Raw genomic sequence first — 144179 nt, forward strand, 5'->3', positions numbered from 1 at the left:
CAGAGTCTGATAGTGTCTTGGAGAAGTACTCTCCCTTCATTTCTGAAGGTTTTGTTTCACTTACTAGTGATATCACCAACTTGAAACCTGTGAAGATTTTGAGAGATACTGGGGCTTCTCATTCTTTAATATTAGATGGTGTAGTGCCTTTGTCTGAGGAGACCTCATCTGGTAGTAGTGTTTTGCTTCAAGGTGTAGAGTTAGGTTTTGTTAATGTGCCTCTTCATTGTGTTTATTTAAAGTCAGACTTGGTTACTGGGCCTGTCACCATTGGTGTTAGACCGGAACTTCCCATAGAGGGCGTGTCGCTCATTTTAGGCAATGACTTGGCTGGAGAGAAAGTTAGGGTAGATCCCTTAGTGTCCAGTATCCCTGATAAAACAGATGATGCTGAGACTATTCAACAGGAATTTCCTGGTATTTTCCCTTCTTGTGCTGTAACTCGTTCAATGAGTAAGAAGGTTTCTGATGTTGCAGTAGTTGAGGATCATTATAGTCCAGGGTTAGGTGACACTTTCTTGGCTCATGATATAGAGGATGTCGGGAGCAAGTGTGATCTTTTGAGCAATCCTGTAGACTTTGATAGTGATAGAGTTGTTCCTAACAAGGGTACTTCTTTGTCTGACATGATGAGTAAATCATCTTTGTCTAGAGAGGAGCTTATAGTAGAACAGGAGAAAGATCCTGAAATCTCCTTATTGTGTAATCGGGCTTTGAGTGAGGAAGAGGCTGAGAAAGTCCCGGTTTGTTACTTCCGTCAGTCAGGTGTGTTGATGCGCAAGTGGCGCCCCCCTGATGTGTCTCCCGAGGAAGACTGGAAGGTTGTCAATCAAATAGTTGTCCCACCGAGGTATAGGCAAGATATTCTAAGTTTGTCTCATGACGTACCTATGGCAGGGCATCTAGGTGTGACCAAGACTTATAACAGGATCTTAGATCACTTCTTTTGGCCCAAGTTGAAACGGGATGTGGCTGATTTTTGTAGGTCTTGTCATACTTGTCAGGTGGTAGGGAAACCTAATCAGAAAATCCCTGTTGCACCTTTGCACCCCATTCCAGCATTTGAGGAACCATTTAGTAGAGTCATTATAGACTGTGTAGGTCCTCTACCCAAAACTAAGTCTGGGAATGAGTATCTTTTAACTATTATGTGTGCTTCCACACGCTTTCCTGAAGCCATTCCACTCAGAAATATTAAGGCCCCTAACATAGTCAAGGCTTTTGTTAAATTCTTTACATTGGTTGGTCTTCCAAAAGCTGTCCAATTGGACCAAGGTTCGAATTTCATGTCTGGTATTTTTCAACAAGTCGTGTACCAGCTCCAGATCAAGCAATATAAGTTTAGTGCTTATCATCCAGAGTCTCGGGGTGCTTTAGAACGTTTTCATCAGACATTGAAGAATATGGTGAGATCTTATTGTTTTGAAAACAAAAGAGATTGGGACGAAGGTATACACATGTTGTTGTTTGGCGTTAGAGAATCTGTACAAGAATCCCTTTGCTTCAGTCCCTTTGAACTTGTGTTTGGACATACTGTACGTGGTCCTTTGAAAATTTTGAAAGACAAAATTTTGGACGAAGATTCTAAAGTGAATCTCTTAGAGTATGTGTCTAACTTTAAGCAAAGGTTGACAAGGGCATGTGAACTGGCAAAAGAAAATTTGGCCGTTACTCAAACCAAAATGAAAACATGGTATGATAAAGATGCCCGTGCAAGAAGTTTTGATCCAGGTGACAAAATTTTGGCTCTATTACCAATACCGGGTCAGCCTTTGCAAGCTAGATATTTTGGACCTTATATTGTTGAGAAAAAGGTCGATGATGTTAACTACATTGTACAAACTCCAGGGAGGCGCAAGAAAACTCAATTATGTCATGTTAATATGCTTAAGAAATATGTAGATAGAGAAGAGAGCAAGACCTCTCAACCTATTGCTACTTTGGCCTCTGTACCATCACAAAGTGAAAGTACAGCTGATATTTGTAAATTAGACTTAGATGGTGGTGTACAAGATGTAGGTTTAGACTGTGGTGTTAAGTTACGGAATTCAGATGTGCTCGCGAACTTGGACAAGAAACTATGTCATCTATCGGAAAAAGAACGCAATGAACTTAAAGATTTGATACTTGAGTATAAACATTTGTTTCCGGATACACCAGGCAAAACAGATGCTATCTATCATGACGTGGATGTAGGCGATGCGCCACCTGTCAAGCAACATCCTTACCGTGTCAATCCTTTGAAAGAAGAACACTTAAAGAAAGAAATTCAATACATGTTGGACAATGATATTATTGAACCAAGCAAAAGTGAATGGAGCTCTCCATGTGTTCTGGTACCAAAGCCAGACAAGACATACCGGTTCTGTACTGACTTCAGAAAAGTAAACTCTGTCAGTAAAACAGACTCTTATCCAATTCCAAGGATTGACTCATGTATTGACAAAGTTGGCAAAGCCAAGTACGTAAGCAAGTTTGACCTGTTGAAAGGATATTGGCAGGTGCCATTAACAGAAAGAGCTAAAGAAGTGTCGGCATTTGTAACCTCACAAGGTTTGTACCAGTATAAAGTTATGCCGTTTGGTATGAAGAATGCCCCGGCAACATTTCAACGTCTTCTTAACAGCGTGATATCAGACCTGGAAGGCTGTGATGGATACATCGATGACGTCATCAACTACCACGACACGTGGGAAGACCATCTACGCGGGATTCGTGAATTCTTCGAAAGACTCACTACCATGAAATTGACTGTAAACTTATTGAAATGTGAATTTTGTCATGCAACTGTTGAATTTTTAGGCCATGTTGTAGGACAGGGGCAGGTTAAACCTGTTCAGGCCAAAGTAGAATCAATTATAGATTTTCCATCTCCTGGAAGCAAGAGAGAGCTGATGAGATTTCTTGGTATGGCTGGATACTACAGAAAATTTTGTCAAAATTTCTCTGTTATAGCAGCTCCACTTACTGCTTTGTTAAAGAAAAATGTCAAATTTGTCTGGTCAGACGAATGTAAGTCTGCCTTTGAGAAATTGAAAGCCATACTATCAAACTCACCAGTTCTGACTGCTCCAGATTTTAATAAACAGTTTAAACTGTTTGTTGACGCCAGCGATGTAGGTGTTGGTGCTGTTTTGATGCAAGAAGGTACTGAACAAATTGACCATCCAATTTGTTATTTCTCGAAAAAGTTTGACAAACACCAGAGAAATTATTCCACCATTGAGAAAGAATGTTTAGCATTGATTTTGGCCTTAAACCAATTTGATGTGTATCTATGCACTACAGTTGTGCCTGTGTTGGTCTTCACCGACCACAACCCTTTGACATTCATTGGGAAAATGAAAAACAAAAACCAAAGAATTCTCAGGTGGAGTTTGACTTTGCAAGAATACAATCTTGACATCAAACATATCAAAGGGAAAGACAATATTCTAGCAGATGCTTTATCAAGGATTTAAATATTACTTGATATGTCAAGAAAGTTTCCTTTTCAAGAAAACTTTCTTTTCTTTAAGGAGGGGTGTGTTATGTATGACACTAAATACATGTAGTTATGAGATAAGGGAGATAACTCCTATAGCTTTTTTTATCAATACATCCTATGAAGGTCATATCATTGATTTAGGTTATAGAACTTTCTAGAATATAATCATGTATAAACAAATATGTTTGTAAACATGTTGATTTTAAGTAGAGATCTAGAATGATCTATTTCCAGAAAGTGATGTGTGTTTACTTGTTTACTGTTTTTAGTTAGATATTTCTAGAAGTAGAAGGTTCTCCAATATTCTTGAATTACGGTTTAGCTATATATACTCCAGCTGTCCAAGGCTAATCAGAACTGTAATGAGACCTGTAATAAGACATATCAAGAATTGTACAGCGCCATATAAGATTCTATTGGGAGAGCTATTGTGACTTTATCTGTGGATTATTACAACACTTTGTGTGGATTTATTCATATTGCCTGGAACTTTACAAATCATCGGTGGACATTCAATTTCCTTGTGGATTTGTGATTATTGTTAATTTGAAACCTAGAAGGATCAAGGATTATACCAGGACATTCGCATACAGATAAGTAACACTTTAAATCATCGTATTACTCTTGTACCACCACCAATTACTCTAGATGTTGTAAAACCAGCCGTATCAATATGTATATTAAATTAAATTGTGTTTGAATAGCTGCTTGGTTCCTTCTCCTTTCTTCTTATTCTCAATGTATTCCTAGTAGTAATGTTTATCACTGCGCCAGATTACCTGGCCGGTAGTGTGGAAATCACAGCGAATTGACTCTTTCTCTCCACTTGTTTTCATATATTGAGCAGGAAATCTTGCATATGCTTGGTGTCAGTAACCTTATTCGTAGGTCATCGGTACGCATTTTCTGATGATATTTTGTTTTTTATGGATAACCTTTATATTTTGACCTCCGGAAAGATTAATGGGCCTGTTAAAAGGCCTACAAAATTATCGAATCTATGTTTTTACATTCCACACATTTAAAAAATTTTAAAACCGTTTCACGGAATAGGTAGTGGCGCCTTTAAGAGATGGGATTTGCATATAATATTTTTTGCTACTAGTACCCAAAAACAACAGTAACACAATTACAAAGTTCAGAATATAAAAACTACAATAATAATATATAAGGAATTTTATATCGACGGCAAATAAGATAAAATTACAACACCAAACAAACTGCGAGATTTCCGGCGTTATAATCATTGATATTCATTTCGCTGTTTTGCCGTCAGTCGTAATTATAGTTCACTAAGGACGACCGCGAGAAAACATAATACGACCCGCGTTATGAAAATAAACATTTTTATTTATTTTAATCAAATCGTTCGGAAGGTGATGATAAATGTAGTATTAAAACGGGTAAGTTAATAATTTTTGCGACTCTACAAAATTATCGATTCTTGTTTTACATTCCCATTTTAAAAATTTAAAACCGTTTCGGAAAGGTATTGTGGGCCTTTATGAGATGAATTTAAATAACATCTTTTCGACTACTAGTACCCCAAACAAAGTAACAAACACAATACAAAGTTAGAATATAAAAAACTACAACTAATAACTTTATAAGGCATTTTAGTAATCGACGGAAGTAAGGAAAAATTACAACACCAAAACAACTGGCGAAGATTTCCGGCGTAAAAAAACATTGGAGATTCATGGTTCGCGGCCGTTTTGGGGGCCGGATGTCGTAACTTATAGGTCAACGGAAGGGAGCGACCGCGAGAAACATATAACGACCCTGCGTTGATGAAAAATAACAGTTGTTTGAACTAACGCGTAAATCAAAATTGGTTCTGTAGAGTGAACCGTGATCTTGACAGTATCTAGCATAGTATTTCTGTAAACTAAAAACACACATTGTGGACTTTACATAAGAATCATTTTGTTATACATTCCCAATTTACAGATTATAAAAGCCGACTCGGAATGGTAACGGGCATTTAAAACAGTGCGAACAAGTATTATAAAAGGGGGATTACATATATATACCAAAACTTTATTCTCTAAACTCTATTCAGTAAAGCGTTTCTGACACAACTCAACCTGGATAAACTTGTAAATATGATTCAGAGCATTTTTTTACTAGACGGATACAACTCATTTTAACGATTCGTGACCACGCGGAGTGTATCAAGTGTTCTGATGATCATACGATCCCGTATGGTGAAACTTATCACGCACTTAACTTATAGAGTACCAGGAAGTCAAAGCGATAACTCGTCTTACTACAATGATGTATTTCGGCCATTTTTGTGACTGAATGACATTTATCTAAGACGATTTGAGTCGTCTTTAATATCAGCCGAATGAAAGACCAGCCACAAAGGATATGGAACTAGGCCGATTTTTGGTAGTGACCTTCACCTGGAATATCATTGACAGTTGTGTGACAACCATCAATGTGACCTTGTCGCAATCACCACAGAGCTGGTACGAGGCCGAGAAATCGTGTACTATCATCAGCCATAGGCATATTAATACTTCCACAGTATTCTATTGGATACCGCGTCTCCCAGACTTTCCAACACAGGTTTGGGTAGCGGGTCAAAGTCAGCTGTCCTCTATGAAATGGATCCATTTCGTTGGCTGTTTTAAAGGTAAAGTGAATACTGAAGTGAACAGACGTGCCTTTAAATCTATTACAGGACCCGACGCTATAATAAACTGCATTACCCTTTGTAGTAACATGGAATTCTTTACGACAAGACGCTACTGCATTTGTGAAGTCAAAAACGTTAAAATCACTCAAGAAGCATGTATGCCTACGTTGTGTTCGGGGACCAATGGAGGCTACTGTGGACTTAGCAGCAATAATTGTCTTTGTCACTACAAAAACTTTCCAAGTCAAACACAAATTTTCTCACCCAGATCTGAAAACAAAAACTGTGCGAATGCGAATGGATTTCAATGCGAAAAGTGCGAAAACGACGGTAGATTTGTCTGTGCACCCAACCAGCAATTCAATTCGAGGCAAAACACATCAAATATATTTACAAGACTGGGAGACTCCCAAGCTGGCTTAAGATGTGATGGTAGGATTCAAAAATTTAATGTTGAACGTGTTATTGGTGAAAAAGGAGATATGCTCCCTGGTATCATATACGGCCCTCTGTTGAAACCTCTGGACTCTGGTGACAAAAGATTATGTTTAGCGTTAAACATGGCAAACACATCCACTATTTCATTGGTTGAAAAACCTTGCAATTGTGCACTTAAAGCATTGTGCATGAACAATGGATCTCTGATCGAAATCGAACAGGACGGATTCCCACCCGGTGTTGTAGCTACGATCAGTGCCTTCGCTGTAGTTTTGACCTTAATTGTATCTGTCGGAATATGGAAGTACAAGAAATCTCAAGTTGGGATAAAATTCAGAAATTGTAGTATGCGTGTATCAGAACTATGCCTGCAGTTTCGGTCCCTATTCTCTCAGCGCTCGTCAGAAAGGATCCAGATATCTCATCCTAGTAGAGGATATGCCTACGAAGGGGAGACCATTCCTTTAGACCAAACTGAAGGCACTACACCACGCATTGGCCAGCAGGACCCGATGTCAAATATTTATAATGGTTGTGATACTGGAATTTTACAAGATTATGGCGACCTCGTCACTGAGCATGAGGGACATTACGACAGCACGCGAGGAGACGGGACAGAGGGTACCTATGACTGTTTAGGACAAAGTGAGGCCCAACAACGCGTAGAACAGAGACTGGTTGGGGATTATGATACGATGGCTACAGTGCGAGCAGAGCTGGGTATCAAAACATAGACAACTAAATACTGTGGATGAAGTCGAGCAGATTTACTTCATCAACCATCGACAGTATCAATGTTATCAAGGATTTTTTTCTTTTCTCAAAGACATTTTAAGCAGTGATTAACAATGAGTTAGAATTTGCCTAAAGGCAGAACATTCAAAGTATACCACAGAGAAGATCAATTTTAGTGGTGGCTTTACCGCCGCGCTTTTCAGGGCAGCATCTCTGCTTTGGAACATAAATGTACATGTATGTCGTTAATATAACAATTATATCCCTGATCTGCTCTCTATTCACTTTAAATTATTAAATAACAACAGACAACAATCACAAAAATAATTACCTGTTGAAATAACGATACTGACAATTATTGACAGTCTGTGTTATTTTATTTCCTTGTATTCATAAATAAAGTGTTTATAAGAGCGTGTTTTTTTTGCTCGAAAACTGAACTCAAATTTTCTTATGATATTATTATTCTTAAGAAACCTTTTAGTTTCGGAAAGGTATTGGGCCTTTTTTGTGATCCTTTAATCACAGAAAGGTCATCTCGAAGACGACATCTGATTTAAACATCATACCACAAAATGAAAACGTCATTTGTTAGAGTGAAATTGGTTATTTTGACAGACATTTTAGTCTTTATCTTCTTTAATTTTTTCATCTGTTTTCGGAACTTAACTTCACAAACTCAAGATTTGCAAGCAAAAACTGCAGAATTATAATTTCTTCTCTGACATTTAATTGATTAGAACAATATCAATTTTTATCCTTTGACCTTTGACATTACCATGCGCACAGAAAAAAATCGTATGTTTTGCATAAAACACAATATGCTGCTGACCCTAAAGTATCTTCGTGCAAACTATTTTGCTTATTAATGGAGAGGGGGTGTCAATTGACCCAAAGTGATACCTCTCCTTTGATTGCTTTCTTTCGTTATCCTACAAATCGACACCTCATTCCATTTCACTTTACAAATGTATAAGAATAACGAAAAGATAAAACTACATTGATTATTAATTTGCAAAGTTAAAAAGACTTATTTATTTACGAAAGATACCAATGAGATAGGTGTCCTTTATTTCATGTAGTCCGTCATTGGTCAGTTCGTGGTCAGTCATGACCTGTCATCACCTCTCCTAATGACCGGAGCTCCGTTGGCCGCCAGGAGGCTCGCGGTAATGTCCAGTCCAATAATGGACATCGCACCTGTAACGGGCAGTGCATGGTCAAATCATTTAGGCTAAATAATAGTGTAATTGAATAATTTGGGAAGTTTCTGTAAAAACAATCTCGTATTTGTTCCGGCCACAAAAGGTAAAGGATTTCACGCAAAATTTAACCAGACATGATTTACTTTCACCTGTGCCAGAGTTAAATGTTAAATTTTTCCAGGAGTCTTTTTCGTTCTAAATAAATTGGGTGGTTGCTTACAAGTGACATTTAGAATAGGTTTTGACATAATTAGTATGGGAAAATGGGAAGAAAGAAGTTATTTAAATATTGGCAAATCCAGTGATCCCGAACAAGTAGCATGCGACCATAAAATCTCTACGTTTATATATCTTTCGATAAAATCAAATTTCAGAAGAAATCAAGAAATCGATCATTTATAAATCCATCATTTATGTTCTAAATTACACACTGGTAATGTTCTCATAACGGACACACAACACATTTGACAAGGCATTTTCTTTAAATAATGTTCTTATTCATCACAATTCTATCTTGTATATTTTTCATTTAAACTCTTATTTCAATAGATAAAAATATAAATCAATTGAATACGTCGATAAACGTATGCAAAAAACCTGATGCATTTAATATTTATTAATAGTATATTTCTATCACATCGAAAGTCTGACGAAATATATGTTTCTTATATATTTATATCTATAACATATGAGATATTGATGAACGAAATATGAAAGAAACTTTACTTACAATCAGTGAACTAGTGTTGAGGCGCTTACGTTTCTATCAACTGATTGCCTGGTAGTGTAACAGATATAAATGGAAATTTGTTTTTGATTTTGCTCCGTCGTCCCAGATAAGATACTTCTTTATATGAAAAATAGAGATAAGATTTAAAAAAAAAAGAGAGAAAAAAGAAACAGAACACTTCCTTTCGAGGATATTGTTTCTGGTTTCTGGTTTCATTGACCAGATAAATTTCAATCACGATTTGAACTTGCCATCCTCCATTATTAAAATGGCGTAAATTTATTTGTTAAATAAAATGTGTGTTGCATATTTCCAATGATAACGTAATTCTATGCTCATAACTACTTGGTTGAAAAACAAAATTATTCCGATCAGAAACGATTGTCGTTTCATGCAATCTGATGAAAAGAGATATGGTTTTATTCAAATTTACACTAATTATATTAAATATATGATTTTCATGCTGGTATTTAAGTAACTTCTTCGAAAAAATATAGTAACGTAAGCGATAAGTATATGACATGTTAATTTTCTGATGCAATCGATCCCTGTCCAACTTTATCAGAGTTATGCCTAATACATAGAAATTAATTAGCAGAGTGGCGCAGTGGAAGCGTGCTGGGCCCATAACCCAGAGGTCTGAGGATCGAAACCTCGCTCTGCTATCATGATTATTTGTCATTTTACTTTCTGCTTGAAAATGTAGATATTTAACTTTATATTTTACCTCACGTGAATACGTTGATAAACATATGGAAAATAAACCTGTTCGATTTCACGAATTTTATTCTATATTTTTGTCATTCCGACCTGTTGACGAACTAGAGCATTCTTATACATTAATATGTATAATAGTAATAAGCAGAGTGGCGCAGTGGAAGCGTGCTGGGCCCATAACCCAGAGGTCCGAGGATCGAAACCTCGCTCTGCTAAGTATATCTTTTTTTCTATTTCATTCAATAAGGTTCATCATTCCGATGACAACATATTATGATTCACGTTAGTCAATTAGCTGATATAGAGTATCATGTTTTGTCTACCTGGAAAAAACATTGACTTATACACAATACAGTTTTAAAAATTTATTCATATTTTCAAAATTGATCAACTACTCGAAACAAAAAGGCAAACAGCTTTTTTTTTTTAAATCTACAACATATGAGATATTGATGAACTAAATCAGAAAAAAACTGATAATCTGATACCTTACAATCAGTTGACTGCTTCTAAAGCACTTACTTTTCTATCAAATATGTTGCCTGTTAGTGTAAGAGATAAAATGGAAATTTGTTTTTGATTTTGTTCTGCCGTCCCAGGAAATATACTTTAATATATATATATATATATATATAGAAATAAGAATTTTAAAACACAGAATTCAGCACTTTCTTTTGAGGGATGATTCAGAGCAGCAATGCAATAGTCATGAAACACTTTTTCTTGTTTTAGGGGTTAAAAGGCAATAAAGGTAAATGGAAAACGAAAGTAAAATTAATGATTATAGATGATATAAATAAATCAAAAGTAGTATTTGCAGCGTACTAATTATATGATTTTCATGCTGGTATTTAAGTAACTTCTTCGAAAAAATATAGTAACGTAAGCGATAAGTATATGACATGTTAATTTTCTGATGCAATCGATCCCTTTCCAACTTTATCGGAGTTATGTCTAATAGATTGAAATTAATTAGCAGAGTGGCGCAGTGGAAGCGTGCTTGGTCCATAACCCGGAGGCCCTATTTGCTGGGAATATTAAAAATTATTTTTAAAGATAAAAAAAAAAAGCGTGCTGGGCCCATAACCCAGAGGTCCGAGGATCGAAACCTCGCTCTGCTATCATGATTATTTTTCATTTTACTTTCTGCTTGAAAATGTAGATATTTAACTTTATATTTTACCTCACGTGAATACGTTGATAAACATATCGAAAATAAACCTGTTGGATTTCACGAATTTTAATTCTACATTTTTTGTCATTCCGACCTGTTGACGAACTAGAGCATTCTTATACATTTATATGTATAAAAGTAATAAGCAGAGTGGCGCAGTGGAAGCGTGCTGGGCCCATAACCCAGAGGTCCGAGGATCGAAACCTCGCTCTGCTAAGTATAATTTTTTTTATCTATTTCATTCAATAAGGTACATCATTCCGATGACAACATATTATGATTCACGTTAGTCAATTAGCTGATATAGAGTAACATGTTTTGTCTCCCTGCAAAAAACATTGACTTATACACAATACAGTTTTAAAAATTTATTCATATTTTCAAAATGATCAACTACTCGAAACAAAAAGGCAAACAGCTTTTAAAAAAATCTACAATAACATATGAGATATTGATGAACTAAATCAGAAAAAAACTGATAATCTGATACCATACAATCAGTTGACTGCTTCTAAAGCACTTACTTTTCTATCAAATATGTTGCCTGTTAGTTTAAGAGATAAAATGGAAATTTGTTTTTGATTTTTTTCTGCCGTCCCAGGAAATATACTTTAATATATATATAGAAATAAGAGTTTTAAAACACAGAATTCAGTACTTTCTTTCGAGGGATGATTCAGAGCAGCAATGCAATAGTCATGAAACACTTTTTCTTGTTTTAGGTTAAAAGGCAATAAAGGTAAATGGAAAACGAAAGTAAAATAAATAGATAATTGATGATATAAACAAATCAGAAGTAGAATTTGCAGCTTTACTCCTGACATATTAATACATGATTTGAACTTGTCATTCTTCACAATTAATGTGACGTAAATTCATTTGTTAATTGAAATGTGTGATGCATATTTTCAATGATAACATAATGCTATGCTCACAACTACTTGAAGAAAAACGAAATTATTCAGATCAGGAACGCCATGAAACGATTTTCGTTACAATCAATCTGACGAAAAGAGAAATGTTCTTATTCAAATTTACTCTGATTGTATTAATTATATGATTTTCATGCTGGTATTTAAGTTACTTCTTCGAAAAAATATAGTAACGTAAGCGATAAGTATATGACATGGTAATTTTTCTGATGCAATCGATCCCTGTCCAACTTTATCCGAGTTATGTCTAATACATTAAAATTTATTAGCAGAGTGGCGCAGTGGAAGCGTGCTGGGCCCATAACCCAGAGGTCCGAGGATCGAAACCTCGCTCTGCTATCATAAATATTTTTCATTTTACTTTCTGCTTGAAAATGTAGATATTTAACTTTATATTTTACTTCACGTGAATACGTTGATAAACATATGGAAAATAAACCTGTTGGATTTCACGAATTTTAATTCTATATTTTTGTCATTCCGACCTGTTGACGAACTAGAGCATTCTTATACATTTATATGTATAATAGTAATAAGCAGAGTGGCGCAGTGGAAGCGTGCTGGGCCCATAACCCAGAGGTCCGAGGATCGAAACCTCGCTCTGCTAAGTATATTTTTTTGATCTATTTCATTCTATAAGGTACATCATTCCGATGACAACATATTATGATTCACGTTAGTCAATTAGCTGAAATAAAGTAACATGTTTTGTCTCCCTGGAAAAAACATTGACTTATACACAATACAGTTTTAAAAATTTAAATTTATTCATATTTTCAAAATTGATCAACTACTCGAAACAAAAAGGCAAACAGCTTTTTTTTTAAAATCTACAACATATGAGATATTGATGAACTAAATCAGAAAAAAACTGATAATCTGATACCTTACAATCAGTTGACTGCTTCTAAAGCACTTACTTTTCTATCAAATATGTTGCCTGTTAGTGTAAGAGATAAAATGGAAATTTGTTTTTGATTTTTTTCTGCCGTTCCAGGAAATATACTTTAATATATATATAGAAATAAGAGTTTTAAAACACAGAATTCAGCACTTTCTTTCGAGGGATGATTCAGAGCAGCAATGCAATAGTCATGAAACACTTTTTCTTGTTTTAGGTTAAAAGGCAATAAAGGTAAATGGAAAACGAAAGTAAAATAAATAGATAATTGATGATATAAACAAATCACAAGTAGAATTTGCAGCTTTACTCCTGACATATTAATACATGATTTGAACTTGTCATTCTTCACAATTAATGTGACGTAAATTCATTTGTTAATTGAAATGTGTGATGCATATTTTCAATGATAACATAATGCTATGCTCACAACTACTTGAAGAAAAACGAAATTATTCAGATCAGGAACGCCATGAAACGATTTTCGTTACAATCAATCTGACGAAAATAGAAATGTTCTTATTCAAATTTACTCTGACTATATTAATTATATGATTTTCATGCTGGTATTTAAGTAACTTCTTCGAAAATATATAGTAACGTAAGCGATAAGTATATGACATGTTAATTTTTCTGATGCAATCGATCCCTGTCCAACTTTATCAGAGTTATGCCTAATACATAAAAATTAATTAGCAGAGTGGCGCAGTGGAAGCGTGCTGGGCCCATAACCCAGAGGTCCGAGGATCGAAACCTCGCTCTGCTATCATGATTATTTTTCATTTTACTTTCTGCTTGAAAATGTAGATATTTAACTTTATATTTTACTCACGTGAATACGTTGATAAACATATGGAAAATAAACCTGTTGGATTTCACGAATTTTAATTCTATATTTTTTGTCATTCCGACCTGTTGACGAACTAGAGCATTCTTATACATTTATATGTATAAAAGTAATAAGCAGAGTGGCGCAGTGGAAGCGTGCTGGGCCCATAACCCAGAGGTCCGAGGATCGAAACCTCGCTCTGCTAAGTATATTTTTTTTTTCTATTTCATTCTATAAGGTACATCATTCCGATGACAACATATTATGATTCACGTTAGTCAATTAGCTGATATAAAGTAACATGTTTTGTCTCCCTGGAAAAAACCCCATTGACTTATACACAATACAGTTTTAAAAATTTATTCATATTTTCAAAATGATCAACTACTCGAAACAAAAAGGCAAACAGTTTTTTAAAAAAAATCTACAATAACATATGAGATATTGATGAACTAAATCAGAAAAAAAACTGATATTCTGATACCTTACAATCATTGACTGCTTCTAAAGCACTTACTTTTCTATCAAATATGTTGCCTGTTAGTTTAAGAGATAAAATGGAAATTTGTTTTTGATTTTGTCCTGCCGTTCCAGGAAATATACTTTATATATATATATAGAAATAAGAGTTTTTAAAAACACAGAATTCAGCACTTTCTTTTGAGGGATGATTCAGAGCAGCAATGCAATAGTCATGAAACACTTTTTCTTGTTTTAGGTTAAAAGGCAATAAAGGTAAATGGAAAACGAAAGTAAAATAAATGATAATAGATGATATAAATAAATCAAAAGTAGAATTTGCAGCGTTATTCCTGACATATTGATACATGATTTGAACTTGTCATCCTCCACAATTAATGTGACGTAAATTCATTTGTTAATTGAAAATGTGTGATGCATATTTTCAATGATAACATAATGCTATGCTCACAACTACTTGTAGAAAAACGAAATTATTCAGATCAGGAACGCCATGAAACGATTTTCGTTACAATCAATCTGACGAAAAGAGAAATGTTCTTATTCAAATTTACTCTGATTGTATTAATATATGATTTTCATGCTGGTATTTAAGTAACTTCTTCGAAAAAATATAGTAACGTAAGCGATAAGTATATGACATGTTAATTTTCTGATGCAATCGATCCCTGTCCAACTTTATCAGAGTTATGCCTAATACATAAAATTAATTAGCAGAGTGGCGCAGTGGAAGCGTGCTGGGCCCATAACCCAGAGGTCCGAGGATCGAAACCTCGCTCTGCTATCATAAATTATTTTTCATTTTACTTTCTGCTTGAAAATGTAGATATTTAACTTTATATTTTACTTCACGTGAATACGTTGATAAACATATGGAAAATAAACCTGTTGGATTTCACGAATTTTAATTCTATATTTTTGTCATTCCGACCTGTTGACGAACTAGAGCATTCTTATACATTTATATGTATAATAGTAATAAGCAGAGTGGCGCAGTGGAAGCGTGCTGGGCCCATAACCCAGAGGTCCGAGGATCGAAACCTCGCTCTGCTAAGTATATTTTTTTTATCTATTTCATTCTATAAGGTACATCATTCCGATGACAACATATTATGATTCACGTTAGTCAATTAGCTGATATAAAGTAACATGTTTTGTCTTCTTGGAAAAAACCCCATTGACTTATACACAATACAGTTTTAAAAATTTAAATTTATTCATATTTTCAAAATTGATCAACTACTCGAAACAAAAAGGCAAACAGCTTTTTTTTTTTTTTAAATCTACAACATATGAGATATTGATGAACTAAATCAGAAAAAAAAACTGATAATCTGATACCTTACAATCAGTTGACTGCTTCTAAAGCACTTACTTTTCTATCAAATATGTTGCCTGTTAGTGTAAGAGATAAAATGGAAATTTGTTTTTGATTTTTTTCTGCCGTCACAGGAAATATACTTTAATATATATATAGAAATAAGAGTTTTAAAACACAGAATTCAGCACTTTCTTTCGAGGGATGATTCAGAGCAGCAATGCAATAGTCATGAAACACTTTTTCTTGTTTTAGGTTAAAAGGCAATAAAGGTAAATGGAAAACGAAAGTAAAATAAATAGATAATTGATGATATAAACAAATCACAAGTAGAATTTGCAGCTTTACTCCTGACATATTAATACATGATTTGAACTTGTCATCCTTCACAATTAATGTGACGTAAATTCATTTGTTAATTGAAATGTGTGATGCATATTTTCAATGATAACATAATGCTATGCTCACAACTACTTGAAGAAAAACGAAATTATTCAGATCAGGAATGCCATGAAACGATTTTCGTTACAATCAATCTGACGAAAAGAGAAATGTTCTTATTCAAATTTACTCTGATTGTATTAATTATATGATTTTCATGCTGGTATTTAAGTAACTTCTTCGAAAAAATATAGTAACGTAAGCGATAAGTATATGACATGTTAATTTTCTGATGCAATCGATCCCTGTCCAACTTTATCCGAGTTATGTCTAATACATAAAATTAATTAGCAGAGTGGCGCAGTGGAAGCGTGCTGGGCCCATAACCCAGAGGTCCGAGGATCGAAACCTCGCTCTGCTATCATAAATATTTTTCATTTTACTTTCTGCTTGAAAATGTAGATATTTAACTTTATATTTTACTTCACGTGAATACGTTGATAAACATATGGAAAATAAACCTGTTGGATTTCACGAATTTTAATTCTATATTTTTGTCATTCCGACCTGTTGACGAACTAGAGCATTCTTATACATTTATATGTATAATAGTAATAAGCAGAGTGGCGCAGTGGAAGCGTGCTGGGCCCATAACCCAGAGGTCCGAGGATCGAAACCTCGCTCTGCTAAGTATATCTTTTTTTCTATTTCATTCTATAAGGTACATCATTCCGATGACAACATATTATGATTCACGTTAGTCAATCAGCTGATATAAAGTAATATGTTTTGTCTCCCTGGAAAAAAACCCATTGACTTATACACAATACAGTTTTAAAAATTTATTCATATTTTCAAAATTGATCAACTACTCGAAACAAAAAGGCAAACAGTTTTTTTTTAAAAAAATCTACAATAACATATGAGATATTGATGAACTAAATCAGAAAAAAAAAAACTGATATTCTGATACCTTACAATCAATCGACTGCTTCTAAAGCACTTAATTTTCTATCAAATATGTTGCCTGTTTGTGTAAGAGATAAAATGGAAATTTGTTTTTGATTTTGTCCTGCCGTTCCAGGAAATATACTTTAATATATATATATAGAAATAAGAATTTTAAAACACAGAATTCAGCACTTTCTTTTGAGGGATGATTCAGAGCAGCAATGCAATAGTCATGAAACACTTTTTCTTGTTTTAGGTTAAAAGGCAATAAAGGTAAATGGAAAACGAAAGTAAAATAAATGATAATAGATGATATAAATAAATCAAAAGTAGAATTTGCAGCGTTATTCCTGACATATTGATACATGATTTGAACTTGTCATCCTCCACAATTAATGTGACGTAAATTCATTTGTTAATTAAAATGTGTGATGCATATTTTCAATGATAACATAATGCTATGCTCACAACTACTTGTAGAAAAACGAAATTATTCAGATCAGGAACGCCATGAAACGATTTTCGTTACAATCAATCTGACGAAAAGAGAAATGTTCTTATTCAAATTTACTCTGATTATATTAATTATATGATTTTCATGCTGGTATTTAAGTAACTTCTTCGAAAAAATATAGTAACGTAAGCGATAAGTATATGACATGTTAATTTTCTGATGCAATCGATCCCTGTCCAACTTTATCAGAGTTATGCCTAATACATAGAAATTAATTAGCAGAGTGGCGCAGTGGAAGCGTGCTGGGCCCATAACCCAGAGGTCCGAGGATCGAAACCTCGCTCTGCTATCATGATTATTTTCATTTTACTTTCTGCTTGAAAAATGTAGATATTTAACTTTATATTTTACCTCACGTGAATACGTTGATAAACATATGGAAAATAAACCTGTTGGATTTCACGAATTTTAATTTCTATATTTTTGTCATTCCGACCTGTTGACGAACTAGAGCATTCTTATACATTTATATGTATAAAAGTAATAAGCAGAGTGGCGCAGTGGAAGCGTGCTGGGCCCATAACCCAGAGGTCCGAGGATCGAAACCTCGCTCTGCTAAGTATATCTTTTTTTCTATTTCATTCTTTAAGGTACATCATTCCGATGACAACATATTATGATTCACGTTAGTCAATTAGCTGATATAAAGTAAACTATGTTTTGTCTCCCTGGAAAAAACCCCATTGACTTATACACAATACAGTTTAAAAATTTATTCATATTTTCAAAATGATCAACTACTCGAAACAAAAAGGCAAACAGCTTTTAAAAAAAAAATCTACAATAACATATGAGATATTGATGAACTAAATCAGAAAAAAAACTGATATTCTGATACCATACAATCAGTTGACTGCTTCTAAAGCACTTACTTTTCTATCAAATATGTTGCCTGTTATTTTTAAGAGATAAAATGGAAATTTGTTTTTGATTTTGTTCTGCCGTCCCAGGAAATATACTTTAATATATATATATATATATAGAAATAAGAGTTTTAAAACACAGAATTCAGTACTTTCTTTCGAGGGATGATTCAGAGCAGCAATTGTTTGGAGCAGTTGTTTCTTGTGTAGTTTTTGGAGCAGTCGTTTCTTGTGTAGGTTTTGGAGCAGTCGTTTCTTGTTTAGGTTTTGGAGCAGTCGTTTCTTGTTTAGGTTTTGGAGCAGTCGTTTCTTGTGTAGGTTTTGGAGCAGTCGTTTCTTGTGTAGGTTTTGGAGCAGTCGTTTCTTGTGTAGGTTTTGGAGCAGTCGTTTCTTGTGTAGGTTTTGGAGCAGTTGTTTCTTGTTTAGGTTTTGGAGCAGTCGTTTCTTGTGTAGGTTTTGGAGCAGTCGTTTCTTGTGTAGGTTTTGGAGCAGTCGTTTCTTGTGTAGGTTTTGGAGCAGTCGTTTCTTGTGTAGGTTTTGGAAGGCAGTCGTTTCTTGTGTAGTTTTTTGGAGCAGTCGTTTCTTGTGTAGGTTTTGGAGCAGTCGTTTCATACCCTATTATCTCAACATTTCACTCTGAGATATTTAATTAAAGCCAGAAATTGAATCTGACCCATGCTGGTTATTTAAGGTAACTTCTATCGAAAAAAATATAGTAACGTAAGCGATACAAGTATATGACATGTTAATTTTCTGATGGCAATCGTATCCCCTGTCCAACTTTATCCGAAAAAAAAAGTTATGTCTAATACATTAAAAGTGATTTAATTAGCAAGAGTGGCGCAGTGGAGAAGCGTGCTGGGCCCATAACCCAGAGGTCCCGAGGATCGAAACCTCGCTCTGCTATCATAAAAATTTTTTTCATTCTTACTTTCTTGCTTGAAAAATGTAGATATTTAACTTTATAATTTTACTTCACGTGAATACGTTAGATAAACATGATGGGATATGGAAAATATAAACCTGTTTTGGATTTCACGAATTTTAATTCTATATTATTTTGTCATTCCGACCTGTTGACGAACTAGAGCTTTCGTTACACACATTTATATGTATAAAAGTAATAAGCCAGAGTGGCGCAGTGGAAGCGTGCTGGGCCCATAACCCAGAGGTCCGAGGATCGAAACCTCGCTCTGCTAAGTATATCTTTTTTGATCTATTTCATTCTATAAGGTACATCATTCCGATGAAACAACATATTATGATTCACAGTTAGTCAATTAGCTGATATAAAGTAACATGTTTTGTCTCCCTGGAAAAAAAAACCCATTGACTTATACACAATACAGTTTTTAAGTTTTAAAAATTTATTCATATTTTCAAAATGATCAACTACTCGAAACAAAAAGGCAAACAGCTTTTTTTTTTTTTTTTAAAAAATCTACAATAGACATATGAGATATTGATGAACTAAATCAGAAAAAAAACTGATATTCTGATACCATACAATCAGTTGACTGCTTCTAAAGCACTTACTTTTCTATCAAATATGTTGCCTGTTAGTTTAAGAGATAAAATGGAAATTTGTTTTTGATTTTGTTCTGCCGTTCCAGGAAATATACTTTAATATATATATATATAGAAATAAGAGTTTTAAAAACACAGAATTCAGCACTTTCTTTCGAGGGATGATTCAGAGCAGCAATGCAATAGTCATGAAACACTTTTTCTTGTTTTAGGTTAAAAGGCAATAAAGGTAAATGGAAAACGAAAGTAAAATAAATGATAATAGATGATATAAATAAATCACAAGTAGAATTTGCAGCGTTATTCCTGACATATTGATACATGATTTGAACTTGTCATCCTCCACAATTAATGTGACGTAAATTCATTTGTTAATTAAAATGTGTGATGCATATTTTCAATGATAACATAATGCTATGCTCACAACTACTTGTAGAAAAACGAAATTATTCAGATCAGGAATGCCATGAAACGATTTTCGTTACAATCAATCTGACGAAAAGAGAAATGTTCTTATTCAAATTTACTCTGATTGTATTAATTATATGATTTTCATGCTGGTATTTAAGTAACTTCTTCGAAAAAATATAGTAACGTAAGCGATAAGTATATGACATGTTAATTTTCTGATGCAATCGATCCCTGTCCAACTTTATCAGAGTTATGTCTAATACATAGAAATTAATTAGCAGAGTGGCGCAGTGGAAGCGTGCTGGGCCCATAACCCAGAGGTCCGAGGATCGAAACCTCGCTCTGCTATCATGATTATTTTTCATTTTACTTTCTGCTTGAAAATGTAGATATTTAACTTTATATTTTACTTCACGTGAATACGTTGATAAACATATGGAAAATAAACCTGTTGGATTTCACGAATTTTAATTCTATATTTTTTGTCATTCCGACCTGTTGACGAACTAGAGCATTCTTATACATTTATATGTATAAAAGTAATAAGCAGAGTGGCGCAGTGGAAGCGTGCTGGGCCCATAACCCAGAGGTCCGAGGATCGAAACCTCGCTCTGCTAAGTATATCTTTTTTTCTATTTCATTCTATAAGGTACATCATTCCGATGACAACATATTATGATTCACGTTAGTCAATTAGCTGATATAAAGTAACATGTTTTGTCTCCCTGGAAAAAACCATTGACTTATACACAATACAGTTTTAAAAATTTATTCATATTTTCAAAATGATCAACTACTCGAAACAAAAAGGCAAACAGCTTTTTAAAAAAAATCTACAATAACATATGAGATATTGATGAACTAAATCAGAAAAAAACTGATATTCTGATACCTTACAATCAGTTGACTGCTTCTAAAGCACTTACTTTTCTATCAAATATGTTGCCTGTTAGTGTAAGAGATAAAATGGAAATTTGTTTTTGATTTTTTTCTGCCGTTCCCAGGAAATATACTTTAATATATATATAGAAATAAGAGTTTTAAAACACAGAATTCAGCACTTTCTTTCGAGGGATGATTCAGAGCAGCAATGCAATAGTCATGAAAACACTTTTTCTTGTTTTAGGTTAAAAGGCAATAAAGGTAAATGGAAAACGAAAGTAAAATAAATGATATATGATGATATAAACAAATCACAAGTAGAATTTGCAGCTTTATTCCTGACATATTGATACATGATTTGAACTTGTCATCCTCCACAATTAATGTGACGTAAATTCATTTGTTAATTGAAATGTGTGATGCATATTTTCAATGATAACATAATGCTATGCTCACAACTACTTGTAGAAAAACGAAATTATTCAGATCAGGAACGCCATGAAACGATTTTCGTTACAATCAATCTGACGAAAAGAGAAATGTTCTTATTCAAATTTACTCTGATTGTATTAATTATATGATTTTCATGCTGGTATTTAAGTAACTTCTTCGAAAAAATATAGTAACGTAAGCGATAAGTATATGACATGTTAATTTTCTGATGCAATCGATCCCTGTCCAACTTTATCGGAGTTATGTCTAATACATTGAAATTAATTAGCAGAGTGGCGCAGTGGAAGCGTGCTGGGCCCATAACCCAGAGGTCCGAGGATCGAAACCTCGCTCTGCTATCATAAATATTTTTCATTTTACTTTCTGCTTGAAAATGTAGATATTTAACTTTATATTTTACTTCACGTGAATACGTTGATAAACATATGGAAAATAAACCTGTTGGATTTCACGAATTTTAATTCTATATTTTTGTCATTCCGACCTGTTGACGAACTAGAGCATTCTTATACATTTATATGTATAAAAGTAATAAGCAGAGTGGCGCAGTGGAAGCGTGCTGGGCCCATAACCCAGAGGTCCGAGGATCGAAACCTCGCTCTGCTAAGTATATTTTTTTTCTATTTCATTCTATAAGGTACATCATTCCGATGACAACATATTATGATTCACGTTAGTCAATCAGCTGATATAAAGTAATATGTTTTGTCTCCCTGGAAAAAACCCATTGACTTATACACAATACAGTTTTAAAAATTTATTCATATTTTCAAAATGATCAACTACTCGAAACAAAAAGGCAAACAGCTTTTAAAAAAAAAATCTACAATAACATATGAGATATTGATGAACTAAATCAGAAAAAAACTGATATTCTGATACCGTACAATCAGTTGACTGCTTCTAAAGCACTTACTTTTCTATCAAATATGTTGCCTGTTAGTGTAAGAGATAAAATGGAAATTTGTTTTTGATTTTGTCCTGCCGTTCCAGGAAATATACTTTAATATATATATATAGAAATAAGAGTTTTAAAACACAGAATTCAGCGCTTTCTTTCGAGGGATGATTCAGAGCAGCAATGCAATAGTCATGAAACACTTTTTCTTGTTTTAGGTTAAAAGGCAATAAAGGTAAATGGAAAACGAAAGTAAAATAAATGATAATAGATGATATAAATAAATCAAAAGTAGAATTTGCAGCGTTATTCCTGACATATTGAATCATGATTTGAACTTGTCATCCTCCACAATTAATGTGACGTAAATTCATTTGTTAATTGAAATGTGTGATGCATATTTTCAATGATAACATAATGCTATGCTCACAACTACTTGTAGAAAAACGAAATTATTCAGATCAGGAACGCCATGAAACGATTTTCGTTACAATCAATCTGACGAAAAGAGAAATGTTCTTATTCAAATTTACTCTGATTGTACTAATTATATGATTTTCATGCTGGTATTTAAGTAACTTCTTCGAAAAAATATAGTAACGTAAGCGATAAGTATATGACATGTAATTTTCTGATGCAATCGATCCCTGTCCAACTTTATCGGAGTTATGTCTAATAATTGAAATTAATTAGCAGAGTGGCGCAGTGGAAGCGTGCTGGGCCCATAACCCAGAGGTCCGAGGATCGAAACCTCGCTCTGCTATCAGAAATATTTTTCATTTTACTTTCTGCTTGAAAATGTAGATATTTAACTTTATATTTTACCTCACGTGAATACGTTGATAAACATATGGAAAATAAACCTGTTGGATTTCACGAATTTTAATTCTATATTTTTGTCATTCCGACCTGTTGACGAACTAGAGCATTCTTATACATTTATATGTATAAAAGTAATAAGCAGAGTGGCGCAGTGGAAGCGTGCTGGGCCCATAACCCAGAGGTCCGAGGATCGAAACCTCGCTCTGCTAAGTATATTTTTTTTTTCTATTTCATTCTATAAGGTACATCATTCCGATGAAAACATATTATGATTCACGTTAGTCAATTAGCTGATATAAAGTAACATGTTTTGTCTCCCTGGAAAAAACCATTGACTTATACACAATACAGTTTTAAAAAATTTATTCATATTTTCAAAATGATCAACTACTCGAAACAAAAAGGCAAACAGTTTTTTAAAAAAAATCTACAATAACATATGAGATATTGATGAACTAAATCAGAAAAAAAACTGATATTCTGATACCATACAATCAGTTGACTGCTTCTAAAGCACTTACTTTTCTATCAAATATGTTGCCTGTTAGTTTAAGAGATAAAATGGAAATTTGTTTTTGATTTTTGTTCTGCCGTCCCAGGAAATATACTTTAATATATATATATATGTATATATATATAGAAATAAGAGTTTTAAAACACAGAATTCAGCGCTTTCTTTCGAGGGATGATTCAGAGCAGCAATGCAATAGTCATGAAACACTTTTTCTTGTTTTAGGTTAAAAGGCAATAAAGGTAAATGGAAAACGAAAGTAAAATAAATGATAATAGATGATATAAATAAATCACAAGTAGAATTTGCAGCTTTACTCCTGACATATTAATACATGATTTGAACTTGTCATCCTCTTCACAATTAATGTGACGTAAATTCATTTGTTAATTGAAATGTGTGATGCATATTTTCAATGATAACATAATGCTATGCTCACAACTACTTGAAGAAAAACGAAATTATTCAGATCAGGAACGCCATGAAACGATTTTCGTTACAATCAATCTGACGAAAAGAGAAATGTTCTTATTCAAATTTACTCTGATTGTATTAATTATATGATTTTCATGCTGGTATTTAAGTAACTTCTTCGAAAAAATATAGTAACGTAAGCGATAAGTATATGACATGGTAATTTTCTGATGCAATCGATCCCTGTCCAACTTTATGGAGTTATGTCTAATACATTAAAATTTATTAGCAGAGTGGCGCAGTGGAAGCGTGCTGGGCCCATAACCCAGAGGTCCGAGGATCGAAACCTCGCTCTGCTATCATAAATATTTTTCATTTTACTTTCTGCTTGAAAATGTAGATATTTAACTTTATATTTTACTTCACGTGAATACGTTGATAAACATATGGAAAATAAACCTGTTGGATTTCACGAATTTTAATTCTATATTTTTGTCATTCCGACCTGTTGACGAACTAGAGCATTCTTATACATTTATATGTATAAAAGTAATAAGCAGAGTGGCGCAGTGGAAGCGTGCTGGGCCCATAACCCAGAGGTCCGAGGATCGAAACCTCGCTCTGCTAAGTATATTTTTTTTTCTATTTCATTCTATGAGGTACATCATTCTGATGACAACATATTATGATTCACGTTAATCAATCAGCTGATATAAAGTAATATGTTTTGTCTCCCTGGAAAAAACCCATTGACTTATACACAATACAGTTTTAAAAATTTATTCATATTTTCAAAATGATCAACTACTCGAAACAAAAAGGCAAACAGCTTTTTAAAAAAAAAATCTACAATAACATATGAGATATTGATGAACTAAATCAGAAAAAACTGATATTCTGATACCGTACAATCAGTTGACTGCTTCTAAAGCACTTACTTTTCTATCAAATATGTTGCCTGTTAGTTTAAGAGATAAAATGGAAATTTGTTTTTGATTTTGTTCTGCCGTCCCAGGAAATATACTTTAATATATATATATATGTATATATATATAGAAATAAGAGTTTTAAAACACAGAATTCAGCGCTTTCTTTCGAGGGATGATTCAGAGCAGAAATGCAATAGTCATGAAACACTTTTTCTTGTTTTAGGTTAAAAGGCAATAAAGGTAAATGGAAAACGAAAGTAAAATAAATGATAATATAGATGATATAAATAAATCAAAAGTAGAATTTGCAGCGTTATTCCTGACATATTGAATCATGATTTGAACTTGTCATCCTCCACAATTAATGTGACGTAAAATCATTTGTTAATTGAAATGTGTGATGCATATTTTCAATGATAACATAATGCTATGACCACAACTACTTGTAGAAAAACGAAATTATTCAGATTAGGAACGCCATGAAACGAATTTCGTTACAATCAATCTGACGAAAAGAGAAATGTTCTGATTCAAATTTACTCTGATTGTACTAATTATGATTTTCATGCTGGTATTTAAGTAACTTCTTCGAAAAAATATAGTAACGTAAGCGATAAGTATATGACATGTTAATTTTCTGATGCAATCGATCCCTGTCCAACTTTATCCGAGTTATGTCTAACAGATTAAAAATTAATTAGCAGAGTGGCGCAGTGGAAGCGTGCTGGGCCCATAACCCAGAGGTCCGAGGATCGAAACCTCGCTCTGCTATCAGAAATATTTTTCATTTTTCTTTCAGCTTGAAAATGTAGATATTTAACTTTATATTTTACCTCACGTGAATACGTTGATAAACATATGGAAAATAAACCTGTTGGATTTCACGAATTTTAATTATATATTTTTGTCATTCCGACCTGTTGACGAACTAGAGCATTCTTATACATTTATATGTATAAAAGTAATAAGCAGAGTGGCGCAGTGGAAGCGTGCTGGGCCCATAACCCAGAGGTCCGAGGATCGAAACCTCGCTCTGCTAAGTATATCTTTTTTTCTATTTCATTCTATAAGGTACATCATTCCGATGACAACATATTATGATTCACGTTAGTCAATCAGCTGATATAAAGTAATATGTTTTGTCTCCCTGGAAAAAAACCCATTGACTTATACACAATACAGTTTTAAAAATTTATTCATATTTTCAAAATGATCAACTACTCGAAACAAAAAGGCAAACAGTTTTTAAAAAAATCTACAATAACATATGAGATATTGATGAACTAAATCAGAAAAAAAACTGATATTCTGATACCATACAATCAGTTGACTGCTTCTAAAGCACTTACTTTTCTATCAAATATGTTGCCTGTTAGTTGTAAGAGATAAAATGGAAATTTGTTTTTGATTTTTTTCTGCCGTCCAGGAAATATACTTTAATATATATATATAGAAATAAGAGTTTTAAAACACAGAATTCAGCACTTTCTTTCGAGGGATGATTCAGAGCAGCAATGCAATAGTCATGAAACACTTTTTCTTGTTTTAGGTTAAAAGGCAATAAAGGTAAATGGAAAACGAAAGTAAAATAAATGATAATAGATGATATAAATAAATCAAAAGTAGAATTTGCAGCGTTATTCCTGACATATTGAATCATGATTTGAACTTGTCATCCTCCACAATTAATGTGACGTAAATTCATTTGTTAATTGAAATGTGTGATGCATATTTTCAATGATAACATAATGCTATGCTCACAACTACTTGTGAAGAAAAACGAAATTATTCAGATCAGGAACGCCATGAAACGATTTTCGTTACAATCAATCTGACGAAAAGAGAAATGTTCTTATTCAAATTTACTCTGATTGTATTAATTATATGATTTTCATGCTGGTATTTAAGTAACTTCTTCGAAAAAATATAGTAACGTAAGCGATAAGTATATGACATGTTAATTTTCTGATGCAATCGATCCCTGTCCAACTTTATCCGAGTTTATGTCTAATACATTAAAATTAATTAGCAGAGTGGCGCAGTGGAAGCGTGCTGGGCCCATAACCCAGAGGTCCGAGGATCGAAACCTCGCTCTGCTATCATAAAATATTTTTCATTTTACTTTCTGCTTGAAAATGTAGATATTTAACTTTATATTTTACTTCACGTGAATACGTTGATAAACATATGGAAAATAAACCTGTTGGATTTCACGAATTTTAATTATATATTTTTTGTCATTCCGACCTGTTGACGAACTAGAGCATTCTTATACATTTATATGTATAAAAGTAATAAGCAGAGTGGCGCAGTGGAAGCGTGCTGGGCCCATAACCCAGAGGTCCGAGGATCGAAACCTCGCTCTGCTAAGTATATCTTTTTTTCTATTTCATTCTATAAGGTACATCATTCCGATGACAACATATTATGATTCACGTTAGTCAATCAGCTGATATAAAGTAATATGTTTTGTCTCCCTGGAAAAAAACCCATTGACTTATACACAATACAGTTTTAAAAATTTATTCATATTTTCAAAATGATCAACTACTCGAAACAAAAAGGCAAACAGCTTTTTTAAAAAAAATCTACAATAACATATGAGATATTGATGAACTAAATCAGAAAAAACTGATATTCTGATACCGTACAATCAGTTGACTGCTTCTAAAGCACTTACTTTTCTATCAAATATGTTGCCTGTTAGTGTAAGAGATAAAATGGAAATTTGTTTTGGATTTTTTTCTGCCGTCCCAGGAAATATACTTTGATATATATATAGAAATAAGAGTTTTAAAACACAGAATTCAGCGCTTTCTTTCGAGGGATGATTCAGAGCAGCAATGCAATAGTCATGAAACACTTTTTCTTGTTTTAGGTTAAAAGGCAATAAAGGTAAATGGAAAACGAAAGTAAAATAAATGATAATAGATGATATAAATAAATCAAAAGTAGAATTTGCAGCGTTATTCCTGACATATTGATATCATGATTTGAACTTGTCATCCTCCACAATTAATGTGACGTAAATTCATTTGTTAATTGAAATGTGTGATGCATATTTTCAATGATAACATAATGATATGCTCACAACTACTTGTAGAAAAACGAAATTATTCAGATCAGGAACGCCATGAAACGATTTTCGTTACAATCAATCTGACGAAAAGAGAAATGTTCTTATTCAAATTTACTCTGATTGTACTAATTATGATTTTCATGCTGGTATTTAAGTAACTTCTTCGGAAAAATATAGTAACGTAAGCGATAAGTATATGACATGTTAATTTTCTGATGCAATCGATCCCTGTCCAACTTTATCGGAGTTATGTCTAATAAATTGAAATTAATTAGCAGAGTGGCGCAGTGGAAGCGTGCTGGGCCCATAACCCAGAGGTCCGAGGATCGAAACCTCGCTCTGCTATCATAAATATTTTTCATTTTTCTTTCAGCTTGAAAATGTAGATATTTAACTTTATATTTTACCTCACGTGAATACGTTGATAAACATATGGAAAATAAACCTGTTGGATTTCACGAATTTTGATTATATATTTTTGTCATTCCGACCTGTTGACGAACTAGAGCATTCTTATACATTTATATGTATAAAAGTAATAAGCAGAGTGGCGCAGTGGAAGCGTGCTGGGCCCATAACCCAGAGGTCCGAGGATCGAAACCTCGCTCTGCTAAGTATATCTTTTTTTCTATTTCATTCTATAAGGTACATCATTCCGATGACAACATATTATGATTCACGTTAGTCAATCAGCTGATATAAAGTAATATGTTTTGTCTCCCTGGAAAAAAAACCATTGACTTATACACAATACAGTTTTAAAAATTTATTCATATTTTCAAAATGATCAACTACTCGAAACAAAAAGGCAAACAGCTTTTTAAAAAAAATCTACAATAACATATGAGATATTGATGAACTAAATCAGAAAAAAACTGATATTCTGATACCATACAATCAGTTGACTGCTTCTAAAGCACTTACTTTTCTATCAAATATGTTGCCTGTTAGTGTAAGAGATAAAATGGAAATTTGTTTTTGATTTTTTTCTGCCGTCCCAGGAAATATACTTTAATATATATATATATATATAGAAATAAGAGTTTTAAAACACAGAATTCAGCGCTTTCTTTCGAGGGATGATTCAGAGCAGCAATGCAATAGTCATGAAACACTTTTTCTTGTTTTAGGTTAAAAGGCAATAAAGGTAAATGGAAAACGAAAGTAAAATAAATGATAATAGATGATATAAATAAATCAAAAGTAGAATTTGCAGCGTTATTCCTGACATATTGAATCATGATTTGAACTTGTCATCCTCCACAATTAATGTGACGTAAATTCATTTGTTAATTGAAATGTGTGATGCATATTTTCAATGATAACATAATGCTATGCTCACAACTACTTGAAGAAAAACGAAATTATTCAGATCAGGAACGCCATGAAACGATTTTCGTTACAATCAATCTGACGAAAAGAGAAATGTTCTTATTCAAATTTACTCTGATTGTATTAATTATATGATTTTCATGCTGGTATTTAAGTTACTTCTTCGAAAAAATATAGTAACGTAAGCGATAAGTATATGACATGGTAATTTTCTGATGCAATCGATCCCTGTCCAACTTTATCCGAGTTATGTCTAATACATTAAAATTTATTAGCAGAGTGGCGCAGTGGAAGCGTGCTGGGCCCATAACCCAGAGGTCCGAGGATCGAAACCTCGCTCTGCTATCATAAATATTTTTCATTTTACTTTCTGCTTGAAAATGTAGATATTTAACTTTATATTTTACTTCACGTGAATACGTTGATAAACATATGGAAAATAAACCTGTTGGATTTCACGAATTTTAATTCTATATTTTTGTCATTCCGACCTGTTGACGAACTAGAGCATTCTTATACATTTATATGTATAAAAGTAATAAGCAGAGTGGCGCAGTGGAAGCGTGCTGGGCCCATAACCCAGAGGTCCGAGGATCGAAACCTCGCTCTGCTAAGTATATTTTTTTGATCTATTTCATTCTATAAGGTACATCATTCCGATGACAACATATTATGATTCACGTTAGTCAATCAGCTGATATAAAGTAATATGTTTTGTCTCCCTGGAAAAAAACCCATTGACTTATACACAATACAGTTTTAAAAATTTATTCATATTTTCAAAATGATCAACTACTCGAAACAAAAAGGCAAACAGCTTTTTAAAAAAAAAATCTACAATAACATATGAGATATTGATGAACTAAATCAGAAAAAACTGATATTCTGATACCTTACAATCAGTTGACTGCTTCTAAAGCACTTACTTTTCTATCAAATATGTTGCCTGTTAGTGTAAGAGATAAAATGGAAATTTGTTTTTGATTTTTTTCTGCCGTTCCAGGAAATATACTTTAATATATATATAGAAATAAGAGTTTTAAAACACAGAATTCAGCACTTTCTTTTGAGGGATGATTCAGAGCAGCAATGCAATAGTCATGAAACACTTTTTCTTGTTTTAGGTTAAAAGGCAATAAAGGTAAATGGAAAACGAAAGTAAAATAAATGATAATAGATGATATAAACAAATCACAAGTAGAATTTGCAGCGTTATTCCTGACATATTGAATCATGATTTGAACTTGTCATCCTCCACAATTAATGTGACGTAAATTCATTTGTTAATTGAAATGTGTGATGCATATTTTCAATGATAACATAATGATATGCTCACAACTACTTGTAGAAAAACGAAATTATTCAGATCAGGAACGCCATGATACGATTTTCGTTACAATCAATCTGACGAAAAGAGAAATGTTCTTATTCAAATTTACTCTGATTGTACTAATTATATGATTTTCATGCTGGTATTTAAGTAACTTCTTCGGAAAAATATAGTAACGTAAGCGATAAGTATATGACATGTTAATTTTCTGATGCAATCGATCCCTGTCCAACTTTATCGGAGTTATGTCTAAATAATTAAAATTAATTAGCAGAGTGGCGCAGTGGAAGCGTGCTGGGCCCATAACCCAGAGGTCCGAGGATCGAAACCTCGCTCTGCTATCAGAAATATTTTTCATTTTTCTTTCAGCTTGAAAATGTAGATATTTAACTTTATATTTTACCTCACGTGAATACGTTGATAAACATATGGAAAATAAACCTGTTGGATTTAACGAATTTTAATTATATATTTTTGTCATTCCGACCTGTTGACGAACTAGAGCATTCTTATACATTTATATCTATAAAAGTAATAAGCAGAGTGGCGCAGTGGAAGCGTGCTGGGCCCATAACCCAGAGGTCCGAGGATCGAAACCTCGCTCTGCTAAGTATATTTTTTTTATCTATTTCATTCTATAAGGTACATCATTCCGATGACAACATATTATGATTCACGTTAGTCAATTAGCTGATATAAAGTAACATGTTTTGTCTCCCTGGAAAAAACATTGACTTATACACAATACAGTTTTAAAAATTTATTCATATTTTCAAAATGATCAACTACTCGAAACAAAAAGGCAAACAGCTTTTTAAAAAAAATCTACAACATATGAGATATTGATGAACTAAATCAGAAAAAAACTGATAATCTGATACCTTACAATCAGTTGACTGCTTCTAAAGCACTTACTTTTCTATCAAATATGTTGCCTGTTAGTGTAAGAGATAAAATGGAAATTTGTTTTTGATTTTTTTCTGCCGTCACAGGAAATATACTTTAATATATATATATAGAAATAAGAGTTTTAAAACACAGAATTCAGCACTTTCTTTCGAGGGATGATTCAGAGCAGCAATGCAATAGTCATGAAACACTTTTTCTTGTTTTAGGTTAAAAGGCAATAAAGGTAAATGGAAAACGAAAGTAAAATAAATAGATAATTGATGATATAAACAAATCACAAGTAGAATTTGCAGCTTTACTCCTGACATATTAATACATGATTTGAACTTGTCATCCTTCACAATTAATGTGACGTAAATTCATTTGTTAATTGAAATGTGTGATGCATATTTTCAATGATAACATAATGCTATGCTCACAACTACTTGAAGAAAAACGAAATTATTCAGATCAGGAACGCCATGAAACGATTTTCGTTACAATCAATCTGACGAAAAGAGAAATGTTCTTATTCAAATTTACTCTGATTGTACTAATTATATGATTTTCATGCTGGTATTTAAGTAACTTCTTCGAAAAAATATAGTAACGTAAGCGATAAGTATATGACATGTTAATTTTCTGATGCAATCGATCCCTGTCCAACTTTATCGGAGTTATGTCTAATAAATTGAAATTAATTAGCAGAGTGGCGCAGTGGAAGCGTGCTGGGCCCATAACCCAGAGGTCCGAGGATCGAAACCTCGCTCTGCTATCATAAATATTTTTCATTTTTCTTTCAGCTTGAAAATGTAGATATTTAACTTTATATTTTACCTCACGTGAATACGTTGATAAACATATGGAAAATAAACCTGTTGGATTTCACGAATTTTGATTTCTATATTTTTGTCATTCCGACCTGTTGACGAACTAGAGCATTCTTATACATTTATATGTATAAAAGTAATAAGCAGAGTGGCGCAGTGGAAGCGTGCTGGGCCCATAACCCAGAGGTCCGAGGATCGAAACCTCGCTCTGCTAAGTATATTTTTTTTATCTATTTCATTCAATAAGGTACATCATTCCGATGACAACATATTATGATTCACGTTAGTCAATTAGCTGATATAAAGTAACATGTTTTGTCTCCCTGGAAAAAACATTGACTTATACACAATACAGTTTTAAAAATTTATTCATATTTTCAAAATGATCAACTACTCGAAACAAAAAGGCAAACAGCTTTTAAAAAAAATCGACAATAACATATGAGATATTGATGAACTAAATCAGAAAAAAAAACTGATATTCTGATACCTTACAATCAGTTGACTGCTTCTAAAGCACTTACTTTTCTATCAAATATGTTGCCTGTTAGTGTAAGAGATAAAATGGAAATTTGTTTTTGATTTTGTTCTGCCGTCCCAGGAAATATACTTTAATATATATATATATGTATATATATATAGAAATAAGAGTTTTAAAACACAGAATTCAGCGCTTTCTTTCGAGGGATGATTCAGAGCAGCAATGCAATAGTCATGAAACACTTTTTCTTGTTTTAGGTTAAAAGGCAATAAAGGTAAATGGAAAACGAAAGTAAAATAAATGATAATAGATGATATAAATAAATCAAAAGTAGAATTTGCAGCGTTATTCCTGACATATTGAATCATGATTTGAACTTGTCATCCTCCACAATTAATGTGACGTAAATTTATTTGTTAATTAAAATGTGTGATGCATATTTTCAATGATAACATAATGCTATGCTCACAACTACTTGAAGAAAAACGAAATTATTCAGATCAGGAACGCCATGAAACGATTTTCGTTACAATCAATCTGACGAAAAGAGAAATGTTCTTATTCAAATTTACTCTGATTATATTAATTATATGATTTTCATGCTGGTATTTAAGTAACTTCTTCGAAAAAATATAGTAACGTAAGCGATAAGTATATGACATGGTAATTTTCTGATGCAATCGATCCCTGTCCAACTTTATCGGAGTTATGTCTAATAAATTGAAATTAATTAGCAGAGTGGCGCAGTGGAAGCGTGCTGGGCCCATAACCCAGAGGTCCGAGGATCGAAACCTCGCTCTGCTATCAGAAATATTTTTCATTTTTCTTTCAGCTTGAAAATGTAGATATTTAACTTTATATTTTACCTCGTGTGAATACGTTGATAAACATATGGAAAATAAACCTGTTGGATTTCACGAATTTTAATTCTATATTTTTGTCATTCCGACCTGTTGACGAACTAGAGCATTCTTATACATTTATATGTATAAAAGTAATAAGCAGAGTGGCGCAGTGGAAGCGTGCTGGGCCCATAACCCAGAGGTCCGAGGATCGAAACCTCGCTCTGCTAAGTATATATTTTTTTTTCTATTTCATTCTATAAGGTACATCATTCCGATGACAACATATTATGATTCACGTTAGTCAATCAGCTGATATAAAGTAACATGTTTTGTCTCCCTGGAAAAAACCATTGACTTATACACAATACAGTTTTAAAAATTTATTCATATTTTCAAAATGATCAACTACTCGAAACAAAAAGGCAAACAGCTTTTTAAAAAAAATCTACAATAACATATGAGATATTGATGAACTAAATCAGAAAAAAACTGATATTCTGATACCATACAATCAGTTGACTGCTTCTAAAGCACTTACTTTTCTATCAAATATGTTGCCTGTTAGTTTAAGAGATAAAATGGAAATTTGTTTTTGATTTTGTTCTGCCGTCCCAGGAAATATACTTTAATATATATATATATATATATAGAAATAAGAGTTTTAAAACACAGAATTCAGCGCTTTCTTTCGAGGGATGATTCAGAGCAGCAATGCAATAGTCATGAAACACTTTTTCTTGTTTTAGGTTAAAAGGCAATAAAGGTAAATGGAAAACGAAAGTAAAATAAATGATAATAGATGATATAAATAAATCAAAAGTAGAATTTGCAGCGTTATTCCTGACATATTGAATCATGATTTGAACTTGTCATCCTCCACAATTAATGTGACGTAAATTCATTTGTTAATTGAAATGTGTGATGCATATTTTCAATGATAACATAATGCTATGCTCACAACTACTTGTAGAAAAACGAAATTATTCAGATCAGGAACGCCATGAAACGATTTTCGTTACAATCAATCTGACGAAAAGAGAAATGTTCTTATTCAAATTTACTCTGATTGTACTAATTATGATTTTCATGCTGGTATTTAAGTAACTTCTTCGAAAAAATATAGTAACGTAAGCGATAAGTATATGACATGGTAATTTTCTGATGCAATCGATCCCTGTCCAACTTTATCCGAGTTATGTCTAACAAATTAAAAATTAATTAGCAGAGTGGCGCAGTGGAAGCGTGCTGGGCCCATAACCCAGAGGTCCGAGGATCGAAACCTCGCTCTGCTATCAGAAATATTTTTCATTTTTCTTTCAGCTTGAAAATGTAGATATTTAACTTTATATTTTACCTCACGTGAATACGTTGATAAACATATGGAAAATAAACCTGTTGGATTTCACGAATTTTAATTATATATTTTTGTCATTCCGACCTGTTGACGAACTAGAGCATTCTTATACATTTATATGTATAAAAGTAATAAGCAGAGTGGCGCAGTGGAAGCGTGCTGGGCCCATAACCCAGAGGTCCGAGGATCGAAACCTCGCTCTGCTAAGTATATCTTTTTTTCTATTTCATTCTATAAGGTACATCATTCCGATGACAACATATTATGATTCACGTTAGTCAATTAGCTGATATAAAGTAACATGTTTTGTCTCCCTGGAAAAAACATTGACTTATACACAATACAGTTTTAAAAATTTATTCATATTTTCAAAATGATCAACTACTCGAAACAAAAAGGCAAACAGTTTTTTTTTTTAAAAAAATCTACAATAACATATGAGATATTGATGAACTAAATCAGAAAAAAACTGATATTCTGATACCATACAATCAGTTGACTGCTTCTAAAGCACTTACTTTTCTATCAAATATGTTGCCTGTTAGTTTAAGAGATAAAATGGAAATTTGTTTTTGATTTTGTCCTGCCGTTCCAGGAAATATACTTTAATATATATATAGAAATAAGAGTTTTAAAACACAGAATTCAGCACTTTCTTTTGAGGGATGATTCAGAGCAGCAATGCAATAGTCATGAAACACTTTTTCTTGTTTTAGGTTAAAAGGCAATAAAGGTAAATGGAAAACGAAAGTAAAATAAATAGATAATTGATGATATAAACAAATCAGAAGTAGAATTTGCAGCTTTACTCCTGACATATTAATACATGATTTGAACTTGTCATTCTTCACAATTAATGTGACGTAAATTCATTTGTTAATTGAAATGTGTGATGCATATTTTCAATGATAACATAATGCTATGCTCACAACTACTTGTAGAAAAACGAAATTATTCAGATCAGGAATGCCATGAAACGATTTTCGTTACAATCAATCTGACGAAAAGAGAAATGTTCTTATTCAAATTTACTCTGATTGTATTAATTATATGATTTTCATGCTGGTATTTAAGTTACTTCTTCGAAAAAATATAGTAACGTAAGCGATAAGTATATGACATGGTAATTTTCTGATGCAATCGATCCCTGTCCAACTTTATCCGAGTTATGTCTAATACATTGAAATTTATTAGCAGAGTGGCGCAGTGGAAGCGTGCTGGGCCCATAACCCAGAGGTCCGAGGATCGAAACCTCGCTCTGCTATCATAAATATTTTTCATTTTACTTTCTGCTTGAAAATGTAGATATTTAACTTTATATTTTACTTCACGTGAATACGTTGATAAACATATGGAAAATAAACCTGTTGGATTTCACGAATTTTAATTCTATATTTTTGTCATTCCGACCTGTTGATGAACTAGAGCATTCTTATACATTTATATCTATAAAAGTAATAAGCAGAGTGGCGCAGTGGAAGCGTGCTTGGTCTATAACCCAGAGGTCCGAGGATCGAAACCTCGCTCTGCTAAGCATATCTTTACTCACTTTATCATTCAATTAAGTACATCATTCCGATGACAACACAAAATTATTCAAGTTTGCTGATTAGCCAAATAGCGACCCAAAAATATATACTTTATATATATAATTAGAAATAAGATTTCTAAAACACAGAATTCAGCACTTTCTTTCGAAGGAGTCAGAGCAGCAATACAATAGTTAGTTAACGCTTTTTATTGTATCAGATAAAAGGCAAATGGAAAATAAAAGTAAAATAAATAGATAATAGATAATGAGGAAAAAAAATCAAAAGTGGAATTTGCAGCGTTATTGCTATTTCATTGCGACACCTGACACATTCAATCGCCTTATCATTTAATTTAACTGATCCTAAGACACTTATCTTTCTAACAAAATTTCTGTCAAGTTTCATCGTTGATTTTCAAAACGTACAAGAACAATACACGGATAGATATTCTATTAATGCATATTGATATGTTTTTACTGAAAGTATTGATTATTAAGTAAGATTGTTTCCATGGAAAAACGTTCAGTTATACTATATATACGTTCAGGAACAACAAAAACAGAATTTGCTTCTATTTCCTATAGGCGATAATGTTAGCGTTGCTGCCATTGTTGTTGAATGTAGTTCATAAAAACAGTAATTTAAAATTTGACCAATTGTTGATGATTTTGTGGTATAATTACATTGATACCCGGAGTGGCGCATAGGAACCTCTCCTCCACCCCCTTAACTGACATGTGTGAAAATTATTCCGACCGTTCAAATGTATAACAGAATAACAGAAAAACTGAAAGTATATTTGTTTAAAATATCTTTCAGTGGATCTAATTAAATACAATGATACGAATTAGTCTTTTGGTTAAATTCGTTACTTAATTTGTATAGAATTTATATCTTGTCGCTACCAACTGTTTGACGAGAGAACGACATTTTTGATATTGTATTTTACATGTTGATCTAATTTATATCAGTTTAAGTTGATAATAGAGAAAAAAATCAAGCTAGCAGAGCGAGGTTTCGATCCTCGGACCTCTGGGTTATGGGCCCAGCACGCTTCCACTGCGCCACTCTGCTATTGAACTACTGAGAGATAAAATATTTGTATTGACATTGAATACGGATCGATTGCATCAGGCAATACAATATGCGTAATTACTATATGCAGGATCGTATGTACGTGGTTACAGTGTTCGAGTTGCCTCCCTTCCCACATCAATATAGTAAGTAGTTTTATGTAGATGAATGTGAATGAGAAGTTGATAAGTAGTTTTATGTAGATGAATGTGAATGAGAAGTTGATAAATCGTTATATTATTATTCATGAAACTAAGGGTAATATTAGAGCATTAAATCTGCTTTGAAAATACAAATATTTTAGAAACATTGCATAGATAAAGAAAAACTATATTTATAAAAATTAGGTCTATTAAAAATCAGGTCTATTAAAAAACGCAAAAACGCCCAATAGAGTAAATGTATTGGATCCTGTATTTATAGATGTTTTGAATTAAGCTAGATAGATTGGTATATAATAGGTCGGTTATGACACTGTACTTTAGCGTTGAAGCTGACTAAAACTGATTTCTTTTACCCAGTAATCGTAAATCAGCTTTAAAATTACCCGTGACAGCTCACTAAGATATATCGAGGATTGGAAATACCATCACATTATGCTTGTTTCTTACAATACACAAAACATATTATTTAGATCATTACTATCATATCAATCGATGAATCATGACCATATTTTGATATTCAGGAATCTCTGCGATTTCATCAATCTTTTATCTGAATAACCCCAAACAAATTGTTTATATCGCTTATAATAGACTACCTTATACAGCTATTCATCTCCATTGATATTGCACAGATGTTAAGGCTATTTTTATACAAATTTCATATATATATGCAAATGAAATATACAAAAGTGATATTTATGAACTCGTCATAGTTTTCTCTTGGTGTCAAGTGGGACGAAGGAGTTTGAAATGATTTGGAAAGTTATTGTTGAATATAGAGTATGTCACGTCTGCTATTCCTCGTTCCATTTTCTATGTTTATAGATCTTTGCTCGACGTGTCCCGGGTCCGTCTGGTCCTGGCTTTTGTTATACTTGGTTTTAAATTAAGTAATTTTATTCAAAAGATAACCCAAGATCAGTCAGAATTTCTATTATGATAATAAATTTTATTAAGGATTAGGATAAACACAATTTCACAAGGTAGAAAATACTTATATATCTTATCTCTATAACATGGACACTGTTGGCGATTATTGGCGAATATTGGCGAATTTTGGCGAAATTTCCAAATTAGATAATATCTATATAGTTACCGACTCCGAGGATATGAGAGTACCGTTTTTATAAAACTATTTACTTACATTGTAAGAAAATACTATGAAACTTGAGGATTGGAGAATAAAAATGGCGATCGATTCTAAATGTTTGTTTACAAAGTGAATTTCATAGATTATTATAATTGTTCTTTATACAAGAACTCTAATAATCACCTGCTCGTCACGTCCCATCTTTGTATTACACGGGGGTATGATCTGCACAAGGTATTGAAGGCTAACTTGAGAGATTCAAGTTATCTCTTGAGAGGAGTAAATCGCTCTGCTCGAAAATACCGCGGGTCGCAACTTTTATAGTAAAATTTTCCCGCACCTAATTCTGATTGGTCAATTATAGAAATTGATGACGTAATTAAACTCGGAACTCTTTAACAGTGATATGGATAAAATCCGAGAGATCCGAATGTAAAGTAAACAATATGGCGGAGCAGATGCTCGTAGAGTTGCATAGAAATGTACGATGTGGAATATTAAGTAAAATATGATAAATTAAGCTATATTATTGGATGCGATAGTTACCTGGTACTCTCTGTGTTTAAATCATTCACTCCTCAGAACCGGTAAGTAAATTATATTAGATAAACGAAACAATAATCGCAAGTTACTTAGCCTAGCTCAATATTTACTTCAGTAAAATAACCAATGTATACCATATAATACAACTATTCTAGAGAAATAACATCCTAAATAACTTTGCAAGAACGATGTATCATATTGAAATATATTTAGAAATTCTGTTATATCTATGTAAATGATGGAAAGGCATAGCCGTTACAAGTACATAGGTACTGCCCTTTTCAGGGTTAAGTTATTGGTGTCCGTCCCATTTGTTTGCATATCTAATATTGACTGTCATATCAGTAGGTCTAGACCGGCCTATATTTCTCAAACAATCCTTGTAACTTAAGAAAACGCTTAACACAAATTTCTCTCAATGGGAAAAGCATTACAGAAATTAGGTGAAATATTTAGATAACGATTTAAAAAAAAAAAAAAAAAAAAAAAAAACTTTCGTAATAGTTTGAAATAAGTGAGAAGGGATTTCTTTTATGAAAAAAATGATCAAGAAACTGTGCCCAGCTTTTCAAGTTCATTTTGATATGCAATTAAGAAAACAAACATATTCATGTCCAGTACCTTGTAATTGTCCAAGGTGGATTGAAACTATAACTCGGAGGTAAACACCTTACATATGATCTTGCAACTGCTGATATTATGTAGTCACGACTCCATGATAGCAAGACTATCAATGAAGGATAAACTGAAGGGAGTAACTTGAAGTTAAAACAGATGGTGATTTTATCAGTGGGTCATTAAATAAAAGTTATAATGTATCGGAAAAGGGGAAGATAGAAAGATTCAAGAAAGGTTGGGGGAGTTACTGTATATTTTGGACACTGCATGGTTAGAATGGTGTAACTGTTATGTACTCGTCTAGGATATCAGTAGGTGTGTTGGCTTCAGCAGGCACAGAGATATGACGTAATGGGTTAACTATTGGATAGGGTCGATGGATTGTGCTGGGTAGATACATATTTGATATAGGATATGGTTAATGGATTTCAGTGGGTATATTTATAAGGTAAAATGGAGATGCAGGTTAAGCTGTAATATAGTGCTTGTTTAATGAATTGAGATTTATTTGGTAAAATAAGCTGATATTTTGTGGGCTATTAGGTAGAAAATAGAGTTAGTGGATCCATGCTTGTGGGTTTTAGTTGAGAAGGTGCGTTGACTTGGTAGATGTAGGTTTGGGATAAAGCTTAATGGTGAGTTAGGGTTTATGGGTAAGGGAAGGGGTATGTTTGGGTTGTTAAATAAATGGTACAATATCATGTTTGGGTTTGTTAGTCGCATTATAAATGAACTTGAGAAGAATGTAAGGCAGTCCTTTATGGATTGTGATAAGGGTATGTAGGATTTGTACGTTACTTTAGCGTGTATACATAAGTAGTGCATACGTTTTCATGTAGAATTTGAATAGTTTTTGAGATACATGACGACGGCCGAGACATGTAAACTAGAAACCTGATCCTAAAACGCAGGATAAGATCCAACTAAACCGAATTTCGAGTATTGTTCTTTGTTCATCTCACAACGCCCGCTCAACTATCCATGTGGCGAGTTCAAAGATCGCTCTTGAGGTATTCTAACTCCTTTATAGCACTTTTTACTAAAGGAAATTTAAATGAAGCTATAATGAAGTGTATTTGCATGTTAAAACTCAACTTTTAGAACTTTAAACATCCCAACAAGATAATAAATGGTTCTAAATCACTCCAAATGTAATTTAATGAAGTTAAGTACTCAATTAAAGAATAATCAGATTCCAAATTAAGTACATAAAATATACTATAAATGGTACAAGTATGTCTTGGAATAGGTATCACAAATCCCCACCTAAGATTGACTTATATCATGTATAGTCAAGGTGTCTAACATTCCACTTCAAGGTTCTGTCCAAGGACCCCGATTTTGAGGCTCATTAAGGGAAGTTTTGGGGTACCTTTATTCGGGGCTGTTTTCGATCAGGAAAATGGGATGAAGCATTGCTGATTTTGTGACGACGACGCCAGGAATGAGACAAAAGCTGCAATCGGTACTAGGGCTGAGGGCGCAAGGATTGTTACTTTTTACATGAATTCCTATGAAATTGTTTTTTTTATTTTAACAAAGAAACTTTAACACAATGCTCTCATTAGTCATATTTTCACCTCATGTTTAAATTCATGAGTAGTATTATAATTAACGACTCATTTGAAGTAATACAATTATACATAATATATCGGGCGATCCCATCCACATATAGCCTTATCTATTTATCAAACTGGCATCAAGATAAATAACGTTGTACTTATTGTAATTACGACCTGCAATTTACATCGTACTACATTTCATAAAAGGGCGTTCTCTTTGTTCTGAGATATAGGATGCGTGTGAAATGATTGAAACAGTTAATTCTACGAGACTGATGTCTATGTCCGACTCAAATGTCAAAAATGATACATTAATAAATATCAATGGTCTTAATTACTCACTTGCCCATTAAGATGATGAAGGAGACAATGCAAAGAAGATCAATGATATTTTGTTCAAAAGTAATGTTTTGATTATGTATCTATACTTACATAAATATTTCCCTGTATTGATTCAACATTTGGTTTAGGAGTGTTTGATAGGATGGACAATCCAAAGAAAAATGATCAGTTATGAACCTTTGATAGTTTTATACTCTCTTAGCCTAAAATGATTACTATATAGTCAGTTAAGAATATGGACGTAATAATACATGTAGGTACAAAATAATTATAATAATTAACCTCTTACTACCTTTTCAAACATTGGGGATAACTGCGAATCAAAATGATGACTTGCTAGCTCATTAATAGTGATGCTGGTGGGAATCTTCTATGACATTAAAGTTATAAATGAACCTCCGGGAACTTATATGTTAATTAAATCCTTTTCCTAACTACCTTTCTCATTGACATCATTAACTGTGGAGTTTTAGGTTTTTGTTTCATTTTGCTGAGCTACGATGATAAATGCAGCCAGGTGTCTACGTAGTAAAAAAGTTCCATGTATATATGTTGTGAGTGATGTTACCTGGACCGTTCAGGTAATTGTGTAGATCCGACAACTCAAGTGATAACATTATACACATGTAAGTAAACTACGTGTGTCATTTAATATTCATCAGGTAATGACTTTATGAAGTTTGACCCCTGTTTCAAGGTCACCGAGGTGACGGGGTGAGGATGACAGCTGACATGTCTTGTTGGACAGACGACGTGAAAAAGACATCAACATATCAGTTTTAATATTTATAGATTGGTTTATAAAACCACTGCCTCAATACACAGGTATAAAAAGGTGGCAGTCACTACCACAGCTACACCACAAACCGTTAATCCCAATGTAATTATAGTTTTTATGAGCTGTTATGAATCCGCTTTCTCTTTTGGGATGTGTGGTAGCATTCAGCGCAAGGGACAAGTAAACTTATGCGAATGTCCAGAAATGTTAATGTAAATGGGAGGTGGAAGGATGTGTTATCTAAAGTTAAGAACTAAAACAATGAAATATCCGGCAACTGTGACAAGAAGCACCTTTATTTAGCTATTATTTATAACAAATAATCCCAAAGTTTATCCATTTAATTTTTCGAAGTAAATCTTGTATTAATATAATTATGCTTGTAGTTTTGTTATTAGTAGTGACTCCTTAATTTCCTTGTTTGGTTTTGCATTTCTTAAGTAACAAAAAACCAGCTAGTAACACAATCATTAAGACAGGTTGTGTTAAGAAAAACCGGTTTATTTAGGGGGGGGGGACTATTGTCCCAATATCTAAATGGAGTCGACCTACTACATCCGTTTTTAAAACCCACAATAATTATCCAAGTTTCGCAGTCATTCCTAGGTAACATAATCTAATTTGACCCCTGTTATCAATCTTTGATACATATCGTGCATGCATGCATTCTTGGGCATTTGTGTCCTGGTCGGAAAAATGTTTTTTACATTATCATGGCACCTGCACTAGAAACCAGATAGTTTAGCGATTGCTTCCTCGCCGATCAAGTTCCGCTTTGTACAACATTACAATAGAATATGAGCAATGAAACGTAGCAAAGAATGTATATATGGAAGAAGACAACGCATGCTATATATATCGAGTGAACATGATAGGGAAACTGCAATAAAATGTTCTTTACGTTATGTACAGAACCAATACACCAGGCCATCACCTTTTGAGTAAAGAGTCCTCATTATCAGTTTAATTATTTAGCTCTAAAAATATTTTGATACAATTTGTTTTGTGTTTTCAAATACAGCTTTTTGTTGCGCTTAGTCAAAAAGCGTAAAACTGATCAAATTATACATGTATCAACATCTAAAATATGAATATTTACAATGAGAAAATATTTGCACTTGACCGTCACAGAAATAATAAAGTTTGCTCTAACAGGCATATGATCATGGGACTTTGGTTTTTGTCAGCGGCGATGTTTAATTTTTTTTATAGAGGTCACTCGTGCAACTAATATATTTGTCTGTTATTTCTGTGTGAAATTTATCGCCCAGAGAGACTTACAACACAGGTAAAGAGTTTTTTTTTATAGTTTACCTGGTCAACGCCACAGAGGATTGATAAGAGCGACTTTCTCGGGTCAGGACAGTGGCCATGTTTTTTTCCCCCTGCAAGCTTTCATGTGACAACAGTTGTATTTATAGTTGGTGCAAAGTTTTGTCGAGCTCCAAAGTCTAGAAACTCATAGGATAGTTTTTGTAACACTATATATCCTTAATTGTTTACTTCTGACAACAGTTACATGGGAAATAAAATCACATTTCATGTATTTACACAATCTAGACAATTTACGACGTTCTAGAAGATGGGATGTGGTGGGTGAGTGAAGAGTGAGTACCTCTCCACTTTCCGCGAAAAGTTCTGAAATATTCGTTAAGTATAACGATTTCAGTACGTGTGGCTATCCACGTGTGAAACACAGTAATAGAAACTTTTCACATTATTATTATCATTATCATCATCTAGCCTGTTAAAATGATATTTTGAGTTTGATTTTATTGCATGACATTAGCAATCGGTTTGTCTTCACTAATTTTGCCACTAGATCGCCACGAACGGAAATGGTACCTTATTGGAATTAGACCGCAGACTCAAGGTTGGCAGTTAAATGTCATTATTCTAAAAAGAATGCCACGCTAAAATGTCCATTCACTACACGTATAGAAGTTAATTCTCTTACAACATAGCTTACGATTCAGAGTATGGCAGTATATTGTATAGAAGGATTAAACTACTAACACTTTACCCTTGTTATTAAGTTGGACGCGGCGAAGGTCGGCTTTAGATGATCGTAAGACGATCATGTGGTAGACTTGGCACCAATAAACCCTTTAAGACCTTAGTATTTCTCGCCAATTATATCCGTACTATAATGGTTCGACGACTAAAACCGAAATTATAACGATATCTGATAATAAAGAGCATAAGTCCGATTATGCCCTGGAAGTCCTTGTGCCTAGTTACTCGGAACAAAACAGAGCCGAAATTAGAGCGGATTTAAGGCGAAAATATGTCCCACACGAAAATCTAGATAAAAAGACAGTTCTCTAATTGCTTTTTGAACTGAAGAGCTGATTGGCCTTGAGTCACAAAAAATGTGAAATTCCTGTAATTATGTATAATAATGTTAGCCTTCTTTTAAAATAAAATCTTTCAGTGGGTCTTTGTGGTTTCTGTCTGTCACACTACCGAGTATTTAAAGACTGTTTGTCCATATCTTACTTTATGACTTACATTGTAGGTTAAGTTGCCCTTGGTCATATGTCGTAAATATTAAGTATAATCTCATTCGAGATCCAATTATTCCCTAAATAGGTAAAATTACAGATATTTTAATGCTACAATGACCGTTGTAGTTTTATGTAGTAATAAGTATATGGTCACGGTAGTTCACAAAGATTCATAAACAATAACAATACTAGTTATAATACAAAATAACTCCAAAGTAATTCCACATATATTACCATAGTTAAACGTCACTGTTATTGTTACTATAATCACATAACATATAACAATGATATACATGATCCTTGAGATGGGAATATTCGGCAAATACATTTGTACTTGATACCATAGTAACAAGTTCTTGTCAATTTTTACATTCACTCCATAAACTCGTAACCATAGTAACACATTTCCTTATGTCAAAGACAAAAGACCACATCCCCTTAGTAACACGCCCATGGTATTAGATGTATATCATTTATGTATCACCATGGCAACATAGTTCTTGATATTGGATGACACCATGCGTGTTACTATGGCAATAGTCCGTAGTGTAGGTTTTTCTGAGTCATTCGTAAGTCACTCCAGAATATAGCATTTTAGTATATCGTATACATTTCCATGTTGATGTATTCGTTAATGTTTTTGTCAGATTTTCCCCTTGACCAGATAATCACCATGTTGTTTGGTAGTTCTATCTAGTTCCCGGTTATGTACAGCCTGCAAGCAGATCGATTAACAGTAAAATGTCCTTTGTAACATGGGACCTACTGTATCTATATTGTCCATCGAGCGTTATCGTGCCCACAGTCTGTGAACATGTATGATTGTAAGTCCATTTGATAGATTGACGTCACCTTGTCACAATTTGATTAAAATGCAGATCGTTTTTCACAACCATTATCATATCAGAGGCCACACTCTTGTGTTGACCAATCGAAATATTCGTCTTTCAGAAAGTAAAATTTGGATAAAAAAACAGTTAAGTACGAAAAGATTTCTGTTACTTCTGTAATATTGTCGCATGAAACACCATGGCTGTCCGTTACTTTTGAATGAGTTATACTGAGGACGAATCTCCAACAAGGCAATGAAGTACTGATGTTGCAAAGACATGAGAATACTTTAGTGTGTAAAGAGATTATGTTGGATCATTTGTGTAACGGCGCGACATTTATATGCACAAAGTGTGCCACATTCAAACATTAAGGTTTGCTTTCAAAAAACAGTGAAGTCCCCATGCAATCTCTGCAATGAATCTGGTGTACTTTGTGGGCAAATTTCGGTGAAAAGGTATTATTCGTGCAAGAAACTGGACATTTTTTGTTAATGCGAGTTTTATGTCCCCCTCTATATAGCGGCATCCATCACGTCCCTGTCTTATTAAATACGGATTAATGTATATATTCTTACTTAGCAGGTGAAAAATATAAACTTATCAGCAAAATGTCACGCCGCTGTCCAGAGCAGTCAGAATATAGGTCAACCGTCGAGCTCCGCCAAACCCGTGACGTCACAACTATTAAAACGATCCCCTCAAAATGCTAATATATTCGATTAAATGCAGCGTAATATATTTAAATGCCGTTTCTGAAATACACAATTAATGAAATCCAGATAAAGTGCATCTGAAGAAGCGCCATTAAGCAGGAGGCATTAATCTTAATCAGTTCATTACTTCCTTAAAAGTAAACGGTTGAGCAAGCAGTAATTATCAAAATATTTTATTCTTTACCATACATTTTAGCTTTTTACGATATCAAAAGTAACATACCGTTTTACGAGCAATGGCTGAGTTAATCATCAATGCTTTTTAGAATTATATTAGGGTTTTTTTCGTGAACATTTCTTACTACTGGTTCACTGCTTTATCTGCTTAACCAAATTCAAAACGTAATTTAAAGTCATTAATATATCGACTATGTATTAATTGAACGTCAATACTGTGTAATATTTTGTAACTTTAAAAATTGTGAATACCACTAGTGTGTGGTTTTTTTATATATATTTCTTTTAAATTTATCTATCTGATGACATGTCATATAAAAGTTTTTGTGTTATGACTTTGATAAGGAATATTTCTATTTACATGTAACACTGTACTGTTAAAACAGCACGTCTGATACAAGGTTACACCATCCCAGTCGAGGACACAATCCATCAATGATGACACTCGTCAGTCCATAGACCATGGACGTCTCCTATCAAGCCCTGGACGGTGGACGTCTCCCATTGACGGAGTCGTGAACTTTTCTTGAAGGCGCCGCGATCTTTTCTTAATGAAGGGCCTTTGTCGACTTCAGTTACTTGGACAGTTTAGTATACACTAAGGAGGTATATACATATATATGTTGGATCATGGATGTTTCTCAATGAACAAGATGTATGAGGGACCACAAACGTTTTAATAAAGCATGAACTTTTTTCCAATTATGGGCCGTGATCATTTCCTAACAAAGAGCTATGGGAGTGTCCCAATTGCGTACAATGCACGCTCTCAATATATGATCATGATCGTTTTCGATTAAAGGGTCATGGATGTTTCCCAATGAATGACCATGGACACAAAAATATCTGAAACGATTGAAAATGAAATCTACAGGGCAATTTTTTCTCTCTTCGTTTCCTTACATCATTATAGCTAATCCGTCGGGTGATTGTCCATGCGTGGACCGATATTCCATCTGTTAACCTAGACAAACAAGTCTATAAAACTGCGCACTGTACTTCCTGCTCTATGATGGATTTTCCCATAGGAACAATACTACATTATAACCGCTATACTATTCCCCGACTGATGGTGGTGTGATGAAGACCGATTATTCTGTATGCAGTATATGACCAGGTGTGGTATCGAGCTACTATTTTCAGAGATATAAATGACCACTGACAATATCAAATGACCTTCAAGTGACCATAACCGTCATGGATGACCTTGCAAATTGCGTGGGCGTAGTCACTTTCTGCCTCTATTTATGGAACGTAAATAAGCAGGTGGGATTGATTCACTTTCCCCTAAAGGAAAAGGAATCATATGCCTTACATCATTGTTTACAGTTTTTGTTCTCTAGTGCTTGTAGAATTACGAGTGGTTCAATACCGCCTTCTTTGAATTGCCATTCCTAATTTATACATTATTCTGCGTGTTTAAGATTTTCTTTCGCACCTTGTAACATTTTTATTTAGTAACGATTATGGTTGTTCAGTGGTAGCACTTGAAATCGGGTTTAGATACAATGTACAAGACTATTAGCAAACCACTTACTTGTTTCAACTACTTGCACCGTTGAACGTTCACCAATATGAGAAAGTGTCCACTTTGGGAAATGTTTTTTTAAGCAAAAATGTTTTTTTTCTAACTGAAAGGTTTTTAACAGAAATAGTTGCTAATATTTTAACAGTTCTTAAAAGTTTGTATGTTATCATCCAAAATAACGCTAAATTCTCACTGAAATACCTAACTTCTGTCAAGAATGTACTTTCACTATTGCGTTGTAATTGGTGAAACATCCAAAAGTACAAATAGTTATAATACACATTATCACTTTACGTAAATTCTTGAAGGAACTACAAGACTCCCGTTCGTATTTCTGTCGGATTTTTATGAGCAAGAGTCTATGTTGAAATACCAACATTGCTATTCGAGTCAACTTTCTAATAATTTACACTTTAAATTCTGCCAGATGAATAATATCTTGGTATTGCTTATACACTTGTCACCTATTATTGACCAATAAGCCAACTTTACCCCCCTCCCTCCTAGACACTACAAGCATATATCACACTGTTGACATATCATTTTAAGAACTTGTCCAACGCCTTAGTTGTCTTTTTCATATTCTTTAATACTCTTTTTTTTTTGTAAAAAAAAATTCCTTGCTTGCGATGACTACCCATAGCAGTGAAAATATAGGTCCCTGCACTATATCGTCATCAATATTCACAAATATAATCGAAAAAATGAGATTCAAATTCAAAGGATGAAGGTTATGATGTAAAACTATACTAAATTCAATGATTGGTGCATATGTTAAAATGATTATCAATTAATAATTATGCCTTCCAACATCATTAATGATCAATGATTGTACATAACGTTAAATACGAAACAAACATAGTGATTGAAACACTAGCTCTCAAGACCCACAAGAGAACAATAAAATGTATAAGCATTGTCATGGATATATAGTGTAAATATAGCTTGGCAAAACCTATCGCTCAAGCTTCGAGAAATAAATGTAGTTAAAGAAGAATAAACGGATCAAAAGATAAACAGCATTAAGCAGGTATTTTTGTTGTTAAATCTGAGCATTTTGAGCAAAAGAAATCACCAAGACTAAAGAAATAGTTTTAAAAGAACATGCGATAGAATGAAGTTATCACTTGCCTTATGAATCGTTTTGTAACATTTTCTGCCCCGTGTAGTCATTATTGTGAATAAAAGAGGAGCTTATAATGAAATGAAACATGTGTAGCAAATGATTTGTAATGGCGAGGCTGAAATAACCATGACCATCTGAGTATTCTCTAAATCAATAAAATAATGATGAATTAACTATTCTTTGTAGAAATGAAGTAGCTAACATATATGTGTCTATAATAAAGTTACGGGAGGGACCACCTTTATTCATACAATATCACAGATCCTGTCTCAAATTCCCTGAACTAAAATTGTCTATGCTTAGTAACACACGGTTATAAGGTCAGTAGTGGTAAGAGTAGTTAAAAACAATCTTTGGTTAGCAATTATGTTTTTTTTAATATTTATTAAATATATAATGGAGGCAACTATTAGCAATGTTTAGTAAGAACAAAGGTCAAAGGTTAAGGAGTAAATCCTTTTCAAATCTTGACAAGGCACTTCGATTTGTGTCGCTAGAACTACTTTGGCATTTTTGGGATCTTGCATGCTTGAAAAAATCTCCCCTGTCTAGTTTCCTCCAATAGAAGAATACACATCAAAAGGATGACATTAGCATAGAAGATTATCACAGATGTCAAATCTAAACTATACTTCACACATAACCCTTGAAATCTCGTAGTACAAAATATACATTTACAAAATTTACCATAAAATCTAAATTATCTATTACATACAAAAACTAGAAAATATATATATGAAAGGCTAAAACGATGTTCAACATCTATCTTTGAACCTTAAATTGTCGTTGTAATACATTTTCCTTACTAAACATAACAACCTTTGGATTATCCCTTCCCTTATCCCCGGGGCAAGATCATGGCCTTGACCGCATTGCATGTTTCCAGTTCAATCAAACCAATCAAAATTGCGTAATTGATCAGAAATCTGTCTCAATCATAATTCATTAGAGTAGACAGTTTTAACTAGACATGAGCGTTACATAGTCCGACATGAATCTGGCCAGGGTAGATACAGCGATATAAATGTATCAACTGTCATGCTTGTTATTAAACTACAGGCAGAGTAGGCTGCAGGGTGACTGCAGGGTTAAGTTAGGTTAGTAATAAACTGAGAAATACAACACACATACAAACAACACTTTATTGCATAATACTGTTACGCAAAAAGTACAAAATGCAGTGTTATATGTAATGATGAATTAGTCGTCAAGTTAAGTATAACCAACCCAAGGTGTAGCAGCATGGCCATCAATTAATTTCAGCAGCGACAGTTTCAACAAATCAAAATCATAAATATAGCAACAAAATTTGTTCTTTATGCCATGTTAACAAAAGCAACGATAAATTTTACCTTTAAATTCTTGGTAAATGTTTCAACATTGTTATATTTTTTTTTGATGGATATGGCCATGTCGGATTTTTAACACCGTGGTGGTTTTCCATTCTGATCATTCGACCAGTAATGTTATGTATCTGTGAGGAGAATCAAACAAAGTTACAGGCGTGCATTGAGGGGGTCAACATGCAGAGCAATGGAGCACGCCCACTTCATGATATACTTGTGAGCAATTAAAGAAGTTAGGTAATCCAATTTTTTTTCTTCCAATTCTGAAATCCCTCTTGGGTTATTTTTTTGGGCCAAGATTGTAGTAAAATATGTCAGATATAATATTGCAGACCCTTCCAATTGTATTAGTAATGAATATTTTGAAATATCTGAATCAAAGAATCTTTCATTGATTATCTAAATCTCAAAAGGCTAAAATATGAGCGACATATTTCTTCCTGGTAAGAGTATTACCAAACTGGGGAGATTTCGGGAGTAGTAGATAATATATGTATGTAAATGTATATATGCAGGGGTATAGAAAGTTACCAATTAATAAGGAAATATATATATATATATATATATATCAATGGAAAATCTGAGATTCACTTCAATTATGACTCTGAACTACGACATGTTAATACAAAATACACTTCAAACTAAACTCATGAGTAGGACTGTCGCCGGATCCAAAATGGAGCCACGATAGTCTGGGAGGACACAGAGGTCTGTTATTATGCATTTTCTGTTATTTGCACCAGCAAAAACAAAAAGATATGATAAACATATAAGGGTGGGAAGAAATCAAAATATCATGTTAATATTTACAAGAAAAAAAACAGTAACAAAATAGTTGTCAATATACACAAAACAAATGCTAAGTAGCTACAAAGTTTTGGCCCTGTACACACACCAGCTATTGGTGCAGTTATCAGTGCATGCAACGTTAATATGAGTAAAAGGCACTTGAGGTTAACTTTATATCTACAACCTGCATTCAAGGTCTAACAAAAAATAGTAAAACGAAATTAACTCAAAATAAACTTGAAACTTAAAAAAAAGAGTGATATATAGTTTAAATGAGCATATTTTCACCTTTTTAAAATAAATTGCATAAAGTGTCAAAAAACCACCTTGTTTTAATGGTAATGGGAGTTCCCAGTTGGTGGCAGCCAAGTTCAAACGTATTAAATATCAAGTAAAAACAAGAAAAGAATGAAGTTTGTTCAAATATTAGATCAATAGTAAATTGGTTAAATGAAAATGAAGCTGTGAATGCCAACAAGGTTATCAATTAAAATGAAAGTCATTACCTTGATGAATTTTGATTGGTTCATGGTCTAACAATAATTTGTTCTTGTCATTTTGATTATTACTTGCAGCTAAAGAAATAAATCAATTTTTCATAAAACTAACTTAAAAAAATGTGTGCATATATTCTGAGGAACTCCCATTTCAAATATTTTATCTATCGAGTATATTTACAGGTCTTGTAAAAAAAATAAACTTTCCCATTTTTTTGTGCAATCTTTGGAAGACAATCCAAAATTGAAATATATAAAAAAAATCTCAATATTAAATTCTCCAACCTTTCACTGAATATTTAACAAATGCCTGCTAACATAGTAAGTATACATCAATCTGGAAGCTTAGGGATATGATCAGTAATTGCATAGCTACTATTGTTCTTTTCAATTATTTTTTTCGTTTTTCTTTTTTTTTCATCATCTGTTCTTCCTTTTCTCTCGCTCTCTCATTTTTACACACATCTCTTATTCTACTCCATGAATAATATATGAAGATTATATACAAGTTACATATGCAGTGACACATGTCTATACGATTGTTATAAACAAAATCATTAATAGAACCCATCCATTGGTACACAGAAGTTAGAACAGTGCTATCCCCACCTACACAATGCATAGAAATACACACAAAAAATATATAAATGTATACAAACTAAGTACAATGCCTTTGCATTTTGATCTTTCTTACATTGTTATAATATAAAATATTGATATGTTTGAGATTGCAGGACAGATAAAATAATAATTAAAGACTGATTATAATAAGATCTCTTTCCAAATATACCCTGTCATATTCAAAGACCCTAACGATATGTGCGAGTATCAATTCGGTAAACATTCAATTCTTGAATAGATTCTGACTGGTCAAATCCTTCAAACTTTACAGAAATATCGCATATAAAACAAAATTAACAGACACTCACTGTACAGAGGAAATAATTCTGATTTATATAGGATTCTGAGTAATCAACAGTTGTTTTAAAGCTATAGATATTTGTTTGTTAGGATGAAGCAGTCAAAATCCACCACAAGTGGGAATAGCACTGTACAGAATGGTGATCAGAACAGAAAGCTGTGCTCATAAGCTTCACAAGTCAGACAACACTTGTTATAGAGTGGTGGCAGCCACAAACACCTGCTGCTTTGATAACTTTCCATTTTATAACTTTAAATTACTGACACACATATATCTACCATGAATCTGTGCAAGAGTAACTCATTCATACCTGAACATACATTTGAACTCTTCTGATTCTATGGATGGAACAGTTCATTCTGAAGCTACAGGGGTGAACAAGTTAAACCAAGATGACAGCAGTAAAAATTCTAATGAAATATAATGACTCTCGGTCATTAAGAAAGCACCTGTTGTGGATTGTCGGTCACGTTTTTCTTATTTCTAGATTTAACGGGAAGTCATCAAGGCAACAAGGTTTTGCCAGTAAAAATTAATTTCATAAACGAAGACTAATATTGAAAGAATATATAGTGGAGATAACAATAATGCATTTTGTAAACTTTCACTATATTGAAAACAACCCTAAAATGCAGAACATATTCAGCATAAAAGTTTAGGAGGAAAACAGAGCATTGAAAGGTTTCCATCTGTTTTAATTGTTCCATTTTCCTTGCTGAATCCTGTTATACATAAGCAGGGTTGAGATCTAATGGCACCAAGCTAACTTGCATTAACTAGTGTTACAATATGAATAACCATTACTTGGTTAAACATGAAATTCACTCGAGGCAACCACCAAGCCATCATATCAAACATGTATTCTAGAGTAAATAGATCCCCATGGGTGGCACAACGATAAATAAAGTGATCTAAAATTGTATAAACTTTGGTGGGAGAATATATTGAGCACTTAAATTAAGTTGTTGTGATTAAACAATTTCTATTTTCCCTTAAAATGCCCCCAATATCAAAAAGCAAACATGTTTGATAGGATAACAGAATAAATCTATCAGTCTCTCTTTCTTCATACATACTGCAGAATTAACAGGTGTTATTATCACATTCAAAAGTTTAACAATTAAATTTAAATCTATCTTGATGCATTCCTTTCTCAAAAATTAAATACAAGATAAAAAGTTATAAATTAGCTTCCAAGATTCAAAGTTATATATTTTGATTTGGCCAGGTGAATAAATTTTCCCCTAAGAAAAAAAAAACAAATAGAAAATAACGGGGAGATATAATATCAAAAGTATCGACACCTATAAGAGTGATTTCCAAAAACTGTACAAAAACAGAAAACAACGTTAATTCTGGTTGAACATGGTTAATGTATACGATATAATATGAATATATACTATATATATAGACATGTTTGAATGAACAAGACAGTAAATTGGTAAAATTTTGTTGCAATATTTTCTTTTGCACACAATGCTATGTATGGTGTTACGGTGGGGAAAATGACACAAAGAGTTAAATTAGTATAAATGAATTAGTTATAACGAGTAATCTTCAGGCACTTAACAACATCATGACAATTCCTGTCAAAATGTTTTTTTATACAAGAGGACGGTGGGCTCTTTTATACAAACATGTAGATATAACACTATAATCACATCTATATATAGTCCATCTGCTTGGATATAAGATTGTTAATCGACTCAGCCTCCGAAGTCTCTAGGCTGATAGAAGGCATGGTTAGTGGATGTGGCAGAAGGCAGGGTACCGATTCAGTACATCTGGAAGTTAAGTAGTTTGGGTAGTACTCCTAAATCCCACAGCCAATCGCATTAGAGGTGGATGCTTCGTGATGCAACAAATATGGTCGTCGGTCAGTCTATAGTAGTGCAGTGTCGGCTACCCAACAAACCCGTCCAGTAGTACATGTGTTAGGTTGGGACCGACGACAGACCAACGGATCATTACGATGCAGAGTGGTAGTAGTAACAGCAGCAGCACAGCACGGATATGGACAGGCAAGGGGTTCGACTTTAACTGTGACCAGGTATGAGTTAGTTGGTAGGCAGCTGAAGTTTTAGTGAAAAATAAAAAGAAAAAGAAGAAATGTTAGTTTATACTGCTACCATAAATATTGTCTTTGTATGCATTCAATATGAAAAATTAATTACAGAAATTAATTATTAATTATTATTAATTCTGATTGGTAATAATAACGGTTGTTACCCAATAAGTAACAGTGATACTACTACACAATTTGCAGATTAAAGTGTGCTTTATAAGTGAGAGAGTAAAAACCTCATGCTTTTAAAAAAGATTATATATGAACTCATGCCGAACCCACAAATTGTTTTGTAAGAGAGAGGGGGAAGGAATGGTGTACAGAAATAAGCAATGTCAAAGGTCAAGCAGCCAATGACCGATCAACGAGGCGACCTGATTAATTAATGAACAGTGATTAATTAATAACTGTATACCAATATTACATTAAAGATAGCACACCTTTAATCCTCAAAATGTTAGTATATGTATTGTCATATTAGTTTAGAGTACAATCAGGTATAAGCCTACATAAGATATAATACACAATAAGTCCGAGAGATCAGCATATCTATCTGTAACACTGTGCAATACTACGTTCATAGCTTTATCTTCTATCAACACAAAACAAATGTTAAGACAAACTTCACATGAACCTTGTTAATCTGGACTTCTGGTAATTAAATAAAAATTCCAAATTTCTTATTTTTCAATAAAAAAATAATTTTGATACAGTCCAGATGAACAAGAAATTCATACATAACAGTCTCAACTCTGCAAGATTTGACTTTAAAGAGATGTCAATTTATTAATGTCATGGAAATTGCCAATGATAAAAACAAAGAGTTGAGAAAGTTAAATATAACATAAATATAGCGACTAGAATAAGGCAAAATAGTGGCCCCTCCATTTATAGCATCAAACTTGGTTAGAGCTACGACAGTTGGCCCAAGGTTTTCCCTCTCTACTTGTAGGAGGGTCGAACATCTACTTCTCTTCTCATGATCATTTAACTTATGATTAAATTGATAACATGTAATCTTTCCAGTAACTCATTGCTGTATGTAAATACATATATACATTACGGATAACTGTAAATGTACTTGTTTGTTCTCCAAGTAGAAATTGTGAATTGCTTGATAATTTTTGTCGCACAAAAATAACAACTTTTTAGTTTTAATTTCATGATTCCATTAATACCAGGTAAAAATCCTCTTTTGCTTAAAATTCTAAACTAATTTGAAATTTTTCATTTTATAAAATCTACGTGTCGAAAAAGAAGCAGATTTACAGTTAAAATCCTGGAATCATCAATCATTAAATGAAAATCAACACTGTTTTTCGCTCAACTGATGTGCTTTTATTCCTAAACATACTTAAAATATAACAACAATTGCACGTGTTTTCTCTTCACACGGTTTTCATTGTAAAAGTTGGAAGAAAATGTCGATATCGTATAGACATCTGAAGTAACAAGGGACATATAACTATACACTGGCTTTATCCGCCTAAAGAAACTTGTGATTGTACTTGCATGGACTTTGCACAAATATCCCGAGGAAAAATATACTTAATGCGTAAGTAATAAACACCAATAGTTGGCATATTTCAGCATCCTAATTATTATATACAACGATTACAATAGTTTTAACAAATCTAACCATATGAAACTTTCATACAAACATTTTCTAAAGTATCAACTAAAGAATATGTATTCTTATTTACTGAAGTTTTTTCAAAGAACTTATTTTAAGTTGTAGGCATGTTTTCATTTGTTTGAAAGCTGTTAAGATTCTTGAAAGAAAATTAAAGCAATGATGCAAAGTGAATTCTATGTTTTTCTTTCTTGTCAAACATGTATAGATCATGTCAAGATTAGATTATTTACACATCTTTCAGTGCAAATTATTTTATATTTGTACAGAAAAGAACATATTATTTATATCGCTCAAAACATTGGTTGGCGAAATAAACTCAAAAACTGATTTAGAATGCTTTTTATAATGAAAAACACATTATATATAATTTTATATTTCATGATGAATGGAGGTGAAAAGGCCCAAACAGATTTTGGCAAAATAAATCCTTTGAATGATTTTAAAGAAATTTGCTGTAGTTATTGGCAATAAAATACTCACTAACAAAAAAAAAATACCATGTAAATTAAACATAAAATCCTGAGTATTGCTTCTAGTTTTCGCAGTCAAATTATTGTATATATATGTATAAAACTCAATGAAACTAACTAATTCATTTTAAAAACATGCTAACGAAAAGTGGTACAAATTATCTCTAACATGTGACGAAACGAAAATTCTCTAAAATATGCAGACATGATGAATTGGATATGGAAAATATTTCTGAAACAAAATGCGATGACCCTCACCGACAAATGGCTATGGTATATTGGGACTCGATGCCCGCACTAAATTACATTACATGTAGTTGTGATGTGACTAAACGCTACGGTCAATTGACGTCATCTCTACGATACCAGCCTTTAAGGCACATCGAAATATAAAACTTAAATAATAAAAGTATTATGCACAACCCTCCAAATATTGGATAGGTAAAATTTGATTTTGTCCTCATGTAAAATATAAATAACTTTGATCATGGGTATAAAAGAGCACATATTGTATGTAAAACATGTATAGAGCATTTTGTCAATGGCGATGGTTAAAAGGCAGACAGAAACAAAAGCTATAGATGACTTAAATTAATTTTTAAAAGCAAAACTTGCATTTGATAAAATCCATCTGGCCTGGCCTTATTATGCGAGAATCATTCTATCTTGAAAATGGATGAATTTTACTAGACTTTTTAAAGAAATTTTCAATGAATATAAATCATTTTTTCTTTTGTTCGCGTCAAGATCAACCATCGCCTTTGATCAGAAATAAAATTCTACTTGGGCAAACAATAGAATATAAGATTGGGACTAACCTTCCAAATTTAAGGAAGAGATACCCTTGCGTAAGGGTGAGCTCTCATTCCCTCGAGAGTTCTTCTGATTTTAGGCACTGCACCTACAATATCCCAAGACATTTAGATATTGGCCTCAGCAAATGCAAAAAAAAAAAATATATTTATGAAAAACAATAATTATATATATATCAATGAGAGCTTCCCTCTCAAAGTGTTTTCAACTTGCCTGATAATGTTTGCTTTCATTCAAAAATCCTCTCTGTGACTTGACCTATGACCTGACCTCTGACCAATCCTGGCATTTATAATTGGTAACAGTGTAGGTCAAGGCCAAACAATTTAAATAGGTTAAATCATCTAAAAGTTAATTCTACTTATACAGATCTTTGGCACTTTGCATTGTAGGCTAAGTTATAATGTTTTTCAGTTACCATTAAAGACTTAAGTTCACTATAATACTGATTTTAATATCAATCGATCTACAAAATAAATAAATATTCTTATTCTTAGTATTTTTCTATTTATGCTTAGTAATAAACATACAGTAGGGATCAGGATGTTGTTGTTCTGTTTTAATAATAACTCTTCCAAGTGGAGTGGATTTAGTGACAGCTTAATGAAACAGTAGAAGGATGATTTACTACTCGTTATATATATTCAGCCTAAAATAAAGCATGGAAATTGCCTGAAGCCATGTTATTAATTGTGAATAATGACTAAATAGTGAAAGCACTTATTCAGGCAGGTAATCAATTAAAGGTATGTATATTGAGCCCACATTTACCTCCAAAGTCGAAACTTAAGCAAAGGATTAACCAAACCTACTTATCTTTCAATTTTTGTTGGTCAAAAACATCACAAAACATTTTTGCAACACAATATGGCAAAACCTTCAAGTATTTTCAGAGAAAGTTGGTTGTGTTCTTAAGTTTTCATTTAGCTGTCATCCCTCATGTCAAGCTTACAGAAATGGCCGGAGCTGAATTAGCAGGGATTAAAAGGAAACTGTTACAAGGAAGTGAGATTTTTATTTTCTGTTTAAACCGTTACCATATAGGGATATATTTCTGTAATGCATCGGCACATGTAATAGTTAACATCCAGTCCCTAATTGTGTTAAAAATTAAAGAGAGGTATAAGAGAGGATAGAAAGCAAACACTATCATTGAAGTCCAAAATGGCACCCATACACCTCCTGGTATATCTAATACAACAATGTCCACAACATCGCTTTATGGCTTATTTACACTATGTATATTAACTTTCAGCGTGAAAGACAACTGGTTCATATTAAAGCAAATTTTAGCACTTTTTGTGCTGTCAATATTTCATTTTTGAAAACTTATAAAAAATAGTGTTAATTTAAACTTGTTAGATCGTGAGGTTAATTAATTAGTTAAAAAAAATTGGATTAACATTTCTTTTATTATGTAAAATATTCCTTTACAAATAAAATTGGAAAAATATAAATTATTATTAAGATTGCAAACTTTTAAATTAACAAGAAATCAAACTTTTGCTTAGCTATAACTCTATCATACTATCTAGTGCTGTTACAACCAGGAGATGCCACGACAAAAAATGGTCGATAAAATTCGACCAAGGAAAAACGCAAGCTGAAATTAATACATATTATTGGATTAAGAACAATTCTTAAGTGTGCTAAAATTCATGGGAAATATTTGACAAAAGCAAACACAGCTAGATTAAACCAAATATATATGTAGTACTTGGTATTGGGTTTGTTTTTATGTATTTTTTGTGTCAATCCATCACCAAACTTAGATTATTTTTTAAGAAACAAATGAAAATTATTTTTGTTTATTTCAACAAAAAAATATTAAAATGGTGAAGTAGAGGCACACAGGTGAAATATCTACAGTCAAGACTACCTCCACTTTACTAGCAAAAGGATGCATGTATAGATTGGGCCTCTCCTGTTTTTGATTGGCTATGCTTTGCCTGCGAGGAGAAAAAGAGATAGTGTGTTGGTAGGGTGGTGAACCGGTATGTGTATCATCACAGTGGAACAATTGTGAAGCAACATTTAAACATATAAATTATCCTTAAAGTCAACTTTTCTCCAGCAACAAGATGGGACCAATATAAATATATATATATACTATGATTATATATAAGCAGAATATTAGAAGTCTAGTACATCGATTTGTTACTGACAGTATCTTATTTACAAATATTTTAGCATTCCTCGGTAAAGGAATATATCTTAAATATGGAATGCTTTTGTAACAGAATCACAGAAATGTCGGGACTTTCTCCTGTTAAAAGATACTGTTAGCAAATCACAGTTTAAGTTTTCTCTCCTTAATCTTTAATTTTAATTCATAAATGGAATGCACAATGTATTCCGTTAGTAAATTTTAACACTTGTTTAAGTTACTATAATAGGACTAGTGAAATTATCGTTGTGATAAATATGAATTGATTATTGTCTTTTAACATTTAACTTTAAATTAGCATGCATAGCCTTGTAGACACTATATGATTTTTTGGCGAAGTTGACTTAGGATATGGGAGATAAAGTAACAATAAGAAGCATTAAAGTAGAAGAAAGCGATAACTCCAAAAATATTTTCAACTATTTTCTGCATTCTCCTTTGGTGGGACTGTTGTTTTGGGTACATATCATACATACCATGACTGTCCTACACAATGTTTAGCATGTAAAGTGGAAAACAAATTCTAAATTACATACAAGGGTAACCCGTTTCTCATGGCAATTCTACAACAATTATACTATACAGTTATGGGACTTTAAAAGTAATTGATTTGTCGTAAAAACTTAAAATGTGAAATAACACTATTATATAAGACACAGGCTATTTTTACAATCTAGCATGAGTAATTATGAATTTGGAATGTCAAGGAATTACATTGTGTGAACAAAAACATAACTTTGTGTAAAATATGGGAATACAATTCCAAAAGTAAAATAGAGGGAATCTACATCATTTACAAACATTAGGGATTAAGAAGTTTAAGTGTAAATAGATTCAAGAGTTCATGTTTAAAAAAATCAAATGTATATGAATAAAATAATAAAATGGCCACTAAACCTAACTACGCTTGAAGGGCTATTCCAGAAAAAACAAATATACTATATGGGTAATTGGTATATGTAGGTAATTATGGGGTTTTATAACAGAAAGGCACTATTGCGGACCGAACTGCCAATTAATTTTTAATGTCACTAACTTTATGCACTATCCCCGACTTTTACTTTATTTCAAAACCACTTTAAATATAAAGGTTATACCTGGAATAGCCCACACATTATTTTCTCAATAAACAGGTGTATTTCTCACCTATGTTCATTCAATTTAAAAACAGCATTCCATGTAGATGAAAAAATAATGGTAAAACTATCAACATATATATCATATAATATATATATATAGACAAAACAATGATTGTGTGCAATTGATAAAATGATACCCCTAGTCGATAAGCCATTCGACGACAACATCTTAACGCACTACAGGAAACATACCGATGTTGGCTTGCTCAAATGAGGATGGATATTCAATGAGGGCTGCTGCTTGATGGAAGGCGGCTGCGGAGTAGGGACTGTACTCGTATGGGTTATATACCAGACCGGTGGTGGCCTCTGTTGGTGACACCAGGGGTGGAGGGCCGTTCATTATACCGGCTTGACTCGTTGGGATCCTGGGCGTCAGGATGATGGGGGCACCTTGTGGTGTTTGTGTGCGTAGGTTGGGAATGTGTGATAACTGCTGTGCTGTTGTGATGAGTCTTGGTGCTTCTGTAAAGTGAAATACATCAAAATGAATGAAGGTGGTGACTTTTTATCAAATCCATAATATTATCTTTTTAGTATACATTAACTGTACTTATTATTTATTATATATCCATATTAGCAATGAATTAAAGAACAAAAGAAAATAAAATTCTTACAACAGCTTCATACACCTAGCTTTCTTCTGAAAACAATGGATGGGTACACATTTTCAATCGCTAGGACATTAAATGTTCATATATGTCTTAAAATCAAGCTATTATATAAAACAGAAATGCTTGAAATTTGTTCAAATTTACTCAAACTATGAGTGTTGATATCCAATTAGATGCGCTGTTATATATCATGAAGGTACATTTGAATCTTGACCAATAGGAAAGGTCATTTATATATTTATATTAAGTAGGTTTCAATTGGCTTAAAGTGAGAACACGCACGAATCTTGACAAATAGGAATGCCTGTTACAAAAGGTAAAGAAAGGATGAGGTCTTGTGATAGGATAGCTTTGATAAACCAACCTCCTTGTCCCACTGAAGATGCAGGGGAAAGGTTTCCTACTCCTACGCCTTGAATATTTGCAAGATCCCAGGGTCGTTTCATACCAGCTTAAAGTGAAAAGGCAAAAATTGGTCAAACAGTAAATTCTTCCGCACAAACCTACCACTACATATGTAGGAGCAATGAAAATGTGTGCCCATACATGTTTTACCAGGAGACGTTCGCTGCTTCACCTTAAGTCACACAAGTATATGTGGCACAAATACTACAAGCTTTTCAATCTGTATTAACACCAATGTAAAACCAAGGTTAGTAGATTACTAACAATACCAACAACTTTCATGTTAATATTTAAAACTCTTTATTTTAAATTGAATATTTTTCCAAAATCAAATGATTACTTATGTATATATAGAGTTTTTGTCGAGATTGAATTTTAGGTATGAAGAATTTTCCATGGAAACTCATCAACAAACCAGATAATTTCAGCAAGACTTGCAACAACCTCACTTCAAATGTTTTTTCCCCATTTTAACATCTAATGACATTTTTCCTAATAGCTCGTTGTACAACATATTAATCTATCAAAGCAGAATTGTATTTATGCAAAGTTATTCATAAGCCAAGAGTATAGACAATCTATCAAATATACTGAAAAAAATGCTTATCACCCCAATTTCATCTTAAAATATACAAATTCCATCAAAATCCCATTTATCTTCTCTATATCAAACTTCTGTGAGATGAAAGAAACTTGTTGCAAGCACTCACTTACAAGATAAGAATTATGTTATGGGTTTTTTTTTTATATAAAGGAACATTAAATCAAGTCAGAAATCTTCTCCAAAAGTTAAACATAAAGAGATGCATTCTCTCTATCAGATGTTAAGTTTACAAAGACCTGAAGAATAAGAAAATGAAAACCACAAAAGCTACCAAACATGTTACACCTCTCTTTGTCTGGGTGGTTTAATCCCCCGATAAAAGCAAATGAAATTACATAAAAATAGTTTTTATTAATTCCACATTTATTGGGAACATCAATTCGACGTACAAAACATGTTTGAGATTCCTGTAAGTTTCCGTAATACAACACAATCATGGTGAGTAAACTCATTAAGACTTAAAACAAGATTTCTGTGTGTGTGTGTGGCTTTACTGGCCAAGCAGGACTACTTTCTGTTTTAAATAATAAAGCATGTACGATTAGTAAAACAAATACAAAAGGTGAAGCTTATGTAGGTAGCGTTTGTGGTTTGATTAGCAAAATACATTAAAACCGATGTGTAGTAAATACATAATAGATAAAGCAACACGATCCTTTTCAAACGATAGGTCACTAGATGTGTAGTTCATCTGAAAGTCATGCACAAAAACCGTTCCAGTACTGTGAAAAAAATAAAATAATAACATCAGCCATTTCACCCATGCATTCTAGGGGCCTTGGCCGGTATTTCCCTTCAACAGACATGCAGATGGAATGATATCTTATGGAATGGTCGTTTTATCAGAGAATGATACTTTGGGGGTATCTAAACAACTGAACTCCCAACAATATATCTTCAGAAAATTGCATAAAGTTGATCTTATCAGTATTGGGCTAAACTGATATTCTCTAAATATTACACAGAAAAGGCAGGAAAAAATATAGAAGGATCTTTTCTTTATAGATATATTTAGAGGTGGGCAAGAAAAGAAGTGGTAGGATTCACAAGTTACTGTGCCTGCACATTATAAGCTTAAATGTTCTTGTAATTAAAGAAGTGATGGACAATTTAAACACCAATAAATATGTACTTCTGCACATACAAACTTTTCTTTGTTTCCTTTTAAAGCAATTTACAACAATCGTTTTCTTGCTGTAATATGTGCAGGTAGGTGATATTTATTTTTCTTTTCTGTGCAGTGTTAAAAAAACTTTTGTGCAATTTTTTTCAAAAAATATGTTAACAAAGCTGTCTATTCTAAATTGTGTAATTGATAAAATTCTACACTCCATGTTAGCATAAATATATTTATAAATATTCAAAAATATTTACACAAAAAAAAATCATTAAGAATTCAAAGATTATCCGGTTTTAAGGAAGTGATGAAATCCATGTACCTAATGTAAATGGATGGGTGAGGTGATATTATACTGGGAGAGGTAAGGAAAGATGATGAGGAGGATGAAGATGATGATGATGATGATGATGATAATGATGATAATGATGATAAGCAGTGAGACAACACACCCCTACATCTATACTGGAAGCAGCACTAAAATGGTCCCCAAACTGGGCTTTCCTGTCCATTCTACCCGAGGTAAGCAAGGGTGGGTTTCATGCATCTACCGATCAACCAAAGAGTAAATGACACAGAAAACGGGTGTGTGTATATTAAAATTCCTCTTGCCAAAAGGATGCAAAGATAAATAAAAGATGTAGCAATACAGGTAAAAAAATAGAGGAAAGCTAAACACCGCACACTGGCATAGATAGGGTTGGCTGCTGGTATATGGTGGCCCATAGAAGGAGCCACCAGACTTACGAGTCGTTGATGTTTGGGAGGTCGATGAAGGCGAGGGTTTAGAAGTGTCACGGTATGTGCCATTTATGATAGCTAACTCCATAAGTTGGCGTTTCTTTAAGTCATCCTCGCCGTCCGGCTGCAACAAATCAACAACACCAGTCAAACATCAAATTGTTAATGGTCAACAAAAACCACCCTGTTCGTCATTGGTTAGTCGTCATGGCGATCAGGGGGTGAAAAGAAACTTACGAGCAAGCCCTGTGGGTGAGAACCCGGGGGGAGCAACTAGTTTTGAGTCTCTGTAAGTTCCATTCAAAATTGCAAGTTCCATCAATTGCATTTTCTTCAAATCATCTTCTCCCTCGGCCTGTAAACATAATGGTAGTCAAAACATGGGTTAAAGCACACAAAGGTTATCTCCCTTGTCAATGTAACTTTCCCTGGTTGCAGCTCTTAGTACCTCAATCACCTATTCTCCATTTGATAGCATATTTGTAGATTTTTTTAAATACAAGTACCTGCATATGAAAATGATGACAGGAGGTCATGAATTTTCTTTGCCATTATATGTATACCGATAGGCTTCTATCATTAGAATTGTATTGAATTATCTTGATGCTGACAAAAGCAAGATCAATTCCAAGAACTACAAAATGTGCTTAACAGATGTTTGATTCCAATTAAGTATAACGAATGGAGTCTATGTGATTGACTACTAAGGACTTAGTAGAGAAGTACTCTTATGTACAAGACTGCTTAGACATCAATACCGATAACTATTCTAGGAGTTTGGCATTAGGGTTTGTAACGAAAACCAAATTTCAAACAGTACCTACATAATTAGCATTGCTAAGGATTTCAATTTCCTCTGTAGAAGCAATCAGTACAAAACCAGAAATTCAGTACAAACTTTACCTACAGAGCCGAAATTCAATCAATCAACATAGGAATTCCATGCTAACAGGTCGTCTACAGCTAATGGAAGATTGCTTACAAGTTTTTCTCGGAGATTATTTGTAATTAATCAAAGGATGTACAGACTGCTGTACTAAAGTCACCTCCTGCTAATATCATCTTAGCTGTTCACATCCATATAAGGACATTTTAGGTCTAGACTAAGTTTGGGTAAAAGATATGTAAAAGGAAGCTAGGACTTGGATCAGTATATGTATGTGCCCATTGAGGATCACTTACAATGCCAGCAATGTGAAATTACATAATTATGACCAATAGAAAACGTGATAAAAAAAACAACACCCAGTTTTAAATCTTATTGGAACAGACAGACAGAAAAAAATTTCCTTTAATTGAAACTGACCCATGTTTTGGAGACCGTTTGTTATGAACATTTCAACGCTTATGAGAGTTCTATTCGACACAGTACAACACGGTTGGTAACACTGGAAATAGAATTATATATAATCTATTGAAAAACAATACCAGTACATACATACAAGTGCCAATTATCATCGACTTCAAAGCCGTTTATATTTGTATCCAATAGCGCCCCAGTATAAATTACATCACCATATCATCTCCATTACCAAATTTAATTCCTTCGCAATGTCTCGGTAAATTTCTAAGCTGTTTGTTGTAAGGCGGACGTGTTATAGGGTAGAGGCAATAGACAAGTCAGTCATGCGATTACTAGACATAGGTAGGTCATTACTATCTATGCTACGATGAACACTTTCTGCCACAGGCCTCGAATTATGAAAATTGAGCAACAAAGCATTGCAACAATTTTCCCCAACAGTTCGACAGTGGCTCGGAGGTGAATATTTTTGGTGTTTGTAAGGATAGTTGTATGGGTTTATTCATGCGAGCCTTTGGCTACGTGGCTAGGCCGATATCGTAATTGGTATAGGGAGCAGTACAATAGAGGATGAATAAACAGCTCGGAGACTACAGGTACACTGAACAAAGACAAGTCCAATCCCTACGTTTATCCTACACAAACATGGCACCCTTGTTTTTCTCTATACTTAGAGTATTTATTTTAAATAATGTTAATGTGTAGAGTTGTAAGGCTGATAATACCCGTGTGTATCTATAGTACAAGTACCTGTATTAATGTAAAGGTGGCCCAATGGTCATACAGCTAACTACTCCTACCAATAGATATCAAGGTGTCCCAACATGACTGACTTCCTATGCACTGAAGGCCATGCCATAGCATAAATAAAGACGTGAAAAAGGATACGAACTACCAAAATATCTTCTATAAAATAAATTATCTGACTTTGTAATCATCTGAAAATAAAGTGTCTTGCACATTTCTACAAAATATTTAATGTTAAACAAATGTTCTTTTCTTTGGAACAATTTTGAATTCTATCTAGTTTCTATCAAGTACATGTAGTCTATTTTGAAGAGGGGTGAAATGGGGCAGCAGGGACCTTGCCATGCATGGAATTGAGTAAAAATTCTCTTTGTTGAGCAAGTCTCTTATAAAGTCACCATGATCAGCTATTTCAGGCACCCAAACAAATAAAAAACAGAAAATTCCATCTATGAAAAATAATTGTATACAATATGTTATCAGACATGTATGAAAACTTCAGCTGTCAATAGAATTTCCTATACGTAACAGTTCTTATCTAAATGAGCCTGTATTTACAAAACAAATGGAAATAATTTGTGATAGTAATAACATTCAAATTAAATTTCAATGGTTCTTGAAACTTGCCGATTTCATTTAAAATGACATTTAGTGCTTTTTGATACTGTGGGAATTTCTTTCAATGCAACTCTGATCTTGAATTGTTTTTTCATCGAAACAAAGCTATCAACATCAAACACATGTTCATATTTTTCAGTGATAAAAATTGAAACTGTAATTAAATTAGAAAATTGTCTCCTATCCGACAAATTCAATTTAGAATCTACATATTGTTTTCAGATGTTTTAACAAGATATATCCGTGCAGATTGCTAGATATGTATACCATTCTCCTTCAAACATGTTATTACTTTCAATGACATACATCTTATACCCCTAGCTTCAATTCCATGTAATGTGCCAACAACATCTAAAATAGAACTGTCTGCTAGACTATTTTATACCTCTCCATACACAAAATCATTCCTAATCCATCTGGTGCTTTAAGTCTATTACGACGCTTTTTAATGATTTTCCCAATTGAGACTGACAAGATAAGGATATAAAAACAGCTCTTGTGTTTAAAACAGTTCACATCAGAGGGCCCCTAGCGTTTCTACTATCTTCTCACATCGCCATGATACTGGGTAAATTGTGGGGCACTGGCCAAACAGCTACACAGATATTTAAAATATTGTCAGAACCAATCAGGTTAATACCGACAACAATGTTACCTTGGTCATGGATAATATAGCGAGGGCAAAGACGTGCTGGGGTAGTGTAACAATAGTACATTGGACACTAGAGGAAACAATAGCTTCTCTCTGTACTCTGGCCCTCGCCAGCAACCCAAACAGAAACTGGCAGAGGGGCAAATAAATTAACTCAGCGTGAAAGCTGTGCCACTGCTAGTTTTCATACAGATGAACCTACACAGGAGCTGAAAGGATCATATTTCAGTTTTTGCCAGGACTTATCTCTGAAGCCTGCTGCACTGATCTAGGAGTGGGAACTAAACCGCCATACCCTCTTATGTATCATACCCTACAAAATTATACAGTTCTGTAGCATTATAAATATTTGTGACAAGCAATTTGTTGTTGAGCACACACACGACTTGCAGCTGCGCATTTCAACATTCCTGTCCAGAGATCTATTAAGTTTGAGGTGTGGTTTTTCCCTGTATTCCTTACAGCAATGGGACATCGATAGCTACAAGCTCCTGTGAGCAGAAACTAACACAAAATGACGATTACATTTTTGAACTGTATGAAATGCTTCTGAAGATCCAAAATATTTCCAGGCAAACATTCCTACTCACTACTGTCAGCCTTTGTAATTAGTATATATATTTTTAACAGAAATGGGACATTTACATCTACCAGTAGAAGAAATTAAGTCAGAAGATATCAAGCTAAAATAATGCATAATCATCTAGAAAGCTGTGATAACCTATAATATAATTTCCCCTAACCTAAACCATAATTAAACGTCAACTGACGAAGTAGTAAAATCTAGGAAGAGCAGTAACCACCCATTAGACAATTAAGGTGCCGGTTTAGGATAACCATACCTGACAACATGCATGTTTATGATATATCATCCTAGTAATTCTGCAGAAATTACGCCAAAGTGACAGTATGAATGATGAAGCCCGAGTCAAAACTTCACACTCTCAGATCTAGTGAATTATTATTACTCTTTGTATTATTGTCAAACTCTTCACACTTTTCATGAATTTTGAATCATTGCTGTACCATAAAATTATGGTTTAATCTTCCTGCATAATAAATAGTTCTCAAGATGGACGAAAACTATCATGAATTTGGCACCACTGTGCATCAATTTGGATATACATTTTTATATTGTATTGCCAGAAAAATTTCTCAAAGTCATGCAGTAATATCAATATATGAGTTTTTTTAATATATGAAAATTCTGTTATTGGCATTCTGTCAAAATAATGAGGGATGGTTATGAGAACTTTGAAATAATTCCAAGTTTTGTAAGGGTAAAATTCACTGCCTGCAGGCAGTTTTTCTATTTTCAGATGTACTCGGTGAGTATTTGTACAATGACACTACACTATTTACAATCTATGTATTATGATTTCACAGGAGCTCCTATACAAACTCCTAGTATAGAGAATTCCTAAACCCAACAAATTAGCTAAGCTCGTGGAAATACCAGACAACTTTTCACAACAAGGGAAATTCTCTTTGAGGGCTCAGTAATGACAGAATAAATACGTTCTTACAGAACAAGTGTTTTTGTACAGGGACACACACATAAGCCGAGCAGATCCCCTCAACATAATGCGAACTCTTGTGCGATGTCTCTAGCAAGTTAAAACATGGCTGTGATATTCGTTTTTAAATTTTCTTATTTTTAAGGGATACGTTAAGGGTTGGAATTTAAAAGAAATTTTTATCTATATCATACTGATTATTGTTATTCACAAACAATCTAAAACCCGTTAAAATCTACATGAATATATATAACTGACTCTGTTCAAGGTTAAATTTTTTAGATCAAATTTTATGGTAATAACTCAAATGATAATTACACTACCAGATATTTTAAAGTAAAATCTGATAAGAGACTTGTCCTTCTCCCCATTTCTACACCCCAATTATAAAAGATTATGTTACCTATTATAGCCAAACTTCCCTGTACATTTCTCCAAGTATGATATATTGAAGTCTGACTATATAAACTCACACAACTGAAATCTAATCTTTACAAGGGGTGTCCACTTTCAGACCCTAATGTAGAAATGCATCAGGGCATATCCCTACTACCCAAATTCATCTTTGATGGTCTACACTGTAAAAGCTTCATTTGATCAGTCACATGCATAAACAATTCCCAGGCATTTACTAAAGTCTTTACTTCCAAATGCATATCTGTACTTCTAGAAATAACAGTTTTCTGATAAAAGCTCCTGGTTTCAATTTCTGACAATAATTTTTACACTTAAAATTCAGTTAAATTGTACTTTAATTGAATTCAAGGTAAAATTTTAGGTAGGTAAAATAATCATCGCACGTTTACAGCTTTAAAATGCTAATGTTGATACCCGAGCTCGTCAGCAGGCCGTTCACATGCCTGGGGGTAATCTCAAACCTTAAAAGGCAATACATTTACCTTACCTACAGAAAACGTGGATCTTCCATCATTGCCAACATATAGACAGATTTTATTTCTGACATTTAACATTTCATCCCAACGCTTTTTTCCCATTTAAAAACTTTTGATTTAAATAGGCAGATAACACAAGTGTTTAACAGCCTTTTCTCTCCATAAACCACGAACATTCACCTCCTTACAGTTATACTTAGCTGACACATCAATTAACCCATAAGTAACAAACTAGTGTACTTATCATCAGCTGAATCACATTAACCTCCATTACGGGGCATATTTTATTTTTATATTATTTCAATATATACCTTTTCTACCTCAGTAAGATAATTCTACCATAACAAAGAATTTTCTATTTTCACAAGAACATATCAACTCCCTTCTGCCATAAATACATTCATAAACACCCCACTCCTTCCCCCTTTCCAAAATGAAATCATTTTTTTCAAAATTCAAATAAGGTTTTTACCTATCTAATGAAGATGTTTTATCCTACATAAGATCTTTTCTACCCAAACCTTAGCCATCCCTGTCCAGGGATGTCCATACTACAACTGTATGACAACTTACCGCGGGTACTAGCAGTTTCTTCACCTCTTCAATAGCTTTGGCCATCTTAACCTCTGCCCTTTGTCTGGCATCTTCTACTGTGATAAGTACATGTAATTCTTCATTTAAGTGTTCCCAGTTGGCTTTGCCTCGGTTTTGTTCCTCCTGCAATGATACATGCTAAAAGTTGTAAAGAAATTATATATAAACTTTATAAAGAAATACACTTATACTTATTCATATGAATACGATTCAGATTACAGACTTTACAGAGAACAGACTTTGATTTCAAAGTGATTTATCTATGACATTAAAATATATCATCACAATCCAAGTTATTCTGTATTTGCATATTACATACTAGAATTATCTGCCCTTGCTGGTAGGTATTCATTGTAATGTCATGTGTTTACTAGTGTAGCAAAATACTTTTTAGAGAAAAAGATGCAAGTTTTTGCTCACAAAATAATGATGTCATGATGGATACCTACCCACAATGGAAGAAAGTGTAATATTCAAAGACAGAATAATGGAACAAAAGGTAAATAACAACTTGATATCATTCTCCTCGGTAAAGTGCATGTGCACCAGACAAAGATACGAAATGTCCCTGGTGATGTGCACAATATTTACGAGGTAATATTTTAACTTTGATATCAGGTGTTGACCATTTACTAAGTGTTGAATTATTTTGGTAAATCCAGTTAATTATGCATGTGTATGTTATGAGTATGATTTTGTTTAAGTTAAGGTTCAAGCACCTGTCTACAGTCAGAAGTCTGATCATCCCAGGCTAACACAACGCCGACAGGTCATTAAACACTTCTGTCATCCTCTTTAATTACTGACTTGATTAGAAATCCTTCATCAGACATTACCATATCAGAAACCTCAATGACAAATGACCAGAGTGACATTTAAGTCTAGTTGTAGACACTATTTAAGTATCCTTAATGTTGACCAATAATATTTAACCACACAAATTATTATAGATGTTACCTTGTTAAACATAAATTACATTAAATGTCTTTAACAAAAATAATTTAATAGGTCATACATATACATTACTACCAAAAACCTAAAGTAATAAACATTGAAAACTCATTGCCATATGAATTTAATCACCTGCATTTTTTCAGGTAATCATTTTTCAATCAATCACATTTTAGCGTTTTTAATTAGCTTGAAGGTAAACTAAGATCCCACATTTTTTATAGTTTATCGCTTGCCATAGATAGTGTATGTATTATTTGATCGAGGCAATATTTCACTAAGATTTGGTAACGTTATGCTCCACAAAGTCTGGTGAATAACCTAGAATTAGACTTCATTGATAACTGATCTAAGTGTATTAACCAATGGTGCATTAGAGTCTGATAAATACATTTACAAATCTGTATCTATATCATGCTGTAATTTTATGTATTAAAAGTAACAACAACTCACACAACCTACTACAGGAAGCAAAATTTGTTCTTATCCATCATCTTTATATCCATAATATCAAGCCTATACTTTAGGGCTAAGATTTTATATATGGAACGTCATTCATTTCAGATTTGACAAGGGCCAATTTTGATCCAAAACATTTGCAATGCAAATTCTAAAATCTTTACTATGTAAGAAAACTTGGCTCTATATGTCTGATATTCTTACAGGCCCACAAGGAGACTTGAGACTGGTTTTGATATATATTAAGAAGATCTAATATTTTAAAGAATCTGGTTTTTATCAAAGTAGACTCTCTAAGGGTCATTTCCAGAGTTGGCTGGTCTCCAAAAGATGTTCCCCTAGAACCTATCCCTAAATCCTTTCCACTAGTTCAACAAATGTACAGGTTTCCCTATATTTCATACAAAATCTGGACAGCAAGTCTGCTGTTAAGATAAGTAGCTTCAGAGATCCTAGTCCAAAGATAGAAATAATTGTATGTAAAATAGATCTGATCAGGCTTTAAACTAGATAAGTCAATCTGAAGATGTTCATCGCTGCATACAGATTACACACATGTGTACTGGTGCGGCTGGTGCAGGGTATACACCAAGGCCGAGCCCTACAGTGCTAGAGTGTTGTTATATTACACACAACAATGGCCAGTATGTGTGATTATTTGACCCCTCATGTCTTTACTAATCATGCCCAGTGATGTCAGTACTATGTAGTATACACTGTACATGTATATATATCACAGTCTATAATTACAACCAACCCACACCATTAGCCTTCCTTCCACAATAACAAGCTGCTATACATTTACCTCAAATGTCTCGTTCCCATTTGGCTTATTAAATTTCTAGTAAAGCAGCCTTAGTTTCTCTGCTAGAAACAGCTTTTAAATTCCTAATCATGTGAAATTTACTTGAATCTAATATTAAACATCTGCCATATATCTATAGAGTGGAGTGTTTGGAGAACTTGAGGACTTTCAGGACACATGGAACAATTCAACAGGTTTAGAAAACTATGATAATGTGTAGCTTTATATACATGTTTTATGTCTCTCTCCATGGCTAATCTGTTATAGATAGGTTATCATACATCCCTAGTAACATCTAGTAACCAACCTTTCACCGACCAGCAGCTGGCATGTATATACCAGTCAGTCAGCATCTTCATCTTCAGGCCAGAAATGGTTTTACATAATTTTTTAAATATCCCCCCATCCTATAATTTTATAAATATCCCCTCCCCATCCTCCCATACAAAGTGTCCAGGGTGACTTAGTCCTTAGTGAATGGCCTTCATGTCTGACTGATTCATGCAGCATTATCTCAGACCCTATCGATTAGTATATACTACAAACATTTGGCAATATTCTTCTCTTTGTCAAATTCCCATTTAATATTTATCCACAGCATTATGATTAACTTCATTAAGTAATTTCAAGCCAGATGACCAAGAATTCTAAAAGACATTTTCAGAAATGAAAAAGAAACTAGTAATGTCTATCAAGACATAATTGACCTTGCCTCTATATGAAATAGAAATGGGACGGAATGCATGGGATGGGATGGACATGGGTAACACTTCATATGTGTATCCCCCTCCCCCCATACAACCCATGAAAACTATATAAATACATGTACAACATACTGGATTATTTCTGACAAAACTTTCTCTTCGCCTTTTCTACAGCTTATTTAGAGGCTATTTGCAGTTTTCTGGAGGAGACAATGTTTTGTTGTTGTACTGATGGTGTATGATAGAGATTTGAGACAGTGAAGGGTCTGTCTTGGCTCCTATATGTATATGTATACGCCCCCTCCCTGTGCGTCATCCACCTGATCTCCTATGTAGCTGAGCATTATCCTTTGTTACTAAGTGTCAAACACTACATGCCAGTCAATACCCAACAACTACTGAACATACACATAATATTTATGTGGTTTTAAACTTATTTTCATTGTTGTGTAGTCAATTATCACCAGTCCTATATAGATGAAGCCATTTTACCCAATAGATATTCTTTTAAGATGTATCTTTTATAATCATTATGTAGCATAGTTACTTGCATCCTTTTTTATCAACAGAGATAAACTTCTCCAAACCATTTGTTAATCGATGTATCTCTATGACAATAACGTTTGCTAACACGACAGTTATTTACATGGTCCCATTTCTTACAGACAATGGTTGTTACTGGTTACCTGCATGTGTCCCTGACCCGGACAGGAACCATTACTACAATCAATGGCACAGTGCATGACCAACTCCTTACCCAATGTGCTTCCAATTTTTGGGGTAATTGTGTTTGTTTTATTATGGTAGCTGTACTCCTGAACCATTATCCTTACTTTCTATATAATGTAAGGGAAGTGGATGGGGACCAGATGGCAGGGAAGAAAGAGAGATCTTGTAAGCTGGAAATCACTGCTCATAGGTCAGACCCAGTCTCATCACAATTTATAACTGTTGCTATTGCAGCCAATTAGGACTTGCATACACCTGTCTATTTGTAGCAATGAGACACCATTACTGAACCGATTTAGACTTATCCATGGATGCCAACGTCATCATCAAAGGCTCAGAAACTATCCATATCATTACAATAATAACATCACAAACATTCTCATTGCATTGTTTTTGATATATCTTCTGAAACCAGAGTCAGATTTATATATACTCAACCAATTCTTAATATTCTGATGTTCCTGCTAACCTTGAGTTGATAGGGTTGGACTGAATATTCAAATGCCTGTTCATAATCAATGAAAAGTTCAGATGATCCAAACTGAACAAAAAATTATCAATTTCATAATATTGTTCAGGTTGGACAATCTGTTCAATACAAATAGGGTTAACCCCAACCTGTGTGTGTGATGATATTTAGTATTATTTACCTTCTTTTTGTCTCTCATTGATCCTTTTCCTCGCACCATTATTTTACACCCTGTGAACTGTTCTAATTCTTTAGCTGTCATCCCCCTTGGTCCCAATATTCTCCCCACAAAGTTGAACTGAAAAAGAAATGAAAGTCATCAGTACATCATCTTACAGTAAATCACTCAATCATAAACCTATAGTTGTCTTAACAATGCTGGCCAACTACACAACACACACAAATGATAACTTGATTAATTAGTGCTATATCAGTTTAATTCCGATTTTTTAAGGTAACCACCATAATTACTTTGTTTTTAATAAGCGTTGGCATGATAGATTTATCACTTCTCCTGACATCCTATACAAGTTGTTAATTTGTTATATGAATTATCCATACATGAAACTTGTACTTGCACGAGACTAAAACCTTCACAAATATCTGACGCACATTTTATATATAGAGGATATTTATTCAAAGAACATGCATTAACTGCAAGGTTTTATCTCAAACAGCTGATGAGGATCATACATACATGTGATATCAATCGCCTCTCAAAATTTTTACATCACGCACAGAATGTTTTTCAGTCTGAACCGAGATTGGTAGTATTAAGTACAATGAGGTTAAACAAATATGAGCCAGGTTCCAGTCTTAAAAACATCCCAATTCTTCCTTATATGAGCCAGGTTCCAGTCTTAAAAACATCCCAATTCTTCCTTATATGAGCCAGGTTCCAGTCTTAAAAACATCCCAATTCTTCCTTATATGAGCCAGGTTCCAGTCTTAAAAACATCCCAATTCTTCCTTATATGAGCGATGTTCCAGTCTTAAAAACATCCCAATTCTTCCTTAAGCCTTTCAAATTACCCGAGATACATATATATATTCTGATTGCTGCACCAAGCTACAAAACATTCATCATATCTCTATTGGTGTTTTAGATGGAAGAATTTGTGCCAAAATAGAGACAACTTCAATTCCAAGTCTGTACAGTAAGTCGGTCTGTGATTGATCTTACAGTAACACGATTTAGAATGGGGTCACAGGGCGTCCTAACTCCACCGGCTGTACATAAAATAATCTGGTCAAAGAGTGCAGCTTCAAAGTCTAAAAATTTGGAACCTTACTTTGGAGGGATGCTCCAGGAACCTCAGACAAGTATCATACCAGTGCCACATGTGTCAGTGACTTTGCCAAGCTATAATATTTGTTTTCTTTCATTCTTTTTCGAGTTTGTTTTCTGTTACGGTAATTTTTTTTTGAAACTCTTTCAATATTAGGAGATTTTTTCAATGCTATATGTAACCTGCCTCAACAACCACTTCTGTGTGATGACTACCTGTACATGTTCAAATTACTTTTTTACGGGTTGGTCAACCAAAAAGGTCAATTTCAATTTGATAAGACGGATTTAACTGCATATCCACATGATCCAAAAATAAACCTCTTCCTGAACTTTTTTGCTTACTTTACAAAAGGAAAGGGATTTATTTGAAGATAAATGATATGCAAGAACTACAATCTTCTTGTCCCAAATTCGTCAACATTTTTCAACTTTCCTTAAAACAGAACTTGAAAATACTGATTTTCACTATGTTATAGAATATTGATGAAACTGGGCCCTGAAGCAACATTCCTAGCTGAAGCCACAATGATTTCAAACTGGAGTTCATCTGTAAGAACTTTGATGGATAACCTCCCTTCTCCATGGTAATACTTACATCTGGATGTTCTTTAACAGGGACATATAATTTTTCTGATAGTGTAACTGTGGGTCCCTGAACCTCAGGTAGTGGAAGGGGATCACGATTGCTTCCTTTGTGGTGAAATAACTGTAATCGAACTCTGTTGATTTCTGAAAATACACAAATAGCAATTTGGGCATAAAATTTGAACTTCAGTCCAACAGTGTTATATATAACTCACCACCATTTGTTCATACAATGTACACCCAAAGCTGACATTCAAAACTTCCTCTCTCAATCACTCATTTTTTATTTGCTGTCTGTACTTTATAGTAATACGAACTAAGTTTTGAAGTCTTAACTTCACTCGAAACAGGTTTTCCACAACTGGAAAAGAGATGACATGTCAATGTCAGTTCTTTTACAATGACATGACATACCGGTATACTAGACCACCCTAACAATCATCATCTGCACATTTTTTAATATTGTTATCAACATTAGCTAATTAGATTAACTTAGTAATTTCAATAGGGGATGCACTTAGTTGATAATTCTAAAACATTAAAATCTTAATCATTAATTTCTTAAGCATTTGAATTCTAACAATATGTTATTTAAGCATTATTGTTATTTTTTGTTTCAAGATTTGGGTTTGAATTCCAATTAAAAATCTGGACTACGCTCTAAAAATTAAATTGCCTGATGAACTCACATAATATATACTACATACATGTATACAAAATACTAGCTATAGGTAGCTATATAGCCTATAACAGTATGTCATTTGTCTAAATTATACAACTCTGACTGTAGATATAAATAAACATGAGATCACATTATACATCAACAGTTTGTGACTTCGTGACTGTGAAAAATGGACAGGTTTCAATATATAGATCAACTGCTATTCAAGATCAAGATCATCAACTCTGGTTTCTTGTCTTGTTTTATTAAAGAAAAAACAGTTCATTTGGTGCACAGCACAATACGAATACCTATATAAATGTACATTTATAAAATAATGTAAATAAAAAAGATCTACTGGCTGTGTATGTACTATGTTCATAATGAGTAATGGAAAATCATGCGTTAATCAAATTTAATTGTCATTGAATACATCTTAATTTTGCAGCATAAATAATTGTTCCATATAATTACATTTGAATTCAATTAACTGCATTACACATACAATGTATTATATACACAGACAAACTGTCCAGCATACTGACTACAGGTTTAAACCGATTCAAAATGAATTCAGATCCATTAGGACTTATCTCAACGATCAGTGTCATATTACAACATTCTCATCTACCCAGTACTTATATTGAATATGAATTGTACTGTAATGAATCAAAACAATTTTAAATAAAGGAACTTCATTGACAATCTATATTTAAACAAAAGGTTAATTAAGGTACATACAAAATGTTTTAATACCCAAATGTACACATCAAATTAACTTCACAACCAGATAAAAAGAAACCTACCGGGTATATTATGTACATAATGCATATACCGGTATCTTTCTACAAACATAATTAACAAAATACACTTTACACATGTGACTATTTAATACTAAATTTTCTTAAATGAGTATTAATTCTTTGATTATTCAAATGATAGGATAACATTTTTTTCCAGCAACTTAAATAATTATTTCCTAGCTACTTTATTTGGATTTTGAAAATATTTATACATCTTTAATTAATTATGAAACATAACAATGCAACCGATACTGGAAAGTATTTAAATCAAATATTGTAATATCTGTTTGAAACATTAATTAATGCCCGAAAGACTCATAAATTACATCTATGATGATCTGATCCCAAAAACTATTTGACCATGCGAGAATCATTACAGATTTGTCAGGTAGCATAATCTAAGGTCAGATTGACCTCTGGTGTAATTATAGCCCTGAGAAGGGACATAGGGTCAGATACCACATGGCCTTTGGCTGTGCTGGCGTTTATGGTCCTATAACTGACATTGACCAGAACACCAATACACTAATACTATAATACCACCTCACATGTAAAAAAGGAATGGATGTCCATGAAACATACTGAATGACCATCTGACTGGTCTTTCAAGTTCAGACTAAACCCTGAGCTCTTTTTAGGATTAATGTAGCTGTGATCAATTTCACTCAAATAAAACAAAAACATCTTTACTGACAGCATATGTGTGTGAAAGACCCTACAGGTAGGAAACTTCATGGTTTTGTTTTAGTGCTTGTCTCAGAGTGATTGATGAACAGGGCTAGCACATATATTAAGTCATCCAGAGTTCACGTAGGGCAAAAATGACATAAATTACTGCTGCATGCTTTTTCATTATTGTGTGTGTATATATATTTTTGTATCAGTCTTGATGCAATTTCTACACTATAGACGCTACTTCTTACAAAATGTTATCACAGGATTACATGTGTACTTGTACATTCCCAAAGTTCCTGTCCCCATCTAAAGGCTTTATAAACTACACACAACTATGAGCCATCATCTACTTACTGGGTCAATGACTAAAAGCTTTGTCACTATCCCTTATACATCATATCCACTTAACGCAAAATTACACCTCTGTACCCAGTTTTAGCTACTTGAGCGTAAGGCAATTCAGCCACATGCTATACAGCTACCTACAATCAATTTTGGGTGATCTTATTTCATATGCATATGATTGTTAAGTGAAACTTTGGCAGAGGTAGAATTCAAAAGCTGCCACTGGATCCCATGTAATGCTACTGTAACGTATTCAATACGTCATATATTTACAACATGCAATTATAGCTTTAATTCATATTTGAGAATTTATTAAAAATACATGTACATGTACTGGCCATAATAATCAAACAAATCCATGTCTATAACAAGTTTAAGAGAACACTGATCTTTTTCTGTAGTCAACAACCGAAATAATGTTAAATACAAATAGCCCATTATAATGATATAATCCTTTTATGCATATATATTTTGCAAAGCAATGCAGAATGCAGTCGATTATTATCTGAAGCTAGTTAACAAAGAAACTTTTTTACCAGATGGTGTATATCTTAACAGAAAATGAAAGTGCAATTTCGTTAAACTGCCAAGATAATGGAATGCCTTTCAACCTCACGATACAGAAGTACAAATACTTAACAGCAATAATAATCTCTGGTCTAGCTAACTAATTTACCAACAGAAAAATAAACTTTTAGGGGTCATCTACTTTTTTTACTCCAATATCTTTGACATTGAGAGACAAGGAGCTGGTAGTGTATGTAATTATGGCTTTTGCCTAGTGACCATTTTCCAATTAGTACGGCCCTTGGTGAGATGGAATGCCATGGACTGCTCATTAGTGCCGCATCACTGGCTTCAGACAGAATGGGGAAGCTGATGTTGGCACGAACGATGGTGTTTACAGACCTTGTATCCCATATGATGTACACCATGCCTAAAAGATCAGACATGCATGTTCGCAATGTTGGCTTCTGCAGTGTGTAACAGGACAGGACAGTGCTTGTCGGTGCCAAGTTTTGCCACTGTTGCTTTGTTCTCTGGGAGGGGATGGCCACAAATAACAAAATACACTATGTTATGAACAAAAGTTGGTGGTATTAACCTTCTACATGTGTAGAACTAACAACAGAAGATGTGTTGACACACTCTCTTTCCCTAACTAGGCAAATCTTGTACAGAAGAACCTTTATCACTCCTACTCCGAATTCCTAGGATATATATATATATAACCCCTGAAGACCGGCATGAGCCGAGAAAGCGCTAGGGAGGAAAAAACTGTTTTATAGTTGTGTTTTCTTTTTATGTATATATACATTTATATGGTCATGTTTAATTTGAGGTCTATACACTAAAAATTAGGGTCAAGTTAAATCATAACTACATTACAAAGTTTGACTGTATATGAAAATTAGTATTCAACAACATACAGCTAAAGCAACCAAGACAGACAGGAAACCATTCTCTAGATTTTTTTCTTACATATGATAGTCCTTTCATTAATCTAAGGGGAGATAATCCAGAATTAATATTCTAAAACTTTATAATTACATTTAAGATTATTTTAATCAAATGCATATAATATTAATTCATTTTTCTATCACATACTAATAAATACTCTAAACCTGTGTGAAACCAGGAACTACACTGATATATATGTTTTCAAATGTATATATATACAGGATTAAAATACATTATACTGTGGTATCAAGGCTTATTTTGTGCTCATAAGATTAACACAAAATTTGAATGTAAAACTAGGAACATTCCCAAACTGAAACAATAGATCTAAAAGCAGCTTACAGCTTGTTCACGATTAAACAACAGCTTTAACATTTCACAAAACAACTCCCAATCAGAACCTCCTACAAAGGTTTGAAATAGCGACACCTCTTTATATAAATGACAATGTCAAGAATATGGGAATTTACCTGCCACAAAAAAATATATTGCGCGTCTATTCTAAATAGGTACGCCTGACAATCTGATAGTAGAAACACTGCCTTCGTGCATGACTGAGTTCGTTGAATGCCGGGATAGAACACATCTACAGCTTGTGATGTTAATCTCGGATGAACAGTTGCCAGCAATTAGATTAAGTTGGTGTAAGCATTCCCCTTGGTATTGTAAATGTTGAGACAGATAAACTGTGTACATGTTGGGACAAAATCAGGTGACAATAGAGACACGTTGCACCTTACTCACACACCAATGTCTTTAATTCTGACCACAAATGTTTGAAATCATAAAACGTGACAATGATTGCTCCCAAGAGGTAACAGAGGACATTTTGAATCACCGAGAAGATTACACATAGTACAGGAGGTACAGCTATTGCCTAAAATAGTCGCGTATATAATCAAAGACTTGTCGATAGGTATTTAAATTAAACTGCAGCAATTCTAAAGCTAGTTTTGTTCTTAAAGCATTCATCAACATAAAAGACAAGGGGATTAAACACCATTGAAAGACAAATTAAAGAAGAAGAAAAAAAAAACACTATCATTTCATGCTTTTGCTTAATAGAAATAAGAAAACTGATTCCAACAAGTGTACTTCAGAAGCCGCGTTTATGTGTTGTTGAACTTTCCTGTACCATAAATAACCATGGTAATCAAACAACTACAATGGTGTTATACCTAATTGGACAATAAAACCGGGCTTCATTCGTAAGCCTGCTCAAGGTGCAGAATTGGAATTGATGATGCAGTTTCTCAAAATGAAAACCTGTAACAATGACAATAAACACTAATGAAAGCCAGCAGATAGACACCTCAAGCATTTCTCCTGTTGTTACATTACACACACTGACACCATCTCATTGTCTTATATCCTTCAACCTGTAGTTTTATCTAGAAAACAAGACACTATATATGTTAGCTAGGCCTCAGCTTCACTTTTTAAAATCTTGAAAACAGATGTACAAATTGCAAGTTCTCAATCAGTGATAATTTCTCACATGTATTAATGAGAATATCAAACTTCCTTTTATTTTCTGTCACTTCTATATTTACCCAAATCCTGAAAAGGCCACTGTGGCCGAAGAGTGGTTATATAAGATATATCCTGACTTGTTACCATGAATCCTCCCGCTATTCCTGTGTGGGATGGGGTTTGCAGATTGCTGGTCTGTGGTATTTCTCTGGGTACTCCCCCACCTATTAAACCTGGCACACCTTTAAATGACCCTGGCCATTATAACAGGACTTTAAACTATTCAAACCAAACCAGATCCTGAACATTATTTACCAAGTTATTAAATTACAAGACACATGTATTCAATTTAAAACTTCCTTGGTAACAGACATTATATATATTTAACCTTAAAACTTGACAAAAACTACAGGAAAACGCTTAAAGGTAGTAACATTTAAAAGGTAGTCATTATTTTATCTTGCTGTATAACTGAGGTAGGAGATATATGTAGCAGACCAGAAAATAAATCACAAAAGCAAATGTGCCAGGCTGTTGTATGATTGGTGGGTCGTTGTGAAGGCAAGGGCAATCTATATCCATGATGGATGCATGTTTTTAACTCGGTGTCTGTTACAGTACTAACTGTTGGCTGTACTCTCTGCCTCCTAATATCAATCTTGGGGATTCTAGCTATATATATCGTCTGCCAGGAAGAATAGACACAACTATTAAAACTTCTAAATCAAAGTATGCATACAACAAACTTTTAGTTCAATATCAAAATCCAATAAAATCCAAAATTCACATCAATCTCATAAACTGACAAATAAACCATATAAGATGGGTTTTTTTTTAACAGAGCTCAAATATACTCTACCGGCAATGCACCAGCTACTTTTGTACTGCAGCTAGATTGTAAAACTATCAAATCATACAGATTATCTTTCCTTCATTACTATTGGCTTATATTTCACTAACTTTAGCACAATTTCAAAAATCTAGAAGGAACAAGAAATTCATAGAGATCAATTTATGGCATTATTAAATTATAAATTTAGTTTTGATACATGGGTCAGTCAAAGATGGATTTGTGACAAGGACAAACACCACAATTAAATACTGCCAAAGATATTGTTTATCTGTATTTGTGGGAATGGCCAAGATGATTGGCATGACTTTAGGGGATAGGGCACATTTCTGAGAGTCAGAGATTTCCCCCCTTCTTCAGTGAAGGGGGATCCATCACCCCTGACTCTCAGAGAGTCAGGGGTGATGGATCCCCCTTCACTGAAGAAGGGGGAGATGGGGCTACACAACCTCCTGCAGGTGCCCTCATAATAAAAGCCCTACACATCTGCTTATAATCAGAAATATCCTGCTGTTTCCTCATTTCTCCATTTTTTCCACTGCTAAAAAATTCCAAACAGCTTGAGATGATTGCAAGCGTGTTAACTTGTGAAGGAACTTCTAAAGCTAAGTCACAAGGACCTCTTTTGTACTTCCTTAATTAATATAAGACCAAACTGTATGCTAGCATTAAAATTTCAGTCTGAACTTGAAATTATGATTACCAAGTTACAGCTCAACAAAGAGGAGACCAGGTTCAAACACTGTTTGATGTATATAATCAGACCATTGAAAAAGAAATAAGCTGGAAAGAATGGGAAATTCATAATAATCAAATACCATTGCCTTATTTTCCTCACATTTTTTTTTCTTTGAAATAGCTTTACACTTTAAGGAGTTCTTACCAAACAATAATAAGCTGGGATGGGCGAGTGGAAGCTCGGAATCCACATATCAGTATAACTTCTATGAGGCATAAAGGCTATTGAAGCATTCAGGACATAGCTAGTATTATGCTTTCAACTCCTCCCATCTTCTATATCATAACAAAAGTCCTTTGAGAAGTAAAATTGCATATAATACAGATGTATTACCTACTGTGAAAGTTGCATCATTGAACAATATAGAGATAAAACAGCTCCTTGGCTCATAGCACTGTGTACACAAATAATGATGTCTGCATCAAGGTGGTCTAACAATATAAATGCTGTTTGAATGTTGTATCAATTTGCCCTGCTCGTCTCCGGTTTATTCTTCCTTATTATATGAACTTCTTAAGATAAAGGTAAACAAACCTAGGTGGAATATAATATAAATCATCAGGTAATTAGTATAGTTCCTTTACATCAGCCAGCACTTCCCACCAGTAGAAACAGACAGAACGGTAGTCAACATAACATATAAATCTGATTGTAAATAACATCTTGGCTCACAGCACAAACTCTCAGTCATTACGAATTGTACAAGCTTTACTTATGATCTCTTTGAACTTTTTCATCATTCCTTGGTAATTTAATTGGAGGTTTTCTGAAAGGAGAGAGTTTATCAGTGAATGAAGCACCTGCAAAAGATTCTGCACATAAAATGCACCACATAAAGTTTTCCAACTTCCAGAATAGGTCTATCAGCAGCAAACCAAGACTTAGCGAGATTTTCTTTCTAAGTTGATGAATTTATCATTCAGTTTTTAAACTTAAAACTGTCAACCATTGACAAAATTTTAGTAAAAAAAGGAAAGACCTCAGAATTATTCAATTTAAACAATTTACTAACGGTAGACTAGGATTTCAAGATGAAAACTAAAGTTTCTGTTTCTAATCAAACAAACACAAATTCCTTTAACACTGCTACCTAGATTTGTATACCTAGTCTTTATTTAGATTTTCTACACTAGAGCAAATAGATATCCCTATTTACTATATATGGAACTCATAGAAGCAAATCCCTCTATTGACCAACAGCAAACACATGTTTCCAAGACTCAAACAAGCCAACCTCTTCAAACTTTAGCCAGAAAGATTTCAAAACTGAGCAAGGCCAAGAGGTTATTCATAGGACAATACAATTCCAAATCTTTATAAAAAGTACCACATAATGAATCACAACACTAAGATAATCAACAGGGTTCCCATTTAACTTGATATATAGTTCAGTCATTTTAGTATATGTGGCATAAAATGATCATAAATCTGCAGTAGAAGTCTTTGTATAACTTATATTGTCTTATGACACCCCCCCTGGCCCCAACAGTCCCTCCCTGACCAGCCCCACATGGCCCCAATAAGGAGGGCAGGGAGAACTCCACATGTTCCAGATTGGGCAGGGTTGGCATACACAGGAGGCCAGGAACATCAAGAGGCCAGCACAGCAGGGCATCAACAACAAGCTATAGCACTGATGGAGATCTTTTTGTAGTGAGAATGTGCCAATCCACTGTGGCCTTGGTCAATCGACATGTGGTTCTAATTCTTTCCAATATATCATTTGCTGTTAAAATAATTGTTTTCACAAGGCTCAGGCTGCCAAGCAGAGGAGTACTGTATTATGAGGATTTCTCCATCAGTGACCTGTGGATGATTTCTACATTAATTCCAATATTTCCATATGGAAATTGTATCAATAACTAGGCCCAGATGATTCTACATTGTGTTTCCTATAATCATGATGTGCAGGACAAACCAGACCACAAACAAAATTTCTTTTACTTTATTAGTGTAACTACGGGACCGATTAGTAAACTTTAACCTTAAATTCTGACCATAGCCTAAATGTGACAGGTGTATTGATCAAATGCAGAGATGAGAGGTCTGTAGTAAGCCGACTGCTGGTACAGTCACAACCACAGGCATAAAGGCATGAGATCACTAGTATAGGAATTCAGTTCCATGATCGAGACAAAGTCCTATGAGGCAAAAGGACTAAAATTCAGTATATTGTATATTAAATCCCAGTAAGAGTACACAGCAGCATCAACCGAGACATTCAGTTTCCGTAATAAGTCTCTCTTTTCAACCAATCTCAAAAATCAGGCACTCTTATCATTAAATTAACTGCCTGAAGCCAGGATTTATTTCATTTAAATAACACTTTTAAATGAATAATGAGAAATGCGCTAATCATGACTTCAGAACAAAATATTTCAACACATCTATAATTATTTTCATAATTACAAATTGACATCAACTTACTATCACACTTCTTAAAACAAAAATATCTTTATATATAGCTACTAATAGTATAAAGATTAATTTTGAATCATAACTTTGAGAACCACAAAAAAAAAGAGTTTCATTAAATAGCCTGAAAATTCGTTTATTTGACTTTATATATTGGTGTAAAGTCAATTTAGGGTGAAGTTCTAGGTGATACAATATAGTGGTTATGTCGACCCGCTGGGTGCTCATGAGATCAGTACCTAGGTAATATAAAATAAGGAGGACATGTTTAGATCTTGAAATAACTTCAATGAAGTAAACCTTAGTATCATACTATTGTATGCACCCGGGAGTTGTACAAAGAAACAACTGGGTAGGTTGAGACATCAGGTAAAGCTATCTCAATGCACACAGAATATGACAACTTACACAAAACCAAGCGCCAAGTACGATAATCCCGAAGAGATATTTCTATAATTATAAACAATAATACTAAAAGAAACTTTAAAAAAAGTTGTGCAATGCTACATTTCAAAAGCTTATTTTTTTCGTTCTTTTTTAACAACGCTCCTGAAAGAATGTTTAAATAACACCAACTGGTCCAAAGATAAACCCTGTAGTATCACTTTATCTGGAAGGTTTTGTGAAATTCCACTCAACCTTGGTCTGGAATGGGCACCACCAGGTTCTTCTTGTGCAATGGGGTGTGAAATATATAGTATCTGTGTAGGTTTGTAATTACACACCGATTATTCAGCCTTCCAGGCTGACAAGCACAGCCATACAGAGGACACTGACAAAGCTGGTCTGTGTCCTCTTCACATGGAGCCTCAAATCCCCTCCCCATTACATACTGTCAGAGTACGGCTTATCTCTCAATAATCACACTAGGCCAATGTCAGCAGCTCAATGCTCAGAATGTGTTCTATTTCAAGATTTTCAAGTCTGTTTTTTTTTTTTTATCGGAGATTAAATTTAGCCTCCTTCATGGTTTTTTTTTGTGTTCATGATCAGTGTGTGTTAAAATATTTTGAATCAAAATTCATTAAAATACATGGATTTTTTAAAAGAGAAAATGATTGAAAAAAGAGTTTCATTAAATAGCCTGAAAATTCGTTTATTTGACTTTATATATTGGTGTAAAGTCAATTTAGGGTGAAGTTCTAGGTGATACAATATAGTGGTTATGTCGACCCGCTGGGTGCTCATGAGATCAGTACCTAGGTAATATAAAATAAGGAGGACATGTTTAGATCTTGAAATAACTTCAATGAAGTAAACCTTAGTATCATACTATTGTATGCACCCGGGAGTTGTACAAAGAAACAACTGGGTAAGTTGAGACATCAGGTAAAGCTATCTCAATGCACACAGAATATGACAACTTACACAAAACCAAGCGCCAAGTACGATAATCCCGAAGAGATATTTCTATAATTATAAACAATAATACTAAAAGAAACTTTAAAAAAAGTTGTGCAATGCTACATTTCAAAAGCTTATTTTTTTCGTTCTTTTTTAACAACGCTCCTGAAAGAATGTTTAAATAACACCAACTGGTCCAAAGATAAACCCTGTAGTATCACTTTATCTGGAAGGTTTTGTGAAATTCCACTCAACCTTGGTCTGGAATGGGCACCACCAGGTTCTTCTTGTGCAATGGGGTGTGAAATATATAGTATCTGTGTAGGTTTGTAATTACACACCGATTATTCAGCCTTCCAGGCTGACAAGCACAGCCATACAGAGGACACTGACAAAGCTGGTCTGTGTCCTCTTCACATGGAGCCTCAAATCCCCTCCCCATTACATACTGTCAGAGTACGGCTTATCTCTCAATAATCACACTAGGCCAATGTCAGCAGCTCAATGCTCAGAATGTGTTCTATTTCAAGATTTTCAAGTCTGTTTTTTTTTTTTTTATCGGAGATTAAATTTAGCCTCCTTCATGGTTTTTTTTTGTGTTCATGATCAGTGTGTGTTAAAATATTTTGAATCAAAATTCATTAAAATACATGGATTTTTTAAAAGAGAAAATGATTGAATATAGAATTCAATAGCTTCATTTCCAATATAAATTTATGTTTTACCACAAAATTGACCCTGGACATTGGCAATGTTTTATATCACTGATTGTTTTTCAAATGTAGAAAAGTGTTAAAATCTTCAAAATCAGAATAACTAAATCATTGCAATTAACACATTTTACCTGTAATAAAGAGAGATCCTTTCAATTCCTTATATCCTCAACCATACGAATGCAAGAATTTTCAAGCATACATATGAAGTATAAAGTGAATTATCCAGATAACAGGCATATAAACACACATTAACACATACATTTTCCTGTTAAATAAATTAAATAAAAAGAATCCTAAGTAGATGAATGATCCATGCTCCAGTAGCTCCAGCACCTTGAACTGGCTTCAAATGTTCAGCACATCCATTGTCACAATTTCCTCTATATAGGCAGGATCCACATTAAGCTAGACGGTAAATCCACCAAAAGTTGATGATTCCAGAAGTATTGTTCCAACACAAAAGTCACAGGCAATCATTTACCGTATATGTACATTGATTATCACAGTGTGTTTACGCCAAAATTGTACACAATTATTTCGATGATATACAGCATAAACATTTCCACCAAATAATCCAAAGTTCTGCACCACGAAGTTTAAATATAGTGATCAATTTCTTGCTGAGAATAATATGAATACTTAAGATTTGATTTGAGCTGGATTTCTATATAGGCTGATCAAAGTAAAAATGACATCTTTGATTAACATTATCATTATTTCATAATAACCATTTAAATAACAGCATATATGAAATATAACATTCTGTCACAATTTTATCAAAATATATATGTTACCATACCTGTCACGGATCTGTGTAGCCGATATTTTTAGCTGAAGTACCACCGACAATTTCAGTGTACTGGTCGCTCGTAAATCCATCCTCCTCATTTGGAAACACTTTTTTTCTCATATTGGGATCACAATTTTCTCTAGAGTATATCCTTTAATGGGTGTCAAACAACAAGTAAATAGTTGTTGAAAGGGAGGGATATTAGTAGATTAGCTTGGTAACCCAGTGCTCAGATGTTGGCACACTGAAGACTGCATTATATATGGTAAAGAACATGTAAAATATGGTGGGAAAAATGTTACTGTTTTACACAAAATACATCTCTAAATAGCTACCACAGGTTAAATGATGAAAGACTCTTGTATATTGGAGAAAAAGACTTAATGAAAACTATATAGGTTATTAATTTTTCACGTGACATTTGGTTTGCACCCATACATATTTTTTTTTTCAAAGTCAAACCTTTGTCAATTTCTTTTAGATGGACAATGTGTCGCAAAAAAATTGACAATCAAGCAAGAGAGATGCAGATAATACATATTAGACATAATTATGAGTCAGTGTTACCAGAAGTGACGGACAAGCATAAATGATGAACTGGTTAAGAGGTAAACATGCTAAAAACATGATCCCGTGCTGAGGGGCAGGTGATTTCAATAAGGGAAAAGGGTGCATAGTCATTTTGATGCTGCTTAGTATGTAAAAATGTTCAATACAATTTTAGATATTACTACAATAGTGTACATCATACAGTAGCTCAAATAACAGCCTTAATAACCACATATATACATGGGTATAGGCCAACCTAGGTTACACATAAGCCAATAGTCCAGGCATTTAACCCAACAAAACGTGCAGTACAAATTATTGATCCAGTCATGTTAATGTAAATAAGAGTGTCCATTGACAAATATTCTATTGATTAGTTGATTATAATAGGCCTATCACAAGATTTGTTTAAGCAGATTTCAGCGTACTTTGACGAGATTTTCAATGTTATTGACATAACTGTTTTAACTTGCCAATTACTGATAAATCAATCCTAATTTAGCTCTTAATATTATTTATTCAATAATTAATTAATCACTGAAATACTAAATAAACTATTTTGTAAAAAGTTATCAATAAGCAATCATTCTTTAACAACTAATTGGAAGTTATTGCTCATAATTTGTGAAATAACACAGCCACTACAATCGCGAATTTATTGACAAATAATTTACCTATGAGATTTGTGCGCTACCTGAGCAAATCAGCTGAGTCTATTTATCATTCCTTATCAACAGGTAATATTTACAAACTGCAGATAAGGGAAACCGCGGGAAATACGTGTTGATATCACTTCAAACTGAGATTTCTCGGTGTAAGATTGTTATTATTTTAAAGAAAATCAGAGAAAATCTTAAAATCAAGAAGTAAGAATGAGTCACGCAGTGTAAAAACACTCCAAAGCTTGTGTGCAGTGACGGGAGAAGTTTCAAAATGGCTGCCAAAATCTGGGCTGTTCGCTTTGTGTCGGTATGCAGCGAGTATGTAGCTTACTTCCCACACATTAGCCCAGAATTTGGAAGCAATCATTAGAAATTAGCAAAAACTCAACATTGGTATAGTAAAATATCAACTTAAAAGAAATTTAGTAACTTTTCCGAGTAGTGTTATTTTTAGTCCAAAAACTTTTGGTAGACATGTTCCCCTCCGTGTGGGCCAGGCCCAAGTAGAATACACCATCATATATTCACAGACACGAGTAAATTCCAATGAGATTTGAGTCCGTACCAATTCATATAAACACTCCGAATCTTAAATAACAATTTCTGCGAAATTTGTGGCGAGAAACACCAAGAAATTCGCACGTTTTCAAGCTTCACGTAAACTTACCTTCATCTAAAAGTTTTTCCAAGTGTACAAAAACATTCGGAAATGCCTGAATTTGTTTCTTGTCTTTTAGTAACTGTGCTAAATATTCTGGCGTGTTACGCTCATCTTTGTTAGTTTCAGTTCCCATGTTAACAAGCGTTGAGCTCTGTAGCAAACTACCTGAGTTAAGAAGGGTTAGATTCCAAACTACAAGTCACTACTATATAGTTCTTGTGATCCCTCTTTCATGAAAATTTGTTTATGAACACGTGCTGCTGTCTGCGCATGTCATTGACCGGACCAGTGAACTCGGAGCTTAGAGAGGGGTGTTCAGGTTGCGGTGTATTATACACACTGCAATACACACACACAGTTTACGGAGCTACTGTACCAGAAGCAGGAACCGAGAGATAATTCTGTTGTTGTAGATCCTCTTTCGTTGCTATATTCTAGCATCAACACCAAAATCTAGAATTCTTGGTAGCTGTAAAATATGCGTATCTCCAATTTTTTGTAACAGATGCATGACAAGTGACCTCGCTTCTGACACATTGGTCCTATCGCGGTAAAAAAATGTCAAAAATGTCTTTTTTGACAGCTAGGGTGACCAAACCGGAAAATATCTTCTATAAAAGCACTCATTCGATCAATGCCTTGATGTAATGTACATGACATATATGTAGGTATTTTTATTTCATAATGGAACTAATATCTAAAATAAATGATTGCCAATTAATCATGAATTAGGGATACTTTCTAAATTTCAGAATAGGCTATACTACTGTAATAATTTTATCCAATTACGAATTTAAATGAAATGTGATAACCGTGGACAAGAAATTTATGCTGATTAGGATCACAACTAAATATAGGACGATATATTATTTTTGATACAGATATCTGTAAAACATACTAAGTTGTTTGACTCAAGATGCCGTATACTTTTATTACTAACTTAAATTATATCCTAATGAATTGCTTTTAATTTAAGCTTAATTAGATTACAATTTTTCACAGCACGAATGTACTATTTTTCCTCCTGCGGCATATAAAAGAAATGCTGCAATAATTTGTAATTAATAATGTGTGGTAGGATACGATATATAGATCTTTTATGCATTAAATTGAATTAAGAAAAATCAAAAGATGTTCTGTATTCGACTAAATAACTATCCTCGTGCCTTCTGACCTCATATTAATAATCACGCACGTGGATATTGCTAAATTATAATAATGAATTAATTGATATTTATAAAGTTCTAATTGTGTGCATATTTTTATTGGGTATATTTCTGTTCTATTTTTTATAACTTTGAATAATTAATATGAATTATCAGTGGTCATTCATATGGACATAAAATTAATAAAGTAAAAATGTGTACCTATATATACGTAGATGCATAAATAAATGAATGTCCAAAACACGCGCGTGTTAATTGTTAAATCATAATGATAAATCTAATAATTGGTGATGAGTATGCCGCTATCATAGAAAACCTAGTAGGCACGAGTTCGTCAGACTCGATGTGTCAGTACCATGCTATGTACTATCAATCAGTTCAATGATCTATAATCAGACCGGGATTTGTACGGGAAATGTACACCCCGGGGACACGCGCTGGTCGACATGTCAATCAAATTCCTCACGTGACTTAGCATCATTGCTATGCAGGATTATTTTTACTTACATAAAAATGGATGATGATGATGATATTTGAAATTAGTCATGATCTAACGAGTAAATACCGGGCAAATCATATAACAGCAGATAAATAAAATCAATCATGCAAATTGATATGAATATTCATTAAAACTCCGTGAATTTCTATATAAGATATATCTCTTACGATGATGGATACATATATATGTATATTGATACTATAGATCATTATGTATCGCCTTTTAATTACTTCGTTTTCTGTTGATGAGACAGATTCATAATGTCTCAGTCATTACAAATTGTCAATATGACAAGGAAAGCTGTAATAAAATCAGCTAGTTTAAAAGTTCTATAGAGATGAAGTTAATGTTAGGTAAATAACAAATAAAGCGCTATATTCTATATGTCACACAACAGTTTGTCTTATTAAGGGATAATTCTTTGGCAAAGATGTAAATCCATGAATGTAATTAAAGCTAAAGACTTATATATTACATTTGCATAAGTATAATTACATCCCGGGGTGTTAACTTATATAAGGTGATTATCTACAGATTATTGATTATATTAGTACTCGCGATAATAATCCAGTTTCGATATTTAACCCTAAATAATGGATGAAATTGAACATATTCAAAATTAATGGATATTTCTAGTTAATGAGTAAAAGTTGACCTTTTTATATTTGTTTCCTTAACGTCTATACATGTGCATTTGTGTGTGGACAGAAGAATGTCTAGTAGGCCTAATTTACCTGCCACTATAACAGTTATAGGTTTTAATCTCCTTTGTAAATAATCATCTCTTTCACACGGGTATTTGTAAATCTCGCAATTATTTTTTCACCTGGGATTAAAAATGGTACCGGCCAAATTAATTCCTATTTTCCAGTTAAGCACCAGTCCAAATTCCGCTATTATGACAGGGACTTAAAGCCGAATTCTTTCAGAAAAAGAGCGATCTTTTACACGCGCTACAGGCATTGACACGCCAAGCCTCTCGCAGGCAGTCTCGGCCTTTTGTTCGAGTCCTCAACTCAACGCAATGAATAGGTTTAATTAAAGCGTTTTAGCCTTGGATTTCCTCGATTGGTATGGCGTAGTTAAATAGCCCCCGACTATCCTGTGCTATATATTACCATTGTGGGTTTGTATCTATGTTAGCCAGGGACTGCACGACTGATACTGTTGTTAGCCAGGGACTGCACGACTGATACTGTTGATGTGTATAAATAAAACACTGACAAACACAAGTTTTAACCCCGCTACAGATGTATATGTTGATTACGTTTTTTAAACGACGCTAAAAACTTACCCATAACCTTTGGTTTGTATATCAGACGTTTAAGATTGATACTGTTGGCACTCTTTTGATAAATAAATTGCTAGAGCTTGTGTTGATTGCATCTGTAGCCAGTAAAAATAACGATACAGAAACCAAAAAACAAGTTGAGACACACACGCCAAGACATCTAATTAAGTGTTTGAGCAAATAAACCTATTTTTTTTGCTAGAATAAATCATATTTTCCTTCCACCAAAAATATCAACTCTTCAAATATATTGTTGATAAACCATATTTTAGTTCAGTTGGTTGGCATGACATCTGCATCTCTTATTCCAAACGTTTTGTTGGTACCATATGTCCTTTCCAGTATGTCGACATCAACATCTCCTTTCCTTTCTTTTTTAGTTAGACGTCATTATTGGTGTCCTATGTCCTTTTTAGTTACGTGACACCGAAATGTCCCCCCTTTCTACATTTCTGTTGGTCATGGTGTCCTACGAAGTTTCTGTTAGTCGCCATCAACATTTCCCATTCTTAAAGTTTTGTTAGTGTCACTTGAAGTTTCAGCCTGTCGACATTTACATTCCTCCCTTCGCCACCGCATGATTGGCGTTTGTCTTCTTGTTTGAAATCGCATTGCCCTTAAATTATATCTTCGCTTACCAAGTTGCGAAACATGCAGCGCCTTCCTCATCAACGAAGAGTAACGTATTGAAAACCTTTTGCAAGCGAAGGTGTTGTTTAGCTTTTGGAGTCAATTGCAACCTGTTCGCAATTTTCTGGTTATGGCTTTTCTATGAATTGTCATTTGTGCGTATATTTAATTATATAAAGAATGACACAATACGTAATTCTCTAATAGATATTTTTTAATCCGCTCTTTGTTTTCATCAACTGATAAATCTATGATTTACGAAGCCTGCAATAGCACGGATGCGCCTTTTATGCTTGCGATATTGATTTTATTGCGGCCCGATCTCGAGCTATGTATTATAGCTATGTATTTGACTATTTTTGTTTAATGTCTTTTCTGTCAGATCGGAGTAACACCGAGTAACTTATGACGATTCTTTACGATGACACTTTATGAGTTCCCCCGTGTGACCTCACCATCAGCTGACAATGGCGACAACCACTGCAAAACAGCCTGTCTTATAAAACCTTACATATGTTCTACTGAGAATACAGTTTGATATAAGTGACCGTTTTACGCTCTTTTAACAGCCATTGAAGGACTTCACTAGCTTTGATAGTGTAGAAAAGTATAAGTAGCAAAGGGAATAAGAAGAAACGTTGAACGACGGTCAGTTGACGGTAACTATTCAGAATGGAGAAAGAGATATGAAAATACAACTGTAATTTGTAATGAATCATCAATAGCTATAGGATAAAACGTACATTACTGTAAAACAAATAAAGAAAACAAGCAAATATTTATTTTATAATTTTAACAAATGCTTTTTAATGTCACATACATAGACGGAAATATAATAGGATAACTAACTGCTTGCTTGATTGACATTCAGAAGGATGTTTATTAGGGTTATACTTTAATATGGGGGTACCGGGATACCAAAACGACGTGGATGAAGTACGATTTACGGTCGATTAGTCCCATCTTCTGTTGATTGTGACGTCGTATTGTGACTTACGTCTTGTGACGTCACAATCATTATAAGATGGAATAGGCAATCGACGGCAAATCGTTCTTTACCCACGGCGTTTTTGGTATATCGAAACCATAATAATAACAATATCATTACTGTAACAATATATCCCGTTTAACTTTAACAGAAATCCGTTGATTAGAGCCTGGCGCTGAATCTTTGCAGAGCCGTAGAACGATTTGGAAGCAGACGTTATGTGTTTTTTGAAGGTGTTAATGAGTTCTTGTTAATGTTGTAGTTGTTAACGTGTTTCTCTAGACCAGAGTGTCGATGTGTCCGTTAAGGGTTTTAATAAGAGGTGTTTTACCTTCAGATTGGCCGTTAACAGAGCGCGTTGATGGAACTGCTATTACGACTTACTGTCACCAGGGACAAACGATAGACGGCACGGAAGCTGTACAAACATACACTAATTGTTTTAAATACTCATGTATTGTCCAATGAATGTCACTGAGCTGGTAAATATGATGGAATATCTGCAATACTTGACTAACGTAGTCACCAACTGTTGTCAACAACACCAAAACAGGTATCGGTGATAGACCAGGCTCGTCAACGGCTAAACCGTAGGGTGTCGATTGCTTTACGCTAAGACTAATGCAACGTGGTATAATGAATCGTCATCGGAGCAGAAAAAGTTCAAATAATCTATTGTTCCTCTACCAATAATTTCAAAAAATAATATCACGAACAGTCATAATTTCAAAGCAAACGCGAAACTACTGGTTAATGTATTGTAGTAAATCATTCGGAGCTAAAACTGGTAGGAGTTTAACACAAATCTCGCTGCGCCATTGATATATCTTTTATTTTAACTTTCCCAATAAATGGATATTCTGTGTTGATCAATATTTATTTCCACACGAGCCTACAATCATCCGAATAAACGGTAAGAGCAGAACAGCGCAAATGGAACTATCTCACAAGCTTCACGCGCCAAATCGAGCTACCGTCACGCCCTCTGTCGGCGATATTTGCCGGAGCACGTGAACCATCTAAAGCGGTTAACGATTAGATTACTACGTTAAGATACTCAAGGATAAAAAACCCGTAATTAGACGAAAGTAATGAATGCGATACTTTCCAATTCTCCGTCTAAAGCAAATAGAAACACGGCGATAGGTTATGCTAGGCTTGAGATTAATGCTAATCGATCTGTAAGTTGAATCACGACCCTTTTCCTTGACATCTGAAAGCAAATTAGCAGAATGTACCTTACACATTCGGATATTACACGGATATATTTGACCAACGAGTATTAATTGCAAATTGCAAATCAGTTTTACCTCGCTGGTCCCAAGCGTGGACGTCAATACGGCTAAGTTGATATAGCATTAAGTTAATTGAGTCTTCCGCCGAGTCGTTGTTACTCTGCAAGACTCGAGAGATTTGTTCGGGAATTCTGACTGTAAAACATACATTTCAATCAACCAAGTTTGCACACTGATAATTACTTTTTCCATCAATAACATTATATATATACCGCGGCGCCGCGGATTTAAAACACTCTGTGCTCTAACTGGAAGCACATGCTAGTACGTGAGTCAGAAGCGTTGTCATCGTTACCCATGCTTCCGCCTAAATCGTTAATTTCATCTTTCCATATATATTTCACGGATGACCAAAAACTCATAAGATTTGTTTTGTTATATCTTTTCTTCTGGCACATACCCAGGTACGAATAGATATTACTGTACCCTGTAGACAGTTACTTGATTTTTTTATCTCACATTTTGCATACTTTGGAAAGATGTGTGACTATGGATTCATTTCAATAAGGGAATCGGCTTTACGTTGACGATATTTTTTGAGCGTCAGAAAAAACTATGTTCTTGTCTTACGAAACAAAGCGGGCGATATTTATCTTAGTTCAATGTATCTCCGCTATATAGTTAGGACCTAGGACCAACATTCCGAAAAATAATGACCTCGTCAGGAAATACCTCTATTTCTTTATTCGATACAAAATTCGATATCCGGTGATTGCTTTACGCTATATCTACTGGTTTTGTTGTCACCACTGTGCCTTTAGTGTTGTGACTTATCCAGGTTTAATTTAGATTCGAATGACAGGTGGCGTCAGCGAAGGAGAAGACGCTCACACTTCTTGAGCTTCCGACTCTATGACTCATGATCGTAGGAACCTTAGCACAAAATTGCTTTTCTAATCCAATACTTAAAGAATGAGTTAGAATGACGGATTTTATCTTTTGATGGTATTCCGTTCAAGAATCATAAGACAAAAAAGATCGCAATATATGTTGTAAAGCTTCTTAATATATTGGGGACTTAATTTTTGATTTATCATTTGAAAATGTCCGTTATTAGGACATTAGAGTGTTTCTAATCAAATAAATTGTTATCTTCAATAGTAGAGATCAAACGAGCAAGATGTTTGATAAACTCTCCTCTACTCGAATTCTTGATCCTGAATCTTAATGTCTAAAATATTACAAAACCTCGACATTAATACTAACTGAGACGCCAATACATTCATCTAACTCATAGTCGATTAAACAGGAGAGAAAATTGCAAGGCGACTTGAGCAAAGTTATGTTAGTAAAATAGAATCAGATGCTCATGAAGGATAAACGGCCTCTGTTTCATTGAAGATAACCGCCATGGAAATTAGGTCAACCCCGAGGTACCACATAGACTCAAATGATATGGAAGCGAAACTGCAGACATGTTATGAAGCATCAAATACACGTGGCTTTATGCGTCTTAGGAGTTATGGAATTGCGGGGAAAGGAACACGATGTTTTATTGAGCATGTAACGAAATCGCAAAAAGGTGCACGACTACGTAATTTGTGTGTCATGACAATGCAGTAAAACGAACATGTACTACATACTATCGCACATGCATTTTTTTTTGCAGAAATGTGCAATTACATTGAATAGTTTGTTTCCCAGGCAAGTGTCGTGCTTTCTATACTGCACCCTGTTGTTATGTAGAAACGTTAACTGTTAGTGTAAATAAATCTTTTGTGTAAATTCTGCTGTTTTTGTGCTGCTCCGTACATAAGATGATGAGTTTTTAAAAGAATACTGCTAAATGTACTATTGTATCACGTCATGTTGTTGTCTCACTAATGGACACTCCAAAACATGGAAGAACGTAAAGATGTGCCAACAAACATTTATGGGATGCAGTACTTTGGTGCTTTTGTGCAATCTCAACAGATTAGTATAATCATTTCAAAAGTAACAAAACAAACTTGCGATTTTTTTCAACAGAAACAACAGAAGAAATATAATTGCATCAATGATTTATAAGGAGGAGAAAAGTTTCAGCGAAAAAAAAGCATGCAATATACATAGCCACATTACCGATGATAGTTTATAAATCTAGATACTTTGTAGGGTAGAAATGCTCATGCTTTGTATTGTACTTGGGTACACCACCCAAATGTCTGTTGTGATATCATCTTTTACATTAGTTTATATCCGGTATGGCAATAATCACCTGTAGATTGGAACAGTGAGGCAATATTACGCTGGCTACCATGCCTGCACTCCATCCGAGAGAAGAATAGGGATATTCGAGGTTATTTTCAGTATCAATATGTTATGGTTGGTAAGTTCTGGTGTCAACATTGATATTTTCTTCTCCTATCGACGAATCTTTGACTGGGGTAAAAGCTTTTAAAACTCATGAAGCAGAAATGTGGCCCAATCATGATTTTATGACTTCTGTGAAAAAGAAATCGCCATATCTTTAAACTATTTTAAAAGTTTGTTAGGAAGTCATTATGAGCTATGCTCTAATGTCCCCAGTCACACGTATCCATTTCACCTGCTATCAAGTAGCTAGAACGATTTTTATTACATACACAATACACAATAATTGCTGTTATTAAGTCCAGATAATTACACACACGGCATATTTCCTTCTTCCCTGAACAGACCTTCTTCTTTTGTACCCATCAGGAAATCAATTTAAAGCTAAGGAAGTTTTTGAAAGAAAAGGGCCATTGAATTAGATGTTTAAATTGTATGTTTGAAATGTTTTTGGCTGTCTGTTATCTATATTTCACACTGACCGATATGGTTGGTGTCATTCTATACTAAAGACTCCAATGTCAATGACCTATCGCTTCCCAACAACCACTTTGCGTTTGTTGCAGTACACGTCAGTAATGACTTTAAAATCGAGAAACAAGCTAATTATTTATCTGTCATCTGAAACTGTCCATCACCTGGCAGCTGTCTTGTTTTAACACAAGGTACACAATCACAGTATCCACCTCACAGCAGCTTAAACGGTATTTTATGATGTTCTTGTGTACAGATGGTCCCAGACAGTTTTCGGAATCGTAAGAATTACGACCACACCTGTGGGAGTCCATGGTTACACGATATCCTCGTTAAAGTCTCGTGCTACCTGGTGTCGAGGCGAGGACCACGTAGTTCTCTTGTTACCTGCCATCTTGATGATGACGTCACAGTTTCCTTTATTTAGAATATGTAAGTGGATAGGATGAAAAAGATATATGTCGTACCTACCAAGGGGTATGTTATCCATTTTCTACCTAACAGACGACAAAGGCTCCTAGATGAAAGAATACGTTGCCATGACAACAAACGCTCACATCCCTATCGACTACAATGACGATTATGAACAAAGACGAAGTGTTATTGAAAACAACTTAAAATACATCTACATAGGATATTACGACCTTAAGCTATGTTTTTATGAAGTAAGGCATCGCGTTTAAACTTCATATGAGTTTAGTTAACTGTCTGGACACTATAATCACACACGACGCCTCCATACAGTGATATAATAAATTTTGCATTCGATTTGAAAACAAAATACATCTATTCACCGTTTTTTCAATAAGAAAATATTAAGAAAGTCTTCTATAAACACTTTGATATCAAATTTATAATTTCATCGAACAGAGTCAGTTTTTGCAGTAGGAGTTACAAAAGCCATAAAAAGAAAAGTAACCCAATTATTTCCCAATGATTCCAATAGAGGAAGGATAGGAATATTTTATCTAATTTCCCAACACGACTTGACATTTTTATTAATAAAAAACCTTTCGAAAATTGGAATGCGATTGCGATTAAGAGATTAAGAAAAATAAGGAATCTCTTGCGATTAAGAGATTAAGAAAAATAAGGAATCTCTCAAAGACAATACGTAGTCTGCGTAGAAATTAAAATATCTTATTCTCGTCCCTCGGGAAGACTAATATGAAAGCTACCCATGCTCTTAAAAGTGCCATAACATGCCCTGATGATGTAGGTAATTTCCGTGTGTAATCCATGTATAATGATTATTGACCATGGACTCTGTGACCGGACGTGTCCTTACAAATGTCCACAGTGTTAATCAATAGAGGATGTACTCATTGAATGTCCTGGTCGATAGCATTAAACTAAATATGTACATCTTGGAAAAACAGCAATCTCCAGCCAACAGTCTAGTGTTGTAGTGTGGATGACAGATAACATTTTTCTTCGTAATTGTAAATTTTTGCTGCCACTTTGTTATGAATCAATTTGCGTTAAAATCCTAGTTCCTCCGTGTTTTGTTTTATTTCTGATTTAATTTAGTTTAAGTTTGTTATAAAATTTAGTCAATCATTAAATCAATAACTTCATTAACACTATTTTTAATTATTATTAAAGTAACTTTTTATATTCTGTGAACCAACTTGTTTTTAATTACTGTGAACCTACTTTTTTTCGCGCGCGATTTATTTATTTTCACAGCTATGAGTGGAGGAATCAAATAATTGTGAAAAAGTCGTAAGACATAAAAAACACGAAAATAAAGTTGTTTACAGAAGTTTTGTTTTAGTCGAATGCATTATCACTTTTTACCCGAGTATCACTGATATGACTAAGAAGGACATCACATCTATACGGTAGTGTTATAACATCATGCGTCATTTGTATAATCCACCCGAAGACTGAAAAACATAGTTATCTTTTCTTGCGGGTAAGTATACATTGATAGTGATGTCACTTATCAATTTGAACATGGAAATATACTGGTAGAGGATTGTACTCTAAATTACATTCCATCTCTATCAGTCTGTTATGAAACTCTTATTCGCTAAAAAATATGAGTTTTACATGCTTTTAATGCATCAGCCTTTGTGTGCCTTTTCTGAGGTGTTGTTGACGACCTTACTAGTTTAATGGCTATTTGATGTTGATGTCCGCTCTGCTGTCCCTCATCTCACCTATTGACTTACCTGTACATTACCTATATCCAATATACCATCAATAAATTCTTCCATTTTCCAATATTTTCTTCCGGTTCACTTGACATCACCTTTCATCTTTCTATTTCATGCATAAGCCTTTCCACACTCCACAGGTTTTAACCTTCATTTGTTTTGTAGTCTCCTTCTAGATGCCTTCTTTCGACACTTCTTCGCGTCCTTCACCCTCATTAATGTAAACTCTCATCAGAATATTTTTTCATCCTCGATGTGCTTGAACTAATCCCGTCTATGAAACCCTTACTTTAAACAATCTTCTTTCCATTTAATTGCTTGTATATCGATCTATGTTGGTTTTAAGATAGTTGCAATACGAGAACCACTAAGATCAATTTAGTTCATTCTTACGAACTTTTTTATTCCAAAGCAAAGGAAACTTCAACAAAAGTGTCAAAAAATTAAAAAATATGTAAGGGAACAATATGAAAGTTATGTATTTATTGACCACTTTTCGTATTTGATTTCATTGCATGAAAAATAGTGACTAGTTATAACTATTATATTTGGAAAGGTTTCTCTCGTGATCTCTGTTTATTATGAAGTAACGATACGATGTACTGTACGTCATGTAAATATATATAAGGGGCATAGGTGAAAATACTTGATCTTGACGATATATGATGACAATGACAATAGGATAAAAACCATTGTTTCATTTGATCCCACACAGTCCACAGTAGACCCTGGCTGTAGAATGGACTGTTTATTGAGAGCGCACGGGGGTGAACTTTGCCAGTACTAAAACAACTATTTACGGACGTTATGGCGTACACATGTCATTTATTGATTATGAAACAATGGTAATAGGTGGTATTAATGTCGGCGTAATGGTTAGGAATAAACATCAATATACTGGTATTAAGTGTACAACTACTCCACAACACTGTGTGACCTATTGGATACTGTGAAAGTATTTATTTTAGTGGTGATCTAATTTTAAAGTAATTCACGCTAGAAATTAGTTTTGTTCTAACGTAGAGTTGAGCATATTGGTTTAAACATTTTTTTTTTCAAATTGGTACGTATTAAATAAAAAAGAAATTTTGATGTGTAAGGATTCAGAAAAAAAAACCCGATCACAATACAGTACCTACATGAATATGTCTCCTTAAAAATTGAGTTTTCCAGTTGCCGATACTAGTACTAATCAAAAATCAATTTTGCGAAAAAAATTGTTGCGCCGAAAATAATCGTTTGCAGTATACTGATGTTAGTAAATATTAAACTTTTATATGCCTTAATATATTAGCTTTTTTGCTTACTCATTTCACAAGATGTTTATGAAAACATAAGAAAGATAATAAAAATTGTCCCCGTAGCGTTTCTAAGTGTTTAATAACAGATTCATCGAACACAATCTACAAAGGTTTATCTTAGAGTTAGTTTTTGACATAAAAATACAAAATTGATTTTTATCAATAAAGAGCTCTGGGCCACCAATAACCTGAGGACGAGAACAGATATTAAACATGGTTTTTAAATGAATGTTCACATCTATAACGCAATATCGTATCAAGATAGATGTCCTGGAGCTCGAGTTTTAGACCTAATGGATACTAAAATTGTTGTTTTTGTTATGTGTTTTTTCTCTATATTTGCTGTGTACTGGATCGAACAAGATAATAAAATGGCCTGCTCAGTTTATTAGTCTAAACGTATACCACAGGATCAAGTTTTTTCGGAGGGATCCCAATAACATGGAATGGCCGAGAGAGTATAAACGTGCTATAAAGCCAGGTCTAGTACAGACATTGATAGGTCTCCGCCCGACTGTTGATTACCCTGTCGCTTACGACAGTTATGCCTCAATATATGAAACAATTACGCAGACTTAGTTGTAGTAGTACGACAATCATGTCTACACATACTGCGATGTGTATTTCCGGAATGGTTGGGGGAGATATTGCTTTTTTTTTGCAAAAACACCAGCATGTCTCTGTGTGTATATGTACCTACCTAGTCAAGTTTGTGGGAAGATTAAAAGTCTTCTCTCTCGTGTGAGGCAATGAACTGGCTCCTTCTTGAATGAGAAGGTCAATTCATTGTGACAACACTAAAAGTAAGAGTGGTTCTGGAGTGGAAACATTGCAAAGTGGCTTTAATATTTCGACATCTGTAGACAGTGTCATTATATATTATCTTACAAAATGTTATGTGCCTTTGATTCGCTGGCAGATTCTTTAAGATGTCTCGACATCCACCTTTTGAGCACGAGTTCAAATATCATGTAGGGTAGTTGCAAGGTACTGACTGGTCGATGTTTTTTCTCTGGCTTCCTCCACAATCTAAAACTGGCACGCTTTTAAGTAACCATGGCTGTTGATAGGACGTTGAACTAATCAAATCATTCCAATGATTCGGTTATATGATGTTATACTTACCCGGTTGAATCAATAATGGTCGCCTTGAGTTATTCAGCTAGGATAGCACTTATGATTTTAGAAGGCGAACGGTGCAATTGTTTCTTTGTTGATCGTATGTCGATGTTTTTATTCGGGAACCATGAAGTTCCTTGTTATCTTAAACCTAGGCCCGTAATTATAAAGGCCTTTAATAATACTTGAAACCCAACCAAATACGAGAATGGAATTTGGTTATTGAAATTAATCCCACGTGTTTTCATTTTGAGATATAACATACACTTGCTTTAAATGTCAGATGAGGTCGATTGACCCCTTGACATACATGTTCTGTATATCGCCTTTTTATGAAATTCATGTTAATCGACCTTTTGTTCTTGCATTGCCCGTTTTAATCTATTTCAAATCAACATTAAGTATTTTCTTTCGTGGATGATACGTTATATTGCAGTTGTTAAGAATTACATACACATTAACATCACAGGAGAGATACGATATATAATGAAAGTAATTATGTAATGTTCACTGAAAGCAGAAGTGAATTACAAAAGAGTAACGATTACTTTGCATAACACTGTGAAACACTTTAATAAAAAGAAAAGAAAAAAACAAAGAAACAAAAAAAAACTTTAATTTTTGCTATTTTTTAATTTAAAAGCAAGAATATCATCAATGCTGGATCTTGTCTTGTGAAAATGAAATCACGAACAGTCAGTGACAGATGAAAGAGTATCGGAAGTAAACCAATTGTATCGGCATGCGTTGTTGATTCATACTCCTGATTTTTCAACTGCAATTAACAAAAATACAATCAAATGATTGACTTGAGTCGAAGACAAAAGTTTGACGTCATCCGAATCTGTTGCCGCAATTAACAACAAATCGCTTTTCAATTTGAGCATGTCACACAGATTAGTGGAAGACAACAAGACCCAAAATCAGTGTGTGTTGAAAGAGAGTAATAATATTAAACAAAAAACAAACTGATGGGATTTGTTGTGTCTCTTAATAAAAAGAACGACAAAAGTTCCTTAAAAGAAGTTTTATACTTGTAATAACGGACTCAATTGCTTCTCAGTTCAAACACATGTTCATAGGTTTAGTTGATTAAGGTTTTGACACATTATGCAATGTAATTATCGCAGGTCTAACACTATCAAAGAGCCATACAATCATAATAGAAGCATCCACGTAGAGTTAACTGGTAGACATTCCGTGTGTAACGAAACAAGTGGATGCCATTCCGTGTGGCGCGGTGAGGTAGTCACAAGGAGGCCAGAATGGAAGCAAACTAGCCTAGTCCTGCTCCAACATCAAACTTGTTATCTATCGGGCTTTCTATCTTTACTTACTTGCTGATTTTGCCACCTTGTCCCTAAGACCGATCATTGGAATAAGATGTAATATATCACAATCTCTCGTCGCCAATAAAACATTAATTGTTTTGTATTCTGTATCCATTTTCTGTCTTATATCTTTTAATTTGACATAGGCTTCATAGGATTTAAAACATTTGTTCGCCGTTTTTGTGAATTAAACAAGATATATTAGGGATATCAAACAGCACAATGACCTGCTTAGCTCATTAGAGGATAGTGTTAATGCCTCATCGATCTTGAAGGCGGGGATAAATGCTATATCTAACACTGATTGAACCGTTTTGATGCATTTGGTAGAAGTAACAGATAGAAAGCTTTCTCTGACTTCATAAAGCAAAGAGGAGTAGACCATTTTTATAATGAATTAATGCTTAAAACCGTTAGGTTATTAAGAGGTTCATGGAATACCGGAAGTGAACACAGCCTCTGTAGCTAATGGCGGGAAATTGCACGTATGGATTAATGTGTTATTAGGAAATAAGAATCCTGGAAGCGGAAGTTCATAATCTTTAAAAAATACTTCGAATTAAGTATATTTTATATCATTCCTGACCGTAGAATCTGTGCGCAAATGCACTAGCTTTAAGTTATGCAATTCGATTCTAAAATATGAGTTGATAGCAAATTTATGTTTCTATAATAGTAAATCGTGATTGTTGATCTAAGAAAATTTGGTATAATGATTCTGTATAAAACGGTATTACCTATGTTTATTGCTTATATTTGAGATAGATTACATTTGTTACAAACTGCATTTCACACTATTAATTACGTAACAATAAACAAATGTTCATTGTAGATGAAATTGTCATGGATGATAATTTTCTGAAACTATTCCATTTCGGAGAGATCGAATTAGGACAATTTCTGGATAGATTTTGGGATCGTAAAGGGCTTTAATACATTTCCCAGCAGCTTCCAATCTTTGCTGCGTTATATGCAGCAACATCTGCGTTTGATTAAAAGGTATCAGGCGCTTTATTCAAATTGGCATGCCAAACGTCTCACTGACCAAGACCAAAATTGCGTCATATTCAAGACCAATTATATGTCTTTTCACTTAACCATACTGGTGAGGTATTCTTTGATAAGGTTTAGACGTCAAATCCTTTAGACATCTTTCAATATACATGCAGTCAGTTAGGGGGTTATAACTATTGTTAATGTTTTTTCTTGTTCCAGCTTCCAAAATTGTATCTGAGAACCCGTGTATACACTACTGGAATAAAAATCTTTATGATTAATAACGGAGCATGTACATAGAGGTAATTACTCAGAACAGAAAGACATTACAAGTTATAGCTTTGTTGTTGATTGGAGTCAAAGAGGAGGAGTTCCGAATAGTGCGTAAGTCGTCTTGGCATCTTTCATGTTCCTTTCCTTTTGTTCGGAACGTCTTTGGTGGGCTCATATATCTTGCGTTCGGTGAGAACGCTGTGAGAACAAGAATTTGCGATTCAACTATGAAATGACAAGACTCTGTGTAGCAATTAGTAGATAATATGCAAATGTGATAATGAGTTGCATTTTGGCAAACGATGGAACGATTCCTGGCCGTGTATTTCTTGCTCTGAGGAACGAAAGACGTTAGATGTAAACTTTATGTTTATTGACGTTTTTGAGTATACCTACAGCGCATTATAACAACAGAGTATGTCTCTGAAGTGCAATCCCGCTACATCACACTTCGCTTTTGAAGGAAGAACTACATGTACATTGTTCATAGTTAACTGGCATCAAATATTGTGACTTTAAAGTAACACTCGTTTCCGTCATCTCATAAGTTATACGTTTGGACTCTTTAATATACTAATGTACGCATCCTGTTTTCTACTTTATCAAATTCATCAAAATGTGCGACTAACTGAGCAAATTATTGGAAATGTAATATAATCAACTGACTCGTAACCCCGCTTTCTGGATGTGATTAAGCATGGGGGGAAACGTTTCTTTCATTGCAAGCGCATTACGCGTATCATACGAAATGGAAATGCATGTTTCAGCCAGAGTGAAAATCCAGCAAAGCTAAATGTTGCCTATTCATTATTCGTTGCATGTGCAAGGTTAACTTGTAAAATAATTTGTTGAATTTGTTAAATATGCAAATTACCAAACAAGGTAAGGGTCAATTATGAAATCTGTCAAAGGCACTCATTATTTCGTTCCTGACTGATTTTAAATCCATTTGCCGATTTCTCTTTTCCTTATGATTCACATCCGACCGAGATAATTTAGTCAAGGCTACTTTAAGGCCTTATGAGGCTTTTTTGTATTGGGCATGTTGTAGCCAGTTCAGGCAATAATTCTATAACCTCGACTGATCGACCAGAATATTGATGATGGCCATTATATATAATATTCTGTTCGTCTGAACGACATCGGCATTATTTTGATCATAAATCGTGTTGTTTGTTTACAATTCACAGTGTCTTCTGTCCGTAATTATATGCATACTAGCCAAGAAAAATGGACATATTTCCATTTTTATTTCCCTGTAGGACCAAACACCGGATCCGTAGACATGTGCTTAAAAGAAAATCTTGTTATTAGTCCCCACCCCGACGCTCATGGGAAATAACATATTGTTTGTATAAGAAAAATACAATGATCTGACATATGACATATTGTAAGATAACTTATTCTCGCGTTTCTGCGGCTAACGATTTATTTACAGAATTAAATTTCGTAATTTATAGTGAAAACATTTTGATGTACGTACTTGCATTCAAAATGTTTTCGCGGTGAATGATTTTCTTGGATTCTAATCTCCCTAATAACATACGAACAGAAGTTGCTTTATAGTAGATGTCTACATTTCTTACTCTTGGTAGATTGTCACTATTTTGTCAATAAAATTGTTTGAAATTGAAAAACAAAAATTGCAAAATGAATACTGTACCTTAATGATATAACCTTGATTTCATTTGCAACATGAACACCTCATAGTACCTTTATATCTTTAATTCCTTTACAACATGGATACCTCATAGTACAATCTTTTATTCCTTTACAACATAGACACCTGATAGTACAATCTTTAATTCCTTTACAACATAGACACCTCATAGTACAATCTTTATTTCCTTTACAACATAGACACCTCATAGTACAATCTTTAATTCCTTTACAACAAAGACACCTCATAGTACAATCTTTAATTCCTTTACAACATGGATACCTCATAGTACAATCTTTAATTCCTTTACAACATGGATACCTCATAGTACAATCTTTAATTCCTTTACAACATGGATACCTCATAGTACAATCTTTAATTCCTTTACAACATGGATACCTCATAGTACAATCTTTAATTCCTTTACAACATAGACACCTGATAGTACAATCTTTAATTCCTTTACAACATAGACACCTGATAGTACAATCTTTAATTCCTTTACAACATAGACACCTCATAGTACAATCTTTAATTCCTTTACAACATAGACACCTCATAGTACAATATTTAATTCCTTTACAACATGGATACCTGATAGTACAATCTTTAATTCCTTTACAACATAGACACCTCATAGTACAATCTTTAATTCCTTTACAACATAGACACCTCATAGTACAATCTTTAATTCCTTTACAACATGGATACCTCATAGTACAATATTTAATTCCTTTACAACATAGACACCTCATAGTACAATCTTTAATTCCTTTACAACATAGACACCTCATAGTACAATCTTTAATTCCTTTACAACATGGATACCTCATAGTACAATATTTAATTCCTTTACAACATAGACACCTCATAGTACAATCTTTAATTCCTTTACAACATAGACACCTCATAGTACAATATTTAATTCCTTTACAACAAAGACACCTCATAGTACAATCTTTAATTCCTTTACAACATAGACACCCGATAGTACAATCTTTAATTCCTTTACAACATAGACACCTGATAGTACAATCTTTAATTCCTTTACAACAAAGACACCTCATAGTACAATCTAGTACAATTTAATTCCTTTACAACATAGACACCTCATAGTACAATCTTTAATTCCTTTACAACATAGACACCTCATAGTACAATCTTTAATTCCTTTACAACATAGACACCTCATAGTACAATCTTTAATTCCTTTACAACATAGACACCTCATAGTACAATCTTTAATTCCTTTACAACATAGACACCTCATAGTACAATCTTTAATTCCTTTACAACATAGACACCTCATAGTACAATCTTTAATTCCTTTACAACATAGACACCTCATAGTACAATCTTTAATTCCTTTACAACATAGACACCTCATAGTACAATATTTAATTCCTTTACAACAAGACACCTCATAGTACAATCTTTAATTCCTTTACAACAAAGACACCTCATAGTACAATCTTTAATTCCTTTACAACATAGACACCTCATAGTACAATCTTTAATTCCTTTACAACATAGACACCTCATAGTACAATCTTTAATTCCTTTACAACATAGACACCTGATAGTACAATCTTTAATTCCTTTACAACATAGACACCTCATAGTACAATCTTTTATTCCTTTACAACATAGACACCTCATGTACAATCTTTAATTCCTTTACAACATGAACCTCATAGTACAATCTTTTAATTCCTTTACAACATAGACACCTGATAGTACAATATTTAATTCCTTTACAACAAAGACACCTCATTGTACAATCTTTAATTCCTTTACAACATGGACACCTCATAGTACAATCTTTAATTCCTTTACAACATAGACACCTCATAGTACAATCTTTAATTCCTTTACAACATAGACACCTCATAGTACAATCTTTAATTCCTTTACAACATAGACACCTCATAGTACAATCTTTAATTCCTTTACAACATAGACACCTCATAGTACAATCTTTAATTCCTTTACAACATAGACACCTCATAGTACAATCTTTAATTCCTTTACAACATAGACACCTCATAGTACAATATTTAATTCCTTTACAACATAGACACCTCATAGTACAATCTTTAATTCCTTTACAACATAGACACCTCATAGTACAATCTTTAATTCCTTTACAACAATAGACACCTGATAGTACAATTTAATTCCTTTACAACAAAGACACCTCATAGTACAATCTTTAATTCCTTTACAACATAGACACCATAGTACAATCTTTAATTCCTTTACAACATAGACACCTGATAGTACAATCTTTAATTCCTTTACAACAAAGACACCTCATAGTACAATCTTTAATTCCTTTACAACATAGACACCTGATAGTACAATCTTTAATTCCTTTACAATATGGACACCTATAGTACAATCTTTAATTCCTTTACAACATAGACACCTATAGTACAGTCTTTAATTCCTTTACAACATAGACACCTGATAGTACAATCTTTAATTCCTTTACAACATAGACACCTGATAGTACAATCTTTAATTCCTTTACAACACAAGACACCTGATAGTACAATCTTTAATTCCTTTACAACATAGACACCTGATAGTACAATCTTTAATTCCTTTACAACATAGACACCTGATAGTACAATCTTTAATTCCTTTACAACATAGACACCTGATAGTACAATCTTTAATTCCTTTACAACATGACACCTGATAGTACAATCTTTAATTCCTTTACAACATAGACACCTGATAGTACAATCTTTAATTCCTTTACAACAAAGACACCTGATAGTACAATCTTTAATTCCTTTACAACATAGACACCTGATAGTACAATCTTTAATTCCTTTACAACATAGACACCTGATAGTACAATCTTTAATTCCTTTACAACATAGACACCTGATAGTACAATCTTTAATTCCTTTACAACATAGACACCTGATAGTACAATCTTTAATTCCTTTACAACATAGACACCTGATAGTACAATCTTTAATTCCTTTACAACATAGACACCTGATAGTACAATCTTTAATTCCTTTACAACATAGACACCTGATAGTACAATATTTAATTCCTTTACAACATAGACACCTCATAGTACAATCTTTAATTCCTTTACAACATAGACACCTGATAGTACAATCTTTAATTCCTTTACAACATAGACACCTGATAGTACAATCTTTAATTCCTTTAACAACATAGACACCTGATAGTACAATCATTAATTCCTTTACAACATAGACACCTCATAGTACAATCTTTAATTCCTTTACAACATAGACACCTGATAGTACAATCTTTAATTCCTTTACAACATAGACACCTGATAGTACAATCATTAATTCCTTTACAACATAGACACCTGATAGTACAATCTTTAATTCCTTTACAACATAGACACCTGATAGTACAATATTTAATTCCTTTACAACATAGACACCTGATAGTACAATCTTTAATTCCTTTACAACATAGACACCTGATAGTACAATCTTTAATTCCTTTACAACATAGACACCTGATAGTACAATCTTTAATTCCTTTACAACATAGACACCTCATAGTACAATCTTTAATTCCTTTACAACAAAGACACCTCATAGTACAATCTTTAATTCCTTTACAACATAGACACCTCATAGTACAATCTTTTATTCCTTTACAACATAGACACCTCAATAGTACAATCTTTAATTCCTTTACAACATAGACACCTCATAGTACAATCTTTTATTCCTTTACAACATAGACACCTGATAGTATACAATCTTTAATTCCTTTACAACATGGATACCTCATAGTACAATCTTTAATTCCTTTACAACATAGACACCTCATAGTACAATCTTTAATTCCTTTACAACATAGACACCTCATAGTACAATCTTTAATTCCTTTACAACATAGACACCTGATAGTACAATCTTTAATTCCTTTACAACATAGACACCTCATAGTACAATCTTTAATTCCTTTACAACATAGACACCTCATAGTACAATCTTTAATTCCTTTACAACATAGACACCTCATAGTACAATCTTTAATTCCTTTACAACATAGACACCTGATAGTACAATCTTTAATTCCTTTACAACATAGACACCTCATAGTACAATCTTTAATTCCTTTACAACATAGACACCTCATAGTACAATCTTTAATTCCTTTACAACATAGACACCTGATAGTACAATCTTTAATTCCTTTACAACATAGACACCTCATAGTACAATCTTTTATTCCTTTACAACATAGACACCTGATAGTACAATCTTTTATTCCTTTACAACATAGACACCTGATAGTACAATCTTTAATTCCTTTACAACATAGACACCTGATAGTACAATCTTTAATTCCTTTACAACAAGACACCTGATAGTACAATCTTTAATTCCTTTACAACATAGACACCTCATAGTACAATCTTTAATTCCTTTACAACAAGACACCTATAGTACAATCTTTATTCCTTTACAACATAGACACTGATATACAATCTTTAATTCCTTTACAACATAGACACTCATAGTACAATCTTTAATTCCTTTACAACATAGACACCTCATAGTACAATTTTAATCTTTACACTAACCTAGTACATTATCTTACAACATAGACACCTCATAGTACAATCTTTAATTCCTTTACAACATAGACACCTGATAGTACAATCTTTAATTCCTTTACAACATAGACACCTCATAGTACAATCTTTAATTCCTTTACAACATAGACACCTGATAGTACAATCTTTAATTCCTTTACAACATAGACACCTGATAGTACAATCTTTAATTCCTTTACAACATAGACACCTCATAGTACAATCTTTAATTCCTTTACAACATAGACACCTGATAGTACAATCTTTAATTCCTTTACAACATAGACACCTGATAGTACAATCTTTAATTCCTTTACAACATAGACACCTCATAGTACAATCTTTAATTCCTTTACAACATAGACACCTGATAGTACAATCTTTAATTCCTTTACAACATAGACACCTGATAGTACAATCTTTAATTCCTTTACAACATAGACACCTGATAGTACAATCTTTAATTCCTTTACAACATAGACACCTCATAGTACAATCTTTAATTCCTTTACAACATAGACACCTCATAGTACAATATTTAATTCCTTTACAACATAGACACCTCATAGTACAATCTTTAATTCCTTTACAACAATAGACACCTCATAGTACAATATTTAATTCCTTTACAACATAGACACCTCATAGTACAATCTTTAATTCCTTTACAACATAGACACCTCATAGTACAATCTTTATTCCTTTACAACATAGACACCTCAAAGTACAATCTTTAATTCCTTTACAACATAGACACCTCATAGTACAATATTTAATTCCTTTACAACATAGACACCTCATAGTACAATCTTTAATTCCTTTACAACATAGACACCTCATAGTACAATCTTTTATTCCTTTACAACATAGACACCTCATAGTACAATCTTTAATTCCTTTACAACATAGACACCTCATAGTACAATCTTTAATTCCTTTACAACATAGACACCTCATAGTACAATCTTTTATTCCTTTACAACATAGACACCTCATAGTACAATCTTTTATTCCTTTACAACATAGACACCTGATAGTAAAATCTTTAATTCCTTTACAATATGGATACCTCATTGTACAATCTTTTATTCCTTTACAACATAGACACCTGATAGTACAATCTTTAATTCCTTTACAACAAAGACACCTCATAGTACAATCTTTTATTCCTTTACAACATAGACACCTGATAGTACAATCTTTTATTCCTTTACAACATAGACACCTGATAGTACAATCTTTAATTCCTTAACAACATAGACACCTGATAGTACAATCTTTTATTCCTTTACAACATAGACACCTCATAGTACAATCTTTAATTCCTTTACAACATAGACACCTCATAGTACAATAATTAATTCCTTTACAACATGGATACCTGATAGTACAATATTTAATTCCTTTACAATATGGACACCTCATAGTACAATCTTTAATTCCTTTACAACAAAGACACCTGATAGTACAATCTTTAATTCCTTTACAACATAGACACCTCATAGTACAATCTTTAATTCCTTTACAACATAAACACCTCATAGTACAATCTTTTATTCCTTTACAACATAGACACCTCATAGTACAATCTTTAATTCCTTTACAACATAGACACCTGATAGTACAATCTTTAATTCCTTTACAACAAAGACACCTCATAGTACAATCTTTTATTCCTTTACAACATAGACACCTGATAGTACAATCTTTAATTCCTTTACAACATAGACACCTCATAGTACAATCTTTTATTCCTTTACAACATAGACACCTGATAGTACAATCTTTAATTCCTTTACAACAAAGACACCTCATAGTACAATCTTTTATTCCTTTACAACATAGACACCTGATAGTACAATCTTTAATTCCTTTACAACATAGACACCTCATAGTACAATCTTTAATTCCTTTACAACATAGACACCTCATAGTACAATCTTTTATTCCTTTACAACATAGACACCTCATAGTACAATCTTTAATTCCTTTACAACATGAACCCTTTATGTGGCAAACTCAATTGTATCTGCAACATTGATACTTCATACAAACTTGTTCTACAATATGCTAACCAGCCAATATCATATCTGGTACTACTGTGACAAGTTTTATTTTGCATAATTGCCAGCCAGATACTAGAATATTATCTATATTGGTCGTGTGCATGGGTCTCCTTTCAATATTCATAACTGTTTTCCGGGACAATGAGACTGTTTTTGGGATCAATACGTCAAAAACAATTATATTATCCAAACTATATTGTGTTCGGTTGATAAGTAATGGTACATATACTAGTATACATAACATGACTTCGACAATAATGTTACATGAATCAGAATGACACAATTTATAGATGTAAAAGTTACACGTTTGTATGTTTAGAGTGCATCTCAACCAAATGTTTGCTGGCACTCCAAATATCCAACTGCGACGAGGCTTGAAACGTAAAGCGTTGGACGGCGTGGACTCGCTGGTTCTTAAAGTGCTCTAAAATGGTTCTGTCGTGTAGCGCTGTTGTTTGTAACTGCTCAATACATTCATTGACGAAACACAACATGACAATCAGAAGAGTTAACATATGAAACTCCGATGCTATGGTGAGATTACAATGGGACTGACATTTCCAGAAAATATTCGAAGCGATTTGTAGTGTATTGGAAAGCGTTTATAGCCCCTCATGGAACAATGGAACGTTGGAAGCTTTGTCAAACGCATGCTCGCGCTGTAACTTCTGAAAATTGTATTACAGCCAGTCTCTTTGATCCCGACATTGCACGTCACTCCAATACTGGTATGTGTTTGGGGGAACCTGCGTCAGGGATGAAATGCTGTATAGAGACAACCGGTCCCGGGAAATAACTATATGATATGTTTTCCAACACGAATTGCGTAACCGAGTTTGACATCTCATTTCAGCAATGACGGGTTGTTTTTGACCGAATGATATATATGCTCGTGGCTGCTGGTAATGCAAGCGGACACTCTCATAGCAACGGCTACAGTCGGGACGCCAAAATATCCGACGCTCTTAGACAGATTCGGCGCCAAAAACTAGTCAAAATGCTATTATGAGAGACGAAAATCTATTTATATATTTCATACGTTGAAACTTATTTTTGTTTACAAATAACGATCTTCTATATTAACAACGTGTTCTTATGATGTCTGTGATTTCACGAGCAATTGCTTCCCCAAATGAATTGGGTTTCAGAAAGGCATTTGAAGGTTTGAAATAATGAATTACCTTGTCTGCAAAGCCAAGTGCCGCTCGAGGATTGCATAATTGCTACATAACGAATCATTTTATGTAATTCATGCTCATCATAATATTTAAGGTACCATACTCATCTTTGCCTTACGGTACCGATCTTCTTTCCAAACTTTAAACCGTAAAAGGCAGACACACTGCCGTCATGGAACACAGATAAGACCTAACGTGAAATGATACTCGTGTATATTGTTTCTATCTCTACAGATTCGTCTGGGATGAGAGTCTACTAATATACACGTACCTGTACTTATCAGGAACTGCTGTCATTCTGCAAAACTGATAAAGAGCATTATTAAAGATGATCCAACGCAGACAGAGCATAAACGATACTCGTCATTTTAACAATAATTGGTGTTTGATCGTGTGTATATATGTCTAATTAACACAAATTATTATATAAAATAATTTATTTTTGCTTGGTGCATGAGCAATCAATACTTCATTCCATATACGACATAGTGCCAATTATTTTTAGGATTTTTATCTTGAAGTAAGATTAGAAGCTCAAACTTTTCAATTTTGATAATGGTGTAAAGTAAGTAACTTTTATCACTGAAGAAGAATATTTAATCGTTTACTGTTTTGGGTTTCTATTTTGGATAAAGAAATAATACCATTTGTCAGCTTTTTTATAAGAATCTCCTAGGCACATTTTAACCACTTTGCATGTTCAGTTTGAAGTATTCAAATCAAAGCAACACATGCTTTAAATAACTTTGGGGAACGAGATTGCATTTAGTAGGAAATTACAAGTATCAGAAAAAAGTCGTGAGTGTATGGCTGTGTAACATAATGTCTGACTGATCGAAGTCAGAAGAACACAGACTGTTATTACTGACTCCATGAAGATATTATTTATAGCGTTTTTAATACTGCGAACATACAGCAATTCATCAAATGCGAGGTCGCTTTTCTACCTATCATTAAACTGACATTTTTGGATAATGGCTTCGTGCAGGGCCTCGGTAGTTATAGTCTATAACTCCTTTGCTACCCGACTTGCTTCACTGACTCTCAAAACACGAATCTGTTTCCACTAGGAGGCACTACTGGTCAGTTCCGGTTAAACCAATATTCCAGTAGTCATCGTTAATTGTCGATAGCTTGTCGATCGCCGCAAGCTTTAGGGAATGCTAGTCAGTTTCCGTCAGTTTTCGTTACTGTCCGCCATATTTCGATAGTGCTAGTACTCATCACCGTCTTAGCCATTCTGTAAATTTTCTGTTTTACCATCGTTTTCGTCAGCAGTTCCAAATATTGTTGTCAATACAATCCATCAATTTTCTCACTATGTGTCCCATTCTTGTACCTCTTGGTAACACCAACATCGATCTTTGTGTTTTATTTCACCATAAGCCCATTAATGATATGAACTATTTGATCTTTTTACCGCCAATACAGTTTTCCTTCATGTCTTTCTAATCAGGTATTCGTAATTGTTCTCAGGGTTGTTTTGAAGTAGCTCATGGAATCTGAAACTTCATTAGGAACTGTATTTGAAATATATCTATCTCAACCTTGGCTTTATTCTACATTTTATGTATGGTCAGATCAAAGTGGTGTTAATATATAATGCGGTAAAACCTTATTATCATGATATTTACATTATTCAACCGTACCTACAGTTGTAAGTTCGAAAAGTTCAGTTCCGACTACTTGTGCATATTCTACAAAAATGCCAAACCCAATGATTAGCAATGAAAAATGAACAATTCTGGCATTTCTCGAGACAACATCTCATAAAACGTTCCCGATATAGCACCACTGCCGAAACAACCATGGAATCATGTTTTAATCTATAGTTTATCTAACTGATGTTTGCAGTGGTGCCTGCACACTATCTTTCTACTCCTCGCCTGTCCATACGATTATGTCTCCGGTCCGATGACGGTTCTTGTTATTCCTGAAGTAGACTTGTGAGCCCCGACAGGAAAATATTACCCCCATCACTTACCAGCAGTGCCGGGCGATGGGGTCAGCTCAAGAGAAGGGTCGACGTTTCCAATTTATCACCCGAATCCAAAGAGAATTGTTAGTTCTGCTTACGTAATGGAAGGAAAACAATTATCGTCAAGATTTGAGAGAAGTTTTATCAACTAAATCAGTGATATTGGCGTGTTGGGGTATGGTGGTAATTCTACCTGGATACAGGCTGATATATGTCAACTCGGTGATTCGCTGCAATATCAGCATCACCACTGTTGATTTTATACTGGATTCTTCGTTATAATTACATTTTGTACTACTATAGCTGATATTGGTTCTATCTACATAACCAATGTTTGTAGAAACGTCATTTGCTTGCGTTGGAGGGAATGGAGTTTCGTTCTTAAAATGATCTGTCAAATTCTTGATACATTGTTGTGATCTCTGCCATAGAAATCGAGATAATTTTATTACTTTACGAAACCTTTTCAGTGTTCAACTACAAAATAAGGCTTATATATCACCGTCATCATCCATTGATTGTGCTTGTAACTTAGATTCCAAACGAGAAAACAACGATTTGGATACATCAAGTACTGATGAACAGAAAATTTGGAAGAAAGTGAAGTATTAATTTATTAAAGGCACACAAAAGACAAACTATAACAAATTGATAATTTCTCACATGCTATATTTATGGCGTATTTATACTGAGAAAGGCTGATTCTTTTCTTAGATAACTAGTGATTTGTCATCAAAATGACATTTTGATGCATAACTAAATATGAAATTCAAATATCATTATTTTACATATAAGATACCAGCAATGTAAATATGATTAAGAAAAAAACAGGTTCAACTATAAACAATGTTCAGGACAGAACCAGGTAATCCAGAAGAAGGAGAGTTTTCCGCGCTTCATTAACGACATCCACCATACAATTCTAGTTGAAAGTTGTAACACAATTCAAATAATAACCTAGTTGTGACAATATATACACGGTAATACACATTATCATATCATTGATCGCGAGGGGCCAAAGTCACAATAGAAACAAAAAATTTAGGAATAAATTTAACATTTCTACTTTTTTACCCATGAAGAACAATTTCTAAAGAAAGTATTTCATATTGTTTACTGTTCAAATGCTTCGCCAATACTGAATGATTCTTAGAAACTTAAACCGTTGTATCTCTTCGCCTGTATGTAAATGATCACAGAAGACTGATCTTTAACGACAATCTACAAGATTCTGATGAGAGAGACAGATGTTAAGTAAGAATTCCCGAATGACCTTGCAATGACCTTGAAATAGTAATTATGCGTAAGAGAGCTCTCCATTGACAAACCAGCTACATAACCAGAAATCATTTTCTTCACACGCTAACTCACTGCACTCAGATATACTATTTGACTCCTGCGCCTTGAACAGTGCATTAGCTGTGCGTTACTGCAAGGAGTTAGTTAGATTGATTCCACGTCTTTGGTTCTTGCTTGCCAAGTTTCATTAAGAACGTTTTAGGTGCCAAGATCTGTGGATTAAGCCGTAATAGCAAGGATTTGATTTAGTTTTAACATATTTATTTTTTAACTTTGAAAATCACCACGTACTGGGGCGAATGTAAACAAAACATTTAAAATTTAGTCTGAGGGCTTTCAGTACGAAAGGGATAATTCAAGTTACGACCAACGAAGAAAACATTGAAATTTGTGTAACGAGAGATCGCGAGCGCCGTCGACATGTGTTTTTATTTATAAGGAATATGGCGTTTGATGTTAAACTGTTTAACAACATCTCTAAGGATAATGAAATATTCATTTTCTTGTTTAATAGCGCATACTGTCGCCTGGACACTTTGCCTGTACATATCACATCAACATGCATCATCACCTTCATCAGTGTGAACAGATCTAGTGTTGTTCCACCAAGTTTTGTTACACATACTTAAAAATCACTGTAAGTGTAAATGTATCGTATTGCGATACTAAAACCTTTGATGCATTTCATTATTAGACAATTTATCTTCATACACTAAAATGTCACTTCAGTTTCATGCACAAAGAACAATTGTGCTTTCATCGGTATCGCTTTTCTGTTCTGTTTGCACATACCCTTAAAAAACATTTTGATATTTTTCAAAAACTTTGCAAACCGATAATGCCGTCGGCAAAAAATTGAAACAAAGTCAGACTTAACCTTCATTTTTTTCCTGATCATATGGCCTTGAGCAGAACTCATCAATGCAACGTATGATCTGGTTGATTCAAAGTACTCTTTTCGCCCTCTTTGCCGTTGGTCGATAATCGGACGGTTTCATGTTTTCTGGAGCACTTGTGCCAGTACTGTATATCAACTAGTGCATGATGCGTTTTAAACTGGCGTGGACTGTTTGAAAATCGACTGATTGTCAATAGCGATATATAGTATGTTTACTGATGTACACGTGGATCTGTTTGATCCAGTGACCGGATAGATAAGCACCTCTATGGCGGACTAGATAGACGCATCAACACCCGAGATCTGACGAGATTACAGACAATTCGGAGGGTTCGACTGGTGTTATCAGCCGACCCCAAACTAGGGCAACCCGTAACCAGTAACGTGCCAATAGTATGAGAAACCTTACTGTTTTTTCACGTCGTGAAGCAAGCCAAGCATAACCTGATAGACAAACATTAACATTTCATTCTGAAGTTTATGTTTTTCGTAAAAAGATTTAGTATAAGGATTTTGTGTTCCTCGGTAAGTGTAATTTTGAAGAACGCCAAGCAAGAAACCCTTTCTTTTTAACCATGATAAGTTGAACATAAAGTACACATGTGTTGCCTTCATTCGTAGAATTTATTTTGAGCTTCTAAAACAATTTCTTTGTCGTCTTTGTTAACACTTCCATTCATCATTCTGGTCTTTTGCTTGGAATGGCATACAGTATTTAACTGTATAGACTAGTGCGTTGGTATATTAGTATCAGTTTAAAATCATAAGGGTAGATGAAACTTCATTATCAAAGGGTCGACCGACACTCAGTTGCTATTGACGACCAATGATTTCTAAAATCGGATATTTTGTTTCAAAGTGTCATAATAATTGCTTTCAAGCTATCAGCTGATGTTCAAATCGTCCGATCGGTCAATGCCGTCGATAAAATTTTACTGTATGTAATGTACGGAAATGGACAACAACGAGATTCACAGACGACAACACCGTCACATATCAATTTATGTTATATCTACATCACTCTGACTAAAGGACACGACTGAAGCTAAGTTTTTGGATATGTCATATAAATTACAACAGAGAATGAAAATATCCAGTTAATGTAATTTTTATTAAATTATGAGTAACATAACATACATGGTAACAACAATATCGGTCATGCAGCATAAACATATATACAACATAAGTAATATCTTGATACTTTTATAACAAAAAAGTGGATCAACCATATTATACTGTCGGCGATGATCAGAAGGCATAAGCATCGATGTCTCTGTCCTAACAAAAGGATAATATGCAGCAAGCTAAATAGTGACATCAATTAGAAATGTAGTTATAATCGAATTATCTGACATATTGGTTTACACATATCGCATGGTTCACACGGTGCGATATCATACCATCAACCCTATCAGATTGTCTCTGGTATAGTTACGGGTTTAACGAATTGTTACTATATATAACCGGGAACAAAGACATCTGATAGGAATCTTCCCTAACCTGACATGTCCTACCAAACAAGTCGGTGAATACATATTTTATTCCTGTTTAAGTATATATCTTCTATTCATTTTATGATTCTGAACTGATATGTAGTCATGTGATATTGGTAGATATTTATGAGTAAAATTGAATCGCATGATTGGGTTGGTATATGTATATAATTTACCATTGTATAATGAAATATTTTATCTATTAATGTTTTGGATACTTAATACAATCAAATATGACTGAACATAACTGAATGGTTTTCTGAATGATTATTCGTTTATATATCGGACTTTACAGATTTGATTCGCTAAATACCTGACATTGTTTGTCTTGATCAACCAGAAACGATGACCAACCACGTCGCAATCATTTACTAGAAATATCAAAACATTTCAGTATGGTTTTATTCATAATTATAGTTAGTAGTTACCAAGTCTATAACTTCGAACAACCAACTAATATTGTTTTCATCTTGCTACCCGTCCTCTTATGTCATCATTATATGTTACATGCCTTCATTCAGTCATGCAGCCATTGTGTGTTCAATTTATTTTATTAAGTATTCAAAATTAAGGTAAACTAACAACTTTGTACTTTTGCCAAACATTTTCGATCTATAACTTATAATTGTTCAGATCTGATAAGCTTTCTATCTTTGAATTCTTAGCTCAGTGAGTTACTTTGTTGGAGACAGAACATGAAACAGCAGTTCATATTTTAATGATGTGGTTTAATGTTGCTGTACAACGTTTCCATGTAGACCATCACGATAACGTTTGTATCAAGTATGTTGGGCTAGGGATAAAACGACAAGTATACACACAAAAACATCAGGAAACATGTTTGTTTGGACAAACTGTATACTAGCCACGCATTATCATGTGAAACTGTAATTGCAGTCTGCTAAACTGCCTATATTATTTGGCCATTTTTAATTCTTTTTTTGTTGTTGATGAATTACCATGAAAAATATGCAGGACAATGACATTCATGGTGAACTGAATGATGAATCCTAACAACGCACTGAAATTCATAAATGCGTGATGACTCCTTGTCAAGTTACCACAAACGGGAAATGATTTACAAATCTTGCGTTCGGGAATGCTGTTAGTTTATTCATATAGTGACCAGAGCTGAAATAACTTCTGATTTACCTCGAACAAAATTAAAATTTGAGCGAGGGATAAAACGCCTCTAAGAACGGTTGAGTCTTTTTACTGACCCGAACCCGAGCACTTTTCAATTTCATTTCACGCACTGCTATATATTTGACCCTACCTGGAGTTTACACCTGGACAGGTGAGAAATGTGTCATTCAATAGGGATACGCATCCCCTTTCTTATGACGGAAAGCCATGGTCGACCGCTTCACACAGATCAATATCAAATCATCTGGGCGCTTCCTTTCGCGCTTCCGGAACAAAGCGTCTGAATAATGGAGATGGAGTTGTTATCGTGAAATAATTCCAGAAGAAAAATGAGATCGGGAATAGATTTGTACATACCTATATAGTACATGTTACTGATAACTGCCACAGCTTTGTCACCTGATATGTCTTCTATGCGACATCTAAAGAAATAACACGCTTCTTAACCAGATTTTGTATATTTAGAAATAAGTCTTCAAATATTTTTTTGTCATTTTAGGGTCATGGGAACGTGTTATATTCATTACCTTTCTGAGCATTGCTTAGGGGTCATATGAATACCTTTTCCGACACATGTGAACTTATGATAATATAAATAGCTACAAATGTCTTTGACGCCATGAGCGGAGGTTTGAAGAAATAACAAAACAGTATCACATGATACAAATGTAAGTTTGAAGTAAATGATTAAACATTCTTCTGTTAATTTTTGTTATGAACAGGTTTTGAGCCGAGATCGCGTGAAGGTTGGATATATTGAGCGAACATGATACCGATAATTCTTTGGTATATGCTGAAGAAGATGCCAGAACGGCTCCGGACAAAGGGTAAATCATCTTTCCGATGTAACATACCTGTACTGGACAATTTCGTGACGTCTTTGTCACAAGCCGAGTTATGAAGGAGACTAACTGATCAAAACGAAGGCATATTTGTGTGAAAGCCTAGCTTCTTTTTTCATTCTAACAAAGGATTCTCACGGAAGATATATTTTAAAGTCCTGTAGCAATTCGTTGTGGAAACGCTATAGTGATATGGATCTCTGTGTCTTTTACAAGTATCACAGACCGATACAAAGCCGAGAACATTTAAACAAATAAGCAATTGTTCTCTAGTTTATCACGGTCATCTGAAGTTAGTCAATAGACTATCATGACGATCTGGAGTTTAGGGGACATTTTTTCAGAGAAGCTCTGTTTTGATGCACGCCACCATTTGTTGTTGTTTATTGGTGCAAATGACGTTGTGTTCATCCCTAGTCTCGCCATTGTACCAGGAGGCATTCCAGCACACAATGACACGACAAGTTGTTTACAGACTTGTAATTAACACGACGCGTTAATTAGCGCTGATTTAAATTAACGCATATCCACGGTCGTGTGGTGTAGATTTAACTCAGGGATCGGTTACAGACGCTAATATGTTCTTTTGTGTTATATTAAATACCCTAAATCATATTAAACGATAAATTATCATTGCAAGAATGCAAGAAATATTTACGCCGCACATTTTTTCATTTAAACTTTACTAAAGATATTAATTATTGTTATGTTGTGGTAGACATCAATATTATTTAGTCCATGTTATAAATAATGTTTTCATTTGCAAAGTTGTAAAGAATAGGGAGACAATTTATTTTGTATATAGCATTGCATGTTATGCAATCCGCTTAACCATATACGTATATTAGTTTCATTTATAGTGATGCTTTTCAAACCTTCTCACTGCAGTCATTGAACCACAGGATCGATGCTATATATTGGAAAAAAGCAAACAAAAGGAAAATATAACAATCTGAATCAGTGGGTCCCAATCATCGTGGCCACGCCGGAAAAATCTTTCATTCACCAAAATCATATAAAATTGATAATAAGCTTTCTCCATACGAGTGACACAGATTGTCCGAATATTTCTCCTCGAGGAGGACAATGGCGATAACGAATGTGTTTGCAGAATTTGACCTTGGGATGAAGAACCAAGCATTCATGGGTCTGAATCTGGAATAGTGAGGCCAAATTGCTACGACCAAAAACATGACAAGGAACAGTTACTTGCGCCCAGCATAGTATGCAATTGGACTATTAGTTTGAAAACGATCAAATATTGCACCGATGGCAGAGGGTTGGTGTAGGTCTCTTATAAACGGTTAGACTTTGGTGTAGGTCTCCTATAAACGGTTGGGTTTAGGTCTTCTATAAACGGTTCGACTTGGGTGTATGTCTCCTATGAACGATTGGGATTGGGTGAAGGTCTCCTATAAACGGTTGGGGTTGAGTGTAGGTATCCTATGAACGGTTGAGGTTGGGTGTAGGTCTCCTATGAACGGTTGAGGTTGGGTGTAGCCTATGAACGGTTGGGTAGGGTGTAGGTCTCCTAAAAACGGTTGGGTGTAGGTCTCTTATGAACGGTTGGAGTTGGTTGTAGGTCTCCTATGAACGGTTGGGGTTGGGTGTAGGTCTCTTATGAACCTTTGGGGTTGGGTGTAGGTCTCTTATGAACGGTTGGGGTTGGGTGTAGGTCTCCTATGAACGGCTGGGGTTGGGTGTAGGTATCTTATGAACGGTTGGGGTTGGATGTAGGTCTCTTATGAACGGTTGGGTTGGGTGTAGGTCTCTTATGAACGGTTGGGGTGGGGTGTAGGTCTCTTATGAACGGTTCGGGTTGGGTGTAGGTCTGCTATGCACGTTTGGGGTGGGGTGTAGGTCTCCTATGAACGGTTGGGGTTGGGTGTAGGTCTCCTATGAACGGTTGGGGTTCGGTGTAGGTCTCCTATGAACGGTTGGGGTTGGATGTAAGTCTCCTATGAACGGTTGGGGTTGGGTTTGGTCTCTTATGAACAGTTGGGGTTGGGTGTAGGTCTCTTATGAACGGTTGGGGTTGTGTGTAGGTCTACTATGAACGGTTGGGGTTGGGTGTAGGTCTGTTATGAACGGTTGGGGTTGGATGTAGGTCTCCTATGAACGGTTGGGGTTGGGTGTAGGTCTCCAATGAACGGTTGGGGTTGGATGTAGGTCTCCTATGAACGGTTGGGGTTGGGTGTAGGTTTTTATGAACGGTTGGGGTTGGGTTTGGTCTCTTATGAACAGTTGGGGTTGGGTGTAGGTCTCTTATGAACGGTTGGGGTTGGGTGTAGGTCTACTATGAACGGTTGGGGTTGGGTGTAGGTCTGTTATGAACGGTTGGGGTTGGATGTAGGTCTCCTATGAACGGTTGGGGTTGGGTGTAGGTTTTTATAAACGGTTGGGGTTGGGTGTAGGTCTCCAATGAACGGTTGGGGTTGGGTATAGGTCTCTCATGAACGGTTGGGGTTGGGTGTAGGTCTCCTATATAATCCTATAAACGGATGGGCTTCTGTCTTTAGTATAGATGGCAAACATTCCCATAGGTCTCCTCCACGCCTAATATTGGATTTTAATTGAATTATACAACCATGATTTATAAGTTGATCTGAACAATTATCAATAACAATCAAAATGACCTTTCATCTGATACATGTTTATTGAAATTAAATCAAACAATCAGATGTACGTCCCCGTACTGAGATTTTACTGCTTATAGACAGATTGACTGCCCTTTATCAGGTTATATATATAGGAATGAAGTATTCGTTCCATGTTTTATTTTCTTTTGGAGCGGGAACTATATCAAAATCATCGATAAACCTTAGGCGGAACTAGAGCTTTATGACATTCGCTTTGACCTGGCTTATTGGACTTCAAAGGTCTTTCCTAGCTTCTCTTTCATATCATTAACGTTTGCCGTTCAAAGTAATCTGATTCAGCTTGATGTCATTAGTTTAAGATATAATTATAATTTTCGGTTGCGGTTTCAATTACAGCACAACATGCAACTTTTCTATAATGGTTTGTATGTCGAAGCATGCCAAGACGTTAAGTCGGTATCGTTAGAACGTATAATTGTGTAATGCATTACAACATTGACAAATGGCAGAATTCGTTTCGGCACTTTATCGAATACTTTATTAAAAGAGAAGATGACATGAATGAGTCCTCGTTGTCAGCACGGGGTAATTACATAAAAAATAATTAAAAGAGGGAAGAAGTCATCAATGTTTATCAATGTAAAAAGAAAACGTCTCGAAGGACATGGAATTCAATAGACGGAATGGGTCCGAATGGACCAAAATTACACTCTTGTACTGTCTGATTTGTTAAAGAGAGGACATGTAACTGCTGTTTAAATGTCGAAGCATGACGTAATCATTTCACTGACATTGTATCTGTTTGTGATAGAATCTTAAATTGTATGACTAACATAGTAAGTGCCCAATATTACGTAAAAGGCATGTCAATGATTCTACAAGTACACGTGAGAACAGGTTGTTGTGTCACTTGACTCTACAGACAAAAAACTAAAAGAAACGTCAATAACTAGACAATTAAATTAAGCTGAGGAATATACAAGAGGAAATCAAATGTAACGTTATTAAATGAATCCATGTAGGTACAAGGAATAATGTGTATGCCATTTTCTCGCTAATATTTTTAACAACCGATTTACGATGGAGTGACATGTATGCGATAGGTAACGTTGAAAAGAACAAAATCATTTTTGTCGATATGAACGCCCAGTGTGCCTACCCATTCCCCATCCTAGCACCATGATATGGCATAATATAAATTCTCCATGTCTGATGGTACTCTAAACGATCCAGATATTAACTTTCTCTTCGATATGTACGTCTATGTTGTTTTCCTTGGTTTCTGTACACTGTCTGTTCGGTTATCCTCTGCCAGTATCCTACTCATACCCATTCTTCTCTGACTCCGAACACTACGAGGACAGTAAAACCACAAACTCAGCAAGATAATAACAGTTTAAGGAGGCATAAATCATGCCAATATTTATCGTCAAGTTACTGCCTATTCTCGACAAAAAAATGACGACGTTTGACGTAGGAACTATTTATTCATTTGTCCCTTACCCCTCCAGACCTTTTGTGCCATTGTTCAACTGTATTCCATCTTGTAAAATGACTGACACCGGGAACATCTTCAGTACTGTATCATTAATTTGGGACAACCCATAAATTTTTCCGCATGCCAGTCTGATCCACAATTTACCTGAGCATTTGGAATGGTCGGGCATGTCCAATAAGGTTTAGATTTGGTATTAAAAGGTGAAATACTCCATGTGGGCTAATAACTGTCGAAAATTCACTGCTAGAAAGACCACTTTACGTCACATCATGAACACTGCCGAGGAATATCGGTTGGAAGCGTTCCTTCGGGACTCATTTAGAGTCGACGTGATGACAATGGCGGTCTCTTAACATCCGCGAAAAAGTCGTTTTTATGTTCGACTAGACCAGTTTATAGGCTTTTGTTTGCTCTCTCACCAAAAACACCCGTATAACATAGTTTTCCAACTCAAAATTTACCTTAAGTTTTTGAAATCGCGCCAGGACACTTAACGCTTAAACGAACTTTGTTGTCCAGGGAGAGAGAAATGTCAAAAACAGGGAAAGGTTCCAGGAGAAAAAAAAAAGTTTCATTAAATACGGGTCAGAATATTTTGTGCAATATTAGATAGTTGCATCTCTTGGCCAGGGTGTTGTAGAGATGAAAGTTGGCAATTTGGTTTGAGACCGCTGTTGGAAATTAAATTTGCTTGCTTTTCCCCTAGAATAGCAATAGACAGTATTTAATTCCACGATGAGCAACTATGCACATGTTTTAAATAAAAATGTATCCAAATAAGATTTGCTCGCCCGTCTAGTTTTGGAGACAGTCATGACATATTATTACCAATTGCACATTGGAACTATAATGGTACAGTTTCTCAAGCAGTCTCATTTGGGAGTATATTGAAGTGATGACTTCAAATGTTGTAGCTAATGTTTAACCTTACCATAACGATAAATGACTTATTTTCATATACAAATGTATATAACTTCCATGATATTGGTAGTATTTGTCTTAACGCGAACATCAGCTGTTGATTAAACTGAAGTGTTTCTGACGAATGCACTTTAACATAAAATGTATTTTACCAAAATCCTCGTAACAATTCTTGATTACCCTATAAGTAATAGTGTTTAAATTATTTTCTGTTTGCTAAAGGGAATTTGAGATATCTAGGAAACCCTAGTTAGCGAGAAACTGAAAACTGCTTCTCCGAATAAGATCAGAAAATAAACAATTTTGCAGTATTCATGGAAGCAATACACTCTAGGCGGAAAAGGAAACTACACTTATACCGAGTCATGGGAACATACTGGAATATTGTACCTGGTATCTAATCATTGTCTTAAATTGAAATTGTATTCAAATTACCTAGGGGTTTCCTGGTGTCTCACAAAATGTATAATTCGTTCCTTATGTATCGCTAACTCATGCCGCATTGCCCAATGGATGCAGTCTTGTATACAGTTATAGTTAAAAGTTTGGTAAGAGCGCTCTCTGTATGTAAAACTAATGTAACAGTAGTTCGTGTGGCCTTTAGAGGGAAAACAACATTAAAATAAATAAAAACATATTTACTCCAAGCGACGGAACTCATGTAACAGTGATTATCTTCACAAACATCTGATATTTTATCAATACTGAATGCGCTTTTATAATCGATTTTCTGTCACTTTTTGTATCCCACCAGCCTTATCTACATTCATACTAGGTGACAGGACACCCTTCCATCGACACGTGCTTTACGCTTTAATGGCGGTTTTATCTGGATAGTTGACGGTCAGTCTAGCTCGCCATCAACGTGGTGTTGAGTCGGGAAAGTCGCCACCAATTATAACAGTCTACGTCAAATCACAACCGTGTAATTGATACCAAATTGACACGTGATCAGTTATTTACACGTGTATTTCACGCGAAAACCAAGCTGAAATAATTGCCGTTTTGTATCCCTTTAAACCACACAATCATACGTTTTGGATTTTACACATTTAACCTAAGTTAAAGGTTTATTGGTAGTCTATAGGGCATGTTAAGTAACAGCTGGTTTGGTATTACGGTTTCATAATTCTTTTTATTTCTCTTTATATACAAGGTTTTATAGAATACTGTATCACAAGAAATATTCGCGGGGCCTTTATTTCGAGGTATGGAGCTTTCAGGTCATTTCGTGAGTAGACATGTATGTGGTGAGTTGATAGAACAAAGACTGCAATAATCAAAATTGTGGTTCTAAAGCCAATATGATAACAACTAAAGTTTCTATAGAAAATATTTCATGTCTACAGTATAAAACTGAAATACATATATCTTTTGAGCATGTGATGATGTTGGTATGTTACATTAAACTAAAATTTTTACTTACAGATGATAAAGCTTAACAGCTAACAAAACTCAGTGGTTCCATATTGACTTACAACACCCGAAACATGTATATTAAAATGTAATAGAACCTAATAATGTTAAGTTTTATGAGTTCACGTCATTCGAAATAAACATTTAAGCGCGCTAAGAGGCACGGTAACTGATTTTAAATGATGCGAGGAAGGCATAGGAATACATAACTGATATTTATTGATGAAATCTACTTAAAGGCATCAAGCAAATGTACGATAGCTATCTAAGTAATTGGTGATTAAACTATATCTATTCATGCGTGTATACATATCATATCTTGTTTTTAATTTCACAGATTAATTTTTTAATTTCCAAATTCCAATGTTCATCTTTCAAATTTCGAATGATTTATTTCAGGCGATATGGGATAGTGAGTATGATCTCTTGTCAATTGGTTATGGGACATCAAAAAGATTTAATATGCCAGAATGGTATGATTTATACTTTTTGCTCTGTGTTTTTAATACATACCAGTTCTGAAAAAGCCTGATTCAATTTGATAATTTAAATAAATTTGTGAGTTATATGGCATATTTTCAAAAAAAATTATAGAATAGATATTCTGTTTCTTTTGAAAACAATTGTTATTTATATTCCAAATCATAAGACAATTTTAGCACAATAAACATCATGAGTTCATGAAACATGTTCTATTGTATACATTAAGGATTATGAATTCACATTTTTTTATCGCAAACTGCTCGTCATGTACATTGGAAATTTATATATTCATTCAAAATTACCAAAAAACGATATATTCATACCATGAGTCATTTACCTACATTCATTGTGCTTAGCGTCAAAGAAGTGTTTCGAAATTACAAAGACTTTATAGCATATGTTTTAAAGTGAGGTTTACAACCTCTTACGGTAGACATTAGGAAAGAGGACATTTGTTTTGCTTTCAGATAACACTCAACATTCTAAAAAAGAATTCGAATCTTTTCTTCATTTTTTTCATAACTCTTTATTTTCAAATCTAGAATTCACTAATGATTTGCAAATAATTAATCAAATTAGGTTAAGATTCTGTTTCACTGTAAGTTATTGGCGTAGTATCAAAACACTTGATTCAGTATTGTTAAAGTAAAAAGGAACAAACATACATTTTATCAATGCGAGTTGTAAGAATGCACATTTCACTTAGTCTGCGACATCATTTATCTTATATCATTCATCATATTCCATGCATTTCATTCCTTACATATTTTTCTTTCATTTAATTTTATGAGCATTTCACTTTCGCGCTTGATGAATAGGCATACCCCACACATCGTCTAATGAAAATTAACTACCATTTTTGACAAGAATTCTTAGTATATACATTAAACCGTGCAATGAAATATTTGAATAATTTTTAATTTAACCTAAAATTTTAAATCTGTAAAACTTTAATGACCCATTTTTATCCGGAGGATAATAGCATAGATTGATGCGATACCAGATGGCTTACATTTTACACACCAATCAAATATACATTGCAAATTCCCTCGAAATGTAACCCCGATCTCAAAACACCAGTTTTTACATGAGTTTAAAGAGCTGTGTCTGCCTACCATGAATATATAACACACTTGGTGAAGATTTATATCATTGATAGCTTCCTCTTATTAAACTTTTATGTGTCTGTGTATATCAACCCGTGTAGGCTGTAATTCATGGACATTGTGAAACCCGTGTAGGCGGTTACTTTTGGAGGATGATATTTTCGAGCGTTCGCGGGACATTGCAATGGTCGTGGAAATTTGATCGGCGAAATGTTGAGAACTTGTTATATAATACATATTCTTATAGCCAGATCGTAGAAATTTGAAATAGCTACATTTTAACTCTAAATCGCGAAATTTCTTATTCACATAAATAATCGTCTATCCAGTATTACATTGCGCTAGCTCCTATTTCCAGATTTATTGGTGAATACTAATTTTGCAGACGTCGAAAGAGAAGTGATGCTGACGACGGAAACAACATGAACACCGTCTGTATTGGGTTTCGTTTTATAAATTTTGTTTTCGCCTTAGTTTTATAATCGCAAATGACAATCGTCACTTATTCATCATTACGTCAGTAGCAAACAAATTACTAACATTTTACGGTAAATACTAGAGTTTTACAGTAGAAGGACAACAATGACGCCACACTTAGCTGTTGATATAAAGAGGAAGGTCGTGCTGAATCCAGATATATTCATTATTATAGTTAAAACGGATTGCATTCTTCTGAATTGCCGTCTGCACCGAGAGTAAAATCTTTTAAAAAAAGATATCATTATAGTCTATGGTGACAAGGAGTAATTGGTAATATTTTCCAAAGTGTTTATTTTAACAAGAGGGTGATTTATTGATTTTAAGCTGTAAATCTGCTAATTAGCCTCTCGTCGACACGATAATTCGATCCTTACCAGAGTTTACTCTCCCGAGGGTGCTTCTCCGTAATCAGACGAAATGTCAATAAACATTTTTATTACAACCAACGATTATAAGTAGGGGTGTCATTATTCTCTATGCAGCTAAAAAGAGACCTGGTTTTTATAGTGGAATGAACTTTAATTCTGCTCAGTTTACCAACTTTTCGCAAGATAACTGTCTTCTTATCTGATCAAAACATTGATTAAGTGTTCGTTGTGTTATCATTTGTGAGGCGTTTATACATAGAAAACACATAAGGAGTGAAAAAACTGGACATGGAAAAAGCAATAAATGTTTACAATCAAGATTTAAATCTTCATTACTCTAATCTCCCCATCGTCTTATAGTTGTAGTGTAGGCCTCGGAACTTTGTCCAGGAGACAGCCTTGTAGTTTATTTATCACACACAATGTCATCTTCAGTAAATTACGTAACCGATTATACAAGGCAGAATGAGTAGGAAATAAAAAAGAGTCATTGGTATTATTATAACAGACATACCATGAACAAAAATATTAAAATATTTCAAGGTAACTATTGAATAGAAATTTAAAGTAATTTATTGTAAAGTGATTTGTCATCAAAACATTATTAAGACCAGAGAGATAGAAAAGAAAGAAGATCAGTTAAATTACTTTTATGCAAAAAACGTTTTATTCATTTTTCAAATGGCATACGTGTAAGTATTTCATAACTATGGAGGATTTATATTACCATCACAACAATTATATAGAAGTATTGATAACAAATTCAATACCATTACAAGATTACCAGAGATATGTCAGCGTATCAGTACTAGAACATAGAAAAGAAAAAAGAAAGAAGATCAGTAAAAGACTTGTATGCCTCTTAGGTTTTTACCAATAAAAGTCATACACATGCCATAATGTTTTGCAATTCTATTCACACCTTCACATTTATTTTTTCATACATTCTTTTTATGAGAAAGAGACACCCGTCTTTACCAATACGAATGCTCAAGTATTAACATAAGAACGGGTAGAAATGACAACTGAATACAAAGTCAAGGTGATTACGGGAGCCATATGACGGGTATCAACATTGGAAAAGATTAACAACAAATGACGTGTTTGTATGACTGAGCGTCACTACAATTAGGTAGTTTTATGTATGGGACTCCTATTAAACACCGACGCTGTATACACCCCTGTATAATGACTTTGTGTGGTAATGACGATCTTGTAAGGTAGAGTGAAAGTGATAATTACTTAATCGATTTGTATAAATATGTTGTACCCAGAGTCGACAGCGGGACAATACACAAACGAGAAATATTGTTGGTTTACTGAATACTCAACAGATAAACATATTATACAATGGTTAAAATTTTACCGTAGAGCTAATATACGCCTAATCTTTTGTGCGTTAGTGATCGGAGAAATCCAGGTAATTCCTGGTTTGATGGATGAAGGTAACCAAGCACAACTGAATCATACAGGAAACGAAAATTAATTTGTTTTATTGGATGTCAAAATTAATGTAGTGTATCGTACCAGTGTTTAGAGTGTCGATTTAATGACTGTGTCCATTGCTATTTTAGTGTCGAAGCACTCCTATGTGGTGTAAACAAGATTTAGTATCCATACTGTTTTGGTTCTATAAAACATGTAATCCCACAATCATTGCCTATATCCGAGAATAGTGAAAATAGAAAGTTACTGAACCTACTATGTAAATTTGTATAACCTTAATTGGTGACTGGTGATTTACGTAATTGCCCCGTAGTCCTAATATTGTACGTTAGGCATTGACACACCCCACAATTATCCAAGGTGTTTAAATATAGCCGCAAATGACGCTGCATGTATATATTGCGGAACAAACGTAAAGCATGTTTACAAAAGTGACTAACTGAATGATGGATATAAATTCGTAATTCAAAGTCAAAATTCATTGCATTTGACGAGGACATAGAAAAATGTACCAGGCGTTTCGGAAGAACATCGTTCTCTAATTTATCAATGTCAGCCGTCTTACAACGTAAGATGAAATTCATATTTCATAGTATATTGAGAAAGAGAAAAAAAAGGTTATTTTTGTAGCATAAAAATGAAATGAACATTCATTTAATACCATATGTGGTAATCCTGTCACTCAAACAAACAAGTAAAGGTGTATACGGATATTAGATATATTTTTTTTCAATTTATTCTACGGGGATGACTTCCTCGCCTTGACTTGATTCGCGCCAATTTTAGCTGGAAGACAGATTTCATAAATGATAGAGTATCATGTGGTACGTTCATCGCCTCAGGTGAAAAAAGGACTGATGGCAGCCCCCCCCCCGTGCCCCCCCCCCCCCCCCCGTTCCCCAGGACGGGGGGGGCAAACATGTCTTTTTGCCCCCCCCCATTTTCGCCGACTGAAATTTTCTAAAAATGCTTATTTGAAAGAAAAAAGGGTCCTCCTACACATTTTTCGTACGTCATTCTAGAAAATTTTCCGCTGCGCGGCGCATTTCCTAAAACGTTCAAGCACATAATGTCAAACCTTAAATAGTGAAAATTCAATACACACAAACTAGACTAAAAATGTCCATCAAGGAATTCTATGTGCTATTTAAAAAAAATGTCTCTTAAAAGATCAATTTGTTTATATGTCTTAGCGAGACAATTAATTCATTTTTTTTTATGTTACACAACAATGTGCCGATGGTGTGAAGCCGGTATATTCAGATCGAGTAGGGTTGCATAATGTTATGACGACACAATTATCATTTCTAAATGCAGGTAGCTTTAAATCGAAAAATTACCATGTTAAGAACGCTTTATAATCATTAAACTTTATCGTAAAACTCATCTCAGCCATTCTAAATCGTAATTTTTTTCCCCGGGGGAGACCCCCGGACCCCACTAACACCAAATTCTCGCGCCTTTGGGTGCTCGCAAATTCATTAAAATGCATCGTAAAAAATCATCTAAGCCATTCTAAATCGTAATTTTTTCCCGGGGGAGACCCCCGGACCCCCTTAACACCAAATTCTCACGCCTTTGGGCGCTCGCAAATTCATAAAATGCATCGAAAACATCATTCTAAAAACTCATTCTCAGCGTAAAACTCATCTCAGCCATTCTTAATCGTAATTTTTTTCCCGGGGGAAACCCCCGGACCCCCCTAACACCAATTTCTCACGCCTTTGGGCGCTCGCAAATTCATCAAAATGCATCGTAAAAAAATTCATCTCAGCCATTCTAAATCGTATTTTTTTCCCGGAGAGACCCCCGGACCCCCACCAAACACCAAAATCTCGCGCTGTCGGGCGATCGCAAAATCATCAAAATACATAAAACTAATCCCGGGGGTCACCGTCAGACCCTAATAAAACACCAAAATCTCGCGCCTTCGACGCTCACACACGCTAATTCGGCCAATTTGCGTATTCGTTAATTTCCTTTTAGCGACCCCACTGTCTATAAATGTGTACAAGGATTAAATTTAGTGATATATGAAAAATGAACATAAAGCATACATTATATGGTTGGGAGTTGAATTAATCTCCTCCTGTAGGTGTGGCGGGGGGGGGTTACAAACTATTGAGGACCTTTGCCCCCCCATGACGTTTCATCTTCCTACGCCACTGACTTTTATTGTTTCGAGGTATGACGTCGTTCATTGTTTGTAAACAAAATCAACTTTCCAAGAATGATGATCATTCGCGTATATTATATTATTGGCAAGCTGCAGTAACTCCTTGGAACTTGTGAACGTGGACAAGCTGGAGTACCCGGAGAAAAATCTGGCAACTGCCCGAAGGTAGAGCGCCGATGTATATGTAATAGATGTTTTATATGTATATATAAAGTATACTGCGTAATATCTGTCCTTGTGTATTTGCCGTTGGAAGTCTATCTTATCTATTAAGTAAACGCTTAACTAATTTAAAATCATATCATGTCACCCTGCAGGTATTTTACAGTTGATGCAAAGTAGCTGAAATACCTTAACTGTGAGCATTCGTAAATATTTATATGTATACACAAAAGGAAGGCTACGTCTGTAATGGGGAAAGATTGGTTATTTATATAGCCTGGTGAACGGTATCTTATTGGAAGTCCCTATGTCATATCTTCAAAAAATGACAACGATAGAAAAATAAACAAGATTTATATATTTGGAATATTCAATTATATATCCCTGGCGAATACGCTAGACAAATCTGGTCACGCAATTTACATGACATTGCAGTGGAGGGAAGTCAGCACAGATGGAAATAATCACGTTATTGAATCCTATTGAACGATAGATGGATCTTTCAGTGTGGTAAAATCTGATTTAAAACTAGCCTTCTATGAATTATGTATAACAACATTTAAGTTTTCTATTGCACGGAAGATATGGCTGCATTCAATTGTAGGAGTATTCAAGGTGTGATATTCAATTATACATCGACTTTCGCAGTGATAGTTGTCAAATACACCTTTTAAAATCAATTTACTTTTGTTTATGACACTTGTCGAACTCTTGCACCCTTCATACGTATTATATTAGCAATTTTGATAAGATCAATTGATAGTCAATAAAAGATACTTCAAGGATATTGTTTTCGAAACAAAACCGTTCTATATCAAACTAAGGAATGCCTTTATTTAAATAATGCATATTAGAAGCGTATAATTAAAATACAATGTGCAATACCGTGAATCTGTTAGACAGTTCAGATATGTATTGTTCTCTTAATGAACTTATTCCAACCATCAAGTATAAACGCATTCTCAATTTTGGAACGCTTAAGACCATATTTTGCGATTTGTCGTAGTGACTGATATGAAGGAGCGCTGTCTTGGCGCGACTGAACGTTATCGAATACAGTAGCACAAACCCGAGAACCTCGAAGGTCGAATAAAGTAGCACATATCTAAGGACATCGGAGGTCGAATACATTAGCACATATACGAGGATCTCGAAATTCGAATACGGTAGCTCATACATTTGTATCTCGAATACAGTAGCACATACATTTGTATCTCGAATACAGTAGCACATACATTTGTATCTGAAGACCTCTGAGAAACATCCAATAGGTGTATAATGTTAGTACTAAGGAGGTTTCACTTACTTAGTCAATATTTATTTGTTGACCGAACAGTTGCAATAGGTAGGTGGACGTGGTGTTTACCTATCCCCTTACCATCACTTATACATATAATCTAGCGTCAGTATAGGCATAGACAAAAGTATGGTTACAATGCCTTGCCATAAAATGAAAATGGCTCATGTCTTCACCATGTGGTGCAGAAAGTCATTTATACCATGGTTACATGTAGCACGTTTCATCTTCGAGCAGCGTTAGTATAGATTTGAGATTTATCTTAATTACTTTTTGTGTCAACATTACTTTCGTTTCATAAACTATGCTTGACTTTTGGTGGTAATAAATAATCGATAGGAGTCTGACATAATATGGGTGTAACTTTTGCAATGGTTTAGAAAGGCAAAATTGTTGAACCATCGATTAGGCGTATAATCTTAATATTACGGGCAAAATTCTTAAAACTTAATATAACTTTTGCTTATGATACTTGTCAAACTCTTGCACTCTTCATCCAAATGTAGGTTAAGGTAAATGCATATTGAGTGTGGATGACCTTAACATAGCGATTTCCTCTAACTATATAGACAAAACGATACAGTTATACATTTTATTATTATAAAATGGTATAGTTGTTTTAGTTCATGGTTTATGTCCATGTATTCTCATGGCAATATGAGTAAGGCCATCTAGACAACACATACAGTACAAAGACAAATCCCAGAATGACAGAAAAGTATAACCAAGTACTGTGATATGTCAATATATGTGATAATCAAGTGTAACACTTATCAAATGATATGCTATCATCGCATCGGCATTTAAGGACTGTGTTAATGTTATAAATATATTTGTAATAGCCAGCATTTGAAACACCTGGACAGGTGTTCAATTACTCACTGGGGTAAGTTCCGATTGGAATTCAGTAGTACATGCATCAATGACACAACCTGATGATTATTCATACACAAGTGTAAGTTATCCCATGGTGGATAGCATGATATTACATCCAATAGTATAAGGGACGTCAATGTATTTCCCACGAAAGTCGATAGAGGTAGAGAAATGAAATTTAGAAAAGAAGATATCTGAAAATTGAATTAAATGCATTAAATTTGCATGACCCGCGTCCAAATTAAGTCTCGTTCGACAAGGAAGGAGATGAGAAAGCGATATCGAGGTGGTATATTCCTTGAAAACGAGAAAAGACAAGACAGGGCAGGGATAGACTATTGTTGTCATGTTTGGTATTTTTAATTTCTAGGTTATTATCAAATTCATTCACAAGTAGATTTATTCAAATAATTTAAATGCATTATTGCGAAATTCGATATGTTAGATCGAAAATTTTGGTACTTACGCTAATATGTTCATGTTTGAATGGTTTCGATATGATGTTTGTAATTTAATTAAACGGAATGCATAAAACCCATCTTGGCAAAACGTCTTTCTTCAAACCAACATTGATGGCTATATACATGAATTGCAGATTGTTTAGAGCTCTGTGCTGATGTTGAAATTTCAAAAAAAAAGGTCTAATACTCATCTGCTCTGCTAATTAAAAAGCTGTTAATAATAAATGTGATTAAATGTTTCATAGTTACATCCCCTGTTCACTATTTGTCTCCCCTTAGTATTTACTAGATTTTTCTCCTTTGGTTATTCAGCCGAAGACAGGTTCAGTGGGATCACGCTTTCAACGTTTCCGACGATGACCGTTTCTTCTAGGGCATCGCAACTAAATTATATTTCAACATTTTAAAAAAGAAAACAAAATGTCGTATATACACTCAAAAGTATCCCACGACAAATTTATCTCTGATGTGCAATCAAGGAGTACACATGTTTTAATCAATTTCGTAGTTACAACTAGTATATAAGTCGTAACATAAGTTATGATTCGGTTTGGACTTATGTTGATTTACGTTGATTGAAGATTGAGGAAATACTCATTAGAAATACACTTCATAAAGTCTATAGCCTTTCAATGGTAGACAATGGTGACTCACGTTTGGAAATAATTTCATATTCGTAAAATATACCGAACGTGTTTGAAACATCATTACTGTGGCATTTCTTTGACAGAGAACTAATAAAGCGACACAAAATTCGACAGTTAAGCGTGTTTATGCATAATTTCCCAGACGTGTAAATGACATACCTTTACTAATTGTCGTTATGAAATCCGTGTTTCGTGCAAGGCTATGTGAAAACCTCGTCCCCCTATGTAAGGAGATGGCCTCGTCGGTGATGGGGTCATGGAAGGCAATCCTGTGGGGTCAGGACATCTAATATTTGGGGACAATACAGGAATATGAACATGCGTAATTTGATGTCTGAACGTCTTACAAATGGTTTACAAATGTAGGAGACACGAAATATTCACGCGATTGAAAAGGTTGGGAAATTCTGGAATTACAGTATGCTGTGATCAGCGTGTCTTGTGATGTGTATAACTGCCCCCTGTCACGCGATGTCTTTGCTCTTGGATAAAAGTATATCGCGGTGCCGCGTTGGTCTTGGATATTAACATATATAATGAGTGTCAATTTCAGAACATACTTCTTTATTTTATTGGCATGATTAGCTCTAATTAAATGGAACATATGTAGTTAAAAAAATAACGGTAATTTAAATGACCGTGAGATATGTGTATGGTGTTGCATCTTTCCGTGTGAATTTCGTCATGAGAAGTATCTATCATTGTTTCAAGGATATATTAGATACGCCTTATTTGTTCGTTCTAAACACATTTTGACGAAATTGTAGCCTTTGACAATAAAGGCTTCACAGAAAATTAAACATAGTGACACCGGTTATGTGTTCCAGACATTCAAACGATGTCCTCTGTCGATCAACATTGAATAAACGCGTCGTTTGGGGTGAAATTGGAAACTTAATTCAAAATTGGCCTTCACATCAACGAGAGCCATACACTGTTCGATACAAAACACGTACAGACGCGCGCTGATATATCTCCTTGCTCCAGGGTCGCGTCCAGAGTTGGGTCTTGATGGATGGTTCCGGGACGCCCGGGATATTTGTGGATATAGACAAATATCAACCAAAAAGGGAAGGGGGGATATCCCGATCATCGAGTTTTATCATACTCAACGCAAACCTTACGTTATCATGTATGATCGAAGACGGCTGAGCTAAATCACACCAGTGTCACCTTTCGTAACTCACTCACTATATTATTTTGATAAATGGTATGCTGTAAAAGCCTGTGTCCATTTCGCTATTTAGACAGGTCGGCTGTAGAATCTTGCATTATTCATATCGGGATTTTGCAAATGGTTTATTTTTTCTAGAGGTCTATAGATGTCTGCTATTGACATTACCGATGTATTTTTGGTATATGTATCTCTGTTGAGAATTCCATATGACGATCTGATAAACCAAACATCGCCGAAACAGAGTTGACCAAAAAGTCCAATAATGAAATCCTGAGGTTAAAATGCATAAATAATCCATAGACCCTTTTAGTTTTTACCATATTTTTCGAATTGATACTCGAATTGACCTTGGGTATTATAGAATTCAAGAAGATAATGACGTTTTCCCGAATAACACATTTCTCTCATAAAGCATATTATACATCAAAATACATGGTTAGTTTAGTTACATTTTTTCCAAAATTTCATTTCTTTAATTTTCTAAATTAAAGAAATGAAAAGTTAGAGATTAAAAAAATAAAAACATAAAATGTTTAAAATGACTGTTCTGTATATTGTGAACATTGTCACCTACAGCGAAACCATCCATTGCTTCTAGCACATTAAGTTGTAATCTTCTGGAATTTTCTGGTTATTTTCATTTCGACTGTACGAAGCTTTCACTTATATTTATAATCAAGACCCTTCACCGCGACGGCAGAGGTTTAACGCCAGTTGATTCACTGAGTTTTTTTTAATCGAAACTTGTTCCTTTCGGCTATTACAAAAGACTTAATGAAAACGATGAAGCTGGGTAAGACGTTCATTTGATTATTTCTTAGGGGTGCGTATCCGTGATTGCATTCTCTATCATTTCGTGACGTATGATTCTATAACATCACTAGATATGAGTTATGGTGACCCTGACCTATTAGAGAAAAATCGGGTAAGCTGACACCTGAAGGATCCGTCATTTTAGCGACAATACAGACCAGGTGGCTTAAAGTAGGATGTGTTGGCTCGCCACATTATAAGAAGAGAGATGGTTGTTAGTTGTTAGTGAACAACCGAAGGTAAGAAATGTACATTAATGACGTGACAAGTGAAATATACACCGCGTGTGTGTAGCATGAGTGCATTGCTTTGGCTTTTCTTTAGTATTGGTTTACAAGTTCTTCTCGTCAGCAGGAACTGATCTCATATTACAAACGACACTTAATATACATAGATCACGATGTCATTATTAGCGCCATAATGTTACTACCTTCGGGGTTTAGTGTGTCAATGTTACCGAGGACAGATATCATAAACAGGAGTTAATCCGAAACATAGAAAGTCGTATATATCCAAAAGAGGTCGTCGGCCAACTAGGAGGTATCATCATTACAATCTTGATAAGTTCATATAAAACACATATATCGTATTTCAATATTCCTCATTTTATATCAAAATATTAATGAAATTCTTATCATTCATATTAAATTTACCAGAACTGAAGACTCACGTTAGGAAAATTTAAAACAGTTCGAACATCAAATTTATATCTTTAATTTACACTAAATACTCGTGATCTAAACCTTTTTTTATGGCAACATGATCATTAGGTGATAATGGTAACTTTTATTAAAATTGTCAGTGAATATATGGATTTAGCTTAACTTGGAGCTAGATTTTACAAACATATTAGATTAAGGCGAAATATTAAAAAGCATTATACGTTCTCTCGATTTTCTGTTAAGACGCAAGTAAAGCATCAGATATGAAAATAATTGTTTTGGTAGACATCAAATATTCGTTAACTTGCACTGTGCAGCTGTTTTAGATTGAGTTTCACTAAGCCTATAAGAATATATCCTAACAGAAAACGTTATGTTGGTGTTATAGTCCCATACCCATTCATTACAATGCGTAATTATGATGATATTTGAACACGAGCACATATCGATTCTGGATCTACTCCATTTACACAAACCACAACTGCTAAGATTTTAAGAGTCACTAAGCTCCCCTTTAATTTACACATAAATAGTCTCGTTAAAACCTCGCAGAGAAGAGTTTTATTTCATACACGATAGTTAGCCTTGAAGTTATAAACATTACAGATGGAGGGGAGGGGGGGGGGGGGGTTAGAACGTTTCGTTATTAAGTTTGTAAATACAAGGAAATAATGGCATGTGGTAATATTACGACCCTACACACAAATTGTAAAGAAGTGATTTGTCATGGTGTCGGCATAGGACTGTGTGAACAAACCACAATTCTACCCAACACTTCTAATATGTCGGCGACAGGGAGGATAAAATTTCATGACGTGAGATATTAAAATGAAGGAAAAGATCAACAGTATTGATGCTTGTTGATAAGAGTCTGTGTAAACAGGAAGATGAGTAATATTATCTTAATCAGAATAATAAAAATTCTGCTATGAGAAAGATAAAA

At 34.0% G+C, this 144179-nt stretch overlaps 1 protein-coding gene and 35 non-coding genes across 42 annotated transcripts; 34 read left to right on the plus strand and 2 right to left on the minus strand.

Annotated features, from left to right (window-relative positions):
• The first annotated feature begins 12597 nt into the window (after positions 1-12597).
• Trnam-cau (transfer RNA methionine (anticodon CAU)) lies at positions 12598-12669 on the plus strand. The gene has a single exon. It is a non-coding gene; the product is annotated as a tRNA-Met (tRNA).
• Positions 12670-13657: 988 nt separating this feature from the next.
• Trnam-cau (transfer RNA methionine (anticodon CAU)) lies at positions 13658-13729 on the plus strand. The gene has a single exon. It is a non-coding gene; the product is annotated as a tRNA-Met (tRNA).
• A 196-nt stretch (positions 13730-13925) lies between these two features.
• On the plus strand, positions 13926-13997 carry Trnam-cau (transfer RNA methionine (anticodon CAU)). The gene has a single exon. It is a non-coding gene; the product is annotated as a tRNA-Met (tRNA).
• Positions 13998-14984: 987 nt separating this feature from the next.
• On the plus strand, positions 14985-15056 carry Trnam-cau (transfer RNA methionine (anticodon CAU)). The gene has a single exon. It is a non-coding gene; the product is annotated as a tRNA-Met (tRNA).
• Positions 15057-15253: 197 nt separating this feature from the next.
• On the plus strand, positions 15254-15325 carry Trnam-cau (transfer RNA methionine (anticodon CAU)). Its single transcript has one exon. It is a non-coding gene; the product is annotated as a tRNA-Met (tRNA).
• Positions 15326-16320: 995 nt separating this feature from the next.
• Trnam-cau (transfer RNA methionine (anticodon CAU)) lies at positions 16321-16392 on the plus strand. Its single transcript has one exon. It is a non-coding gene; the product is annotated as a tRNA-Met (tRNA).
• Positions 16393-16588: 196 nt separating this feature from the next.
• On the plus strand, positions 16589-16660 carry Trnam-cau (transfer RNA methionine (anticodon CAU)). Its single transcript has one exon. It is a non-coding gene; the product is annotated as a tRNA-Met (tRNA).
• A 993-nt stretch (positions 16661-17653) lies between these two features.
• Positions 17654-17725, plus strand: Trnam-cau (transfer RNA methionine (anticodon CAU)). The gene has a single exon. It is a non-coding gene; the product is annotated as a tRNA-Met (tRNA).
• Positions 17726-17922: 197 nt separating this feature from the next.
• Positions 17923-17994, plus strand: Trnam-cau (transfer RNA methionine (anticodon CAU)). The gene has a single exon. It is a non-coding gene; the product is annotated as a tRNA-Met (tRNA).
• Positions 17995-20513: 2519 nt separating this feature from the next.
• Trnam-cau (transfer RNA methionine (anticodon CAU)) lies at positions 20514-20585 on the plus strand. The gene has a single exon. It is a non-coding gene; the product is annotated as a tRNA-Met (tRNA).
• Positions 20586-20782: 197 nt separating this feature from the next.
• Positions 20783-20854, plus strand: Trnam-cau (transfer RNA methionine (anticodon CAU)). Its single transcript has one exon. It is a non-coding gene; the product is annotated as a tRNA-Met (tRNA).
• A 984-nt stretch (positions 20855-21838) lies between these two features.
• On the plus strand, positions 21839-21910 carry Trnam-cau (transfer RNA methionine (anticodon CAU)). Its single transcript has one exon. It is a non-coding gene; the product is annotated as a tRNA-Met (tRNA).
• Positions 21911-22106: 196 nt separating this feature from the next.
• Positions 22107-22178, plus strand: Trnam-cau (transfer RNA methionine (anticodon CAU)). Its single transcript has one exon. It is a non-coding gene; the product is annotated as a tRNA-Met (tRNA).
• A 983-nt stretch (positions 22179-23161) lies between these two features.
• Positions 23162-23233, plus strand: Trnam-cau (transfer RNA methionine (anticodon CAU)). Its single transcript has one exon. It is a non-coding gene; the product is annotated as a tRNA-Met (tRNA).
• Positions 23234-23429: 196 nt separating this feature from the next.
• On the plus strand, positions 23430-23501 carry Trnam-cau (transfer RNA methionine (anticodon CAU)). Its single transcript has one exon. It is a non-coding gene; the product is annotated as a tRNA-Met (tRNA).
• A 1003-nt stretch (positions 23502-24504) lies between these two features.
• Trnam-cau (transfer RNA methionine (anticodon CAU)) lies at positions 24505-24576 on the plus strand. The gene has a single exon. It is a non-coding gene; the product is annotated as a tRNA-Met (tRNA).
• A 196-nt stretch (positions 24577-24772) lies between these two features.
• Positions 24773-24844, plus strand: Trnam-cau (transfer RNA methionine (anticodon CAU)). Its single transcript has one exon. It is a non-coding gene; the product is annotated as a tRNA-Met (tRNA).
• A 1001-nt stretch (positions 24845-25845) lies between these two features.
• On the plus strand, positions 25846-25917 carry Trnam-cau (transfer RNA methionine (anticodon CAU)). Its single transcript has one exon. It is a non-coding gene; the product is annotated as a tRNA-Met (tRNA).
• A 196-nt stretch (positions 25918-26113) lies between these two features.
• On the plus strand, positions 26114-26185 carry Trnam-cau (transfer RNA methionine (anticodon CAU)). Its single transcript has one exon. It is a non-coding gene; the product is annotated as a tRNA-Met (tRNA).
• Positions 26186-27173: 988 nt separating this feature from the next.
• Trnam-cau (transfer RNA methionine (anticodon CAU)) lies at positions 27174-27245 on the plus strand. Its single transcript has one exon. It is a non-coding gene; the product is annotated as a tRNA-Met (tRNA).
• A 198-nt stretch (positions 27246-27443) lies between these two features.
• On the plus strand, positions 27444-27515 carry Trnam-cau (transfer RNA methionine (anticodon CAU)). Its single transcript has one exon. It is a non-coding gene; the product is annotated as a tRNA-Met (tRNA).
• A 983-nt stretch (positions 27516-28498) lies between these two features.
• Positions 28499-28570, plus strand: Trnam-cau (transfer RNA methionine (anticodon CAU)). Its single transcript has one exon. It is a non-coding gene; the product is annotated as a tRNA-Met (tRNA).
• Positions 28571-28766: 196 nt separating this feature from the next.
• Trnam-cau (transfer RNA methionine (anticodon CAU)) lies at positions 28767-28838 on the plus strand. Its single transcript has one exon. It is a non-coding gene; the product is annotated as a tRNA-Met (tRNA).
• Positions 28839-29830: 992 nt separating this feature from the next.
• Positions 29831-29902, plus strand: Trnam-cau (transfer RNA methionine (anticodon CAU)). The gene has a single exon. It is a non-coding gene; the product is annotated as a tRNA-Met (tRNA).
• Positions 29903-30098: 196 nt separating this feature from the next.
• On the plus strand, positions 30099-30170 carry Trnam-cau (transfer RNA methionine (anticodon CAU)). The gene has a single exon. It is a non-coding gene; the product is annotated as a tRNA-Met (tRNA).
• A 986-nt stretch (positions 30171-31156) lies between these two features.
• On the plus strand, positions 31157-31228 carry Trnam-cau (transfer RNA methionine (anticodon CAU)). The gene has a single exon. It is a non-coding gene; the product is annotated as a tRNA-Met (tRNA).
• A 196-nt stretch (positions 31229-31424) lies between these two features.
• Positions 31425-31496, plus strand: Trnam-cau (transfer RNA methionine (anticodon CAU)). Its single transcript has one exon. It is a non-coding gene; the product is annotated as a tRNA-Met (tRNA).
• Positions 31497-32478: 982 nt separating this feature from the next.
• Positions 32479-32550, plus strand: Trnam-cau (transfer RNA methionine (anticodon CAU)). The gene has a single exon. It is a non-coding gene; the product is annotated as a tRNA-Met (tRNA).
• Positions 32551-32747: 197 nt separating this feature from the next.
• On the plus strand, positions 32748-32819 carry Trnam-cau (transfer RNA methionine (anticodon CAU)). Its single transcript has one exon. It is a non-coding gene; the product is annotated as a tRNA-Met (tRNA).
• A 999-nt stretch (positions 32820-33818) lies between these two features.
• Positions 33819-33890, plus strand: Trnam-cau (transfer RNA methionine (anticodon CAU)). Its single transcript has one exon. It is a non-coding gene; the product is annotated as a tRNA-Met (tRNA).
• A 196-nt stretch (positions 33891-34086) lies between these two features.
• Trnam-cau (transfer RNA methionine (anticodon CAU)) lies at positions 34087-34158 on the plus strand. Its single transcript has one exon. It is a non-coding gene; the product is annotated as a tRNA-Met (tRNA).
• Positions 34159-35151: 993 nt separating this feature from the next.
• Trnam-cau (transfer RNA methionine (anticodon CAU)) lies at positions 35152-35223 on the plus strand. Its single transcript has one exon. It is a non-coding gene; the product is annotated as a tRNA-Met (tRNA).
• Positions 35224-35419: 196 nt separating this feature from the next.
• Trnam-cau (transfer RNA methionine (anticodon CAU)) lies at positions 35420-35491 on the plus strand. The gene has a single exon. It is a non-coding gene; the product is annotated as a tRNA-Met (tRNA).
• Positions 35492-36477: 986 nt separating this feature from the next.
• Positions 36478-36549, plus strand: Trnam-cau (transfer RNA methionine (anticodon CAU)). Its single transcript has one exon. It is a non-coding gene; the product is annotated as a tRNA-Met (tRNA).
• Positions 36550-37819: 1270 nt separating this feature from the next.
• Trnam-cau (transfer RNA methionine (anticodon CAU)) lies at positions 37820-37891 on the minus strand. The gene has a single exon. It is a non-coding gene; the product is annotated as a tRNA-Met (tRNA).
• An 11423-nt stretch (positions 37892-49314) lies between these two features.
• LOC138327578 (KH domain-containing RNA-binding protein qki.L-like) lies at positions 49315-91919 on the minus strand. 7 transcript variants are annotated; one of them, XR_011209069.1, is made up of 10 exons: positions 91665-91919; positions 77525-77658; positions 75820-75936; positions 71501-71644; positions 65435-65552; positions 62695-62781; positions 61909-62181; positions 60290-60359; positions 58416-58498; positions 49315-55498 (listed from the first exon to the last, which is right to left on the minus strand). XR_011209069.1 is itself a non-coding variant. In XM_069273784.1 (9 exons), the coding sequence occupies exons 1-8, from the start codon at positions 91789-91791 to the stop codon at positions 58425-58427; spliced, it is 1074 nt and encodes a 357-aa protein (XP_069129885.1). In that variant the 5' UTR covers positions 91792-91919; the 3' UTR covers positions 49315-55498; positions 58416-58424. The 7 variants fall into 7 exon arrangements, 5 of the variants coding, with proteins under 5 accessions (XP_069129885.1, XP_069129877.1, XP_069129917.1 ...); XR_011209068.1 differs by having other exon boundaries at positions 60290-62181; positions 91665-91918; XM_069273784.1 differs by lacking the exons at positions 60290-60359; positions 65435-65552 and adding an exon at positions 65204-65321.
• Positions 91920-144179: the final 52260 nt, after the last annotated feature.

This window comes from Argopecten irradians, chromosome 1 (assembly GCF_041381155.1).
Source record: "Argopecten irradians isolate NY chromosome 1, Ai_NY, whole genome shotgun sequence".
Lineage (NCBI taxonomy): Eukaryota > Metazoa > Mollusca > Bivalvia > Pectinida > Pectinidae > Argopecten > Argopecten irradians.

Coding starts and splice junctions, on each gene's coding strand:
- LOC138327578 (XM_069273784.1), bottom strand. CDS start 91,791: ATGGGAACTGAAACTAACAAAGATGAGCGTAACACGCCAGAATATTTA. Junction 65,322..71,500: donor AGAAACTGCTAGTACCCGCG/GTAAGTTGTCAT, acceptor GATTTGTTGCAG/CCGGACGGCGAGGATGACTT. Junction 62,782..65,203: donor CTCCCAAACATCAACGACTC/GTAAGTCTGGTG, acceptor TTTCACTTTAAG/CTGGTATGAAACGACCCTGG.